The sequence below is a fragment of the Stegastes partitus genome, unplaced genomic scaffold (genome assembly GCF_000690725.1).
Source record: "Stegastes partitus isolate 25-593 unplaced genomic scaffold, Stegastes_partitus-1.0.2 Scaffold1312, whole genome shotgun sequence".
Classification (NCBI taxonomy): Eukaryota; Metazoa; Chordata; class Actinopteri; family Pomacentridae; genus Stegastes; species Stegastes partitus.
Window position 1 is genome coordinate 223 of NW_007579043.1, and position 144,179 is coordinate 144,401.

The window sequence follows — 144,179 nt, forward strand, 5'->3', positions numbered from 1 at the left end:
ACAGTCCACAGATTCCAAACATGTCCATCAAAGCGCTCTAAAATCAAAGTATCAGCGAGAAATAACCCAAAAACAGCAAAAACCTAAATCGGTTTATCAAACTATGGTTGTAAAATTCCTCTTACTTTAGCTGTTTTGCCATGAAAACTTTACTTTTTTTGCTAAACCCACACCGGAATCAGTTTGTACTACTTCCTGTGTTACACTGAAATAATTCCGGGTGTTTTTTGGAGGCTTCGTTAGCCGAAGGGAGGCAAGGAGTGAACCTTGGGTCAGCAAGCGGGTAGTCTTCAAGATGACGTTCTGTTGATTCTGATTGGCTAAAAGTGCTGTCAATCTCATTTTGGTGTCTGTCACTATATTCTATTGGCTCCAACGATTCGAATTCGAATCACTGAAATCAACCAAGATACAGCCTTGCATCACCACAGGAGCTTCACAGCAGTTTGATCGGCATTACGCACAGGAGGCATAAGCACAGCGCATAGCTTGTTTTGTACGTGTTTGCAGCTGTATTTAAAATTTCTCTGATAGAAAAATGGCAAATAAAGGACCACTGCTCCATTTGGATTCAACATTCAGTTGTTTTTTGAGGCTATTTTTAACAGGAAAATATATAACGGTCTGGTTGAATTTTCAAAAAATGCCAAAACCTGCTGTATTTGGACGTATTGAACACCATTAGTGATATAGGCTACAAGTGAAATATATAGTTTGGTACATAAGAAAATTGTGTGCCAAAATGTGACGTCGCCTGAACTCTCTGTACTAAAAACTCTCTAATTTTGTTCTACTTCAATTTATCAGAGTCAGCCTTTGCAGAGAGAATGTTAACATATTGTGCTATGATTTGGTAGAGGTTTAGAGCTGCAGCTGGATCATTCCAAAGACATAATTAGTGCTTTTTAAAAATTTTTTTTTTTTAGGTGATTTTTCATTTGTGCTGTGTGCCATCTTCATTTACTCTTAACCAGTAACATATCTGAACAAATCTTACAAGTGTTCCTTTTATCATGACACAGGAATTATTCAAATAGACCTTGTGGCTGCAGAGATACACTCTTGTTGTTGTGGGTATGTAATTTTCAAGCAGAGGCCTGAAAAATAGCTAAGGGTTGAACAGGTTAAAAAAAAAAAAAATACTAACAATCTGGATCTTGTGACATGAGAGAATGGTCTGGCTATGTGAGACTGCTGGTGAAAATTCTTGCCATAAAGGTAGGCTCAGCCCAGGCTACTGACTGACACACAATGAGATGTTTCCTTCTTCTCTCTTGTCTATCAGCTGTCACAAAAACATGTGCAACATGTTGATAGTGTAGTGTTGCATGGTTTCCTCAAAACTCTGCACCTGTGTGACCATCACTCACTCAATATACATAAACAGTCTCAGAACTTTTTGATCATTTTTGAATTAAGCTCATGTTGTATTGCTGCCTTTGAAAAAAAAAATATTTCCAGCTGGCTTGTTGAACTTTGCAAAAGGTGTCCTAAATGTTTACTTGATGGCTACTGCTGCATACATAATATTGTGTCTCAACAATGCACTTGGGCCCATTATGGAAATAGAATAATAAGGAAAATGATCTATTGTACTGTTCATTTGTTGCACTATAAGGCAATTTGGTAGCTTACAATGCAGGGCTGCTAGAGTGTTAACTGTAAAAAATGAAAAAACAAGAAAGAAAGTTGGAACTAATGGTCAAGAAGAGAGAAAATGAACCCATTAACACCCATCCTGCCCACATTTTCTCCGCAGATCATTTATCAATGTGTCAGTGATGGTAACAATATCTCTATGAAACTAACACCCTGTCATCTCTATGTGGAAAGATGGAGCGGTAGAGATTTCTGCTGAGATCTCTCTAAAGCACCTGGACATATCACTCTCTTTCAGCAGGACCATCAAGCCTCCAGGGCTCTCTGAGATGCCACCAGGTCTGTTGATTGATTCCACCCTCAGAGATTAATCTAGATATTGACTGTGTGCAGTGGGAGTTGCTAGAGTGCGTCTGGGTGTTTGAGTCTGAGCAAGAGAGAGGCTGTGTCTGATAGAGACAGAGCCAGTGGGCTCGGTGATCTACAGCCTGTTTAGACCCTCATTTCCCAGAGTTCATAGCTCTCTTCCATCAACCCACAGGCAGGGAGCCAAGCTTTGCTCTCTCCTCCACGGTGGTCTAATTCATCCTCACTTAGTAAAGGTAAAGGCAGCCTCCGTCTGCCTCAACAGGTCCAAAGGCAACTCATTTTTATCACTTCACTTTGATCTGAATTCTCTGTTTTTCTCATCTTTGATTTATTGCGTGATGTTTCTTTTTTTTCTGCTTTTATGCTTCGTGTACTCTGAGGAAAAGGAAAAAGGATCATCAGTCTCTAAAGAATTTTCTTAGGCAAAGGTTAAGTAGTTGAAAATGAAGCCAAGAAAAGAAAACAACCTTATTCCGAGACACGTGCAGCCACCCACATACAAGCAGGCATAAATACACACAGAAAACACACTCAGGATTGGGCACGCTAGCACTCCTACACACACTGTCAAACTCTTCCATTTGAAAGCAGTTCAGGCTCTAATTCAACCATATTTAAATAAAGTGTCTGCTTTTCTCCTAAGCAGATGGTAATGAAATTAGGCTTTTTTTGGGGGGTATCGCTATGCTCTGGGCAGGTACTTTAGGTGCAGCTGGAGCAGGTGTGTGATGGTGAAACAGTGCCAGGGGCTCGATGCAGATTTGTAGTTCATTATATCCAGCTGTGCATTTGTAGCTCTGACAGACCCGAGCAGCGCTGACACATCGCTGACACACACAGATGGCCGTTCGCAGCTGATGACAAATCTGGCTGGATTTTGTCAAGGGGGCTAGAATTAAGTGAATGGTAGCAGCACATTTTTACATTGGAGAGAAAATGGTGGCTTGTTGCAAAGACAAACGCTTCCCCACTTGCATGTAGTCCCACTTCTTTCCTACTTTGGGAGTTGTGTATCAAAAAGCTGAGGAAGGGGTAAAATATGCTAATGGAAGCCCGGTGATTGTGGGTGTGCATTGCTCTGCTAATGACTGTTTGCACAATTTATTAGGTTATTGATGAGTTTGGAGGAAACACTATTAAGCTTAATATTGTGGTAATGGGACACTGTGGGGCAGCACTGTGTGTGTGTGTGTGTGTGTGTATTTCCTGATGTGCACTGTTTTCAGTTTGTCTTTGTATACTGTGTTTGTCCCTGTCAAATAAAGCACAAATAAATAAATGAATAACATCTGCAGTGTTTATAGATCTGTCAGATTTACTGCCTTGAATGAGCAATCAAGAGTATATAATTTCATACCAACTATGCCAGAGAAGCTGCAGCAGCAACAAAACCGGCATCTGCAACATTAATTTCACACAATTGAATGAGCTTTACAATGAAATAAATTCCAAAAAAAATCAGACAGCATAAAGTCTTGTTCAACCACAGAGCGGCTGAGGGATACATTTTTGCATCCTAAAGAAACAGGCAGTGGTTGGACCTGTCTGCTGTCATAGCAGGAGCCTAATGGAACGTTAACGTCAGTTTCATCTGTGCAGATAGTGTGTGGTCTGTCACAAGGGCTCGGGGGGGCTATGGCTCTACCAAAAGAAGAAAAATGTGGCAGCAAAAGTTGTCTTGTTTGTATTTTGTTTCTGTCATTCAAGAAATGCATCTGCAGTCCCTCCTGCTGCACCTCCTGTACATTCCTGTGCAGCATTTTATAAAGGCACAGCAGTTACTTAAAAATGAGTCATGTGGCAGCTAATGTGATAAACAAAATTTACAGAAATGTTTTGCTAAAACTCGCAACAGAATCCAAGCTGTAGAGGTATTAACCTGACCTACTGTCTGTTTTTTTTTTTGGGACACCAGATGGGAGTACATTACAGTAATCTATTACCTACTGGTAATAAAAGTGTACATTGGACTTTCAGTGTTCTCTAGAGAGACATAATGTGAACTTGCTGTATTTCAAAGGCGAAAGAAGGCCGGGTCTTGAAAGCTGTGGAAATCTACCCGCGTATGTTTACGCTGTATTTTGTGAGTGGAAGTTCATAATTGTAATTTTTCTGTTAGGCATCCCCAGTGGACAAAGCAATTAAGCAAGCGTAGTAGCTTATAATAATAATAATAATGATAATAATAATAATCAAGCTGCGAATTGATGACATATGTATCAGGCGAAGTTGAAAGTAGTAAAAAGCTCCCCATGTAGATTTTTTAGTCTTTGTAATTAGGGAGTTGTTGTACGCCACATTAGAGGCTTTGGTGACAAATGACTTAATGAGCTACACAGGGAGTCGTAATTATTCTGCAATTAGAAATGTAATTACAGGTTGCTCCAATGGCTTGCTTGCTAGCTGGCTAGCAGTGTAAAGGAAGCACAGGCAGAATGAGCATTGCATTTAACTGCCAGTTAATCTGTCACACATGGAAAGGTAGACGGGGCTCCAATCACTACTTAAACCTGTTGATTGAAGTGGGTGCCGTTAAGTCGCTGAGCCTTGTAATCCATCAATGTAAACCCAAACTGGATTTAGAACAGCACCAAAAGCTAACCAAATGTAATAGATTTGAAAACGGGTTCAAATACTGTGTGTGGGTATACGTGTAATATGATTATTGTTTCAAACCTTTAAGGTGAAGCTGCAAGGTCATGATGTCGAGAGCTAATATGCAGAAACGATGCATTTACTATATTTATTGCAGGATGGCGCAGTTGGTTAGCATTGTTGCCTCGCAGCAAGAAGGTCGCCGGTTCGCGTCCCGGTGGGGGCACCGGAATCTTTCTGCGTGGAGTCTCCATGTTCTCCCCGTGCAGCGTGGGTTCTCTCCAGGTTCTCCGGCTTCCTCCCACACAGTCCAAAATCACGTTGAGGTTAATTGATGATTCTAAATTGTCCATAAGTGTGAATGTGAGTGTGCTTGGTTGTCTGTCTCTAAGTGTAGCTCTGTGATAGACTGGCGACCTGTCCAGGGTGTCCCCTGCCTTCACCCTAAGTCAGCTGGGACAGGCTCCAGCCCCCCATGACCCTAGTGTGGATTAAGCGGTGTATAGATAATGGATGGATAGTTTCATTGAGTTTAAAAGCAGATTATCTCCCAAAGAACTGTTTCATTTTAACCAAAGTCAATACTAATAGATCACTTTTTTGTCTACCTTTTAATTCTTCATACATGATGAGTTCTGTCTGTCTGTCTGTAGACAATCTTCACATTTCTTCAGGGATATAATCCATCTCTTCAGTTGGAGTAGCAGTTCAGAGCCATGTATTAGGATATTGCAGGGCAGGGATCAAGCGCATATTTTGTCACACAGCAGGGGTCATGCTCCTCATTCCCGGTATTTGTAAAGTTATCAAATGCCTACAAAAGCTGAAAGAAAGCAGATATTCTCCCCTCGATATGAAGGATTAAACCAACCCCAAAACAGCCTGGTACTTAATGTTGGTGTTCATGAACACAGCAGCTGTGTGCAGCTTGCAAGTGCATGCTAAAGTTTTTGATCATTTTGAATTCTGTGTGCTACACATCTTATAAAAGATAAAAATTTCTCACAGCAAACTACAAGCCTAAAGTAATACGATGAGTTCACAAGTTTAATACAGGCTAAAAGTTATACAGCTGCTGCAGGCAAAGTCATGAAGGGAGACTGACAAAAAACTGTGTGAATGCAGAGGTTAATAGCCTTATTAATATCATTGCCCCATCACTAAGGCACAAGTAGATCTGACTATAATGACAATCGTGTATTCTTTTAAACTAGTGTGTTGCTTCAGTGTCTTCTTTTGGAGTGTAAGACAAGTTGTTCTTGCACTGGCAACCCTGGTGGTCATTTAGTGGTGCATGCAGCAAGAAAAGAACAAAAAAAACATGAATGAAATAACTCAAACTGCTAAGTAGGCTCACTTGTTATTCTTATAAGTTCAATAACTACAAGGCTTTAATGCTTTAATAAGTTTGTTTTAGGATTATAGCCATAGACCGCATATAAAAGATGATGTAGCCACTGTGATATCACCCATTGGTTTGGTTTGATGATGATTCTGAAGCTTCAAGTTTGAAATTTGGCAGTCGCCTACTTGGTCTTTTGAAACTGGATATGACGAGTGAGGGATAAATCTGACTGAGAACTTGAGGACGATATGCCACCTGAATGGCAGTGACTTGTCAATCTCAAGTTAGCTATGCTTTGTCATAGATTTTTTGACTCTAAATGGGACCATAATTTACAATATAAACTTCATATTGTACTAAAGAAGACTTGAAAGTAGTGATTGAGATCAAAAACTTTTTTGGAAAATATTTACTGAGGTAACAAATCAAGCGGGACATACGGGCATTTTCTACTTTTTTACAATCTGGCTTATTTTTTTTATAGCCAGAGGAGTTGTCCCCTGCTGGTCATTAAAAAGAATGCAATCTTAGATAACTTCCTCATTGGCTTCACTTGTCAGACATTGACCATTTTTTAATGTACAATCTCAGGTTAAATTGCTATACGGTGCTCTACTGAGCAATGAAATAGCTTGGAGATTGCTTGTATCTCTAAAAATTCTCGCACTCTTAAGAGATCTTCTCATTATCTGACACCATTTCACAAGAGAGTTGACTGGCCAGTTGGCAGAGCTTTCATACAAACCAAACGAATCTGTTCCCCAAAACAAAATCTAAAATGGAGAAAAGTAGGTTTCTTAGTGTCGTCATTTTATACTAAATAAATTCCTACACTGTTTGGTCAACCCAATGTCTTATTGAAGGTTTGCTGTTGGCAGAAGCAGAGGATCACATGGTCAAAACGTATCCATCATACCACCATATTATTTATCTATTTTTACATTTACATTTTTTATTATCTTAAATAGGGATCTGTATAAACTTTAAATGGTTTTAAGGGACTGACTTCCTTGATTCCCTCATGACATTGTTAGAACAGTCCCGCTGCCTCATCGGGGAAAAAAAAAAGCAAAATAAGTGAGCATATTGTTCATCGTTTCAGGGTCAGCGCGTGTGTGTGCCATGCTCGCAGGCACTGTTGGGACCCATGCACTGTAGTACTATGTAGTAATGGAGAACTAGTGCCAGTGACGACAGATGAGGGCTAAGAGGGTATAACCCCAGTAAACCCACCCTGAGCTCCGGATGACCTGCCAGTCTGGCAACCCGACTACGCAATCGTACGTTCCAGGTCTCTGGCCCATTGAAAGCTTTGGGTTGCATTTTAAATTGGTGTATAAAATACACAGCAGTGTTTGGAGGCCCCTGTGAGCAATCCAAAGCACTGTTTGTGTATGACGTACCTCTAAAAAGGAGATTTATTATAGATCTTTATGCGTTTATAAGCCAGCTTACAAGTGTTGGGACATTAAAACGTCAATATATTAAAGGAATAGTGCAACAATTTGAGATCTAAACGTATTGCCGTTCTTCCTGGGAATTACAGGAGAAAATCAATACCCTTCACATTTGCATGATAAATATAAAACCACAAGAGCTATTTCGATCCCTGTTATGGATTCTGTTTTCAGCGCCAAGTACAAGTTAATTTCCCAACTGTCTTCTGCAAGTTGGAGGCAACACAACTGAGGAAGATTCTTGACTCGTGCAGTTTTGGGATCAGACTTTTAATTGGACTTAAATTCACATAAATAACATTGGTTCATATATATTTTGTATATTATACAACTTTATATAATATATATTTCCCCCTATGATTTACATTCCTCTCTGGCTAAAATTATCTCAGTTATATCTATGGAAACAGAAAGCATTGCATGAAGGCAAAACTGCTCTTTTTGTGCTGTTCATCAAGGTCCAAATGCCAAAAGGAGAGGAGCGCATTTCTCTTGAGTTGTAAAAAAACAAAAATGAAAAAAAAAAAACAAAAAAACAAAACAATTTCCCAAGTTACACAAACAGAAAAGCAAAAAGGAGAATCTATTGCATTGTCTCTAGGGTATTACACTGCACTACAAGGAGTGGGTAGCTATTGAAAATCATTCACCGTATATATTTTACTGTATTGACTTGTGACACAAAAAAAGAGCACTGCAAACGATCTGATATGCATGGCAATGAAACTTTGTGTGACTGTTCCTGTCATGTTTTTTTTTTTTCCATTGTAAAAAAAAAAAAAAGAAAAAGGAAAAAAAAAGAAGAAGAGAGAATATGTTTGACTCGATAAAAAATCCCATCATGAAGATAAGGAAAGAGTTATGAACCTGTAGCAAGGTCACGTAATCATGCAGTGACCCAGCCAAGCACACTTGCACAGATGAGTTGAGCTTGTCAGTCCAGATCACAAATCAACACTTGGTCGCTCTGAGCCTGGGTGGATATGGATGGACATCCGGAAGTCAGGTAACATTCAGTAATCTTCCTGACGGAAAAAAAAACAACACGCCTTCCCCCTCATCCTGGAGCTCCCACTGTTACCTTTGACCAGTGGATCATCTCTGTAATCGATACCTTCATCAAATAATCATGACTGATGCGTCACGCAGTCTCCCTTAATGAAACCTGCAGGTTGAAAGGTGCACAGATATTGTCGGCCATTGCATGCCAGAGTCTCGCTGCCTTTCTATAGCTGAGAGTTATAAAGCAACTTATAAAGTCACAAGAAAATTATGTGAATAAGTGAGTTTGCACCTGCTTTTACAAGACAACGGAATCACAGCCTGTCAGAATAGAAATGTTAGATGACAGTCAACATTAAGTACAAACCTGGTAATGAGTTAAAGGGAGTGAAAATGGCAATGAGGTGTAAGTTTTCCATGTCAAATATATGTTAAAATCTTGTTTTACACACAACCTCCAGTGTCGCAATCTCTCTGCACTTTTCCTGCGATACAACCTCTTAAATCTGCACAACCTATCACACACATATTTGATTGTCTGAATCAGTGCCACTACCTGAATATCAAACCGCTGTTGCCCACATGAGGCCTTCAAACCCAAACAAAAAAGCAAAGAATGGCTCCAGCTACTTGAAAAGTGACGGAGGATAAAAAGAGTTTGAGGTCAAGTCTGTTGTAAGCAAATGTTTGGAAGCGTGATGGAGAAAAACAAGATTCAGCGAACAAACTTGAAAGAGTTACTTTAACTACCCAGTGAACCGTGGGATCCTACGATGTATCATGCATTTACCACGACAAGGCCGACCTAAACGGAACATGGCATGTGTGGGTGTGTGGGTGTGTATGTGCGCGCGTGTGTGTGTTAATAAATCACAGAGGAAAAACACAATCATGCCATGACGTCGTGACAGACAGCAAAGTTAAGTGTTAACTCCCTCCTTCCCTGAAAAAGTCAACAACAGAGCTAACTTCTTAAAACAGCTATTAGTTCATCATCTTCATAACATTGTGATTAAAAAAAAAAATCCCATAAACATCATCATAATCACATCCCTTTTCTAAACACGATTATTTGATCATATGCTTTTGAAAAGAGTGATGGGGAGGGAAAGTCGCTGGTTGTGTTCAAAGCACAGTTAAAATAACACTTTAGACTTTACAGCAGGGACTTATTTTGTATTGCAAAGAGCTTTGAGTGACCAGATAAGGTGTTTTAACCATGTTTTACTGCGATAAATTTCATTCCAGTTAATATGACAAGCAGCATTAGTTCCTGATTATAAATTCTTTTGTAAAGATGTGCAGGGGGAAAAAAAAGGGTGAGTTAACACAACCAGCAGCAGTGCGAATTGTCACTTACCCTCCCCAGTACAAGCCTGCCACTCAGCTCCATCTATTTTAATACTCACAGAGGGGAAATAGTGTTAATTAAAAAGTGCATCATGTATATGTTGTGATTAATAATAAAAGTAATCGATCTTCTTTGTCATAAATAACAATTTCTTTTCCTCTAGAATTCAATAAACCTCTTATTATACAAGTTGAGTAGTCACATGATGCAGATCTACCCCCTGTGATCTTGTTCATACAGTATCTGGGAGCAACGTTAACACTTCCCGAAACTCGGAAGCTGGCACCCACCAATGCAAACGGGACTGATGGGTTCAAACCTAGGAGGAAGATCAAGGAAAAAGACTTTAGCAACGCCCACTGTGACAGCCACTAAGGATACAACACGTGAATGGTGACAACAGTATATTTGGAATGCACCTCCTTGTAACGCAGCTCAGAAAGTCCACGTTGAGCATCCAGCTGAATTAGCAAGATGCCAACGTCTAGCAAAGTAGGCTCAAAGACGATACATCTACATTTGAAAGAATTAAATCTTAGTTATATGACAAAATCGATACCACTCTTGTGTCTGAACATTGGGCCATTGAGTGTTGCGTTGCGTCGGTGCGCCGGAATCTGGAGCTCTAAATATATCAAGTATTTTGAGTTTTGAGAGTGCAGGTCTAGCATGACATGCAAGTATTAAGTCAAAGCGATATGCATCATTATGCTCCTTAAAGACTACGCTGCCAGCTGCACAACTTAGGAAATCAAGACTTAGTTTTACTTCCTGTGGTAACTCTGTTTCATGTATTGTTTACAGTAAATACACAAAAACCTACCAAGCTACACCACACCCTGAGCGGAAAATACATCAGTCAGATACCACCTTGTTGCAAGCTAATCTTAGTCATACTTTACTGGAGTATTTGAGGTTGTGAATACCTTCCATATATGCCTTTTTTTTTTTTTTTTACATCAAAGCTGAAATCTTTTGTCATGTTGTCAATGCAAGTATATGGCTATCTCCTGGAGGCTGCACGTGCTAGTGTACACCTGGTACACAAAGACACCAGTAGAAAAGATTTGTTTGTTCATTTTTGGCCAGCACTAGCCTATCCTGCTACTTGCAGCATTTCAAAGGCTCACCAATTTACACATAATACTTTGCTTGGTTAATCCATGATAAAGCAGAAATGTAGATTTGACACTTTGTGGAGGTTTACATGCTGAAACGAGAGGGATAAAGTCTTCAGTCGTAATGCATTAAGCTTATCTGGCTGCTGGTGCTAGCTTCATGTAGTGTGCAGACATGAGAATGGTACTGATCATCTCATTTAACTAAAGACATAAAATTGGTCCAATTTAAAATGTGTCAAATCTTATTACTTCACATATCACTTAAGTTTAATGTAAAAAAAAATGTGGTCAATTACAATCAATTTAAACTATACTCCAGTTATTTTTGATGTCTTGATTCCTTTACATTATGTCATGTATTTTTTTCTTGTTAAAATCTTTTAAAAATCCATCTCACTGTTCATGTGTTGCATCTTGAAACTTTAAATGGCTGACATGAGGATTTTCACCTTGGTCTTCTGCCTAGGGTCAAATCAAGAGGAAACAAAAGAAAAAGGAAGACCTTAAATGGTCCTGAAAACCAGGAGTCCAGTCCTGCCTAATGACTAACCAAAGCTCTCTGTCAGTGACTCCAGGGCGTTGCATGAATTTTACTGATGTTTGTGGTCAGGAGACCTTGTTCCCATTCACTGATGAATTTGCAAAAACATTGGATGGCTATAAACTAACAGGACTGACATTTTTCCAGACTGGTGTGCATATTTCCAACACTTTCTAAATCCATAAGAAAGTAACCAGTTCACTCATGATGACTGGAGAAGAGCTCAGTCACACTGCCATCATTTTTCAGCTCCCAATCGACCTTTCAGTCGCCGGACCAGTCAGTGGCAGGTCTTCATCCCGGTCAAGTATGGTGATTCTTGTCGGCACAGGCCCATTTGCTGCTGTTGCTGCTCTTGAAGATCTGAAGCCACACCATCGACAAAATCGGGGACAGGTAGCCCTGAGAGTATCATAACTGACTTGTTCCAGATCATGAAAGTGGGTACAACAGGCAGGAGGAAGGAGACTTCAAAGGTGTGAATGTGCTGGGAATTCATGGCATCATAAAAGGACAGTGAGTTGTTGTCGTAGTCCAGCAGGACGCCCAGCCGCCTCAGCTGCAGGCTCGCCTCCACCAGCATCTCTTTACCATCGTGGCGCACCATAAAGTTGTTGTTGCAGCGTGAGAACACCCATGAGGATGAGTTCTTGCCGCTCCATTCGTTTTTTGGGGCTGATTTGTAAGCCACGCCGATGGCATACCTGCAGGGGAGGAACATTTTAGAGCACATTAGTGATCTGAAACTAGTGTCCTCCTTAATGACTTTACTTGCATAGTCAAGCTACCTCATGCTGAGGACACACAAGATAGGCACAGGCCCTTTGGGTCTTTCCTGCATGAAGAGGTCTACTTCACAGCCAATTAGTGAAAAGAATATAATTAGGATAAGAGTATACACTGTGTGTGGTGTGCGTCTGTTGTGTGTGTGTGTATGTGTATGTGTGTGTGTGTGTGTGAGTGAGGGGAGGTTTGCATAACAGCCTAGATTTAAACTCCCAAAAGAAAGATATTTCAGTTTACCAAGCCTCCTTGCAGGCTTATATAATGCACTCGTGTGCATGTGTGTTTCTTACCACGTGGATGCTCCCAGTAGCACCTCCCAGTAGTGGCACCCGCTGTCAATAAAGACATTACCAGCAGCTCCATAGGAGCCTGTGCCGCTGAAACGCTCGGGGGTGTGGCTCTTCTTCAGCGAGCTCTCGTCCTTCTCCATGGTCAGACAGTCATTGGACAGACGTAGCTTCTTGTGGGCTGTTTTTGGGTCCAACTTGAACGGTTGACCTGGAAGGAGCCATAATTGTGTATTTTAAAGGCACTGTATTTTGATCATGATAATGTTATTGCCCTCATCAGCAAACTAGCACATCCTCATGAAAAACAAACACTATTCCAGAAAAATATTACTATTAAAATAGGTCTGTCGTGATTAGTCAGCATAATCGAAGTGCTACAGTTTCTGAAAATGGCGGCTGCAGCAGAGTCTAACTCAGTTCAGTGTATAAAAGTTTCCAAAGAGCAGAGGCTTCGACAGTAGGGGTGTACTGTTCAAAGTTTTCGTGAAGTGCCACGGCAACTCCAGCGCAATGCACGTACAGCTGAAGACAAAACACACAGGCGGTATTCAAAAACCAGGTTTAATGTTGTCTATTCGGTAGTAGAGAGAGCTTTTTAATATAGTAACATCCCTTAGATTAATTGAGTAATAAAAATAGTCGATAATCAATAAAAACAGTCTTTCCTGGCAGCCTCAAGCTGAAAATAAAATAGCAAATGGAGATAAATCACATAAAACCAAATCTAATAAAATGGCCTGCTTTGCCTGTGTTTAATAACTGCAGATCACAACTTTTTTATGTTATATTTGCTTCTTTCTTAATAATGTATAAATAAACAAAAGAAAAGGGCAGTCTGAGTGTAGTTACTGTGCAAATTTTCAAATTAAAGTTTTGTTTATTTTATGTACTATAGCTGTTAAAATTGTGCTCAGCTCTTGTACTTATGGAACTAGTCCTGTGTAAGTATCTTGTTGAACAGAAATATTTATTAGAGAGCTTCAGGCATTATTGGAAATGCATTCTAAATTTTGAAGAAGTGATAACTGTTTTGGCAGGCCTTTTGAGGCAACAACACAATCTGTAAACACCACTACTAATACGTTACACTGATCATTTTTGTCAACATTTGCCTGTTCACACTTTCTCATTTCTGGTGCAACATTCGCATTTATATAAAGCCACGTTACTGCCCCACTGACCCAAGTTCTGTTCTGGTTGCCACCAACTTCTGAGGGAATACGTGACTCTTCTAACCAAATAAAAAGCTCCACTATGTTCACCACTGAGTCTCTAACTGTGTTTGTCTACTATTTAGGGTTCATGGTCATTTAAGACTGTCAAGTGTAAAAAGGCAGGAGATACAAGATCAAAGAGGTGAAAGAGCTGAGGATAAGAATAAAAATTAGAGCAAGATTTTAACTCGGAGCAGCAGCAAAAGAAGAAAATAAATATAAAGTGGGGTGAGGAGTGCTTGCAGAGAACTCACAGGCAGAGACAGAAGAGGAGAATGTTTGAAATACAAGGGCGAGAGACTCAACTTCAAAGCCGCTCACAGCCTTTGGTGAAAACATTTCGTAACAGTGGAGGAAGCCACCCGGCATTTTCCTCTGTGCCTCCAATCACACAGACTTGGAAATTAGCTGAAGGAAATAGCCTTCACTTCCACCGCAGTAGGTAGCGGTTGGGGCTATTCAGTGGAAATGCTGCTATCCGGCTGCAACAATTCAGTTCGCAATGACACCAGTAATTTGGGTGTAATGGGTGGAAAATTGAGAGGGCAAAACTAGGTGAGTGGCAGAGAGAGAGGAGCTAAAGAGTGAGGCGGAGAGGAGAAGTTGAGGGGATAATATGAGACTGAAGATTCGGTGGAGGATCCCCACTCTACCTCCATCTGTGTGTGAGCGTATGTGTGAAGTGTGTAGGCTTCACGGAAGTCAGCCACATCCCTTCCAGACCTGACATTTAACTCTGACACCTCTCATCTCATCTCTCAGCCTCCCTGAGCCTCCCACGGCTTAATGAGCGACACAATGAGGACCCTGACTCCTCCTCCCCTCTCTCTATCTGCCCTTCCCTTCATCTCTCTCTTCCCCCATTCTTTCATTCTCATCCCCTCTATCCTCTCTCCACTCTCGCACACTCCCCTCCAATAATCTGCGTGGTGAGTGTGTGTTACTGCGTGCGGATATGAGACGACGAGGCCAATGTGCTGCTGGCAGCCAATTACATTAATGCGCTCTCTTCTTTGAACTGCTTATCGCTGCCAGCGCAGCCATTTCCAAACACTGGGGCTCTGTCATGCCTTTCCAGGGGATGACTCCTGAGAGCCCCGGCCTGGGCCTGAGGTTGGGGAAGGGGAAACACACGTGATGGTAGAGGACAAGCAGACACACACTCAGAGCATCGACTGCAGCCTGCACAAAAGCAGACATACAGTACAGTAAATTGCCAAGTGGAAATGTTTTGAACCAGCGCCAGGAGGATTCTTGTAAATGGAGAAAGTCAAGCATAGTAAATTTGCATTTGAACTGTGAATTCTTGGTATGTGAGAATCAATGTGCACGTACTGTAACAGAAGCCTGGCAGGTCACCGCAAAATGAAACTGGCAAAATGGCAGGTGTATGACTAAAAGAGCTGCTGTGTTTGGCGTGATTGTGATTTTGTTGGAAGCTTGTCAAACCAAACTGTTGCGGCTTTTCACACAATGTCTGTGGATCGTGGTTTGCAAATGGTCAACAATGTGTTCATTTTTACTTCTGTCTAAAGGAACCTGCGAGCCAGAATGAGTCACAAGCTCTGGTGAAAATAGTTTAGTACAGTTCCAGTATAACACTTACATTTTGTGCTCTTCCACAGTGTTCTGATTTTATCAGGTCACTCTGCAATACTTTCGATACTCTTACGTCTGAGTGTAATAAAGTACGTTTTACCTTGTGGCGTCCTACTTTTATTTAAGTAAAGGATCTGAGTCCATCACTGAAGCTCCTTCGTTCTGCAGAGTTGCCATGAAATGAACAGACCTAAAGTCACAGCGAGTGTACTCGTATTTGCTTGCAGCAGTTGGAGAACATGCCAAATTTGATTTCTTCTGGAGTGCTACACTGCCAGCCTAAAGGCGTAAAGAAGGCATGTGTGGAGTTATATATTAGGAAGAAGACCAATTCAAAAAGTGGATGTTTACATCTAAGAAAGTTCAGAAGCCTTTTCATACAAGCTGTCTGAAGAAACAACGCACGCATTCAGTGTATTCTTGACCAGAAAAACTGTGTTCCCTCCGGCTGCTGCTACACAGTATCTCGTTAAAGACATACAGATTGCTGTCAGATTGCATAACGCAAACAATAAAAAGCAGGACAGGATACTGGAAGAGGATATCCCACAGGATTTCTTAGCAGTGCCTGTGATTAGTCTCCCTCCACTTTGCAATAATACAGTATTAATTAGAGATATTTCTAACTGTCTGCAGAGATGATAACTGCTCTCTATTATACTGCCTCGGAGCTGTGCATTGTTACGGACTTGGAAGTCTTTAATGGAAACTTGTAAAACACAGAAAAGAAACAGTATCAAGGAAGGAGAAAAAAAAGAGAGAGAAAAGAAATGAAAGAGACTACTGTTGGGGAGCATTTATAAAACGTAATTTCATTCCAGCTTCATTCTGTTGGGTCCTTGTTGAAATACTTGCACTGGGACAGCATCTGGGTAATTGACTTTATTTCAATTCAGTCAATTTCACTCAAGCCTTTTCTTTTTTTCTTTTTCCAGGCTCACATTTTTGCTGAGGGATAGATTGAGCTGCCTCTGTAATGAGGGAGATGGAAAAAAAGATCCATTCTAGTGCATAACTAAACAATTACTGCAGTAGAAACAGCAGCATTAGAGGCACGGGGCGCTCTCTCGACACAGCAGCAGTCTGAAACAATCTTATATCTTTTCACAGGTTTCTGCACCCCTGTTGAACTTCCACATCATTGCCCTTGATTTAAATGCACATCAGCATTCCACATGGCTTCTAATTGTCTGATTCATACGTAATGGGGGAATGTGTTCCAGCAGCGATGACTTCTTTCATCTGCTGAAATACAACATGGCTGGGGACGCCCAACAGCACGGCTCAAGCATGAGGTGCTGCGTGAGTTCATGGCAGAGTGAGTTCCCCTCTATCACATCTTATCTTCCCACCTCCTACTGGGCAATTTTTTGGCTCTCTTTACTGAACTTCTACAAAAACTGAAAAAAAAAAGTCTCAGAGTAGTGAAAAGCAAAGACAAACAGTAGTCCTTGATCTTCTCCAGCTTCACCCTTTAATGAACTAGGCAGTGTCTTCAGAGACCAGTGCTAGAAAAATAATTTTCAGTGAGACTTCTGGGTCTGCTTAGAATTTCACTGTGATTAAGAAGCCATTTTTGGAAAGGAAGTTTCTGTGATGGTTCGTTAGAGTAAAAGCATGTGATAGATCCCCCCCTCCCCTCAACAAGAGTAAGAGTCGACGCTTTTGGTCTTGTGTGAAAAATGCAATCATTCATTAACTCAGCTACTCTCCCCGTTACACATGTCTTCTCTCCGGTTGTATCGGTGCGCACACATGCGCTGCACAAACTGTATTTAAAGGGACTTGAAAGCGATGTTAATCACATCAAGCCTTCCTTGCTGAGTTTTCTGGTTTTCAGCGCTCACATTCAGTCTGTCTTGGCATTTTACCACCCACCTCAAATTCTCAATCCCCCCACTTCACCTGCTGGCATTTCCACCCGCTGACTGAAAGGAGGTTGGTGTATTGAGCAAGCAAACATAAAACTAAATTCTTTGCTGTCAAGCGCAAAAAAACCCTCAAATGACCAAACATGGTGACCTGTTGACATTACTGACACTGATATTATCTTTGCTCTAATTATTTTTTTCAATGACAGGCCATCTTTCAGATAAAATATGTAATTAGGGAAATAATAATATAGCTGTCCTATACAGTAAAATCCAATTCTGCTGGTTTCTAAAGAAGACATCTTTAAAAATAAGATACAAGTCTGCAGTGTAGATTAAAAAGCTGGGATCTGTTGTTTTTTTTTTTAACAGATGTCATGTAAGAATGAAGATTTGTTGGTTGAAGGCTTGGGTTAATACCCATTTCTTGGTCTAGTGAGCACAACATGTAAAACAGCAGGAAGGTGTATGTGGATTTAGCTCAAAATAATAATATAGGAACCTGTAACTGAGTTTAACCATGTGGCTCATTTATGAGTTTTTACAACAATGGGGTTCTATGGCACAGAGGAATAGTTCATGTCATTCTCTGGCTACATGAATACACGTTAGCAAAGCTACTTCCTTGTTGGCTTTAGTGATGTCATTGACCAAAACAGGCAAAAATAAAAAATTACCAGCCTTTGAGCAGTTCTAATAATTCCAGTTCCTACTGCTGATATACTGTACTGTTCAAAGGTTTGCTAAATTATCGTGAAGATGCTTCAAACACAATGCCACAAATAGGCACTGTTTAGCATAATTTCATACAGGTAGTGTAACCGCTATATGCTTTCAGACATAACCAATTCTTCAAGGCACTCACAGATAGTATTTTCAGGCACTTAGCCGGCAGAGTGTTCACAGGGAGCTCACTACATTTCTGCTGTGGATTTAAGCTGTGTCCTCTGTTTCTCTTCATGTTACCTCAGACTGACTCAACGTTGAGATCAGAACTCTGTGGGGGGGCCGAGCATCTGTTGCAGGACTATTGTTCCTCTTGTTGCTGAAAATAGTTCTTTATGATTTTGGCTTGAATTTTTGGATTGTTGTCTCCTGCTGCACAATGACTTTGGAACCAATCATGCGCCTCCCAGAGGGTATTACGTAATAGATAAGAATCTACACATCTGAAGCTCTGAAAACTTGTGCTGTAACTGCAGAGAAATTTCCAATAGATTATTTAATGAGTCTTTTTTGGACATGCACAAGAAGTGCTGCTCTACCTATGATTCACATTAATCTCTTTAAAAGCAGGATCCTTCCTGACATGGGAGCATGTCAGATCTACTTTGCTTCTCTGCTGTTTTTTTTATTTCCGGCACTATTTCTTGCCTTTATACAACAGCACATAAGGGTAAAGAGCAGGGGGAATGACATGCAAGAAAGGTTGCCGTCTGGATTGAACTGAAGACAATTGTAGTACGCAATATGCACCCTATACCACAATACCCTCCTGTCCTTTTCCATCCTCCCTCACCTCTTCCTCTTCTCATCCTCCCAAAATTCTCTCTTCATCTCCTCTTCCCTTGTCTCCTGCCCACCTCCGACTGTTTGCATTAGGGGCTGTATGGTAGCTCGAGGCCTGTCATCAGAGAAGCCTGCTGGGTAAATATTATTGCAGGTCCTTAAACAGGAAGAGGGACACGCACCCCTGGGGAACCTTGACATGCGATACTTTCAGTTTGGATTTTAGCTGCATACCTCATACAGCGACTGAGACATACACACACACTGTGCGTGCACACACACACATAAACTCTCAGGAGTGTTTGCTCACTCCCTGCTCCATACACACAATATGGATACCCAGAATAGTTTACCAACAGAATGACGAACGCTGTAAAGTCAAAGCCGTTGCAGTGTTTGACTGTCAGCACAGTGGCTGCCGAAAGGAAGGCCAGCATGCATTCAGATTAGCTTTTGTTTGGACACAAACAATATGCTCACTCAAAATAGAGCCCAGTCTTTACTTTGGAAACAATAGAGCTGCTACATGAAGACGTATTTAAGCCCGGATTTATGTTGTTGATACTCCTCCTTCACACTATCCTGCAGCTTTGCACTACAAAAAGACAAAAGTGGATGTTGATGTTTGGAGGATTTACACCGCAGGACAGGTGCAAATGTCAAGCCAGGGTGCTGGAATTTTAATGGTGCTGGTCATTGTGGAAGCACACAATCACACCTCAGTCTGAGCAGCTTATCACCTCTCACAGTGTGAGGAAAATATGGGAAACTGCAGCCCTATTCAATTCTACTCGTAGTGCACATGGAATAAGTGAAAGAATATTTTACATCAACAGCCTTCACAGAGACTTACAACTTAAAAAAGGCTGTTCTCGGCCCGGGCACATATGCTGAATTTGTAGCCGAGGAAATCACATCTTGTAGTTGACTTCCACCTGCACCGGCAATCAAATCAGACACTCTGAACAGTGCAGCCTGCTTTCTCTGATCAGACCTGACAGCCAGTGGTTTGCAGTGTGGAATAATACTAAGCTCAGAGAAGAGACACCAGAGAATCATAAAGACACTGCATGGTAATACAGTGCGACCAATCTGCACAACCTGTGGATAGCGCTCACTCGAAATCTGAATATGTTTTTGTTCCCTAAATTAACAAACTGCTTCCTTCTTTGACTCCAACTTTGTTTTGTGTTGCTTTGAATTCATTACAGAGACAGACATCCAATTAAAAAGCATAAACAGGGCACAGTCTCATAAAGGTCTGTCTGGATTAATGTGGGTTCTTGTTCTGTCAGCCACCACTCTAATAAGTTGTGACTGAACTCAGAGGCGAGCTTAATTCAATTTCACGCTTACGGCCGCCTAAAAACATGGTGCTTTAAACGCAAATGTAATGCTTAATACGTGGTCAGCCAGAAGATTTGCTTTTGCTTTTTCCGTGTTAAAAAGACTGGATGATTAGATTTGAATTAATAGGATGAGCCACTATATTTGGTTTTCATATTAAATAAATGTCCAATTGGATGAAAACCTGAAGTCAAGGTGATTCTTGCAAACAGAAAACAAATGCTTTTACTTTGATATGATTGTTCTTGTTTAAGGACAATTTCTTGCCCGCTGAAGGAATCTAAACTGTAACTGGAGTGGCACTATGTCATTTTGTGCATCTGTGTGCACTGCTGCTGCTTGGACTGTATTAATGGGCAAAAAGCAGTGGACTGAGGGCGCTCACGTCTGCAGACACTCATCCCTGCAAAGAGCTATTTGGTGTCCTTTATTCACTCAACACTCTCTCTTTCTCACTCTCAATCTGTCACTTTTCATCCACTTTTATACTCTCTGTAGGTTCCTCCCTTCGTTTTTTTTGAAGACAGCCGTGTAGAAACCTGGTCACAGTTGGCTCTGAGGTAAATGCAGAAGTGTTGTCCTGGCAATAAAAGGTCACACACATGCACACATGCATGTACACACACTCTCTCTTCTTCTTAACTGCCTTCTTCTTTGTCATTCCTAATTCATATGTTTTTCAAGAAGCCGCGAGTTACTTCACATGTTAGAGATGAGCGTCTAACAGCGCAGTGATACCTCCATCCACTACAGCATTAGTGCTACTGTTCACTTTCAGCCACTCAAAGGGTTCAGCGGCTGGTTTCACTGGAGTGACCTAAAAAGCCTGTGAAAGCTTGAAGACACGATTTTAAATGTTGTCTCAATCAAACCAACTGAATCGCACGAGGCACGAGCACTTCGCATTGCACTTATAATGGATTGCTTAAAACAAAAAGGATCCAATTCTCTACAGCGACTCAACTGCAAACCTCCAGATGTTTTTCCATTTTGAAACTTTTAGTCTTCAGCTCCAAATGATGCAGACTCAAGTGACATCGCTCTGACGTTTAAAACTATTGGGAGTTCTCCTTAAACGTTCCTGGCGCCATGATTTAGCTTCATCACACAGCTTCATTTTTGACAACTTCTTAAATACTGCATGTTGTTTAGACTCCATTTGATAAGGAGAACGCCTTCAAATCAATGTTCAAGGTCTTTGGCACTAGCATGGCTGTCTCTGCTGAGACCAAAAGGTGCATTATCTCTGGGATGAATTGACAGATGGCATAAAGACTGAAAAAAAGGGCACCAGACGAGGAGATCATATGCCATAGCCAGGGGTAACAGAGGACAGTGTGCCAAGAGAGGGGTTAGAGAGGGACATGAAGGAGGAACATGGAGGGATTGAGGGCATGACAAGAAATTGCATAAAAGAACAGACTTTAACAATGCCTCGAGTCCTGGAGAAAACATCAAGCCTGTGTCAAAATCCTTTATTGCATTTGAACTTGAGCAGCTCTCATAAAGCATCTTTTAGTATTGATGATGATACTCTGTGTAATATTGTACTTCAGTCTCTTGAATTGACTGTTCTTGAGCGCTGAGTGCTCAGTGTATTGCATTAGGTTGCAAATTGTGTCTTCTGAGGAATTTTATTTTGAGGAAAGTTATTCTGGTAACATCAGTGATTACGAAGAAAACTGCTCTGATTTAGTTGGTTTCAGTTGTACGTCTAGAATTTTAACCAGTGCAGTAATTTACATTATGTGTCTGTCCATCCATTAGCTATAGCAGCTTTATTCTGTGGAGGGTCACGGGGGACTGCAGACTATTCCAGGGGGAACTGGGATGTGGGGTACACCTTGGAGAGGTCACCAGTCCATAACAGGGCTAACACCAACAGATGATAATCATGCATGGTCACACTCATACCTATGGCCAATCTAGAGTGGCTAATTAAACCGTTATGCATGTATTTAGACTATTGGCCCAGCAGGTTCCAACCCATAACTTTCTTGCCGTGAGGTTATAGTGCAAAACACACCAACACCATGTCATCCTAATGTACAGTTGGAAATGCCTCCCAATACTTTAATGATGCCATGCTAACACAGTCAGCTGCAGTCCATGTATCTTCCACATAGATAGTGCATTATTTTGGGTGTGCTTAAGAGTTACTCTATGAAAAGACAGGATTGTGACGCATGGCTTTCCAGTATCTAGTAGTGCTACATGTCACAATGTTCTTTGCTTTGCTGCTCTTTGCCTAAAATATGATGAGCTTAGGCTAAAAGCCCCCAGAGCCTCTCATCTTTTAAAAAAATGAGACAGCTAAACCTTCCAATCTAGCCACAGACAGAAGAGCGACTTAAAGCGTGAGGCAAGAAACTTGTAGTTCTCAGCTCAAAAGCTCGCTACTAGAGCCGATAGAGCAGCAGAGTCAAGAGGAAAAACCTAATGAGCCTGCCAAAGTGAGATATTTGCGATCACTTTTGTTGTGACCCATTTTTAATCCAAAACACTACTCGCCTTCACTAGAATAGATGAGCGAGGCGCTTTAATCTGAATACCAAATTCCTCTGACAAAAAAAGAGGGAGGAAAGAGTGGGAGAGAAGAGATGAGGGAAAGAATGAGAGACAAAGACATGAGAAGAGTCTGACAAACACACAAGGTGCAGGTGCCATAATGAAAACCACAAAACCTCAATCGGGGATAAAAATATTGAGCGTTTTTCTTTTTTTTTGTGTGTGTGTGTGTTATTTTGATGGCTTGTCTAAACCATTACAGAGGAGAGAAATGCTGGTTGCCAATCACAGGCAAAATCTCAACCATTGTTGGCTGTGGGTGGACAAGTTTTTTCTCCCCCCCGATAGCTCAGGCTGCCAGAGGAGGAGTGATGACAGAGTGAGAGAGAGTGAGCATTCTCCTTCAGCGTTGTATCACACGAGTACTGGACAATCTACTACTACATATGTATATATATGTACCAACAGTGTACTTTACTATTTAGTACTGGCAAACTTAAATGGTTTCATTGGGCAAGTTGTTCCTGCTATTTTTTTTGTCAGTATTTGGCTCTCTGTTCATATGTTTCAGTGTATATGTATAAATTAAACATATATGGAGTTTATGACATCAATTTATTGGTATAATTAGACTTTATCAACACTTAACAAGATAGGTTTCACAAGCTATGCCATTTTTAATGTCATAGCTTGCTAACATATGTTCACCATATTTCTTTCATTATGCTTTTTTTGTTCATTTTTTTCCACGTTTGAGCCAATTTCTATGTTCCACCAATTAAGCAAAGTGTAAAATGAAAGAAATCATCCTTGATTAAAGGGAAATGTAGCAGAGCTTTCAGAAAAAGTCAGACTACGTACTCGTCAGATGTGCTTATGCATGTTATCAGTAATTAATTTCACGCTTGCACGTCTATACTACTACTACATTTTACACATTCATTGCTGTATTTGAAGTGTAAAAGAAAAAAAAAAGAAAAAGAAACAATGCAATTTCTTTAAACTCTCTATAATCATCTTTGGCAGCACAATTTTCGTTTATGTCCTGCCAATAAAGCTCAATTCAATCACACTGAATGGAGAAATAAAACCCAACAAAAGTGGGTCCTGGCAATAGTAAATGGGCGAAGCGTTCACTTCAAAGTACCAGATGGCAGCATCATGTACAGAGGAAGAACAGGTGTACTGCTGGAGAGGGGGTAGCACTTTCTACAGGCCCCCTATCAGCAATAACTGTAAAAATACACTAAACTGATGAAATGAACAAAAAAGTAACAAAACGTAAACTGTGCCTGTGTGTCCTATTAGCTTGGACCTCCATTCTGCTTTAAGTTATTTAAGGAAAGAACTCTGCAGATTTCATACTTTACTAAACTGATTCTTTAACAGACTAACATCAACAACAGCAGGTCCTAATGTTGAATCAAGTTTTAACAAATGCAGCATAAAGCACATCAGGCCTGTCTTATAAACCTGCAACCACTGACTTTTTGTCCACATGAGGGGAGCAGACTCAAGCTTTGAACACAACACAAACATGCAACTTTTCACTGATATGTCAACCTTGTTACCACATATGTTGTAAAGCTACACATCCGTCAACTACAGAGCAACATTATCACAGTAGCTATATGTTAAGTCTGGTGAATGTACACGTATTATTTAGCTCTGTTTTTTTACTTCTACCAACTCAAAGGGGAAACATCTGGATCTTCAGGTGCTAAATGTGTGTAGCCAGCTAGTCACTAAGCGGAAAGGAGCTGCAGGTTTGAGTGATATTTAGTGATGATTGTCACTATGAGTAACTCCTTTCATGTTGTCACACTATTTTCAGATTAGCATTTGGTACACTGTTGTCATAATTAAATAGTATTGATTACAACCACTTTGAGCAACTCAGAACAATCTGCCACAAGTAGCTGATGCATTACGAAAGTCCTGCTTTTTGTGTCGTATACTGAAAAAATGCATTTTTTTAAATTCATCTAGTACTGTATCTGTTCAGACAACAGTTGGTTCAAATGTCGGATAAATGATTAAATTCGCTTTATAGCAGTTAATATCTATTAAACAGCAGTTAGTTTGTTAGTTGTATTTGTTTTTGTGCCTTATCTTTTGACTTGAATTTGATTTTTTACAGTTTTAATTTTTATAGATGGTGATGACTGAATATTTACAAAGACCAACACATAAGATTTTTAAAATCAAATGTATGCTAAACTGTAAGCATACGTGGGCCCCCTGTTGGTCCAACGCCTCGCTCGGTCTCTCCCCTTGTCCCCCATAAGATGTGCGAACAAGCACTGAGTGAGAACCAGAGAGAGATCATCCCTCGACTATGACAGTTCCCCACACACCTATTTTACCCCGCTGAGTGTATCCAGATTACAGTTAATCCTAAATGCCACAGTCAGACTCCTGACAGAAGCTAAGAGGAGTTGGCATATCAACTCCATTTTAGCTCCACTGCACTACTGCAGCAATTTAAGACTGATTTAAAAATTTTATTGAGCCCCCTTGGGGCACATCCTAAATTAGCTATATCGCTAAGGTTTTAACTCATTATGTGCCACAGCTGAGCCCAGAGAATATTTCCACAAAGTAGACTGTGTGTGATGTGTCCAGTCGTATTGTTTCCCTTTTGCTCTTTTAACGTGCATATTTAGCAGCTTTTTAAAATTATCTGTTACACTGGGGACTTTTTTTTTTGTATTTTTACAGTATGTTTTTTTGGAGCTCCTCTAACCTAACACGCACCAAACAGCATCATTGATTTTATGCAATTAATTTGCTTATTTGGTCACATTTAGTACACCTTTACTTCATCTAGTTTATTTCCTTTAGTATTTACTGTGTACTGCTCAGAAGGAGAAGCATATCAAAGAAAACACAGAGTTCAAGGCTAGGACAAGATTGTGCAGCAGAAAATCCAAATTTAGGGAAAAGACAGGGATGAAAGAAACAAAAAGAGGCAGGTAGAGAGGATAACGATTAAACATATTCTGTGAAAAAGAAAAATTTAATTGACTTACACCACAAAACAACTTCTTTGTTTGTGCCAGGAACCTTATGACTACAACCAAGAAGAGAAGATGCCAAAAAGACAGCTTCCCCAGTGTGTAGGGATTCACTGAGAAACAAGAAGTAGGGGAGTATTCACAAAAAGAGGGAGCAAAAACAAAACAAACAGCAAAAAAAGCAGCAAGTGATAAAAGGGGGCAAACAGCCTGCAGTTTTCTGAAAGACAAGCGACAGAGGTGCTGGTGTTTGGTGTGCTGCAGGTTTAATCCCTGCAACATCTGCAGGGGTACGAGTAAAAGTGAAGCTGCTGCAGAACTCACTGTAATCTGACAGGTGTGTAAGAGAGCAAAATAAGTAGAGACAAGCTCTCTTACACACTGTGTACTGAACTTTGCTACCAGCACATCTTAAATTAACCATGTGAGACAAACCACACATAACTTGATAAAGGTTTCGCTACCAGTCTGTGCTGCTAGCAGCAGGAAGACATCATTTGTAAATGTAAAAAGACCTAAAAAAGTACATTTAACATGAGGCCTTAAGGTTAAGGGATTAGGGTTAAAGCGCGGATTATCACAAAGTACAGTCGGTAAAAAGTTAGTTAGGTTATTCTCCATAATTATTCACACTGGAGGGTCTCAGCCTTAATACTGTATGTACTATAGTAGTATTTAATATATACATATATATATATTTTTTGGGGTTATACTCCCTATCATGTAAATGAATCAGGTAAAAATCACACTATAAAAAACACTATGGTGTCTTAACCCCAATATCTACACTTGGTATGTTGTTTTCATAATGTCAATTATAATCTTTTTTTTTACTGGAAGGTGTAAAAAAAGTCACATTTATCATAAAACTGAATCTACTATGTACAAACACAAGTCCTGTGACATATAATCAAAGTCCATAAAAGCAGGTCTTGCCACTTAGCACCCATTTTGTACCACTCCCAGGCAGTTACTTTGAGCCAACAAGGCCAGGTTCCTGTTTGAATCAATGGACAGAGAGCCATAACTGCAATTAAAATGATCATCGGAATATAAAAACTGCAGGTATAGAATCATCAGTCAAATCTGATTAAAAAAAACCAAAAACCCTCACTTAAATCGTTTTGTGATTTTGCCCCCAAAAAAGCGTTAAAAGTGTTTTCCCCCACAAATTAAAGCCATACCAGGTTTAAAGCATTGTGAGGTTGGCCTTATGTTTTGCAATTCGACTGTTAAAAAGTCAAATTCCATTTGGCTGTTTAAGGGGAGGTGTGTCATATATTTGCCATCTTCTGTGTTACAAAAATCTTCCATACATTTGTATTAAGGGTTCTTTAAGTGGCAAATCTTTTCTTTATAACACCTCTAACTCAAAAAGGTAACACTGCTGCTTTCTTAAATACCACAAATACAACGACAGTAACACACAATATCTGCTCAAGAGCTGTTTAAGTCTTTGACGAGACTGTTTTCATCCTTTAAGATGCAGCTGTGAAATCGGCAGCTTCCCGATTCTATACATCAGACGACGCTGACAACCACCTTCTAAGAACTTAACTGAAAAGAAATGGTACAATATGATTCTTTTCAAAAAATTGCTCTTAGACTAAAATTATTCAGCGAAGCTCTTATGAAATGTTTCTGAAGGTTTGTGCCAGAAATATTGCAAGAACTACCGGCGCTGTCGCAGGTTCCTCCTTTCACACACAACTTCTGGACAGACAATGTAACAAATTACAAACCAAAAGCAATGCATAAATCTTATGACTACTAATCAGAATCTAATCTAAATTAGTTCTAAATCTGCCCCATATATCTCATTAATAAATGAAAGACAACCCTCTGGGAAAAGCTTTGAGTAGCCGGTCTGTCAGTTGTGTTGCACAACTGATACAGACAGAAGAAAACTTTCAGCGTTGTATTAAATATCAAAAAACAAAATTAACAAGGCTTGTAAATATTCATAGAAAAGCCGGCAGATGTCACATATGCTTTCACTTACTGTTGGTTTTGAGGCGGGCCGGCTCACTGTTGCGGCTTCCTGCCTGGTTGATAGCCTTGACAAAGAAGATGTAACGGGTGCCACTCTGCAAGCCGTGCACCGTGTAGTGGTTCTGCTTGATGTTAGGTACGATCATCCAGCTGTCTGCAGAGTTGTACAAACCTGGCAGAGGCACACAAACACACACACACACACACACACACATAGCATGAGTAACAAGGTTCTGTCGATGCTTTCAGGGTAAGCAGAGCAACAGTGAGTCCTGCTGAGAGTCTTTTTTTTTTTTCTTCCTTTAGTAATGTTCAAAAGAGGAAAAAAGAAATAAAAAATTCTTCCCCAAATCCGACCAGAGCAGAGCGTTATTTTTTTCTTGCAACCTCAAGTGAGTCATCACACAATAAGAAGCTCAGAGACCACGCGGCTCTCGATGTTATGCAACATTTATGTGTACATACTGATCCATCCCATTACCTTCCCATCAGGTTTATCATGACAGGCTCCCCTGAGGCAATATTGTGTGTTCACTAAGCTGAAACTATAAGCCATTACCAACAAGGTACTCGCAATATGACAAGAAACCTCTGAAGTGAGCGCCCCGGGGCGAAAGACTGTGATCGCCTTTAATGTTCAAATGTATGGAAACATGGGCAATACCAACATGACCCCAGTTAGTGGGGGATTCAGTTCAAAGCAGCTTGCAGAGAAGGGTTAGTAATGCCGGGCTCGCTCTGCAGTCACCTGCTTCTTAACACAGTCTGAGAAATGTAGCTGACTGTGAAGCATAAAAGGAAATCCGAGCTCAGGGCCGAGGCCACCATTGTTGTGTGAAATAATAGGAATGAATTTACACATTACCAATGCTGCTATATGCACTTTACCTGACCCACTACTCCATCACCACATGTGTTTTGATGAAGCAAAGTTTTCTGATTTTTTTTAAGCTGAAGAACTCCACAGTCAACACATGGTGAGACGTTTGCATTGAAGACGGAAGAGTTATTGTGGAAGGCTGTGGGGAGGACTGCTGTTTATTTGAAACAGATGCTGCAAGATGAGCTAAGTTTGGTGCTACTGCACTTTCGCTTGATGTGTGAAATAACAAACATGGTGTGAAATCTTTCACTGTAAGTGCCATGCTGGCTTTTGCACGGAATGAATTAGCATCCGGACAGCTGAAGAGACGGATCAATAATTCTTAGCAGGAGACTACTGAGTGTCTCTAACCATAAAAATGCAATAATTTGTTTAAGAGCACAGATGATTATTAATGAGTCATTAATAACACTAATAGTTACGTCTTTAGCTTCACTAACAGTATGAGTAATAGCGCCATAATGCGTCAGCTGGAAACCAGACAGAAACTGTGTTTTATAAGCAAATATTTCAGAGCCAGCTCTCCTGAAACATCCAATGATGGCTACACTGAAAAAATTCGGAACGCATTCAAATAAAGCCTTGGCAAAACAAACAAAGCATCTTGTTTAGTAGCACTACAGCTGAGGTTAATGTTTGCAGACTTGAAAGTAGAATAACAATGCCTAACGTTGTCTCATCGCTCTGCTTCCCTGCAGAATTGCAGGGAAATGAAAACCCTGAAAGGGAGAGAGAGCTCTCAGGGCCATGCTTACCTTGTCCCTTCTGGTGAGGATGCGTTGTGAATTATTGAGCAAGATGGTAACAGCATGCATAAGTAATAGCAGAGAGTCTGCTTGTAAATATAAATACTTCACAGGACGCAAATAAGGCCTTTAAAAGTGAGGCGGCTTTAAGAATGAATGAGGGGAGGGGACTCTTAAAGTTGGAGTGAGGGCTACATTTTTACACAACAAAAACACACGAAGGGGGTTTCGTCGCCATTCGAGATAAGAAAGGAAGGAAAAGTGAGTAAGTCTGACAGAACCGTCTTTACAACTTGCATACACGATCCACTTTGTATGCAAATGGTCTTTATCTAAGCCTGGACTTATAAAATACACAGGCTCCGTCAACAATGAAATCCTATCACCATTTTCCTTCACAAAAAAAAAAAAAAAAAAAGCAAGACTGTTGTTCTACTGTGACAGCTGTCCCTTGCTGTTTGAAATTTATGCCACCCACCTGTCGTTTTAGCTGCATCCTGTAGAAATTAAGGAGGCTACAATGTTACGTGGGCTTTCGAAAAAAGGAGATACAGGGAAAGATGAAGGAGAAGGGCTTCATGCTGCTTTCCACTTTTAAAGCTTTTGATCTTCGTAGCACCTCTCCATTCTTGCTAAATCAAATTAGGTCAGTACACAGCAATATGCTATTCCTACTTTGCCACCGAAAAAGGGGCTTTCTGACACAAGCTGCGCTGCTTTGGAGAGCATTGTGACTTCAAAGTGCGGTGGGGGAGTAAGTGAATGTGCTATTGAGAAAGAGAAAGAAACGGGGAAACGGAGAGGAAATAGATCAGCTTGTGTTGTGCATCCAGACATCAAGTGTGTGTTTGTGTGTGCACATGTGCCGTTAGTGTGTGTCTGTGTGTGTCAGAAGCGGACAGATGAGAAGGGAACAGCAACACAAAGTATCCTGGGAATGGAAGAGGGTTTGTCTTTGATGATGCAATATAGCGTTAATGGTGACAGTGTGTGTATGTGTGGCTGTCTGCGCGCATGCATGTGTGTATTAATATTACTCCATTCATTTGTTATGGAGGAACAGAGTGTGTGTGTGTGTGTGTGCCTCTTGTCTGACTGGTCGTCTGCAGCGACTGAGATCTCATCGTCAGTTCATCCCACACCACGTCTAAGATTGATCCTGCTGATGCTGTTATAAATTCCCTGTCGAGATGCACAGAGAGAGATTTTTACCAACCTCTGGGCCAAACCTAACGCCCACTGCGATCCTGCCTTTCACCTGCGATAATCATGTTAATTCTTCACCACAGGCCAGTGTTTAGGAGTACACATTAAAGGCGGGTGGCAGGACGAGACAGCAGGCAGATATCGCCACTTCAGCAATAGAAACTTTAAAAAAAAAAAAAAGGTTGTCATGTGAAGGAGGAAGCAGCGGTAAAGTGTTCTATTAGTCCAGATAGAGATACAGTGCAGTCTGTTGAGCTGAGCAGTGCAGAAATGCTGATGTGTAAGGAACTGGTGACACCTAAAAACTCTCCTGCTGTGTCCAAAGCTAACAAGTCTACATACTGGCACCTCTAAAAACAGATTTAAATCGAACAGCTACACGTGTGAAAACAACATGACAATGGGGGTTCAGGGTGGTGTCATGTCCAACTTGTCACATGCGGCTGAATTGTCAGCACCCCTTTGGCATCACATTTAAATGTACTGGGTACAACTTTAGCGTCATTTTTCAACATGCTGGGTAATCTGATATCTATAGAACTTAATCAGTGTCTCAAACAGATGCTACAAGACTGATGACAAGTCTTCTCTGCTTTTTTTCAGATGGGACAACTTTGCTATCTAACATGTAGTTCATGTTCTGAAAAGGTTTATTTTAACCCAGTCTTTCCCAAAACCTAACCAGCAGGGTAGTGTAGCTGCCTGAACATAACCAAACTGACTGGAAGTTAAAATAATGATCCGACACAGGACATGTACTCTGGACTCCTTGATTTAAGTCCCCTGTTTGATCTTCAACAACTCCCTGCACATTGAAACCTGATGCTAAAAGTGCAGGACCTTATTGCACCATGTGTATGTGACAAGTTGGAAGTGCAGATATGTTTCAGGGTCATTTGCTTGACTACTTCTTGGATGGGTCCAGTGGCTTCCTGGAGTCTTGCTTTTGTCGTCAGTAACTGCTAATCCTTTAAATTTTATATACGTGACCCATCTGCACGAAATCAGTCCCATTGTGCCTTGGGCTATTATGCATAAACAAAAGCGACATGTTGCTACCACATGACGCAAATCACGGGACAGGATTGGCTGGCAATGACACATTGCTCGTGGCGCACGGGGCGCACAAGTGATTTCCGCGGCTTCTGTCTGGTGTTACCGCTCATGCACGCTGATGGTATTTGACAGCGATTATGTTACCTACATGTAGAAAACAACTCAATGGACCGATCTAAGTAATAAACCCCAAATCAATATTTTATCATGTGTTAATGTAATTCAGGCTGTATCTCGGATATAGCCCAAGGCACAACTGATTTTGTGCAGATGGGTCACATATTTTGACTATATACATATTCGCACCACCAAAAAGTGAAAAATAGAAGAATTAGATTGAAAAAAATGCTGTAAATGCTTCAAATCAAGCATTAAATTAAATCTGGATCAGCAAAAACCGACTTATAATTGGAGGCACATCATTACCTCTTTGTGCAACTGTTAAAAATGATTAGGATGTGTGATTTAATTAACAAGAATATATATAAAAAGGTGTTTAAGCTAGTGTTAACAACTTCAAAAGAGTGTGAACCAACAAGAAAGTGTCACTGGCATCAACATCATAAAACAACAGTTGACTTGTGGAATACAAAGTCAGTGTAACATCTGGTTAGGAAGTAAGATGAGAAACAAATATTTATAAACATGTGAACATATAACTGGATAATCCAGGATTTTACTTGGCACATAACAAATGGATCAGTTACATTATATATCTGCACCTTTCACGAGCCACAGATGGCAGCTACACAGTTACAGTACAAGGCAACTTTACTTGCAGCCAATTTTGGATCCGTGACACACCTCACATTTCTTCATGGTATTTGGTTTCACTTGCTGATTCTATTTTTCTGCTGTTTTGCTTGGATGATGCTGCAAAGGCAGAGTTCGCAAGACCCCACAACCCCACTTCTATTCCCCCTGAGAGGGCCGAGACTAAGGATGTGGCCAGGCGAGAAACGAAGAGAGAGACAGGGACGGCACTCAAGTGGGAGCATTTAGCCACTTGGAAAGTTAGAGAAAAATACTATGGTAAAAACTCAAGTGGCATGGCAAGCTAAATGGGTTTCTCTCTTTCTCAGTTTCTCCTATGAATCTCTGAGGACTCTGTGGCAGCTCAGTGCTGAATATCTGAGTCACTCAGTCTATCATAGCTGTAATGTATCCTGATGTTTCAAATGGCTCGGGCACTTGAGTTGCATGGTTAGATGGAGAAATGTCAGGCTACACAGAGGAGAGAAGAGGAGATGATGAAAGGATCAAAGAGGGGGACGAAAAGAGTAGAGTCACAGGTGTCCTATGTGTGTGTGTGTGTGTGTGTGTGTGTGTGTGTGTGTGTGTGTGTGTGGGTACAAGCTTGAATGTGCACGATTATGTACATTAATCACATCCTCCTCATATCCGTAAGTGGTAATCTCACCACCCCTATGTCCCCATTATCCACTCTGATTTTTCACCTTTTCCCCTGTTTGTCTCCTCCTCCACAGTGGTCTTTCTTCCCCCCTTCATTTACATAGTGATAGCCAATCAGCTACGGTGCTGGTTGAAAAACCAGATAGCTTGCGAATACACACAATTCTGCTCAAGAATATTGCGCATGTGTGTATGTTTAAATTGCATTGTGAGTGTGTCAACCAGTTACTGGAAACGATACGGTTCTTTCTCATCTAACATACTAAATATGGAAAAGAGTCGAAGACAAATATCAATTCAGCTACTCTGGTGGTATGTATATACAAGGAATGTAAAACAGCTAACGTACTAATCTGCATATACAGCCACATGTAGGTTATATTGGATCTGAAATCTGCTCTGAAAACTAACCATTTGCTCCTAAAAAAACATCTACAACATGACTGCAGCTCAGCACGGTACACCTCTGCTAATTACATATATAACAAGAAAAGCACCGAGCGAAACACTTTTATCATGGTCACGTTTAGCCAGATTAAGTCTTGTCAGATTTGACAGACTTTGATCAGCTTGTAGAAAAATATCCCCAATAAAAATCACAGTATTTTTTTACAGCCTTGAAACAAAAATGAAATAGCCACGGTAGAGAGATAAATGGGATGGTTTGGAGGGCAGCTGTGAATTTATATTCTCCTTTTTTTCCCCTCCATGTCTCTGCAGAGTTTTCATACTGTTTAGACAAGAATCTGATCCAAAACGGTGAATCTATCTGATGAATCTCCACAATATGCACTGTATGTCCCATTTCTATAATGAGTAGTCTTGATAACTCTGCTCAGTTTCTCTATAAATACGAGCGCTGAGGACAACAAAGAATAAAGCTGGACAGAAAATCTAGGTTATGCAACACGGTTTGTATAAAATATTTAATATGTGAAAATAAGACAGGAATATTACAAGTATTGTGGTGCTTTATTTTTCTTTGTCACTGCAGAGAGGTCAGTGAGGATAGTGTGTTTCTTTGGGCTTCTTTTGGGCATGAGTGTGTGGGAATTCTTATTTTGGTGAACACTACAGATAAAACCGCCTTCTCCCAAGTTTCTGCACATACGTAAACTGTGAAGAACTCAGCTTGAAATGGCTTAAAGGGTTGCTGAGTTTACATTTGACAAAGTTTGTTAAAGGCCTATATGTTAGTGGCCTTGAGGAAGTTTTAGTCACATAATATTGGCGTCACACACTACTGTGTATTAAAATTGTGGAACTACAACCCTTCTACTTTCTAAAACAAACCTAGTATTTCAGCCAGGTTCAAACTTCCCCATCAAATTAAACTGGCCCTGGCTATTGCTGAAATGCATCCCAAATTATGTGAACATGAACTTCCTCCTGGGCTCAGCTAATTGCTTGTAATCTACAGTACAGATATTATTTTCTGTTTTACCATACCTGTGCATGTGTATGTGTGTGTGTTAGCACTTGACTTACTGATGAAATTAGTCTGTCCAGTGTAGATAGTGTACTGCAGCTCATAGGAGGTGACGCTGAACTCGTCCTCTGACGTCCAGTGAACAGTGATGGTGTCGTGGGAGGCGGTGCACAGCTCGTCTCTTATGGATGGCGGGTTAGGAGCTACATATGAAAGAAAAAACAACATGACAACGAAAAATAAACTGTATGAATGACCATAGTAAATAACCATCCTAATTTAGCATTGATGTAATTGGTAGACAGTTGACATGCCATGCTAAAATTTAAATAAAGTACATCTTAAAATGTAGTAGAAAAGAAGGGACTTTCAAGTACCTCCCTAAAACTTACAGTATGTTTAGACTAGTTGGTAGTAGTAGCTAGTTTTTACAAACGAGAACTTGACATGTAAAGAAAAATTGTTTACTATGTCCCAGAGAGAACAATTTCCTCTGTTAAACATTAAATTAACCAAAAGGACATGGTTATGGCATTTTTATGGCAACAGCAGGATCTACTGTGTATAACCAACATGTCCATTGCAGACCAGACAGTGTGCATATCTTACCTGTTAGGTAATCTAGTCCTTCCAGAATCTTCTTCTCTCGTGAGAAGTCAAGAGCAAAGTTGTCGAACGCCTCATTCAAGTTGACGTCAGGGATGAGTACCTGGGAGGAGGCTGTCGCCATGGCAACCCTATTGCGTGGTCAGGACATGGGGGAGAGAAGAGAAAGTGTCAGCAGGAGGGCAGAGATGTGTTGTGTTGAGGAGGGAGAAGAGGTCACATTAGGTGATGAACGGAAAGGAGGGGAGAAGGTGACTAAGAGGTGGACAAATGTGAGAAGTGGAGGAAGTGTGGTGACAAGAGGGGAGAAGTGGTAGAAATAACCAGTGACCAGAGAAAAGGTATGAGACAGAAAACATAGAAGAGCAGTAATGAAAGAAGACATAAAAAAATGCATAGTTTCGAATAAGGTGTCTGCGCCCCACCCTGTACAGAATCTCTACCTCTGTGTTGTCAAAACACAGACAAACCAGACACACAGTGACACACTTATTCCACAGTCTTTACAGCTTAGTGGAAACTTGTGCCTACTTCTGCTTTGAGCATCAGTAAGCTGGCAGGGTTACACAGCGGTGCAGAGCAGCGCACAGAGCAGCGTTGGTCCTTAACACTTTTGTTCCTCAGTGAAGAAAAACCTGTCGTCAAAGAAGTGCTCGGCCAGGTGCTGGAAAAAAAGAAATAAAATGGAGCCGGAGCCGAATAAAAGATGTTACGCCAGCTGCAGATTTCTGCAAAGGTCTTTGTCTGTAAACGAGACAGAGCGAAAAAGCTCGCGGCCTGAGGCGGGAGGAATGAATGAGGTAGAAGAAAAACTGCAGTGCCGACCCTTCAGTGATAGATGATTTTTTAACAGAGGCCTGACATTGATTGCAGGAGCTACAGACATTTGATATAACTCTTATTTCACCAACAGCCCTTCAACTGGATTTCACAGAGGCAAAAAATCTAATAAAAGAAAACTCACGTAGGCCAGAGGTTTTGATTTCAAAAGTCAAACAAAGTCAAATACATTAAAAATAAGTTTTATTGTGCAGCCGGCGGCAAGATGACACAACTACATTTAGTGGACATAAAGAAGAAGACAAAAGCCAGAGGGACTTGATTAAAGCCCCCTCTTGTCTGGACTTTAAATGTAAAAACTGAAGTGAAATAAGTCTACAGGACATGTTATTTACTGCTGTTAAAAAGAATTACTATAGCAGGAGGATGTGGAGATGCATTAAAGCTAGGGTAGGCAGTACGCTTTGGTGTCATGGGACAAACATTTCATACTAATCTTTCAGTTCGTTGTAACTTAAGTGATCTCACAGGAACGTGGGAGACTTCTGGGGTCATAGCTTGTCACGGTACAATGGGACAAATAGGGGATTTACTGTCAGAAGAGTGGGGCTTGAAGCCACAAGTGACTTTTTACTTTTAGCTTGACTATTTTTGTGCATGTGAAGCATGTGTGTGGATGCTACTGTGCTACATGGCCAATGAAAGAGCTTTGCTACTGACTACAACTGTTTTAGCCAAAAAACTGCACAGTTACCACCACGTTTCTGAGAAATGTTGTTAAACTGGCAACACCAATACTGCCAACAGTCGTGGATGGATAAGTACAGGTATCTGGAGTGACTGAGACTGCAGTGGTGCAGTTTCACAATGATCAGCAAACTGCAGCAGAGAAGAGAAAACATCACGTGCATCAGTCAACTGGCTGGGATGAGTCAACCTTCACGTCAAGGATCATCACTGGTGACGAGAGGTGGTTACCACTGAGAGAAGAAACAACACTTTTCACAGTGGATAAACCTACAGCCTCCAAGACTGGAGAAGGTGCGTTAGGTCAATAGCGTAGATTTCTGCAGAGGTCTACTGTTATGACCTTGACGGTGTGTGCTCCAACTGCGGTTATGCAGGATTTTTTTTTGGGCCACAACACCACATCATTGCTTCCTACTCTCCAGAGTTGGCTTCCCATGACCTCTTCCTCTTCCCTAAAATGAAATTCAAGTTGAAGGATGCCCGTTTTGACACAGTTTAGGAGATTGGGCGCCCATTGCAGATGCTGCTTGACATGCTTACATAACGGGACTTCCAGGGAATGTCACAGGCATTGCAGAAGCGCTGGGAGCGCCGCACGAGGAGAATGCTTCGACAGTGACGGCAGCCAAATTGAAATCAGGTATGGTTTTTGATTTTTATAGGCACTGCCTCAGAACCTTTTGATCGCACCTACACTACTTTTTCTACCTTAATGTGTGTGTGCAGAGGTGTGGATGTCTATACATTACATCACCCACCTTTCTGCTACATTTCTGGCAGTCTGGAGGAAGCGGGCGTGGTCGTTCTCCTTCAAGCTCTGTTCAGCCTGTGTGATGAGGGCACTGGAGCGCTCCAGACACTGGCGGCAGTTTGCAATCTGCTGAGCCAACTTGCGCAGTTTCATCACCTGGAAGAAACACAAAGACAGTGCATGTTGCTATGTTGTATATGACACACATGTGATTTACATTCATATGCATTCACCGATTCGATAACTAGTTTTTCATTTAGTGATGAGAACACATATAAAAATACCAACTTAATATTATTTGGTCTAGCAAAAGTTTCACAAAAGCAACCAGCACATTCTTCTATAATGCAGGAATTTTTAGCCCAACACCTTCTTTTATTCCAACTTCCAAAACTCAGACAAAAGTAGTTCTCCGGTGTTATTGATCTTTTGTGTTCATCTTTTGTGCCTGAAAATAACCTTCTATCTGCACAGGGCAACTCATGTTCCCTTCACTGCACAAATTCCGAAAAATAGAACTCCCTCTAAATCCAAATGCATCCTAACTGTAGTCCGATGATTTCAGTATGAGGTATTACTCGTTAAGACTGTCACTAATCCGCAAACATGTCCACACTTCCAGAAAATATAATTAGGCGTTTGCCAAATTGCTACAAAATATTGAGTCTGTTTTAGTAACACCCTCCGACATGATTCCTGCTCGATGAAACCGAAAAGTTGCCATATTAAAGACTATCCATGGCTGAAGCTTTTACTACTACAGAAGAGCGACACACTAACCCTCCGTGGGAATCTTGGATAGACACCGAATATGCTGGATGCTGATCAATTATTCTACGTTTGCGGAAACACCGAGCGGAGGACGCTACGGTTTGTGTGTGGAGTTGTTTAAAGGAAGAACTCTGCATAAGGATGTAATTTCATACTAAGCCTCGCCAAAAATGCATCCCTTTCTCTCAGTAAATATCCCACAGATGCAACTACTTTACAAACTGCCTCTGATGGTTGAAAACACTCGACAATAAATCTGTAGATTCCATCGGGAGGCGAAATCACAGACACAGCGATGTGGATGCATGCACAGACCGGAAAACAGAGAGACAGGAAGACACGAAGAATGCAGCAGACGGGACAGAGTGCTGGTCATGAGGCCAGAGTTGAAGTGAGCCCATGGCCTCTTCATTCCCACACTGACCTTATTATCAAGTTGCATAATAGGAGGGCAGACATTAATAGCATAGCGGATTGTTGTCTAATATAATAACAATCAGAGCATGAGGTGCAGCATTCTGTCTGAGTTCATGTTTGTCTATTAAAGAGCAAAATCTTGAGAAAAACATTCCCAGAAATGGACTAGAATTAGCCTTGTTAGCACATTGTAAACACATCTCCATGCACTTGATGTGCATGTTTCAGATGTTTTAGCACAACCAGCTGTGCAAAACAGAAATCCAAGCAGGAAACAGACAATTTGCTCATATTAATTAGCTTCATATTCATCGCAAATAACGATGTTGTGACTCAAAAGGAAGGGCAGTCAGCCAGGTCAGGGTTCAAACACAAGTACACACACACATGTTTTTGCAGTGCAGTCCCTTTGGACTTTAATTTGTCAGTGGGTGTGCTGTAATATCATTTCCGAGTGAGCATAAGGAAGCCATTCAATGGTAATTTGAAATTAATCTATTTATCTTCATTGCGGCTCATATCCTGATTCTGGAAATGAACTTAGTTTGGGGAAACTCTTCACAGCACATAACACAGGCTGCTTGTGAGCCCTGGGACTGTCAACAAAAGGTAAGTTGTCGAAGAAAATACCAGCTTTAGTGTGAGGTGCATTTCTGCAACAACGATTAAAGGAAGCCTGCGAATTTCAAAAGGCAAACAGGAAAGTTAGGTCACGTCGCTGTTTGAAAACACCATCATTTCAGTAACAGATAATTATTTGAATCTCTGCACACTAAAAAACAGCAGAAAGAACATTTCAAATGATCGGTGTACGTGGAGGATTACTCATTTATATTTTCAACAGCACATTTTGGCTGGCAGGGCTTGAAATATGCACAGAATTAAAAGAAAAAACACTGGGTGGCAGTTGGTTAAGAGCTTGCCACGGAAAGCTCTTAAAGAATCAAAACAGTATCTAATGTCCACTCGCTTTCTACTGGTGGAAAAGCCACTGCGCTTAGAAGCCTCTCTAAGCGGGGGACTTAATGGAGTTTTCAATTGACGTCGCAGCCGCTCTTCCACTAAGTCCACCATAATCTGTTGTCACTATGAACGACATTTGAGCAGGTTGTTGACGGCAAGGAGGAGGAGAGGCGAGATGTGTTTAATGGATGGGTTATTATTTGGCAACATATGCCGCAAACAGCAATTTTAGAGATGATTACTCCTCTCCCTCAGAATAATGGACAATATGGCACAGCCTGTACGCGTGTGCGCAAGTATCTCACCTTGTGTGAAGACCGCCTCATTCACAGCTGAAATGGAACAGTCTTTAATCATAGCTTAAACATTGTAGTGCCAGCCAATCAGTATTTTAATTTGTTCTGCAGCCTTCCATGGGGCTCAATGGGTTTATGAAACCTGTTTTCTCTGAACACATTACCTCAGTGCAGGAAGGAGGACGTGAGCACAAAACAACAATTTGGAGAAAGCAAATTACATTTTGTAAGAAGTAACTATTATTTCTGTTGAGCAAACAAAAAGTCTGCTGCACGCTCAGGTTTGCTTGCGTGTGCTGTTCCATGTTGTTGCATAAAAACACCCTCTCACATTAATGTTCTCTCTTCTTTGACGGCATTCTTACGGTTTTTTGTCTGCACTCTGTTTAAAAAAAAACTCTTCATAGCTAGCTTGCTAATATCTAGAAGTGAGGCAAAGGCTAAATGAATTAAACAATTTTCTTAAGTTTGTGTGCACACTTACTACTTATACTTGAATACACACTACTTAGTGTATATGTTGCTATCCTATCTAACCAGTAAGCTTCAAAGTTGGCTAAGGGGTTAGGCTCTAGAAAAACTTGCTGAAAGAACTGATGTGGAAAGGAAAGAATCTCGTTTGTGTCAAAAGAAAATATCCAAACAGCGATTTGGTGAAGGTTCTGGAAAGGTCATGGGGATGGTTAAAGATTCTCACATCTAATTTGTTCGGTTCAGCTACAAAGAACTCTGGTCCATGGTGGGGTTTTCAGAAATTGGTGAGAAAGCTTGCTATGAAACGATGGTGTGGACTAGAACTGAACCAAAACCAGATTTTTAGTCTTGCTCAGGATCAAAGTTTACTTTTTAATGGTTTGTTTGTAAATGGAACAAAGATACATTCCAATATCCCAATATTTCACGATAGTCAATGTATAGTTTTAGTGTAAATTCAAAAGCTAAGCCATACTGCTAACAAATCCAGCTGCCGTTGTGTGAACTGTCATCTGTAAATTATTTGGTGACCCTGGTAGCATGTAAGCATCCCAGCATGTGAATTCAAGGATTTTACCCAGATCAGTCAGTCAAAAGCAGTTCAAACTGCAGTCTGTTGTTTTTGTATCTTTAGCGAACAAAGATAAAAAACCAATTCCACAGTAAAATCCCCAGAATATTTCTATACAAGCCACTTTCTGTCTCTCTATGATAGATTTGCAAGCTTTCTTTGTGAGTGTTGTGTCAACAGAGAAAATACTGTATGTATACGGGCAGCAATAACAGAGAAGACAGGCTGCCAGTCACCAGAGTACGGACATGAGTTTGGATGCAGGTGACTAAACCAACAGTGGATTCACTTGCATCGGTCCAGCCAGTGAGTTACTGTTAGTCTGTAGGACTTCATGTTTTGCAGGTTTGTTACTTTCTTTCTCAGTACGGATCAAATGAACCAAACTACAAGCCTGAAAATGCCCAAAGTCAAACACTTTGTATGCACAACCGTCTACCCTAAACTACACTTTAAGCCAGTCAGGGTAGTGCGCTGCCTCGAACAGGCAACAGCATAAATCACACAGTCATAGGAAGCATTTGTCAAGTCAATGTAAAGACAAGTTGATCTCAGCACTCAAACAAATACCTAACTCTGCAGTTTTTCCAGTGAAAAATAAACTAAGCCATAAGCTTAAAAAATGAAGGTAAAAAAAGTAATTTGAGTTGTTAATCCTCAAGACTCTAAAGCAGTTAAAATAGTTTTCACAATGAGAATGAACGCCTTGGAAAACAGGCAGTCATATGATAACACACACGTACGTATCAGGCTGTGGGAACAGTGTGTGTTTTGTTTGGGCAGAGAGAGATTACGCGTGACTGCTGAGTCGTCTCCTCCAGACACACAGCTCGTTAAGAGGAGGTAAGAGAGAGAATGGGAGCACCTTTCACAGCTCTGCTCACCAACATCCAGTCTGTATAATCCTGTTATTCTGTTGCGGAGTCACTTCTGAACACTTTCCTCTCCTCAGCAGGAGAGTGCATCAGTAGTTTGTTCAAATGTGTAAAATGAGCCGTGTTTTCCTCCTGACAACGCGCCTGCACCAAACATCCCTGATATCGCCTCTCTCCTCCATTCTCTTTCAGGCAACCCTCAATTTTAGCACATCCGCATTTATGTGAATTACACACGGTGCATTTCATTCATCTTCCTTGACCCTTCAAGTGGTCCTCTGGTGTTTTATACGTGCTTTCTTTTTTACCTCCTGCATTTCACTGCTCTGCTAGACAGCCTTTTACAGACTCAGACTCTCAGGAGAACAAGCCTTGCTCTTTGTCTCCAATCACTGCGGACACACTCTGACACACTTTCCCTGCCTCACACACACACACACCGACACACACCTACTTCAGTCCTCGCGCTCAGAGTTTGGAAATCTTTCATGTTTCAACAAAGCTCTTTCGCTGCCTCAGAGGACTCCACACAAGCACTTAAAACTTCACCTCTGGGAGGGTCTCTGTCCTGAAGCTCTCGGCGCTCACGAGGGGACAACCGACTGCATACACACCATCACGTGTACACACAAACACACACACACACACACACAGCTGTCTGTACAGTAGGGCCTTTCTGAACTGTCTGAATCACCAACAGGAGGTTCCAAACAGTTTTTCCTGCCATCTCAGATTCTTTCCACACACGTTCAGATTGGCTGCCGCACGCGGGAGAGGCTGCTGCTGCTCTTTCTCTCTCTTTTCCCTCATTTTCTTTTTCCCAACTCTCCTAAAGCCTCAATGTGACGTGTGTTTGGGTAAACAAGCGCACAGCTAACGAAGTAGCCACGTAAATATGTTCTGTCCACGACTGAGCTCATTTTCATTCTATTGTGTAAAACCCTGGAGGACGGTGCAATTTGGGCATTTTGGCTCTCAAATGACAAAGTGAGTGGTTGAAATATGAACTGGTGTAGAATGAATCCCATGATTTACTATGAATTCAATAAATTCAACACCTTTCTGTTACAAGCATTTTTTTTTTTTTTTTACATAATCACAGAATAAAATTATTATCTCTGATGGCACACTGACTGTTTGTAATGACAAACCCACAGATGATCTATGGAGCTTGTTGTTTTTGGTTTGAGACTATATGCTCTGCCTGTTTCTACTTCTGCTCTCATCAGCACCATTTCCAACAACAGTTAGAATGTTTCTGAGAAAAAAAAATCTAAACTAAAAAAACTGAAGCTAACTTCCTCAGCAGACAGACAAAGTTGGCAAATAGCAAGTAACTAGTAGATCATTTTTTCAGGAGGTTAAGAAACATGACTCCAACAAGAAGTTACTCCATGTCTTCTGGATGTGTAAACAGGCAACTAGTTGCTAAGACTGGTTGCTACATATTTTAAGACAATAAAAATGCATAGATATTCTGTTAACTTTGTTTTGAGAGTTCTTCAGTTCCTCTTTGACAGAAAATCTGTAATTTAAACCTGCTGAAGCCATCCATCTTTCTAATTTCATTAAATATTCTAGACAGTGCTTGAAGGAAACTGAAAAAAAAAAAGAGTTTAAAGGCATCCGGGGAATACTTTACCTTGGACTCTTTGATCTTCACAGCGATGACCTGTTTTCTCTGGCGGATGATCTCCACCAGCTCATCACACTCCTCCACCAGCTTAGCTTCATGCATGGCTGTGTTCACCTGAAGAAAGAGAAGCAGTTACATGTAAATGGTTCAATTAAAACCCTTTAAAGCCTCACTTTCAAACCCAAGCATATGCACACTCACATGGAAATCTGCATATTCATCAAGAGCACATTAAATTACACTAACTGTATTTAACGTTTTGCTTTATCTTAGTGGAAACAAAAAGAATATGTCTCCCACGCATGTTTTGCCTGTCTCCCTTGATTTGTGAGGAGCTTTGTCAGCTTTCTGGATTGACAGCAAAGACGATTGCTATCATCACACACACAGAACGCCGTTTATTTTTCTACTTCATTATGCATTCTGCACACGGGGTGGAGATGCCTCTAGCAACATCTGCACCTGGATTAGAAAAAAACAAAAAAAACAAAAAACAGAGATAAGTGATTTCCAACTCATTAATTGTGTCACTGGAAAGACCATAAATCATTGCGCTGCAAAGCACACACTGATGCATGTGGGAAACAGAAAAACTTTCAAATATGCATACAGTTGGTAAACTGCTCGGGCCACCAGTTAGTGAGCAGTGCTGGTAGTGAGAAAAGGACAACTCAGTGTACAATGTAGGTTGAATTTCATTATTCATTTGTCAAAAACGTTCTGTTCCTTGCTGGAGGGAAAATCTATCACGGCTCATAAAAATGGGTATAACGGTGCTGGACTCAAGCCACGGCTTGTTCTTGTATGTAATATGAATACGTTATTATACAGCAAAGCCCATTATGTGCTAAGAAAATGCTGCATAACATTCACAGAGTTATGCTTATTTCCAAAACATGTTTATTTCACGCCGAGTGAAAAATAGACTGAGTATTGTTTGAATACTCAGAGCTTCATTAAAGGAGAACTTAGAAAGAGCCTGTGCAGACAGTCATTAATTCACTGATAGAATATGCTTACCCCATGCCAATTTAATAGATTCTGTGATTATTTTAGGACCAAAGTTGCCAAGGCAACTCATCATCAGTACACCATTTCAGGCTAACACTAAATGAACAGCCAACTTCAAATATGTGTGGGTGGGTGGGTGTTACTGTAACAGTAAGAGTGTTTGCTGAATTGCAACAATGAACCCATACTAGCAGGTCTGCCAGTTGCAAAATACACTTAAAATAACAGCAAACACTTCTTAAACACTTACAGCAGGGTTCAAATGATTTTTTTTTCATTTTCATACTGGTCCAACTTCACTGCTGAGCCAATGAACTGAGCAGAAAACCTAAACTGCAACGTCTGCCATCACTAAAATTTTCTTCATGTTGCGACATTTGACCACAATTAGTTTTCATTTTGGGACTGATGCTTTACCTTTGAGTTAGCTGTGATTGCTGTGTCATTAAAACATGTATTGTAAAGTTAGAAACCATGCCCGTCCTCATATTTAAGCAAATCCTTTACTGGGTATTAAATCTCTTCAGATTGTGCAAGAGAAACCTCATCACTGTTTTGTCTGCTCCAAGTGTTGTACTTTAATTAATATTTCATTGTACAATCCACATTGTGTTGCTAAGCGCTGTTATACACATGTAAACAGCCCCCATGTCCCATCCAAGATAAAGTTGCCACACAGCTGTACTGAGACTGTGGCTGTACAGAGCTGTACTGTGAGTGTACCTCCTATACCGTCATGACAGAAGTCCCCACTATTTTGTCTCTGGGAGCTAATTTAGATCATCAGAGAAATTATAGATGCACTCTAGGATACTCAGAAATAAAACAACCCGGCACAGTCACTGTGGGAAGCTTTCACTCAAACCGGCAACTGCAGAGCGATTCAAAAAAAAAAAAATGCACGCAAGAGGCGAGAAATTTCACGAACACTTCAAACAGAGGCCTACCATCAAGGATGTTCTGAAAGGCCACAAGGATTTTTTTCTCCACGCTTTAACTGCTTCGCTGCATTTGTTGTGTGAGTGTTTTCTGCAGTGCGCTGACTGTGGCAAGAGCACTTCTCAGCTGGCAACCATTATACAGAACTACACCAGAGAAAGCACTGTGAGGAGACACCCTCCGCTGTTCTGACTGAGCGCAGCAATCTAAAAGTGATGCAAAGATGACATTTAAATCAAAGATCACAGCACAGTTATGGCAATAAAACAATGGCGCAGAGACGCCATGCCTGTGCATACCGTCTGCGACTAAAACTCATCAAACAGTCACATCTACAGGACACTGACAGGTAATGTTAAATTCATTCCTGATGAATAAGAGTGTGCTTATTTTGTAAATGGCAGAGCATCTTTATACCTAATAAAAGCTTGCAAAAAAATTCTACCATTTATAATATGATCTTGTTTACCATTGTTTTATCATCTGTTAAATCTTTACAGAATTCATTGGCCTTGGGGTATTTTAATACCAAATGTGGATTTTGTTTCTGTACTGTTTATAAAAATAACACACGTATAACTGAAAATACTGCATTCTCATACAGGCTGTAGTTTGGCACTGGTTTTGACTTTTATGTCCAGTGATTCATCTCTTTTTGATTAATTCCCCATGCTTAGGTTTTACAGGGTTGTTACTTCCTGACATGCTGAAGACTATGAAACTACTTACTCTAACAACCAAGTTCCACTCATCACTCCACAAAGCTCATTACAACACGACAGTCCACTTAAGCCTCATTATTCATATTCGCTCACTCACTCATATTCCCCACAAACACACACTTTGCAATACTATCTCTGAGAGGACGCTCATTGACATAATGCAAGCACCTCACACGAACCTTGATTGCCACAATAAAAGTCCTCACCCCAACCTAGATCTAACTCCAGCCTGAACCCTCACATCAAGTCATGACCCTTAAACAGCCCTTTAAATGTGTGTCAGAAACCCACTTTCCAAAAATATCTCTAAAGAGCTCTGAAGATCTAAACTCCAACAGTCCTCGCAAACACGCACAGCCACCGCACACAATTAATTCTGCAAAGAGCCATCTTATGACTGCAGGTTAGTAATTAAGCAGGATAAATGCAGCCGTCCAGGATCACTGTGAATTACAACCGGGCTACTTGGCAGCTTAGAGTTACGGAAACAATCTTCTCCTCTGCTCCCCCCACCCCCCAATCCTCCTCTTTTACCTCACTCAAATCATCTACCTGCTCCTGACATCATTATCCACTTCCTGCTACACAAACACTGTCACCTACCGTGCATCTCCCTATTCATTAGACTCCTCTGCAGGTGCACTGACATCACGCTGCCAACTTCACTTAAAAGTATAGATCTATTTTTGGAGTGTGTGAAGAATAACCACAGCAAAAATGAAAACATTTTCAGTGTCAAAGGCCTACCAGCTGCTTCCGCTACAAAGAATGGTTGTTAAAATTAGTGAAAACATGCTGGAGAGGGGCAAAAGTTAAGCTGCCAAAATGTGCAATAAAGGGATCTTACTTAATACATATGATTAACATATTAACCAAATTAACTGGCATCATTTCTCATTGAGACTACGATGAACAAATTTACAACAATTATTCAACAATCTATTCTGTTAATTTATATCTATTCTAACTTGGTTGGCATTCATCTTGCTACAATGCAGCTGATATTTAAGTGATTACCATTCAGTACTTTCTATTTATTACAAAAAAGATCCCAATCACAACTTGGTATCAGTAGTAATATTACTGCAATTAGCAGTTGAGTAGTTTTACAGCTTGTTAAAATTAGTAGCACACGTTTTCCTTTTAAAACTGTTCAGACATTTCTCTTTTTGACCAAAATCTCTCATCGTCTCCACATCTTAAGTGCCCCTTTGCAAAACACCTTGAGGAAAGGATCTATTTGCATGCCTGATCCATCGCTGGCAATCTGCTTCAGACATGTCAGGACATCCAGCAATCATTGCATCCAAGAGGAAACAAATGACTTGTGGCGTTGAGAAATGTAGTGTAAGATGAAAGGAAAAAAATAACACCATTATGGGACGGTGGAACACAATATTACTAAATGTGCTGTATTCTGCCTCGCTTGCCTCCTTTCCTCACCTGGGCTTTAGTCATCAAAGAATGAAAATAGGCACGCAGTGTTGCATGTCTCAATTAGAGTTTATGCATTTTTTATTTAAATTTTGTTTTATTTTTTTACATGAACCTAATAACGTTGCAAATTGCAGTGTAATTTACAGTAATTTTGTGTTATGTCTGAAGGCTTTTGAAAAAGCGAATGAAGTACTAAGAGATGCAGTTCTGCATTTGTCAAAACCATCTCCACCATTAAGATCCAAATGTAGCCGAAATATTTCAGTCAGACAGCAGAACATTAAATCAAAAGCATTGTGACAAATTTACATCGGCTTCAACGCATCATCCACTTCAGGTTCTGGGTTCCACTGGGCACATATGCTCCCATATATCATTAGTTCAGCTCAGGCATAATGCCAAGGTTAAATTTATTCATCCATATTTTTATACCGTAGAAATGAGTGCTGCATTACTTACAGGCTAAAATAAAATAAAATGAACAGCTTTGGCATGAAGCTATTTTTTTCTAGCTTCAAGTGACTGACAGTCACCTTTAACCATCCGCTCTGTGCTGTTTCAGCAAATAATTATGTGACTGATGTGTGTGGCTGAGCGCGGTGCCAATCATTCAGACGTTGTCAATCACGCAGAGGTGAGCTACACTCAGAATGAGTCTCTGCTTTCTAAATTCCCCCCGATATTGTTATTCAACATTGTAATTTCTCACTATGCTGTGATTCTGAGAAAATCTGTTGACTCCAGAGAAATGAGCTGTGGGTGTGAGTTTTAATGATGGTGCGGCGCTCATTCATTCCTGAAAATGCTATGTGCATTTATCACAAAAAAAAACCCCTCTCACAGCTGCATCACCGTAATAGCATCACAAAATGCTGTGGCAAAATGCTGCTAAATTACCCGCCCACCCGACACATAAAAAATCCCAAGTTATTTTCTTAAACTGCAAGTCTTTACAAACTCCAGCCGTGTTAACAAGCATTGTTCACACCGAGACAACTTCACTTTAAATCCTTGTCCACAGGTTCACCACATACAAACTGTGGCAGGTGCAGAAGATGATGTACCAAGTGTCAAAAGGCATCTTGCAGACTTAAATTTGATATAATAATACCCCCCCCCCCCAAAAAAAAAAACCTTAGTTTGGAATATTTATTGGTGTACGCCTTATAAAGACTAAAAGTGTTGAAATGAGAGAAGACGTAGATACAGAATATATAATATTGATTTCAAATATAGAGATTTGTATGTGACAAAACTGTATGAGATTTCAGCATTTTAATTTGTACATATCAGACAAATATATTTAAACCTGAGTCACTTTCCTGTGTTTCTGTGGCTGTGTCATGATAACATGATCGTACTGTATAATGGTTGTTTTGAGAAAATTCTGTTTTGTTTTAAGCAAAGTCTAATTAAAAGTAACAAAAGTGTCAAGACAAAGGAAACATAATTAGCACATTGGTCCAAATATTAGACAATAAATTACTTTGGACAAAGTTGTTGTTATATTGCATTCAGGGACTAGACATCTGTGACTGTACAAGGCTGTTTTTATTGAGAAAGTACCAGTATAACACCAGCTTCTACAGAAATAATTAGTGGCATGAATCATGAGGAGCCATAATTAGGAGTAAAAAAAAAAAAAAAGTGTGTGAGTCTCTGACTTACACACAGGCTACATTAATGTGAGATATATGGCACATTGTGCTCTAATTGAGCTAACGGTATGTCATGTTGTACTTTAACAAGAGGAAGTTTTCTAAGTTTGAGCACCATGTTAGTGTCTCTGTTGACCTTTTGCAACAGGATTATTCTGAAATGTGTTGAATTTTCAGAATGTTGTATTCCACAAATCAAGTGTTAGAAGAGAAAGGAAGATTGTCTCAGATTCGGGTCACCACCATCATTAAATAAAACAATAACTTTGTTATCTAAAAATAACCAATAATAAATGATATAATTTATAAATGATAATGAAGGCAGTCATTTAGATTTTGTTTGCTATAAAGTGATTTACATTTATATTGGAAACACTGCACATCCTGATTTAAAGTTAAATACTGCATTCAACTAAGCTGCTCAGCCCTTAGTTTATAAATGTGGACATGTGAGATAAGAAGAGCAGAACAAGCAAAGACAGAACAATGTACGGCTCCAAAAGTGAACTACTCCAGCTGAAATGGCTCCTGTTCCACAGCGAGGTCTGGTCCAGGTTCAGAGCAGCTGTTAACCTCTTCCTGACACCAAACCTCCTACATCTTGAATCAATTTTCTGCTCATTCTATTCCCATCAGCCTCTGTTGCCTCCTATTTCTCTTTACTTGTTTCCTCTTCTTTCTACTCCGTCTCTGTTTAACTGGCCCTGATTCCAGCTGCTTCTCGCTGACCACTTTAATTTCTCTCTCTTTCATTCCCTCAGACATGACGCCCTGAAAACAGATGCAAGGATTCAGTCTGACAGCTTTATCTTCAGAGATTCTGGGGATACTTCTCAGAGATTTATGACACCCGAGTGGCACCTGGCTCTAATACAGGGGAGAATGGCTTTATGTACGCAACAGAGTAAAAAAGAAAATGCAACTGCTAGACGTATATCACGGATTATATGTCAGAAAGAGGTGATAATTGGACACGCTTCACTGGCAATGAATTTGAAGACTGTCTTTATAAGCCGACAAAGTGCTTTGAGCCTTTTTATGTGCTAACCAGATTTACTTTCTTTATTTCAGGGTACATTTAATATATGCTAAAATTCTCCTTCTGTTCCTTTTCAAAGGAGTAACACGACAAATAACATCTATCACTGTTAATTAAATTAGCACTCACATTACTAAAGATGATGACACGAACCATCTAAGATTTAAGTTTCCACTCACAGTACGTCTTAGTAGATACATCTACACATTTCTGTTAAGGAGGTAATGTCTGCTTTCAGTCTAAATCTTAGTGATGCTAGTTTCTCTATTGATCTTTTTGTCCAAAGGTTTAAAGTAGACAGAAATATCTCAACAACTATTGGAAGGATTACTATGAATTTTTGTGCGGACGTTCATACTTTCCCAATGACTGTAGTGATCCTCTTTTGCATTTGTACCAACAGCAAGCTACTATTTTGGCTGTCACTGACACAGCTCTATAAATATCAGAAGAGCTGCTTTGAAATTTGGTTGGAATTTCAGTAACTTTGGTAAGAGAGGTCAAACACTTAATTTACTAATACTGACCAACAAATGTCAGCATGAAAAAACACAAAAAATAAGATGGTGAACATGAAGTTATGCATAATATTGTCAAAAATCTTCCAGTCTTGCAAGACTTATGTTTTTCCATTTTGGTAAATGATTCAGCAGCGTTGTAAAGTGGCAGCTTGTGTCACCTCAGAACTAACTGAACCTGATTTTATCTCACAAGGATATGGGAACTGTTATCCATGTATCACTACTGGTCCCAGCAATCTGTCCAGTGTTTATGTTCTCTGTTTTTGTCTCTGCTATCTTTCTCTTTCGTCTTTACCCTCACTCCAGATGGCAGATGGCTGCCCTCCCTGAACCTGGTTCAGGTCTTTTAGCACATAAACGGAGTTCTTCCTCTTCACTGTTTATGCTTGTTTATCTGTAACCTTCGGATTTGTTGGGTTTTCCAATGTTTAACTTATAAAAATCTTGACTGTAATATTTAAATTACTTAGATAAATTCACATATGAAAAAACACTGTAGGGTCTTAACCCTAATATTTAAACTCATGAGGTAAATTCTGATTTCTTTACCCAAAAAGCTGCTGTTTTAGGTGTGCTATTTAAATAACACTGACTTTACTCAACTATCACCACTATCTGGTCAAATATGTAACTTGTCCAACACTGGAAAACTAATGTTAGCAGGATAAAATGCACAAATAAAGATGAAGATGGAAAACCTGATAAAGACAAGCATGTGAGCACAATGTTTCAGTGCAGCCTCAAAGAGGTGCTGTAGTCGCTTGCTTGGTTGTTGACATATCATCCGTCCTTTGGCTAACTGGTAAATGCTATGTACTTTTAGTGCCTTTTAACCTTGGTTTGGTTCTACAAAGCACTTTACAATGTGTTGCTCATTCACCCATTTGCACACACTCACACATTAATGGCAGCAGAGCTGCCATGCAAAGTGCTCGCCCGCCACCAGGTGCAAATAAGGGTTCGGTGTCTTGCTCGAGGACGCAAGGACCTCTACCACCTCGAGCCACGGCTGCACATACATTACATTCACAAAACATTGCTGCTAAAATGTTGTAAATGAAAAGTCTGGACTTGACAGAAGGATAGATGAACACTAACATAAAAAATGAGAAATATATGGATTTACATAACAGGCTATTGGCATCTGTTGAAAGGATATACATGTAGCAGTGACAGTATAAAAGCAAGAAATTAATTTAATTATAGGCCATTATCCCACTGCATTGATGTTTCCATCTTCAGCTGAAAGGAGAACCGCAAATGGCTTTAGAAATACAGCAAAGACAAACAACACCAGCAGACTCTTCGATCTCCCCGATGCTCCAATAGAAAGGTAAAGACAGGCGAGATGAGACCTGAGACAAAGGATTAAGCAGCATTACAGCCATCAGCACACAGCTGATTCATATTCCACACGCAGTGGGATCAGCTTCAGTGTGCACACACCTAGACTGGTGCCGGCTAATAACTTACAGCTCATTGTTGAATCAGTAGACATACATATTTGAGCATTTAAACCCACCTGGCTTCTGTCTGATGTGATTCTTTCATTTCACATACACAGAGATCCTTGGGGTTGGAGACAACGGCTACTGCTTTGATTGCCTCCTCACATAACGCTTGCTTCACATTAGCTCCGTCTGGACAAAGCTTCCCCACTGTGGGCCAGACGTCCTACGCCTTATTAGGGAGTTTCTCTCTTTAAAAGCTGCTGGGTAAAGCGTCTTGTGACAACACAATCTCTGTTTCACGAGGGGTAGCTGAACCACGACCCGAGTGAGGATAAATATAGAGAGTAGGATAAATTGGGGCAGGAAGACAGAAAAGCTGATCGACTGTCAAGTTGCGAGCTGAATTCAGAGGAGGGGAGATGTTAAAGGCAGGAACTTCGCTACACTGACAAAGTTCCCAGTCACAAGGGCATAGGCCTTTGAGGAGGTATTATGTAAGTATGAAAGAGGAGGCTTCCTTGGGAATTAAATGGAAATATGCTCGAAACTTGTTCAACGGTTTCAGCGCATCCTTTCAGATGTCGATTTGAAGAAGTAAAACTTTTACAATACTAAATCGGCGGCTGTCGTGGGTTTTACTGTTAAACTTTACAAAACAAATCTGAAAGTGGTGGATATATCTTCATTTTGCCAACAACTAAGACTGAAATGTCCACATCAAACAATCAAACTGTTAAAATATATGCAAGGTATGACATATCAGCATGATTTCACTCTGGCTTGGAATTTAGTTTGATTTGTCGCTGTATCAGTGTCTATTCAATGTCAGAGTGGTTTTTAGGGAAACGCTCTTCACCAAACAGCCTCACTGAGTGTCTCCTCTCTGCCGACTATTAATATCCAAGCACTGGGTGAATAACAGTGATGTGAGTAAGCTCAACAAAAAGATGCCCAACATTTGTAGCATTTGCTCGACGTTTTCAAGAACGCAGAACCTTTTTCCGAATGTCATTAAGCGCAAAAATCCTACACCAAATATTTTGTGAAGGATAGAGGCCTCCCAAGACAGAGGCGTCCTACACATCATCAAGTCAGTGCATCTTTTCCAAGACTGAAGAAAAGACAATTCCCCAAAGAGACACCCTGGAGAACGGGGCTGCATCGCTGCTGTGTGTGCTGACACACTGAAAGCTGATTCACACTGTGTTTGATCATATCTTCGGCACCAATACAGTATGATGCAAACGAGGAGGAGAGGAATCCAGGTCATGCTCAAAGCTCTTGAGAGATTTCATATTTTGCACACACTTTTCTCACTCCATTAAAACTCTCACTTTTTTATTCCCTTTTTGTGTTGCGTTGCATTATTGCTGAGCGTTTTCCTTCCGCACGCTGCCTGTATCCGTTTCGGTCAAGAAGATCATTGGTAGTCACGCTAACGCTCGTGTCCTTTTTACCCCTTTCTCTGTTTGCCCTCTCAATGCCTGCTCTCTCTCTTTCTTTAATCTCCCCTTTTGCGGCTCTCCCTCCTCTCCTGTCTTTACATTTGAATCATTTTCCAACGTCTTCTCTACATTTATCCTCCCCCTCCTCGTCCCCCTTCCTCTTGTCACTTGTTAAGAGCCACTGTGCATTAATGTGAACTCACCTGAAACAATTTCAGTCACTCACCCCTCCTGTAAATAATTAAACTAGCCTTTCGACATTGAGATCACATAGAAGAATAACTCTGAGTGAGTGCAAACATGGTGGAAAAACATATAGTTTCTTTTGATAATTTGCTTAAGAGTGAGTGGAGCATGTCCCCCTCCCCCCCATTGCGATCGCTCCTCATTACTTTTTGATGAATAACTGATGAGATTCTACTGTTGTTGTTGGCGGTGGCACAACATTGGTATGCAGACAGAGACAAAAGAAGACAGTTTTTTTCCCCCTTCCCATGCACTGTTGACGAACAGTTTGTCTGCACTTAATGAATCACGCAGCGATCATTTAATTTTGATTGGGCGCGCGGCTGTATGAGTTGCTGTTCATGGACCTCTGAGTGACTCAGAGAAAATGGAGTCATGCCCAGCTAATAAGAAATGAGCTACGCACAGAGTGATGGCAGCACTAAAATGCATTTGTCCTCTGCTGCCATTAATGTCAAATCTCACAGAGAAATGATGGTGTTTATTAAGAGCGAATGTGCTAAGACAGGAAGTATGTGTGTGTTTGTGCATGCACGTGTTAGTGATTCTTAGCGGTCGAGAAAACACTCGGTGGCATTAGTACTCCCCGGCTGACTTCACACAGTACCTCCATTAAATCACAGCATGAGCCCAAACTTAAGAGGTCAACGGTGACAAGACTGGCTGAGGTATAATTTTCTGCAGACATCTACAGGTTCACATCGGGACACCGGAGTGCAAACACTACTCTAAGATTTGTCAGGAAATCGAAGCGGGTGAGCTGTGACACATTACTCGCTTCTGACAAGTCAAATAAAGCTTCCACTTCCAAGATATATGCCATTTGACAGATAATCTTATCTGATTTGACTGGGGAGCATAAATTTCTTGTATGGGTGGTGCCAGTGGGAATTAAACTGTTGAGTGTTGCAACAGCAATTCATCCTAAAAATCATATTCACCACAGTGAGATTAATTCAAAACCGGAGTTGAAGAAAGAACCTCAGTTGAGACAACGACCTTGAAGAGGCACAAAATCTGAATTTATGACACGGTAAAAGCATTGCATTAGGCTGTTAGCACCTTGAAAATAGAGGGGGGTACTACACAAGCCCTTTAGTTGTGGCTTTGCCCACAGTAAAGTGGTCATTTCAATGTTTGGAGGAGTTGTCTGAATTACATAACTACCCTTTTAAATGGTCTGAAAGTGGATGGTTGCTGAGAGCTACTCCAGCTCATCCTTTGTTCTTGAGTCATGTTTTGAGTCACATTGTCTGGAGTGCTACCATCTGCAAAGGAACAGGTCACTGGGATCTTAACTGGTATCTAGGATTTTAATTTTCAAGGCACCGCGCTGCATGAGTTGCTGAACTGAAGGTCAAATGACATAAGATTATTCTGACACATTTATGCCATTATTAATGTCCTAGTGTAGTTTTTTTTTCACCTTATAAATTGTAAGAAAATGCCGACCTTTTATGAACACTTGATAAGAAACTAAGAATTCCCTCCCAATGTTGAGACTCAATATTTGATCTGTAGTTGGTGAAGGAACAGACAGAATTGAGTCGTATTTTACAGCCGGCACAGTTGTGGTCATGATCCAGCAGGAGGGAGTGAATATATATATATATATTTAAAAAGGCTTTAACTAAAATCTAGGGTAGCTTCAGTCATCTGGAAAGAGAGCTCAATTCCAGCAACTTGCTGAGGTTTTAGTCTCATGCATATTTCCACCCAGCTGAAGTTCTCCTCATTAAGAGTCTACAGCAGCTCTGAGGCTGCTATCTTGTATTTGACCCTTGCCTCTGACTACCATGACACCAGACGACAAACAAGACTACTCTTCAAAGGATATTAACTGAGAATCTAACATCACTTCTTAACTTTTTGAGTCGCAGTTAAGTTAACTAAACACAATGACATTGGGATGTGTTGCATACCTCAACCTGCTGACAGATCTGGATGAGCTTGGCCATTTGGTTCTCCAGTTCACTGTTCCTCTTCACCAGGTTGGTCAGGTTGTTCTCCAGAGTTTGCTGTTTGGAGGAAGCAGGAGGAAGGAGGAGGAACAAAGGGCAGAGGAGGAAGACCAGGAACAAGGATACAAGATTAGAATACACAGTGACAGAAAGGTGTGGATAGTTAAAATACCATTATGGTAACCTTGCTGTGTATATAAACTGTGAACAGACACTGTTGACAAACTCGTTCAATATTATAATTTCTTAATATGCTTTTTTTTTGTTTGTTTTTCATTGAACAAATAAAAATATATCAGTTCTTCATACAAATCTGCAAAGAAGGTTCGAGGGTTTCTGACATTTGTAACCATACATGATGTCTTTAGTGTAATAATGTTGCTGAGGTTAGTGCCATCAGAGCCCTGTCATCAACATAATAACTACTACTTCATGTTGTGTACAGATGTTAGGTCTCACGGATGGAGGTTTCATCATTGCCACACATGCATCTTTTGAGTGGTCAACTAAACACATAAAATGATATGGGTGACACTAAATAAATGGTAACTATGAAGACGTGCGTTTTTGTGACACTAAAAGGAAATGTTTCTGTATTGTTTTACTGCTTTGCCCTCTGTTGTTCCATACTGATCCTCTACATTTGAACATCAATTCAAGGTATTGCTTTATAACATGTAAAATCCATGAAAACAAACTTCTTCATGCACTTTTAACTGCTGCTGTTTGGCAAGTAGTCAGTTGAAATTAGCTCAGTTAATAGGCCCAAATGCTGCAAAGGTCTGTGAGACAGAAAGTTGCAAAATCCCAGGTAAAAAAAATAATGCAGATTGGGTGTGACGAGAGAGAATATTCACCACAGTAGTTGGGCACATTGTGCTAAAAACTGACCCATAAGCTCCTCCTAACATGAAAGCATGTTGAACAATGTGGTATGAATTCTGTAATAATCGCAAGGGAAGGATAAGTCGAATAAAAGATTTTTTGTTATCAAAGGTTTTATGTGTTGAAATGCTTAGAATGTCTCATAATAATTTGGAGAGATTTTGCCCAGAATCCTGAAATTACTTTTATAGTCGAGTAAAGGTAAATATTATAGTAAATGTAATACCTGCAGCGACATATCAATACCTTGAAGTCAGCATTTGAAACAAAGTATGCATGGTGCTGCTAAAATAGCAAATTTACAATTCAATCCCATATTGTTATTTAATATACTTTCACCAGCTACAAATGCTTAAATTCCAGTTTTATCTCCTAACAAACTGTCTGTGATGTGTGGATTTAACTGTCTAGTCTGTCTTTACTTTAAAGACGTGAAAACAAAGCATGCGATCCCAGACAAATTAAACCTCCGCTGGCAATTTTAATGATCAAACATTCAATTATTACCCCTTAACTGTGGCGGTTTGTCGGATGCAAAACAAAAGATACGCGCGCACATAAATAAACTCACTCAAACACATATACAGTGCAAAAGATGAAAATGGAAACAAGCAAATGGGAAGCCAGAAATAGAACTACCATTCAAAAGGAAGCAAATCAATGATGGTGGCATCAAAACAACAACATTCGCAGCTGCAAAGTGAACAGCAGAACAAAGCAGCAGACAAGCGGCGGGTGTTTGAAGTATCGCTACTCATGCAAGTGAAGGGGAGGTGGGCTGGACGAGCACCTGGCCACGAGTCTGACTGTGCCTCTGTCTGTCTGTCCTGTCTATCAGGCATCCCCCGTGCTTTCCAGTATCTCCCCTACCTGTCGCTCAGCCTGATTTACTCTGTCTCCCTGTTGTCTGTTTGACTTTGCACCCACTTAATTATTTATCTGCTTGCTTATCTGCCTTCCTGCATCCCTTCCTTATCCGTCCAGGTGTCTACCTGTGTGCGTGTCTGTCCCTCTGCATCCCAGCAGCAGGAACAGAGGGGGGAGGTAGGGAAGGGGGAGGGAGGGGAGGGGAGGTTGGTAAAAGGCAGCCAGGGAACTCACCGCAGCGCTTGTCTTTGAAGCCTCCATTACCGCATCTGACACTCTGCCCGGGCTCACCTGATAAGCCTACGAACACACACACATACACCTACATAAGTGCACACAGAAACACACGTACACACATGCACGCACAGACAAGCCTGGTCGCACAAACGGCTGCCGCCTAAAACGCGCAGCAACTGAAGAGGAGAGCTCCTTCCGGATAAAGTTGCCACAAACACTTTTCCAGTGTTTTTTTTATACACGGTCTTGAATGCAGATGAGACAGTATGGATCACAGCGGCTGCTGATATTTACTTTCCTGAAAGTAGTGCTGGAGTTGCATCAGTGGAACGAGCGTTTGGCTGTTGTGTCGCAGCCCTCTGTGTGTGTGTTTGTGTGTGTTTGTGTATAAGGGAGTTTGAAGTGGAACATCAGTGAGTGGGGACAGATGGGTCATTAATTAGCAAGCTGGAGACGAAGATGATTAATACATCAGAATACAGCTGCCCCCACTGAGACTGCAGTGAAACAAACTCCTCTGTCCTCTACATACATGCATGTGTGTGTGTGTGTCTGCCTGTGTTTTATGTGTGTAACTCAGTAGGTATCCGTATATAATATTTATAACACAGTTGAGCATGCATATTGTCAGAGAAGCGTTTATGTGTGTGTGTATGCAGATGATGTTAGTTGCTACTTTGCAGGGTGAATAAATTATCATGTGCGTCTGTGCAAGCGTAGAAGTGACCACACAAAGTCTGTTGTCTGCGTGCGTAGACATGGTTCTGTCTGACTTGTGTTGGCACTCCTGAGGCCTCGGCCTCAGAGGCAGGACGAGTGGCAGAGCAAAGGAGAGAGATAGAGAGAGAGAGAGAGAGAGAGGGGGAAGGAGGCAGAGCAACTGTCAACAACAAACTCATTAAAACACACAACAGACATCAAAGATAGCTTGAACCACTCCGAGATGTCGAGCTGGAGCAGAGAAAAACATAAATGGAAAGAGGGAAAACATGGATAAAGGGAGGGATGGAGGTGGAAAAGGGTGGGACGGGCGGGGGAAGTTGTCAGCGAGGGTTAGATGGATGGTGATATGCAGGAAGTGGCAAAAAGAAAGGTCAACCCAAACCAGGATGACATTTGTATATCGTATGATGGCTTATTCAGTCAGATTCAGAGTGATTTATTATATATTTATTACGCAGTAAGCGTCAGGTTCAGATATGTTGACTTTATTGAAGTAATATGCAAACACTGCATCTTTCACGCTCAGTATAAACAGCATATAGGTTAACTCCTGAAGCAGTCTCTGTCTCCTGTCACATTTTCAAGCACTGTGGTTTCTTTTTTCGCTGCAATACAAAGTCCTGCATCTCTATGGAAAGAGCACAACCATGACTAGAAGCAGAGAAAACTCAAAAATGTGTTCTGTGCAGTATAACATAGTTAGAATTCCATAAAGAGAGTTTAATTTCTTTTATTTATTTTACAGAAATTGAAAAACTGTGCAAGTTACCAATATTGAAAAAACAAACAACAACAAAAAAAGGCGGCTCTACATACTATAGATATTTCACTACTTAGATTTTTTCTATGCTTGTCTCCTCTCTGCTCTGTGTAAACACAGCCTGCAGTTCAGCCTAGTTTACCTGACAAGTTTCCGGATTTTTTGTTGCACTGTCAGCGCTTTATTTTTATCATTAAAAAAAAAAAAAAAAAAAATTAACGTGAAACATCCCAATTTAAAGTTTAGATTTGGTATGTTTCCAGCAGATTAGCACGTCACAGATGATTAGTGAAAGGGCTGTTGTCCAACAATTCATTTCTGTGTTTACAGTTGAGGCTCTGATAAATGGTGTGATTTTGGCCTTTTTAAACTTTTTTTAAAATAAAAATAATGTGCCTTTTAAATCCCCTGGTGAGTTGTGGGGTTTATGGGGTTAAAAAGCTAACAAGCTGTATTTGTTAGTTCAGTTAACTATGCAGCAGCTACACTGATCTGTCAGTAAATAGGTGTAAATATTTAATACACTACTAATCTCTTTACTCTCTGTGGTGCAACCTGTTTTTAATCAAGTGACCACGAATATCAGGAGAAGTTCAAACAGGCGTAGAGTTCATTTCTATGGCCATCCATGAGCAAGACCTCAACTATCACTTTAGTGCCATATTTTTGTGGACTTTAAATTGATGCTGTAGGCTAAAATCTATCAACTGCACCAACTGCTGTGTACATTTACTGGCATGCAAAGCAGGAATTCAAGGATATAAAAAAGGAAAATTATAGAGACAGAGAGATGGAGGAAAGCGAGTGGAGGAATATTAAGAGTGGAGAGAGGAGAAAATATAAACCCAACTTAAAGAGATGAGTGACATAACTGCCGTTCGCTTGCTCTGAGCCTGTGATGGGACTTGCTGGGGTAGGCAGCATTATTAGCATGAGGTAATATTCATTTCTGACTCAGATTTAGACATGGCACGTCAGGAGAGTGAATAGAGAGAGCGCGACAGAGATGGAGGGGGTTGATGGGATGGAAATAGGCTTGAGAGGAGAGGCTTGGCAGGGTGTAGTTCCAGTCTGGCCAACCCTCTAATTCAGTCGTCAGTCTCTTCTGCTTCTCCACTTTGCCTTATTATCTGTCTTTCTGTCATTCACGAGCTTTCTCTCTCTTTCCACTGTATGTCTTCTCTCTCTTCAACCTGACTTTCCGTCTCCTCCTTCACTCTGTCTTGTTACTTCAGTCCTTATTCTGTCCGTCTCGGCACAGTTACAAGTGCAACTCCTGACAGCCCATCGTCTTGGGTTAGATCAACACCCCCTCATATGTCATTACTGTGTTGAGGGGCTCCTGGGTCTCGTTCTTTTACAGATGATCCCCTTCTCAGATCCCTATTTATATTACAGAGGCTGGAGAGAGGGATTGTAGGAGCAAAAAAAGAAGAAAAAAAAGACACCTCTTTCTTGCAGGAGACTTGCGTATGATGGAAGGGTTTACTGAACACACATTTAACTCAGGCTGCTATCAGAGTTAAATCTCTAGTCATCACTGCTCACAGAATCTACAGTTTCTTCAAAGTACTGCCAGAAAATGAAATTACACAGAATTACATCACAAAGTACCAGAAAAGAAATAGAGGCATTTGTGTCTACAAGGTGACAATCCGAGTATTCTACAAAAAAAAAGTGTGTGTGCTGTACTTCAGTTGTAACTGTGACAGTAACTATGACAAATTAGCGAGCAGCAATTTCTGAAATTGTATACGGCTAATCCAATTACAGGGTTATGTATTACTCTTCAACCTGGAGCAGGGGCTGAACTCATTGTTACTTTGTTAGAGGGACATTAAAGCACTTTTATCTCGGGCTGAATTCAAGTCCAATAATGTAATCACATAAAAAACCACCAGACACCAAGAAAAGAGGACAAGCATTCTGGAATTATACCTATCAGACAAAACAAGGGTATGCCTTTGGGGGAACAATTTAAATGGTATTTTATGCTAAAGTGCATCTCTTGCCTAATAAGATGATACTGTCCAGTAGCTGAATGTGTGGATCGTTACGACAACCTAACAACAAAAATGCAACTGCCACCACAACAAAAATGGAACAGAATGCCCCGAGGCCAAGTATCCAACTTCAAAGTCTTTTTCTTTTAATTAATTCGGGATCGTCCCCCAACGTACAAGAGAAACAAGACACTAAGAGAGACAGAAATGAAAGCAAGAGAAAGAGGGAGAGATTAAACTTGAGAAAGAACTGAACAAGCTCACTTTACAGCTGTTGTTAACAAGAGGCTTTTCAGAGTCTGGATGTGTCAGTAACACAAGCCTTCTGGGAAACAGGGTTTTTGACTGAGGATAATATTCCATAGGGCAAAACTCTTGAGACCATCGAATTGTAGCCGGGTATAACAAACGGAGAGCTTGTTTCATAACCCACTGGCGGGAGCCCAATTAATGAGACCAGTAGGGATGCTTAAAACTAGCTAAAATGTTAACACTTGTTTGGATGTCGTTGCTTGTTGAGGACTGAGCCGTGCCATTCAAGAGTGTTCCCTCTTTATGAACATGAAGAAATAAATATGCAGCAAAAATGCCACGTTCTACAGTGAAGGTAAGCTATTAGATTCAAAGAGTTGCTGTGCAGCTCTGAATTGGATGCCAGAGATTTTTGAACTCCAAACAAACTCATGTGACCTTCAAGCTACAAGCAACTGCGTGAACATTGCAGGAATCTCAAAACAGCGGGGGGTGCAGCGATAAACGGGAGCAGAAAGCCAGAAGATGCTTACTTTCATTTATAAGCCTTATTGGGGAATTTAAATAAAGTTGAACCCAGAAAGGAAACCAGGGAAGGGTATGGAAGGACAAATCTACTGCCACAGTCAACCTCTCACGGGCCTTTGCTTTATGAATCCCATTTGCTTTTTTCCCTCAAGGCGTATTATAAGAAAAAGTCATCCTAAATGAACACAAATCCAATAGTAATTCAAGTTTTTAGCCACATGAGGGGATTAGGATCGAAAAAAAAAATTCTCTGTAGGTTTGAAAGGGAATAATGAATCGTCATGACTACTGAACAGCAGCGAGGGGGCCAGACACAAGCTGGCATTTGATTTTGTTTATAACACTCTTTGATATCCCATGGGCATGTGCATGCTTTTAGCTTCCCAAGTATTTGTTTGGATCTGTAACAGGGTGACCCAGGACTACTAAAAACAAGTAGAATGCACAGAGACAATGAAAGCGATGAAGCAAAAATAGAAATAGACTTTACATAAAGCAAAGCCATATCCCTGGTCATTTCTCAGCCTTCTGTCTCTTTGTTAGACAATTTCACATCAGATTACAGGCTGATGATACTGTGATATTTGAATGTAAAGAGATGAGGAATTTAATGCGGTGGATTAGGGGTGCCTGGGTTGAGATAAAGTGGGGTTAGTAGAAAACAGTGATATGGTTGAATGGGCTTAAAGGATCTTTCTGTTTCATTTCAATCGGCCTATACTGGATTGTTGGCGGAGCGGTGCAACTCCGTTTCATGGATTAATTCAGAGGGAGAAAAACAACACATATATGAGCGGCTTGGCCTTCGTTCAATAAGATCACTATCCTTGCTTCAGAAAGAGACAACTGCTGAGTTTTGACCTATAACAGGGATACACTAATTGTGTTTCGGGTTAATTAAGTAGAACTTAGAACTTAATCAGCAGACCAATAAACAAAATGTCTGAAAAATTAAAAGAAAAAAAAGTTCCATAAGACAAATGAAGTAATTTATTTTACGCTAAGAAACACCTTCAGTGCAAATGTCACTTTCGTTAGCATTGACATGTAGCACCATAGTCATTAGTATTGAGTAAATGAAAGTATTAAAAGTTCTGGAACTAGAGGGATTTCTTCTTACAAACCCACAACTTAAGCAATCCAACTAGATGCTATAGATGTTTCACTGCTGCTGGGAAACCACTTAATTAGCTGTCAATCAGCTGATACCATCAAAAGATATGCACATTTGTGCAATACCAAACACCATGGCAACTGACAAACAAATCAAACGCCTGGTGCAGAACTCCAAGTGTCGCTCTAAAGTTACCCCGAGATTGTTGATTTTATGTCACGGTAATTCCTATCTGACACACCAGGTGGATGGAGGATGACAGCCAGAGTGTATAAGGGGCTCGCAAAAACGCTTCTAACTCATTGGAGTCTTTTAGGAAAATTTGCCTTCTGCCAGAAATGCATGACACTGACTTTCTTTGTATAGCAGTGCAATGATGTCTTTATATGCTTTCAGGAGTATTGCAGGTTTTTCAGCTAAATAGCAACAATTCTTAAGATGGTAGAACTGAACAATGATAAATGAATCTGATATGAACTTTGAATTAAAATCTATCAAGTCATGCAGTACAGAAAATGCTTTTCTCATAAGTATTTATAATAATGGTGTCACATATTTAGTCAAGACATAAAAAATATTTTTTGCATATTATGTTTGGACTCTTTTGAATCGTATTTCATGTTGTTGATGATTACTAATGTCAGGCATCCTGTATGTCTACAGAGCTGAATGGAACTATCGGCAAGAGATAGCGTTGATAAATTAGACCTACACCTATTACAGAGATGATCCAAACTGAAGTCTGACTGAAGCTGTTGCAACTCTTATTTGAGCTCAGTATGTGTGTGTAGTCTCATCTGTTCACTCATTTCCGAAGCACATCCACGCCACACACACACACACCTATGGTATATTAAAAATCAGCAGGTCTGAGTGGATCTTTAAAATCGTTTCATCTGCTGAATTGTATGCTGTGCAGCTCACAGCAAATCCCTGTCATCCACATCCAGCCTTATCCACAGCAGATGATATCATTAGGTTGGTGCTACAAACAGTCGGCCAGATAAGGAATATTCCTGTCCTCAAGATTTGAGCTGTAGCCAAACACTGTGACTCCTCACTAAAGACCTTATCGTCATCGGCTTGGCTGCTTTGTGGAGATACAGGCTGTAGCAGAGTTTTGATAGAGAAGCAAGAGAGCACTGAATAAAACAACAACATTTACGGCAATTTATAGTTTGTGTCCAGCACTGTCAGAAGTAAGTTCTGAGAAATGGAAAATCCAGCTCTGTACCGATCATGATAGTTATGAACAAAACGGCTATCTGTGACAGACATCTGGGTCTGCTTTGTTGTCCTGCATGTGCTTTGACCGCAGATACCTGACCAGACAATGACACTGTTGGATTAAATCAAGATACTTCCAGTCGAGATCATATATAGCTGGTTTGAGCAGAACAGATAATACTCATATATCTGCATCCCTATTCAAACACCTGATAATGTCTGGGCTCATAATGCATCAAAGGTGGTCTTGCGGTGACAGGTTATGAGCGAAACACAAGAGGGAAAAATACATCAAAAAAAGGCTTCCAGCAGAAGCCTGTGACCCATCTGGTTCCTTTCACTGTGGTAAGCTCGGCTTAACAAGTCACAGTGCTGTCTCTACTGAATGCACAGGTATTAAATTGATATTGATCTGCTCTCCTGACTCTATGGCAAATAAGCGAATTCCTAAAATGTTGGAAAATTCTTTTTATAAGAAAGGCTAAAAAGGGTTTACTCCGATGTGCTTCACATGTTAAACTGTAGGCTTTGTCTGACAGCAGAATGACCTAGTCAACAGGGCAGCGGTCCCTTTGACCAGATAATCCCGGTTCAATCTCTCGAGCCAATGAGCACGAGTTCCAATGAACTGTATTTCAGCAATGCAGCGAAAATACCTGCTGCCTCCAAAGATACTGTGTTGCAGCTGACCTTTACCTCCGACCTCTCTATGAAACTGGAAAAGCAGAATTGAATTTGTTTTCTTATTTCTTGCTGGGAACCATTTGCTCAGGGAAAAACTATTTGGTTCCTGTGGCATTATCTACAAAAAACTGGCTTGTTATTCTTGCAGGCTTTTGTCAGGCTAACTGGTTCTACAATACACAAGAGAATGTTGCTCTTCTTTTGACAATCTCAAATAACCCATATGTCTCTGACATTTCTTCAGCATTACTTATCACTATGTTTTAGGTTGTTTATATAACATCTGGCTGGGGATTACATAAAAACAAGTCTTTTGTCAAACATTTGCACAGTAATGAAACAATCTTCATTTTATCTTCATCCCCCCCCCTTTGTTTTTGTTTTTTTTTTTCTTAAAGAAATACAGTATTTGGGCTAGGAAGAAAAATGCTCCATGTGACATTTAGGACACAGACCAGCTTGTTAGGCAGAATTTCCACGGCTTGTTACTAAGCACCTGTCGTCTACATTCACCTGCCACAGTTTCAGCTCCAAGTAGCAGCCGGCAGCATGCTGGCTTCCCTTTCCTATTTTCCCTCTTGATTGATTTCCATTGCAAATGGATTTTTATATCCACATATTAATATGGCAAAAAAAAGAGAAAAAAAAGCCCACTAAGCTCCTGCACGAAAGACCAGACAAGGTGCAGAAAGAGACAATGAGACTGCAAAAGAGAGAAATAGTGCCTCACAGCAAGAGAGAGCCACACAGGCAGACAAGCAGCATGCAGGTGCATTTCATTGGCTGTAATACAATTATCTAGCTGCTGGCTCATTGGTATATTCATATGACACGGTTATTCGTTTTGTCTTATTTTCTAAAATGCAATAACAGAGAGAGCAGTGTGTTGGGTCTGAGTCATTCTGACGGATGGAAACCCAGAGGCAGTTGCTTTGCTTTGTGTATTTAAACCTCTCTGATTCATTGCTACAATGAAAAATGCCAGCAAAGTACTGCTGAGTTCCGCAAAGAGCTGATGTAAAAGACCGACTTTCATAGTATAACATAGGACTATTTTTAAACCTTCTCCTTTGCTAAGTGTTTCCTAAACACATGCTGAATTCTGCAAACGGGGTACTAAATAACATCAGTGATGGGCATTACAGAGCATGCTCATTATTAGACAGCAAATATTATCAAACTGAGAAATGTGTGTAATTAAGTGAATGAAAGGGAAATAAATATTTTCTGACATTAACCTAGATTAATGCGAGCTGTCAAGAAGAAAAATCAGCACTGAACAGCCAGGTACACGGCACCACGGGGAGTCATGCAGACGTGCTGCGTTCACCCTCACAAATATTAGCAGCATCATGAGAACCACAGCTGACACAGAAACAAGTGGCTGCTTCAGAAAATGTTTGCCAAGAAAAATACAGGCACCTTGATTGCTTAGCTGGGTAACGTATGAAGCTTTTCTTTTTATAACTTGTAAATAATGTGAAAGCGTGCACAAGCATAAAACTACTTCATGTTGTTTTCCCTCCCGACTGGAACCAATGATTTCAGAGGCAATTTCATATCAGTTTTGCAATTCTACACTGACTGCATGAATCTCATGCTGACATCTTTTTGCTTTAATAAATACAATCAGGATGTGCTTCTGATTAAGTCCTATAATCCTATTTGATCTCGAGCGCTGTGCGAAAAAAGTCGAAAAAAAAAAGTTAACACAGAAGTGCGATAACCACAGCCGTCAGCGGTGCCTGGTTAGCTGATCCAAAAGAATGCTGCGCTGAAACCAAGGTGTTGTTCTCACTAAATCTCCCCTTAAGCCTTTAAGCACCAAAGCACCCACCCAGTGTGAGGAGGAGAGAACGAGTTGCGGAAATGTCAAAGAAGTCACATTTACATGGAGGTGACGAATACAGGGAACTTGTCTAGTTAAAAAGCTGAAGTCATTCTGTGGCAAAAAAAACTCTGTTACCTAATAGAGGCATATTGTTGACTTTTGTGCCCCGGCTTCAATTAATTGCAATGAGTTTTATTATGACAAACAAGCTAATTGTTGCCCTCTCTCAGCCCACAGTTTGACACTGGAATCAAATCACAAACTAAATGTACAAAGGCTGTAAATACACAAGAGCTCCAAACATTTTTCACGTGCTGTGAACATTTAGTGTCACATTAGGTTAACATCTAACTCAGCCCTCTCTGGTTCATCACCTCTGCATTGTGCTTGCTGTCTCTGTTTAGATTGTATCTCTAAGGAAAACATAAAGTTATTAAAAGCCATTGGGAAAGACTGACAGAGAACAAATGCCTTTTTATTCCCTCGAGATACTGGGATCGAGCGTTGTGTACGGTTTGCCTGTGAAAACACTATGAATAACTGACATGACAGTTGTGAAGTTTTCATTGTTGCCCCGCAGCTTTGAGAGTCCTTGGCGGTATCACTCATGGCAAAGTGACACACCAGATAATCTCACTTCCGACACATGGACCACAGCACGTTAACGCTTGTGGAAAATTCATGTGCACTTCACAAACGCTGGATGCGCGGGGCTTTCTGGTTGAGCTGGTACATGCAACTCAAACCCATTTTCCCCCTGTGAGACAAGGCTGGCTGGAAGAGGCAACAGATTCAGGCTGGAGGCAGAAGCAATTTTCTAGGAATGATCTCACTGCCATTACCATCATCACTGCATTCATCACCATCATCCTTGTAACCTGTCTCTCAGCACATGCGGCAGCATGCGTCAACATACTGTCACGCTGTCAGTTTCCTTTCCCTGTAGGCATACTGCACTTTATTTGGAGTGAACTTTTCTTTTGGGACTCATTTCATTTAGTTATATTCTATATTCTTCCAAAAACACTTGTGATGCTGATGCAAATTATCAGCATTACCAAAAGCTTGAGACAGACACGAAGAGTGGCAAATAGAAGCTTAAATATTACACCTCTGGCTTTCTTGCCAAGAGTTGGATGACAAAATCAATACCACTCCCATATCCACACAATAAATATGAAGCTGGAGCCAGAGACCGATTATCTTATGTTAGAATAAGAATTCTGTTCATGTAAATAAATAAATAATGAACTGTAGACCTGCTGGTATGCGGGGCTGGTCGATATGGCTAAAAAGTCTATCACGATAAAAGTTTTATTTCACTTGTTAGAGTTTCTGCTTATTTTTTAATGACATATTTTTAGTAAAGGCCGGGGGGAAATGGGGGGTTGAGTCACTTTAGACTTTAGAATAATTCTAATGTTAACACTATGATAAAAAAAACACACAAAAAAAATACACAAAAAATAAACAAGAATAAAGAAATTATCTGACCTTCATATATATAAAATCAAGAAAACAAGGCCTTGTTACTCTTGGCCCTTCAAAAGGTTCAGAGTGACTAGCCTGGACTAAGTGTCACTAGTAAAGCATCCTGCACCTGCATCTCTCTGCATAAAGTCCATCAGACCTCGTAGCAGGCTGCTGGGATGGTTGGGGACACAGGGTGGTGGGTGTCTACTGAAGCCCGTCATGTGAAAGCAAACGTTCCCTGCTGGGCCACAGCCTCCACCAGTGAAGGGCCGTGCAGGTCTCCTGAGGCATGGTAGGCTGCAGCCACCTCGGCATTTTGCCTCCCCAGTATGCACCTGCAGACCATGACGCCTCAGGAGACCTGCACAGCAGCCGCTGAAAACTAAAAGCAAAGGCACTCCATTATGAAATGAGCCAGGGAAGGAGCACCGTTGGGGTTTGCTCATGAAATGAACTATTGCATATTATTTCGGTTTGCATCCGATATCGTATTGATGTCTATCACTGCACAATACATCTGTTCTGTCGCCAAGGCCTACTGGTAAGCAGATTTTGCTAAGAGAGCAAAGCTAGCTGTTTGCAGTGTTTGTGTGAAACCAGGGTAAGCGGGTGACGTCTACATATTTACCTTACAGATGGGAAAAGGATTTCAATCTTCCCAGAAATCGTGCATTTCCCAAAATGTTGCACAATTCTTTAAGAAAAAAAAATAACATATTGAAACTGCCTTTAAACATCACTCAGGTAATCTTCAATCACATTTAGAAACACATTTTTTTTCCAAGCATTACCTTGCATCATCTTCTCCTAACTGAATTGTTTTACCCGTCTTTGCAGTCAAACATCCCTCTGATCTTTGCTTTTATTTCTTACTATTGATTGCCTCGTCTCATTGGTATTCTGGATAGGCGTGTCAAGTGAATACCTGAAATCTAGAGCATACGCAATTATTTTCTCTCAGTACCTTGCAGCCGCTAAAATGGAAAGGAAAACAAACAAACAAACAAACAAAAAAACACGGCTGTGTTGACAGCTGAAGCCTAACCTGTGGGTTTGCTGGAGGCTTGTTGGGTAGACGCAGGGCTTGTCATTTAAATTTTGAGCAGTGATGTGTGAATCCTGGTAAATGTCGACACTGTAGAATCCCTATAGCTTATCATTCTACTTCCTGCCGCCACTCTTTGCTTTCTCTTCTGTGCCACTTCTGATCTCTCATTTCTGCTCTTCGACAATGTCAGCTGTCGCCCCTTCTCTAACCCTGACCTTCATCTCCTTGTCCTCCACTTCTTCATGCTGCCTTGTTTAACTGCAAAAACTAAATAGCAGTGACAAATACAGCCCTATCTCCAAGACTTAGTGATATCTCTACTTCTCAGTTTAAATTTAACAGGTTTTATTGTGACAGTCGCCTAAAGACACAAAGCAGACATGACAGAACTGCTTCAGCTACTACTGCAAACAGCAGACTCATTTGAAATGACACATTTTATCTGATCTTTAATAATTGAAGGACTACAAATTAATCTACTATCTCTTTGGACTCAGTCTGTCATCTCTGAGCCTGGCGCTGGTGTGCGCGTCATATTTTTAAACCTTCAAGCGCCACAACAGGAACAATAATCTGGTGTGATTGACACTTACTGAGCTAAAAGCTTTACATTTGTCAGCTTCTAGAAAACCTTCAAAGGAGTTCGTCTGAGCTCATGGACAACAGAAATGAGGATTGGTTCTGTGAGAGTGTGATAAGGTTATGAGCAACTCAGTTAGTTGATTTCTTTTTAGGTGAGAGGGTTCAGAGGCAGTAAACAGCAAAATTTCTGCAAGCAGACAACACCGGTGCCAGCAGCAAGAGGGTAAAATGCACAGATCCACACAGGTCAAGGTGTGCGTTGGAATTAAACTCGAGTTGCTGCTTGCCTGCTGATGGGCATCTTAATGCAAAATAATGTATCATTTTCTGAGTCATCATTTGTGGGAGAAAGGAGGCACAGGAGGCTCAGACATAAAGCATCTGTGACTTGAAGATCCATTTACTGCTGTCTAAAATGTAAATTCCATCCTCCTCTAACACTTTTGCTTATCTCGACAGATCCCAGCGTGGCTTTAACTCAATCTGCCACAAATATACTTCTCCATTTCATTGCCTTTCAGATTGAAAATGCAGCTTTTGCACAAACCTCATTTTTTGCAGTAGTTAATAGTGTGATTTTATAGCCATGTAACTTATTGAATGGGTTTCCTGAGCTTTGGACTTGAGGGAATAAATGTTCACTCGCAGTACATAACGAGCCAAGGGGGGGAGGGGGGGAGTGAGAAATGGAGTTATAGGAGAAACAGCAGCTTTATGTTTGCAGCTGTTTCAGCGGTATTGAATGTGATCGTAGATAATGCCATCCAGAGACCCGTTTGAGACAGTGAGATTTCCACCCTGAGCGTTTTATCTTGGCCACCACACTGTGACCACCTACTGGGCCCTGCAGGCGTTCAGATGTAGAACAGAAAAAGACCCTGACTCTCATCTGCCCGGGCTACAGTCGGCAACATGCACACAACGATTCAGACAAATGTACACACACCTGCACTCAAAATGCGCAATGACAAGAAATCACACTCCCCTCCTGTTTTCCAGACACGGTGCCAGTGGTCAGTGACAAGACGGAGTGTCTCTATTAGTATCAAAGCAGCTCTGTCCACCGTGACAGATGAGTTGGCTTCCTTCAAGGTGGGTGAAGTGATTTATTCGATCTCCACTGTACTTTGCCTTATCTAATTGGTCTGGCCCTGTCCTGGAAGCAGGCCAGTAAATCATGTCACTATCATGTATTTATAGATGAGGCCGTGTAACTCTAGTGCTGATGGCAGCTACATAACATCTATATATGACACTTGTTACCAAGCCAGCTGCTGGCTCAATGCCCAAAAAAATGAGATGGACACTGCAGCAAAGGCAACATGATGCGGAAAAGGGGAGCGAGCAAATCTAAGAGGCAGACACAATGCTAACAAGAAGAAAAACTGTGATTATCACTGTTTGCATAAAGATTCTGACATCCTCAGAGACATCGCTTTGACTCTCACTGTGACAAGTTACAACACTATGGACTCACATGCTGGAAATCCAAGCTCCAGCAGACTTAAGGAAATAAAATAAAAAAAATCTTATGGGATGACAGCCCAAGTGCAAAATCACATAACCCTAGCTGTGGCTCAGCTTCACTGCTATGCATCGCTGATTTGGCCAGACACCAGAGTTATAGAGCTGGGAACCACTCTGGACAGCGTCTGCAATGGGCTAGCCGCGAATACGAGAGACACATTCCCCGCGTTCCTGCAATTCTGTGTGGTTGGCTTTCTGCCGTTAATATCTGGAACAGACATTCCTCTCTGGATGACTCCCCGTGGAGCTGAACTTCCTTTCCGTAACCTTAGCTAACCAGAAACTTTCAGGGACCGTCTTGGAGATCAGTGACGCCAAAATTGGGTGGATTAAGTTTACAGTATGGACAGCAAATTAGAATTCAATGGCTTTTGTATTAAAACACATTTACATCTGACAGAAATTAGATTTTTTTGCCTGTATTCTGTACTCATACACAAGCAAAATTAAGCTGTCACCTGCAGAATTAAAGAAATAAAGCCACACAACAGATGTATTGTTTCTCTGACATCCTCTCTGTGAGGTTGAGCTATAGGACAATGAAGGTCTCAGTAATGAAAAGAAGTAATTGCATCGACCTAATGGCTTTTATGAGCACTGACAACGTTAATATTCCAAAGGAAGATCTCTAAATAAGACATACAGAGTTGCCTGCAAAACACCCAGCACTATTAAATACAGACAAAGCTTTGGTGTGTGTGTGTGTGTGTATACATACAGCGCATGTGGATGGACTTTTTAAAATATCAAAACAGGTCAGTTAGGAATATATATGTGTGCATTTACACAAACATAAAATGTAATTTTTAATGAAGAGCCTCATCTGTGTCTCTAGTACAAAGTGTGCATGTACACATCTGATGCATGTGTTCCAGAAAATATGAAAAAGTATTATTTATATCATAGATTCCACATGAATATATGGATGCAGCCTCCATGACTGTACTGTATGCATGACCTCAGGCACACATGAGGCTCCGTCTCAGTGGAGCTTCAGCAGACAGGGTGCTAGCTGCTGCTGTCACCACCACACTGACCAGAGAGGAGAGGTGATGTGTCCCTTTTTAGAAGCCATAAAAGAAGCCCTGCATGCTATTAAGCATGCATCAGCGCCCTCCTTTCTCATCGGCTTTAAGAGCCGGACATCGGAGCACAGCGCTGTTAACCTGTGTTCTCAATCTCACTGTCACGTGAAATGAACAAGCTCAGAGATAACTCAAGTCAGTTCATGGTCCTATTGTATTGCCCCTGCTCTCCTTTCAGCCCTTGCGGCAGAATCCTGTACAACATCGTATAAGCCTGAATAAGTTGTACATCTTCCACTAACCCTCAAACTCTGGCTGACGGCTGGATGTCTGGTTCCCCTCACAGGAGGCCACAGTTCAACTCTGGTCTGGAGTTCATGACGTAGAGAAATAAATCTCTTAACTACTGAACACAGAGAGGCACAGGTATTTTCTTTTCAATTTTGTGCCAAAAGCAATAGCTTTATTTTCCAGACAAACTGATTTTGTATTTTTTTGCTGCAGCTCTGATGTGAACATCAATTATGGTGAAAGAACAATCAAACTTGGTTAGATCCAAATCTTCTTGTGTTTCTTAATTTAACACCTAAATCTATGAATGATTTAACACTTCATAGATTTAAAAGGGTAACTTTACATAGCCTCAGAGCAATAAGAAAACAAATAAATGACCTGTGCTGTGAAGAAAATGACAAACAAATCTCAAGTTCAATAGTACGATACTGCAAAATTTAGAGACTTTGTTTTAGGTCTGTGTTTGTCTTATATACAGCACTACCTTGCTTACTATTTAACACGTGTCATTGTGTTGGGTATTGGTGCTCACGAGTATATATTTGTGTGCATTCTGAAAATTCACATGTATGTTGTAGGAAGCAAAAGATTCATAGGAATGGAATGCACTGAGGAACATTTTGTATCCGAGTTTGATGAGAAAAGTGTGGGAGTTTCTACGTGTTTAGAAATCAATTTCTTAGCCTTTAACCTTCCCGTCAAGATGTGCAAAGCACCTGATTCTCTTACTCACACAACACATTACCTGTTAGGAGTACCAGGAAGCTATGGTAATGTAAAAACAGAGGAACAGGGATCAGCAGCGCCCGGGGATTTTTTTTATTTTTATTTTTTTACGTTGGTGTGGCTGCAGGCGCTGAGGACTTCTGCTTACACATGAGCAACATTCTTGTCAAGGTTGGTGCACTCATTCACTTCAACTGTTGCATTTACTCAGAAGTTGAATCAGTGAAGAAAAACACTCCAACCAACAGCTCATTTTTGCCACTTAAAAAGTTAATACAAACCTTGAATTTGGAGTGGACAAGCATCTCCTGTGAGGCAGCTGTAGCATGGCTAAGCTGAATAAAGTCAGAGCTCAAAGTCCCTCTTGTATTGACCAAATTACACCTAATTTATTACTTTATTTCGTAAAAGAGTAAACAAGCTTAAAATGCTTCATCTGACGATTGTGAGAAATGCAGAGGCCGCTTCCCTTGTGGAGTCAGGTCTTGACGGGCAAATTACTGATGAATCGTTTTCAGCCACTGTTTTTCTTTGTATTAGAGCAGATGTTAGAGGAAGAGGAACCAGTGATAAGGCACATACTGTTTTATTTTATGCTATAAATGGCTAAATGAAATAAATTAACCCAATATTCCTCTAGATAAAGTCAAGAAGAATCAAATTTGATTCTTGATTCATCTTGATTTTGTCTAGAGGAATATTAAAATGGTTAATTTATTTCATTAAGCCATATATAATACTTATAATAAAATCCATGTAGGAGTCTTTTGTCTTATAACATACGCCTTCTATTGACTATTCCTCATTAAAGATATGGGACAAGGTAAGTTTAAAGATATGCTTCTTTTAAATGTAAATAGATTTTGAACATTTTCAAAATACTTGAGCCATGCTTTGGTTTCCCATGTATCTTTATCCGTGTGCTCATTTCACATTCCTGCAGCCAACGCTATAAATCAGCAGCTCAACAACTGTATATTCCAGCGCTCAACTTTTCAAACCAGAAAATCTTTGATGAGCACCTTCTGCGCTATTTCTCTCTTTTCAAATGTTCTACAATGCAACTGGGCCAGAATCAAATCTTGAAATAATGGTTGCCCAGAGAGAGAATATTTGAGCTTTTCAAAGGAATTCATCAGAATACCTGTCAATATTTCCTTTTATTTCTTTGTATCAGCACCTTACTGCCTTATTTTACTTGCTCCTCTCTCCTAGGTTTCATGATTTTGTCCTAAGCCAGCTGATTCCTGACTGACTGGCCTTCACAGAGAAGCCATTTTTCTCTGTCACAGTAATGGGATTGCTTAAGTCTGCTGAAATGTGTAGCCTTGCGGTGGAGGGATAAGAAACGCTGCTTCAGTGACTTGAAAGCAAGAAAAAAAAAGAAGAAGACAAAATGTATGAGATGATGTTAAACCAAGTGTGATTGTAAAGCAGATAGGCGAGACCGGTGTCTCACTAACTTGAATAGCTTCTCGTATTATGGCCTACATCCAGTTTTGGTCATTTGCTGCTCTAAACACCCAGTGTCATTGAACTCCTCAGCTCTCTGATGAAAGAGAATTGATGTGTTTTACATTTCAAGCAGTTGCAGCAGTGAAGCTGCTAAAAAGGAAAGCAGCGCTATTGGAGCCAAAACTGAAGTGGACAGAGCTGCTGCCTTCCAAAAATGAAAAAGCACTCCATTATGAGAACGTTGGACTATAAGTGACTATCACCAAGATGCCGTGTGTATGAGTAAAAAAAAATCAGGGGGGATTATGCAAATGAGACTCATTTTGCTACCAATTATCAACTGTAGTCTACATTGCTTGGTTCGCACCTCTGTTAAATGCAAAAACATATAATGAGAAACTAAGAAAATCAGGAAATCTTAGAGAATTAATAACCTACCTGATTTTGAAGCCACAATGTAGAGTTTACATCTATAGATGAATGAGGCAAAGGAGGAAAAAGATTTAAAGTTTCAGTCATTCAGGCTCAGATTTAGGGGCGGGGGTGTTTGCTAATGTAAATTCAATAGTAAGTCCCCTATTACCCTGCTGCTGGTCTACACTAACACCCCAGGGATATATTTGGCTCTTTAGCTGCTAAATGCTCCAGTATGTAACACGAGCTAAATGCTAACCTTGCACATCTGCAGTTTTTGTGCTGTACAGAGGCTTTATCAGGGCCTTTTTTTCTGCTGAAAACAGCTTCCACAACAATGAGCAGTAAAACGTGGGGCAAGCTGAGGGCAACTGTTCAAAGCCATGTGATAACGAGGCTGCATGTTGGTTTACCGCTATCAGTGACCCCTTTGTCACTATGCAGAGTAACTTCAATGATGGTTAGCTTTAAATTATTAATTAAAGAAGGATTAGAAACTTGAATATCTAATACTAAAAGAAAAACAAAGAAAGCACAAAATAAAGCCTCACATAATTATCTCCATTCAGTAGTTATAGGCAAAGCATCCAGTAAAACTGCATGAAATTCACTCTTCAACGTTCAGATAAATACAGCTGATTCAATGCTGAAAACTATGATTAAACTAGGATGATTGTTCCCTCGGTGCACCTCAGAGAATACTAACCACTGGGCTATTTTAAGTTTGGGGATGAATTAGAGGTCCCCGATGTCCTCGGGCCAGTGAAGACGTGCTGTTCATCTCACACTGGTGTCATTAGTTCAAACTAAGTATCTTCCCAGTGGCGACACGCTGTTCCTGCCTGGCAGCCTCACAACAACACGCAGAATTCATCACGCAGACAGCACACACAAAAGGGAAGTGTCTGCACAGTCACTAAAACATACGACAAAGGAGGAGACAGACAGCGACTCAATGCGCCTTTGTGTGACTGCATGTACATAGACAAACACCTCACGTCAGTGGATGTGCGTTCGGGGTGAAGAAATTCAGAAGATGGATGCTGACATTCCAGATTCTGTATAAATATTCCTGTTATGCTACTTTGTCTTGTCCATTGTCCCCACGAGCCAAAACAGCTTCTGGACAGTGCAGGTGATTTAACTGAGAGAGCTTTTTCTATGATTAAAATAAGTCTGTGTCATCAAGCAGTCACAATTTTACAAACCACCCAGAGACACTGAACATGCAGTTTCTAAATCAGGCCTTATAATAAAGTTCATAGACTTCGCGTGTCAACAGTTTCCTCCAACAAAGCCCCTCCCTTCCCCTCATATAAATGTGATCTGTGCCACGGATTGTTGCAGATTAATACCAGCAACTGCTTACTCATCAGATATTGCAGGCAAATAATGTGCCACGATGTAAAAGGTTGGAATCAAAATGCTTAAAAGCCAGTGGGGGAAAAAAAAAAAAAAAAACATCAGCATAACCAGATGACTTTCTACTGTTGATTAAAGTGTAAATCCTCTTATGTTGAGGTCTATTGCTGCCAGCGATCTGACTAAAATACATAAATACTAATGCGTTTATGGTCTGACATGCATCACGACAAACAATGTTATATATACACATGTATACGGCTACTGCAAAAATGAGGTCACACATTTTAAAAAGAGACACAGCATCTACAAAACTCATTCTCACATGGATGGATGCATTTTAAGTATGCATATATATGTTCCAAAAGTTGTATTTATCAGCTGCTTAGTTAAAATGATTTTCCCTGAGTGTCAAAAGTGTCAGAGGCTCAGCTAAGCTTTGCTATGCTGTCAGCTTCTTGCAGCTTTACTCGAAAATACACTCAAGCCTTCAAGTGCCCGAATTCCAGTTTTAAGCCTTGTAACAGGCGAGGAAAAAAAAAAAAAAGAAAAGAAGAAGAGGTGGCAAAAAAACAGATGAAAAAGAAGCATGGTATGGCCTTGAATATTTACTGCTGAGATTCAGTGTTTCAGAAGTTGACTGGTCTAATATCTAAAGTTCCAAGAGGCATTAACTCTACAATTTTATTCTTGTGAGTATGAAAAATACCCTAACACAATGTTTAGTCTATGATACACAGAACTCCCAAAATAAACACATTCTTTAAGGCTTGCAGACAAGGTACATATATCACATATTATATAATAGCAAAAAACTGATGTAAATTAGGAAATTGTTTAAAAATAAAAGCAACTGAATAAGTAAAGTATCCTGTAGAAGTTGTAGAAAAAACACAAACAGATAGTCTTTATGTAGCTGTACTGAATAGTGAACCTCAGTTTTACACATGATGAACGACTTGAGTTGCGGATAAACGCTGACAGATATAAACAGAAAATGCCCATAGGGTGATCTATACTTGATCTAGTTCAGTAAATCGTATGGGCCCTTCATATATCAATGAATAAGACACTATAGCTGTCTGAATTGAGAATAACATGGGCCCAGCTACGACAGTGAACTCTGTCCTCATTTTATGGCAGAAAAGTGAGAAGAGGCTTCCATTTATAATGTATAAACTGAATGGATAAATTTGTACATGGCTTTCAAACATAAACACAAAACCCAGAGATGAGTAATGTCGGTCATATCCCTCTGTCTGAAATGTATTTTATCACCGCTGACACTGAAGCTCTTAAAAGCAACCCTTTTTCTCTCCGCATAAGTTGTGCATATGCACGATGCAGCAGTTGCAACTGATTTGATAAGCTCTTTTTATAAACCACTAAATTTTTATGATGAGCTGGCGTGACATACTTTCACAACACATGCATGATGCATTGACGGAACGTGCATGTGTGCATGGTGAAGTATGGGCTCCAGTCCGTTCACAAAGACACACACTGATGCGTACTTCCTGATAACCACGCTAACGCACGTAGGCTGGAGCTGCGCGCACAGACACTAAAAGCTTTCTACTACATTCTTGGCGATTCTGTCAGCATGACTAAGTGTGGTCCATCTAACACTGTTCTTCAGATACAGCCTTGATTTCTAATGGCATCATACACTCAGCTCCCAATCACTCCTCACATGTTTGACCTCACAGCATCTGCTTTTGACACACATGTACACCCACACATGTGCTTGCAGGCACACACACACAAAAACCTGTAAATACTGCACAGTGGTGAACATATTTGAAGGCAATCATATACCCTCATGCACACAAACACACTGGAGGGCTGTGAGTCTTCCTCTTACCAGCAATATGCTACTGCAGTAGATGTAGGTTTGTGGGCGATTGAGGGCGGACAGGAGTGGTGTTACTTAAAACAAGACAGACTGGCCAGGGGCCAAATGAGGGAGAGGGATGTGAGAGAAAAACACAGTGACAGAAAGCAGGTGGGAAGGATAATGTTCGTCTGTGTGCTAAACTGACAAAATGAGAGAAATATAGCGGCAATGTGAGAGAGAGTGATGGAAACAGTGGGAATCTGTGTATGTGGGAAAAATGATGAGAAATTTGTGAGTGTATGAAAATTAAAGCGTTAGAAGTTGAGTACTTGACATTGCAGCCTTTTAATTTCCCCGAAAAATCGTTGCTGTTCTATATTTTGTGTATTTGCCCATGCCTGTCTGTGTGATAGGGAAGTCATAAAGCACTAGTGTGTTCACGGATGTGGATGTGATTAAATGCATAGAAATGTGTGTCTCGTGCACATGCACAAGCTCGCCTCTGGATTTAGCAAAGCAAAAAAGGGTGTAAATACAGCAGGAGTGGAGTCAGCAGCAGGAGCAAACATGATGCACAGAAAAAGTTAGACAGTGCCTTAAGGAGCTTAGAGGGGGGGAGAGTAGAAAATGTGAGGAGTAGGAGGGTGAATGAAGAAAACAGTGAGGATAAAGGAAAAGAAGCAGGGCTGGAGGGACTGAAGGGAATGAAGGGGGGAGAGTCAGAGAGCAAAAAGGTGGGGTTGGGGTGGAGTCGGTGTGCTCTGACTTGCCTCTTCATAAACAGGGATTAATTCAATAATCGCTCGGCGATGTTATGCATATATGTGAGACCTGGAGACCTGTCAAGACCTCAGAGACACGCACAAGTTACAACAAAATCCCACTGCAGTGGTGCGCATGTGACGGCTCCAAAAGTTGAAGATCCGGGGCTTTAAGTTTATCTGCTGCTTATTGCGGAGTGTCATAAATGTCAGCTCTGCTATAGGCTTTGCAACCATGTCAGCTCATTAGCACTCGATGCTAAAGCACACACACTTCAAACCCTCAAGAGCATGAGAGTCAGCAAATTAAGTGCCAGAAATGCAGTCGAGAAGAAGAAGAAGAAAGCTTATCCTTGTGATGTGATTCGTTTATCATCGTGTCTCCATTTCCTTCCGTCTTTGTCCTGCTTCTTCTTCATCTGCTCCTTGCCGTCTCTTTCTTCTTCTCTCTGCCTCTCTCTTACCACAGGAGGTCACAGCCCGCAATATATGAAAAACGGAGATTTCAAAGGGCAGCACCACTCAGCCACATGTTATATACAGAATAATCCACTATCTGACTATCTTACTGCTCTTGATGAATGCCTCTGGTCGGCTGTGAAAGGCTCGAGGTTGAGGCGCAGCTTCACTCAGTTACTTGACTCTTGAAAACTGGGTTGATTTATGACTAAACTGTGTAGCTGAGAAGTAACCAGGTTATCACTGTTCTGTTGGTCTGAACACATGTACACTCGCAGGTGGCAATTTTGTTCACCGGAGTGCACAATCAGTCTTTACCGCTCTGTTTCTGTGTGTGTATTCTCCTACTTTATCTTAATGTGCTTATGGCTATTCATTAGCAGCTGGTTAGACTGGCTTAGCAGTAAAAACAGGGACATGTAATTCTTAAACTCCTTAAAGTTAATGTTCCACGCGGTAAATCTGAAGAAAAATTGTGTATAAAGTGTAAAAACAACAACTTGACTTTTGGATGGCTGGACTGTTACCCATTCAGGGTCAGTGGTGGTTGAATAACTGCTCCGAGCCAAGAATTACTATTGAGAGTAACTCACTGATGCCTCCAGCTACATATTTACTATACAGACGTGCAAGCAATCTCATCATCTAACTCTAAGCAAGAAAAAGAATATTTTCCAAAATTCCTTTAACACAGAAAATGCTGGCTTGAATGCGAGCAGAAGTTCTTGTGCATTCATAATATTTGTATTCATACATGAAAATTAGCCTGAATGTGCAACCCTTAAGCGGTGACCAGTCATGATGGATGGGGTGAACTTTTCACCTTCAGTGTTACAGTTTATACCTTTCATTTCTGCGGTTTCATCACACATGCAGGGCTAAATTCCTGTGCTGAGTTTACACTTCAGCTTCTTGATTTTGTGTACCCAGCCTCTGAAAGTGGTTTGGAAAGAGGCTGCCACAAAATGTATCTAAATTACATTCTAATGAGCCCGAAACAGACACTTCCAAAGCAGCAGTTGATGAGATATTCACCGCTACAACAGAATGTATCTTAGCTAGGAGTGGTTCCAGTAAATCTGATTGTGTGAAAACAAAAATCGAAAGACTGGTACCTCTAAAGTGCAGTCTTTTATGCATATCAAAGTAAAAATACTATTACCGAGGTCTGCCAATTATAAGACACCAATTTCTATGCTTCTGAGCAAAGAGCTCTGCTTAACAGCTGCCTGGGGAATTAACTCACTTCCCTGCAGTTTCAGCTGCACCACATTTTGTCTTTAACAGTGCTGGAACTTGTTGGCATTTTCGCTCCTGAAATATCCACCCTTCTTGCCCAAGGGAAGCTTACCTTTCCTGGTAATGTGAGAGAAATCATTTTGTGACAGTGCAGCTCTCAGGGTACACAGCAGACAGAGGAAGTAATGTGAAAGGTAATCCAGAAGTCAAAATCAAAGAGAGTGAGGCAAGGGTCAAACTGAGTGAAATTACTTAGTGGTACTGACTAATGACCAGCTAGAAGAACTGACTGGGGCATTGCAAGACCAGTCAAGGACATGTTAGTTACAGGTGATTAAAGATGGAATCAATAATGTTCCGATAAATTTTGGACATAATGGGAAAAGGGGGGGAAGAGAAAAGAAAAAGCAGTGGAAGACAAACGCCACCTTCTGACCCACATCCCATGATTAGCTATGCACAAATTAGACTTCCTCCTCTCTGCTCACCATGAGTGAGAAGGAGATTATAAGTTAGCTGCTACTGCCACTGGTGAGCTGAGCTGCAGCTTGGAATGGGGTTGGTCTGCTCCTAGATTTGGGCTAGATTGGGGATTTCAAAGTCAAGAAAGTTCAAAGCCTTGGCTGGGGAACGTTCAAAAGAACCACAGCCAGCCATGAAGTGGAGAGGAAAGGAGGCGGGGGGGACAGCAAACTACTTACAGTAAACTCTCCCACAGCTGAAGAGAATGAGGTGGCTAACACTAGTGAAAATAAACCCTGCGCTCATGTGGTTTAAGTCAGCCAGAGGTGCTGAGCAGGAGTTTTTTGCTGACATGCTGGTGCAAAACTGAAGGCGGCAGCCAAAGTTTTGGTAGCGCAAATCATCAATAATACAGAATGTGGGATTGCATTTTCACTGAATTAAAATGGATGTTCTGAGCCATTGAGAACATCACGGCTGCTGCTGTTCACCTCAGAGACCCAATGAGATGGATTTTTGTTGCACATAGAACATTAACAATGTCTCTTGAAACGTTGCTAACATATTCTCACACCCACACTTTGTACTGCGGAGTGACACAAAGACCAAATGTGAGACCATTAAAACACATCCCTGTTTTTCTTTGTGAAACTGAACGTCCACCTACAAAACCACACGTCCAGTACAGCTCGCATTTCTGGTAGGGCATTCATTTCTTTCTGTGTCGACACAATGCCATTCATTCGGCAACAACAAAACCCGGGCAACACCCATGCACCCTGTGGACTAAAAACATCAATGAAATTCCCTTATTCTATGTGCCTGCAGAGATTTAAATATATGCACTTAAAAAAAAAAAAAGTTCATCTTCATAATTATACAGTATATCAATTAGTCTATGTACTGCTTTTGTGCTGAGGCACAGATCATCTATAACGAGAAACAGTCAAGTTATCTCCAGCAGACTACAAGGTAAATACCTGTCTGTATCTTGTTTGGTTCAGTGCCTACATTACCATGCACACCGATGCTGTGGCGTCTTCTTCTTCTTTCCATATTTTTGTTTCTATGTTTAGTGTTGCTTTCTATACTGTGACATATTTACACAGCATTATGGAAATCAAGGAGTGTCCCAATGCATTATCAGTGCAGAGCAGTGTATCAGTGCAGATCCACCCCCTGGCTTGTCCCCACTTATCTAAGCAACCTTCTCCTCAATGCTGTATAGATGTATGCTGCATGTTGCATTATGTATTGCATCTAACTTGTATTGTGTTGTTGCTTTTTTTATGCTGTTGTCTTGGCCTGGATTACAACTGCGAGATTTTTAGTCACATAAAAAAAATAAAATAAAAAATAAAAAATCGGATGCATTTCAAGAGGCATAAATACACAACAGACAGACACACGTGTGCATATGCTCAACACGCATTCATGATAAAAGTTTTCAGGCCAGCCGATGCCTGCTTACTGCTTTAGGGCTTTAGTGTTGGAATGAGCTCCAGCTAGTGCCTTTCTCTGTTGTTTTTCACCCTGATTCAGCAGTACTGGTCTTTACGCAGAGCCTCTGAAAGCTCAGTGGCCACAGGGAATGCCAGCTCATCGACTATTATAATGACGGCCCTCCCTACTGGTCTCCATCTGTCTCTGCCCTTCTCACCAACACACCATCCCAATTGTCTCCCCCTCTGTCTCCCTCTCTCTCTCTCTCTCTCTCTCTCTCTCTCTGTGTTTGTGATCTGTCTTTCTGTCCTTCTTACTGAACAAAGGCTGGTGTCTATGATGCAATTTTTTGGTGATGCTGAAAGTTCACAGTCAACAGAAATGCACATTCCCAAGGCAGGAATGGATGGATTAAAGATTTTGCTGTTTAGCAAATTGCGCACAAATATTATAATGAATGTTGCAGGCTATGTATGGGAACCGCTTTGTTAAGATGGGAGTAGTTTCAAAGCTTTGCAGTAAATCATCATTATTTTTCAATCAAATTGGTTGCGAGCTGTGACTTACCGTACTCCACAACACAGAAGTAAAACAGCATAAAATAGGGGCAGTACACAGAAGTTGCTGATGAAGACCTTATTGCATGCTTTGTAAACTAAAGGACATGGAGGACTAACCTTGAGTTTGTCAAAGCGCTCTGTGAGTGAGGACACCTGGTGCTCTCTGTGGCGTCCCACCAGCTTGCAGAGGGCACAAATGAGCTGGTCGTCCACCAAGCAGTACATGTTGACCTTCTCGTTCTCATGCTCCAGGCAGGTCAGGCCACGGATGTGAGTGTCTGGGACGGGCTCCACCAGACGGTGGCTGGTGAAGGGCTTCTTGTTCGGATGTGTTGCACGCAAGCAGCGGTCACAGTAAGATACCTCGCATGTGACACACGTCTTTACAGCCTCGCGTGGCGGATCCTGCTCGCAGAACTGGCAGCTGATTCGCGGATCCATCTTAGCAACAACAGCTGGGCTGTGGTTAGCGTTGGTGTGGTTGGTGTGATTGGCGTGATTGGCGTGGTTGGCGTGGTTGGCGTGCGAGTGGGAGTGGCTGGAGGTGGCTGGGCTGCCACGGGCACTGCCTCCACTTGTGCCACCACTGCCGCCAATCGTTCCAGCTATTGTACCGCTAATGGTGGCGGTGTAGGGCCGCTGCGGCTGCAGACGACGGCTCTCAGTGGGGGAATTGGGGCCGCTAAGGGAGGCCTTTTGAAAGCGGTCAATGATGTTCTGCAGCGTCACATTGCGCTTAAGGCCCTCCAGGCCGCGGTGATTCAGCGTGATGACGTAACGACACGTGGGGCACTGAAAGGCCGAGATGGATTCAAGGGGCTTGCTGGTGGAGCAGTGAGACACCAGGATGCGGTGAGCACAGTTAAAGCACAGGCTGTGGGCACAGGGCAAGAGCAGGGGATCTTCAAACAACTCCAGGCAGATCGGGCAGGTCAGCTCAGACTCCAGTGTTTCCATCTTCAGTTGAACCAATCTAAAGGTGACATCAAATCCCACGGAAGCTGGCCAATTACCTGCATGAAGAAAGAAAAGATATGTATTCAAATAGGGCTTTAATTAGCTGGTACTTTTGTTCTTGGGCTACATTTTATTGAAGAAATCAGCAGGAAAAATACATAACTCATCAGTTTGCACGTTCACCCATTTCTGATTTTACCTGAATCAGCTGTGAGATACTGGCTTCAGGAAAGATGGACTGGCCTGTGCCGATTAAGCAGATCCACCCACTAACACACACATTTTCTTGTACTATTACAGAAGAAGTGCTCAGCTTGCACAACTGTGGAGTCGGCCCGTCTTGTTCAAGCTTTCATAATGTGATTTCTCTTGAAGAGTCTTATGAGAAGCGGAATGACTGAACGAATACTGAGGAAAAAGGTAGAGGTTGGCTGAATGGTAGAGAAGAGGTAAAAATCAGTGGAGTGGAGAGAACAGCAGAGAAAGGAAGAAAGAGATACCCAGCAGAGCAGTAGAGAAGGACAGAGAAACTTAGAGAAAAGGTCCATTGCAATTCTGTAACACTTTGACTCCTAACTTTACAGTTTTTATGGTAAGATCAGCTTGACTTATCAAGCAATAAACATTTAACTCCAAGGATATTTCAACGTTTAAAGTCTGATTCCAACAGCAATTTATTGCAGGGCAGTGAAAACAGGGGCAGAGCTTACCAAGAAAATTGATTTGAGATCCTCCCCCCTTGTTCTCCAGGCCCTTCAAATCTCAGCACCTTGCAGCCTGCATATCAAGCTGTTTCTCTGCGGTGGCCTTAAAATCACTGACATGAAAAATCACTAATAACCCCCACCCCCTACACCTCCACCCTGCTGATTCAGTGGCACAGGTGCACAGCTTGCAGTGGCCGTCTATCCTTTACAAGAAACAAACCAGGCACCATGAAACAGCAGCATTAAACCAGACAACCCCAGATAGCCGACAGTGACAATTTCATTAAGCGAGGTTGTTCCTGAAAGACTGTCCTTGTCTCCCTCTGTGCCAGTCAAGCAGGATTTACTGATGACTTGTTTTTAGTGGTTACAAGTAATTAAGACACAGCAAAACCATATATTGCGGAAAGGTAAGAAAATACAAGGGACATTAACACGATTTGACCATTTTTCTACACAGATCTAAAAGACATTTCTCCAAGATTTAAAAGAAGAAATTAAAAAAGTGCTGAGCATAAAATGCACGAGCACTTTCTTACAATGAACGCGTATACACACTTTTATCCAGAAATGGAACATTTGGCCTCCTGTTTTTCCATTTTAAAACTTCAAGGCTAGTTCAGTGCATTGTATTCTGCCAACTCTTTTCACTGTATCGTTTAATGAATAAAATATTTATAAAAAATAGCAACTTCTTTTAATCCATGATGTTTTTGCTTTACTTGTTCTGTCCAGAAGCTAAAAAACTATTTACTGTCACATGTGACAAAGAAATGCATGAAATCCTCACATTACTCGTGTTAGAAGTATTTTTTTTCTTGAAAAACGACCAAAACAATTAGTTGATTATCAGAATAGTTGCAAATAAGTTTTCTATCAATCAACTATTTGATTAACTGATTTAATATTGCAGTTCTGCAACAACATGCTTTGTGCATTGTGCAACTGGGTTGATGCTATTACCTTAATCAGTTCAGCCTGACACCAGATGGGCAATAAAATTTACAGCTTATTGACAAAACACCTTGCTGAAGTGTGGCATTGTCCTTACCATCTCATAATAAGAAGTAATGAATTACCTGTGACCTCCACAGGCCATAAGTTCATTGTTCTGTGACATTATTCTAACTTGGCAGCATACATTCAGTGAAACTACTTGAAAACTAAGAAAAGACACATCTGTAATCTGTGAAACCATCAAAGGACCGAATGAAGAGGGGCCTGCATAAAGACAGAAACAAAGCAGAACAGCTTAAACTCATTTGTGCTAACTAAAGTCTCCTCCCTTCTGCTGCACCAGAAACAATGCCTCGACACTGAGCTGTGTTCAAAGCAAACATGATTTGAGCAGCAGTTTTAGTGCTTGGAAAAGGCACTCAACTGAAGAAAGTAGTTATACGCATGCAGTGGCTTTGTTACCGAATTCATTATCTGGAAAAGAAATAAATAACTGCCCTCAGCCAATCATGCAGATATTACGCTGATAAAAGGCAAAGGGCACACTGCTTGTGTGCAAATAAGTGTACGTGTTTGAGGCTGTATTGGAGTATATATTCCAAGTACATACTAAACTGTGCGTACGTGTGCACATGCACATAATATCCTCCTTCAATAGCCACCTCTTGGCTGGTATTTATCATATGCTTTATGTGGAGAGAGAGATTTCAGCGACAAGCTACCACCGAGCAAGTCAGCATAAGGTTCTGCTTCATCACACCAACAATAGGTCTAATTTATCTCCACTGTATCAGATAGTTGATAACCTGAGGCAAATGGACAAATGGAAATAACAAGAGAAATGGGATATGGGAGGAGGTGATGTGGAGAGGCAAGGACAACTCTTAGGAGTTGTTGATGACAACCAAGGTCAATGGCCCTTCAGTGTGCAGACTCAAGGTACAAACGGGGCATAATTCACCACCTCTAGCCTTTACACTAGACATGAGCATTGGCCTGTTACTCCTACAGTGACATTTGTTTGCTTGTCAGCAAGATTATACAAAAACTACCCAGTAGACTTTACTCAAACTTGGTGGACAGACTATTTTTTATGATAATTCTGGTGCAGATCTGGATCACTTTAGTTATTGTTACAAGGGAGGGCATAGGTGGAGGACTGTACTCTCCAAATGCTCTGCTAGTTTTCATTTTATTACATTTACATGCATTTAGCAAGTAAAATATGGGTAAGAAAAGCATTTGTTGCATACTTTAAAAATATGCACGTTTTTACTTCATTCTACAATATCAACTTTAACAAAACAATGTGCCAAAAATCTGAGTTATTCAAGGGAGAACAGACTTAGGGTGAGTAGGAGTTCAGCTGCATATGACTGAACCTCAGTGGTGTATATCAACAACAACAACAAAACAAGGAACGCATTCATTAAGCTCCTCTGGACAGACGTTGATTCAGATGACTGTATGATCATGTGAACTTTATTCTAAAGTTACATAAAACTGAGGGCAACATACATTATCACCAAGAAGGAAAGTCAGTCAGTAAGTTGTTATTAGATGTCATGTTCTGAAAATCATGCCTGTTAAATAAAATCAAGGAAAAGTCAGACAAATGTCACAGTTCCTTTCTTGCTCCCAGAAGTAAACTCAATTTACTGCCTGACTGTAAATCTGCCATAGGAGTGGCATCATAAGTAGACAGAATCAAACCCTCGTTTACCAAGTCCACCGGGTCAAAAGACAGTGTACGGTCACCACGTCGTTTCTTCATGACCGTCCAATTCAAGTGTTGACTGAATCAGCAGTCTCACTTTTTTCCCGAGGACAGAGCTCAACAGCACAGCTTATGCTGATGTTAATGTGACTGTGTTTAACGGAGCATGGTGTTATAATTAACACCGAGCTTTAACACACCATCAACAGGCCCATTAAGCTTTAGCTATGTCACTCTGGGGAGACAATGCTGGCTATGATGGGAGCCACTTAGGGACTGTATCGCCAGCTTCATGGTAAAGGCGTTCTGTTGTGCAGACAGGCTGGCACGGATACACAAACGCGAAGACATCCACAAAACCATGAGCGCACACACAGCCAGAGCCACGTATTTACAAGCACAAAGTCTTTCTGTCTCGTTGTCTCTCTTCATCTGCCATTCTTGTTAAGGTGAAGTGTCCCATCTGGAAGGAGAACAGCTTGAGTTGGTGCTTGAAGAGAAACACACGGCACCACACAAACCCAAACACACACACACACACACACACAGAGCCATAAAGCACTAACTCTAATCTATTGTTTTGTGCTGATTATTGTAATAAGATTTTGGTCTTACTCAGAGCTTTTAGTGAAGTAGATAAAACAAAAAAAGAGAGAACATGATTGATGATTCATTAGTCTGTGAAGAAGCTCGATATACACACTCAGACTGTAAATTTTTTATCTGCTTATGCTCTATGCCTTTACCTTGCAGTTGCGCTTTTATGTGACTGTATCAAGTGTATACGCGAATGGAGGTTTACACTTCAATTAGATCCAATAAATGTGGCAGCAGTAATGAATTCCACTAACAGATTGCAAGACATGACCTTGGGGAATGCCCCGAAATAGAAAAGTGATGTCACGCTTTCTGTCAGTTCATTATCTTGCAAACACTGAAAACAATAAAAGAAGCAGTTTATTTATTAAAAGCACAGTCCCGGCTCCCCTGGGTGTAAGCCTGCATGTGTATGAATTCAGTTTGCTGACGCATGCATCAGTCTAGAGAAACGACATTCGCGGAACAAAGATGATTATCCTTGTATAAACAATCTACTTGTAAAAGCCAAATTGCTCCCGCCTGAATTGCAGTCGCACAGCTGCAGAGCCAAAATGGGAGCTTAATGGACACTTGATGATGGTGGGATGAAAGGAGAACAGTCGAAACAAATCACCACACCTAGACCTTTGGGCCAAAGATACAAGTGCGGTCCCACTGCAGCGGTTTTATTTATTTTCTAAGGGAGTATTGTCAAAAACACAAAAGCTCAAATTGTTGCATTCCTTGCTGATAATGTCAGTGGCTTTTATTTGCAATAAATGTTTAGCTTGTAAATGACATTACCTGGATGTTCCATTCTCTGTTTTTTTTAATAGGGCTGCGTAATGACTATTTGTCAACTGATAAATCTAGAGACAATTTGTCTAATTAGGTGAATACTCTAAACTAAAACAACAACAACAAAATGACTATTTCATTTAAGCTCATGTTTTTTTTTTTTAGATAAACTGCATAATTCAGCTTTACATATTAAAATGCAGAACTGCAGCTTTACACTGGCAACTCAAACAACATAAACATACATATAAAAGAGGGCTCATTATTTGAGTCAGCAGTGCAGCTCCAAAACAAATCCAAGTTTCTATCAAGCATCTTAACAAGGTAAAAAAGTTTGGTCTGTATATTAAACAAAGTGAAACATAGACACAGTGGGCATTTAACAAGCACAACCTGACTAAAGCAACTCCTTTTCTCCTTACTGCATGACTGTTGTCTGACTTTGGTAGCAGATTTAAATTCTATGAAAATTATATCACCAAATTCACAACACAGCCGTTGTTTTAACCGTATGGTGAGTTTGTCAGACAACAATGTGGCTAGAAAATCTGGACGTTAGCCGAGCAGTGCAGCAGCTTGGAGGTGACCACTGGTTAACGTGTTCCATTGTCTGACAATAGAAGAGGAAAAATATGTAAATGGCACTAGCTTTATTAAGAATTCAGCTATATTCAAGTGCTGTAAAGGTGCAGACGTTGTTGCTCTGTGATCGTTTGAGGTACTCCAATACTTTCAAAGCCTTGGGCCTTTAGACAAAGTTTAGACGGAACTTAGTCAGACCCTGCTGCAGCCGCCATTGTCTTAAATTATACATATATATTATTCAGTTCCTAAAAGACCCATCTTCCAACTGGGATCATTAACATCTAATGAAATGTTTAAGACCTTGGGAAGCAGAAAATACAAGTAACGCTCTTATACTGCTTTTAAACAAGTAATGAATCCTATTTTCTTTACTCAAAACATTTCACTCGAAAAGGTGCGGAGGGAGGTGCAACCAGAGACAGATGTGAGACATCTATCAAGCAGACTTGTTCCCCTCAGAGGAGAACAGAATGAAAGATTACTTGCAGGAAAGGCTGTGCTTCGGTGCAAGGTAGATTATGTGGGTATTAACCAAGAGTTGTTAATGCATCTGCATCAATATGTGTCTTCCAACAAACACGTGCTAATGACAGATGCACCGAGACAAACACACCGAGATGCACCCTGAGCCCTCGGTCACTTCTCCACTTCTAGCTGCCTTCATTAGTGGCAGTTGGCTCAGTCTCAACGCTGTGACATTCTGCAGTGAATCACCAATTTTTACGGTCGGTCTGACAGTGTATACCCCCCCACCACAGACCCCCACCGCTCCCTGCACTCTCTTCTGTAAGTGTACCTTGAATCTATCAATCTCACCGGAGTCTGTCAATCACAGGGTTTATCACAGTAAAGGAAGAGGAGCAGAAAATCACACGGTTGAGGTTTTAAGGCTCCGGAGAGGAGCAAAGATGACAGTAAACAAAAGCATCACAGTTTTGAGTCCTTTTGAAGGGGCTTTGGAAAACACAGCCCGTGACATTGCCAGGTTTATCCCTGTGGGACACTAACCCCGGGGGGAAAAGATAAAGAAAAAAACAGTAGTCGCATTTGCAGCAAAGCACTTTTTTTTTTTGTATAAAGGAGTGGGTTAAAAAAAAAGCTGACACAATACTTTCTGAACAAATACTTTTAAGAAACAGTTAATTGAAGCCACAGGCAGAGAGGTAATTTACCACTTTTACTGCCTTCTAATTTACTGCTAGGGATGGAAAAAGTCAAATGAGGGCAAAACTTTCCTAAAGGTTCAAGCAGTAGTAATATCTCAATCGGTTTGCCAAACACTTAAATTGTTTTGGAGTAAATACTTGTCCCACTGTATGTTGCAGCACACAAACACATTTAGAGTTTCATCTTTCACAAATAGGCAGATGGATTAATTTGTGGAAAAAAAAAAAGGCTGTAAATCTGGGATAATGTTTGTTTACTTTCTTGCTTGCAGAGTTAGAAAAGATGATCCGCACCATTCTCACTACTGTGCACCAAATAGCTTGGCAAAAAGACTTATGTTTGTTTTTTTAATTTGTAGATAAGCCAAAGTGTAAAAAAAACAACAACAACCTTACACTTGTTTACAGATTGACAATTTTTTACCTTTCACAGGATGCAGATTGTTTAATTCTTTTTTTATTAATTTTTCTTTTGTATGGAATAAACAAATGAGATATAAGGTGTTAATCTACAGACAGCTTTGTAGAGTCCAAATTAATTTTCTCCAACGGGAACAATAAAGTATACATCTTCCTGAATACACCGGCTTAATTTGTGATACACAAATTGTTCCGGACAAACAGTTGCTTTCATACTTTAACCCTAATGCGCATAAGAACAATATTTGTTTGCTGTCAGGGTAATTCTCCACACTGGCCTGGCGCTAAATGAAGACATATGCTATTTATCTGACAAGCCCAGCCTGCAGTCTGTGACCTCAATCTGCTGCGGACCTGTTGTTATGCAGTGCGCATTTCATAAATATCTCCAACCAGGGAAAAAAGGTTAAAGATGCTAATAACAAATGAAAGGCTTTCTCTGCTTGCTTGTTCAACGGTAACACATTACTATTTTAAAAAAAAACAAAAAAAAACTGCCTGGCAGAAAACAGAAAACCGAGGTTTGAAATTTTTATGCGGCAGGGAAATTGCTGAAACACGGCACAACAAGATGGTGGTTTGATTTCTCTCTCTCTGGCTTTGACACTGCGTTTCTCACTCAAACAAGGAGCTTTCATTCATTACTTTATGGGCTAAGTGAATGTCAACGCCCTGAGCCAACACATGCATTTCTGCAGAGAATGACTGGCCTGTTTGCGAGATGTTAAATCACAAACTTTTACACATTTTCAGGGAGGTACACGTACTAATTAAGAGTTCACACATTCAAGTGACCAATAAAAACACCCAAACATAGCACTGCTGTATGAATGCTTTCATTAGTGGCAGTGTTAGCAAACATAACTCTTAAGCCCCTCCCGTGGCATTTACCCCTAATCACCTCAGCCGAGCATTAAAACCTAAAAAGAAACAGGACATTGTTTGAGGGGAATAAGTGGAATTCAGTTGCTTTGGCGGATTGAAATTCTGACAATTTGGATGGCAATTAATTTTAGCGATTGGGGTTAAAAATACCCCAAAGCATGAGACACATGTCAGGAACAGGCACTGCTGAGTTTTGCCAGACACCAAGAGACTACATTTATTCACCACTATGGTTTTGGAAAAAGGAAACTGGGCAGCTCCAAAAATAAGAACCCTCCAGCTGACCAGCACACACCAAAAACTGTGCACGTGATTGTATAAGTGGAATCAAGCAGCACATTAAGACCGCCATGTGTCTCAACGCAGCTGGGATAAAAAGGAATGTTTAGCACATGAGAAATTTTCCCAATGTTCTCTTGGTCACGCCTATATTCTTAGTTTTCCTTCATATTTTCCTCCCTTCTTCCTCTACTCTCACTCTTCCTCCCACCTCCACTGGCTCAATCTTTCCTCCCTCTCCTTTTCCTGCCCCTCTCTCAGTGTCTCTTTCTCTCTCTCTGCAGCAGACCTCAGAGCGGGCCGGTTTCATCAAACATGCGATTCCTATTCATAGAATGTAAACAGTAATGCAGCCAAGCTGGTGTTTCCATTTCACAGTCAGTGTAGTTGAGCAGCCTGGCTTAAGTTTAACCCTCTCACTGCTACGTGGGGTGCAGCTGCGAATCCAAACAAATTCCAAAATAAATCTTGATTAAATCTCCAAGTATTATCTTGTCTCCATTTTATATCAAATTTGTCTTTGGGATTGTTTTTTTTTTAAAAGCGAAATGTATTCATTAAAGTGTAGTATTCAACACAATGGACTGCAAGCTGATTAAACAACTAATTCGCATCCAATATTTGCTTCAAATGACCTTGCCTCAGATACCTCGACAGAGCCCTTACAAGGTAAATAGTTCACTTTTTTTTTTTTTTTTTTAACTTGGTAACATTTTTTTTTTTTGCAATTGCCTTGCAAGCATGTGACAGGCATCAAGGTCAGCCTGCACTCTCCCACCACTTTAACACAGTATTAAAAAGGCAGCAGGCAGAGCTGCGACTCACTGTACCGGTTAGCTTTCCTATTCCCTGGTTACCAATGTTAGTGCTTGATGGGGAAAACATGACCCAGGACAAGTTATCTCAGTTCACCTTGCTCTGATCTCACGGAAACGTCCGTCGTTACGTAACATGAAACAGAATTTCTGCATCAGTGGTACAGTAAAGAATCTGTGTGTTGGTCTGGTTATTGAAGTATGGGGTGGTATTAAAAGTGAGCTTTAACATAATTTCTCATTTAGTCAATATAATCAGTGATGACATACTGGTTTATTTTAATTAGATTTCCTGTGTAAACCACAGAGGTGGTACATGTTTGTGTCCTGTTATGTATAAAAAATAGAAAAATGAAAACCTATATAGCACAAATGGAGAACAAAAGGAAATTAAATGTCTCTTTACAGTGTCAGGAACTCATTTTTGTGTCATGTAGCCCTTGTTGCTTTTTAGAATATGTCTTATACACAAATACCAAACAGATTTATCGTGATTTTTAATTTGTTTACCAAACTCTCAAACAGAGGGAAGAGTGTGTATATTCCCATCATTCCTTAGTTTTGTGTACAGATATTTAAATGGGATGATGAGTGCCGCTACTACGCCCCAACTCTATATAAAATTAGCTACGCTGGTGCATTTGGGATAATGTATTTTCTTGTTGTGCCTCTTTCTTACTTATGCACACAGCCTCTAGTGCATATAAAGCAGCGAGTATTTGACTTTTTTTTTTCTTTTTTCTTTTTGGTCTCATCACATGAAAAGTGTTTGTTTGGTCTATATGTTGACATGCAGCTGTGACTCATGGTTACATTTAATTCCTTGCCGTATCATGCGTGCGACTGAACACAGCGCACCCTCACTTTCAGAGCCGTGTTTGTTTCTTATATTCTCTTTGCTGCCTGTCAGTGGTGCTGATGAAGGCTCTATTGTGTGAAGGACATTTGCTGATGCAAGACACTGAAAATGAAATAAACAATCAATTCTTGTCAAGCACAAGGCCAAGCCAGACTTGCTAATTGGTTTAATACATTTATACTTGAAAGCAGACTGAAATGAGATTTGCACAGAGTTGTGACAGTGAATAGAACACACCTCCTCTCCTTTACCCCTCTACTTAATACCTCTGCCTGTTACTGCTTGGCAGCCTGTGGGTAATAAAGTTAATACTGTCAGACGTCGTCTCATCAGCTCTCTGAGGCTTCTTTGCTGTGGTGGAGAGCCTTATCAGGCCTCAACACAACACTGGAGCAACTATGCCCCTGCCTCACTTCATGCTGCTTCCATTATTCATGTGCATTTGCCCAGGTGAGAACAAACCCGGGATCAGAAGTTGGCAGAACAGCTTATTAGATATTTAGACGAGGCTGAGCATGCTGGAGGGAGCAAAGGATGGAGAGAGGGGGAGAACAGAAGTGCCACTAACAGTCAACAAAAGCAAAAACATAATTAGTACGAAGACTTTGGACCCGCTGGCGAGAGTTTAGGTTATAACCTGCTGTCCCTGGCAATCCGGCTGGTCAGACACACTGTAGGCAAGTGGACAGTTCCATGTAATTCCTCTCCTTAAAACATTTTCTTCCTTGTAGTGTGCTTACAGAACTTGGACACACTTGGATACTGAAGCATCCTCAGGCTAGATGCTGAGCCCAAAGTTGCACCCAGTGGAAGGCTTGTGCCTTGCATGACAGCTCTGCCACCATTGGTGTTTGTGTCTGTGTGAATATGTGAATCAGAAACACTTTGTAAACACTTTGGAACCTAAGGTTGAAATGATGTGTTATATAAACTTGAAAAAACAAAAAAACAGCATATATGTAAGTGTGGACCGTTTACAAATGACAGTAGTTTAGAAGTGAGTAGGGCAAGTAGAGGTGGATCCACTACTGTTCTTAGAAACAACTATAAGTTCTTCAGGCAGTTCAGTCTTGATATCATTTTCCGTCTGTCTCCCATATTTTAAAAGGTTTAAATTGTGAACGGTACTTTCTTCTCGATCCTCAGGCTGCTAAAACTCTCTAAAACTACCAAGTTGGCTTTCACACACAAACAATATTGACTAGCACTTTCAACACCAGCTCACCTTGAACACTGCAAGAGGCATATCATTATTCTGTTTTATTTTCTATGACTACCCTCCACCAGACTCCGTCAAAACTAATATTTCGAAGCAAAACAACTCGCCTACATGCATTCATGAAGCTAAAACGACATCAAATAAGATGACAGAGTAAATAAAAAGCACAAACTGCAGAACTTGAGAAATCTATTGTCTTGCCTTTCAGGAAAGAAACTTGCGTCTACTGACACTTGACACCAATTCAGCTTAATTTTTTCTATATTTTTATCTGAGTCTGTATGTGTATATATGTGCACAAAAGCATGGTGCCAAGTTAATGGCTTACCTTTTACTGGAATTTTCTATAAATATGCAAATTTACTCCGCGTCGTGAGAAAAAGCAATCTATGCACCACATAAACAGCACTCTCAGCTTCCAAAAAGAGGATCTTTTCAGCGGGAAATTGCATTTTTGGTCCCTTTGCACCTATAGAAGACTAGAAAGACTGTCAAGAAAACAATAGCCCTCAGAATGAAGATTGACGACATATTCCTGGAAAGTTTTCCCATTCCGAAAAACAGCTGACAATCTTAAATGCATTGTGTTTGTACTCTAAATGAGCAGGCTAACTGATCCATAAGGTGCCGGCCAGTTTATCAATAGTTTGCCAAACTGTATTAGTGAATGATGTCATCCATGGTTGTGTTATTGATTCTGGAGGAGTCACATCCTCAGGTCAATACTGAGGTCTCAAGAGGATGAAAAATCCTGACTGTCCATATGACAGCAAGCCTAATTAAGAAACATAAAAGAAGAAAAAATAAATAAATTGGCTGTGCTAGTAAACTACATTGCATTTGTCTACTTGAAAACGGAACAGGTTGGGGTTGTTCTTCTCTTCACTGCAGTAATTTTGCAAGATAAAAAAACCCAAAATATTTCAGGAAGTGAAAAACCTACACTCCCGCTGCTACAGTTTCCGGTCGTCGCTGGTGATAAGATTGAGATAACGGTAACAAAGAGCCAAACGGAGAATGCATCGGTGGCGAATGGATGTGTGAGTCCTTGTGTGTACGTGCTACCTAATGTGCATGCTGCTTCCTAAATCTGCCTCCACCGGCAGCTGAGGTTCAATCTTCCAAACTGTCCGTGCAGCCTGCCAGCCGAGGGAAATAAATTTATACGCCTGATACAAAAGATAGTACAGATGAAAGACTTGTTGGAGTTGTCTCGGCTGAATCATCCATAACCCCATTACATAGAGATGGAGCAACTAACCTCGTTTTGGGGATGACTCTGTCTTCCTCTCTCCCGTTCTCAGTGGGGGTGGAGGCAGAAAAAAACAGTGTGAAATGACAGAATGAAATCGATGATTTAATATTTTAAACCCCAGATGGATTTTTTTCATTCTGATCTGTGTGGCCTCGGTGTAAAAGACCTCCCCGCCTCATCTCATGCTGCACGTTTTCCGACCACGTGTGCCCAAAATGTACACAGGCTGCATTTATCCAGATGCAAAAGGGGAGATTTCTCATGGTCGTTAAATTAAACCGAACTGAGCTGAGCTGTCAGCTGTGAGAATAGGCTGCTTGACCAAAAGCTATTAAACATCAGCCTACTTTGCTCTAAGTACGGCATTCACCTTGGGTCAAAGTCCATACATTGGCCACAACATAATACATCCAGGAGGGCCATTTGCCACTTCAACTGTAGTAGATGGCATCATTAATAAGGCAGGAGGCATTTGTGCAAGTGTTACTAGGCTGTTCAGTTATTCATGGTGACCGGGTGTCAGGGAGAAAGAGATGGAGAGATGAAAAATACACAAGCAAACCAAAGAAGAAAAAAAAAAAAAATCACAGGGAGGTCAAAAATAGATCACACACTCTGAGAAAAAAACCAAAAAGAGCAATAAAGACAGAGACAGTGGAGAGGGAAGGAGAGGTGGGAGACCTTGCCATCAGCGTGACCCCAGGGAGGGGGTTCCTGTCCTCTATCTGGCTCTACAAAGTCAGAGCCTTCTATTTATACAGCACTGTAATGTTTGGCATTTCCTTCAAGGGGGGAGAGCAGGAGCCATTGTTTTGCTTGGCTGCCGTTTCGATTGGCTCAGCACGTTCCATGCGCTGAAATGTCAGCGGCTCGTTGCTCTATTTGTTCGATTAGCTTTATTTATCGCTGATAAAACAGTCACTTCTTCCTTCTCAAGCTGAGGAATCTTATTATTGTCAGCAGCGGACGGATGAGCTCAGACAGTCATTTGATGAATTATGTTTTTTTTTTCCCACCTTTAGCAAAGTATTGGCATGAGACATGTTGTGTATAATACAAGACAACTGTCAAAAGGCAGCTTGCTGATTGAAGCCGTAGCGACGATCACACTGCGAAGATATGAAACATATAATCATTGCAAACACATTTTCACTCCAAACCTAAACAGCAGACAACTTCACTGACAATACGATTCTTTTCTGATATCACAAAAAAATGAACATCTTGTAATGAGTTATGTATGAAGAAGACTCTCAAAGGCCACATTTGTATTTTGTCTCCCTCCATTCACTCTCTTTTTAGTACTGCTCCTGATACCATATATAATGTACAATCTGTAAAACTTAAAAATGAAGTGGTCCTTTTAAAAAATTGAAGTACATTTGAGGAAGGCAGACCACAGCAGCAATGCTTCATGCACCAGAATTTTTTAAAATTGTAATGTGAAAGTCTATAGAAAAAAAGCAGCGTTTATCTGGGCTAAGATGGAACCAGCTCTCACCTACTCTCTAAAATATTCTAAATAATGTGTTTGTGAAATCAAAAACGCACTCTGTCCTCGGCGCAGCCCCACAACTGAAGCTGACACAAATCAATAGGTTGTTAGTTAAACAATAGCTGCCCAGAGTTGCCGGCGTTTTAAAAATAGCCAGTCCCCGGGGCACTGCAAAACCAAAGAGAATAATTGTGAAGGTTAACAATACCTACTGCTATATCAATATTGAACGGAACCGATGGCCTGGAGACTGAGAAAAAGAACTCAGTCTAAGGGCTTTTTGCTCGAGGCAGGTTCGCAGCAACTCCTACTCGTAGTTGTGATGGGTCTGGATAAAATGGTCAGCGTCAGCGGAGCAACATCGTATTTTAAGTAACTAACCGTGTTAAAACGTAACCTCCTGCAGGCACGGACGGCTGATCTGAGAGTAGCAGAGGGTCTTAAGAGAATATCAGAGATTCCTAAAGATCACTGAAACTCACCTATCAACTAGCAAGAGAGGAAAAGAGCTGCTTAAAGAGGGATGGAGTTTCTTAAAAATGCCTGCTGGGTGGATGAGTGTGTATGATGAAAGTCTCTATGTGTCTATATGCGAGTGCATGAGTCAGTCATGGATTTTTTTTTTTTTTCCCTTTTCTAACCCTCTGACTTTTGTCTTTGCTCTCTGATCTGTGTAGCTATTAACCCTCCCCAGAATCCTCCAAATGCCCTTGAAGCTCAAAAATCTTTTTTCACGCCTCCTCCTGTGTACACCTACCTTCTCGATCCGTCTCTTTATAGTTAATTCTCTCTCTCTCTCTGCCTGCATTTTCCATGCCCAATCCCTCTATTTTTATCACAACTGCATCCTGGCTTGTGCTGGGGAGCGGGGATGCTCATTATAGCAAGCAACACACATCTGTTAAATGACCAAGAAATAAAGAGTGTGAGACTTAGTGTTACAGTTTTCCATTATAGTTGGAAATGCTTTAGAAAAACAATCTTCTAATGCAGTGATGTGTAAAGCAAGGTGGAAATTAAATGCTCTTTTAAAGTCACTCAAATTAAAGAATGTTCTACATTATCTTCAGATAATCTTTTAAAAATCAACAACAAAAAAACCCTTATACACACATGTGATGTTTAACTACCCCCGGGTCACACCACTCAGAGGGAGGTGTGGTACAATCTGCCCAAGCGAGAGGCTTCTGGTGTGGACACCATGATGTCAGAACTGGGCCTGAACCCCGGCTACTGGTGCCAGCAGGTGAGATCATGGGAAACATGTGTATTGCTGTTGGATTCACAAGCAGCTGGCTTGTAACTAGCGTGGCTGAAGATTGGCCGCCTCCTCAGCGGCTGCTGTCGGACCCCAGAGTTTTTACCAGGACAAGATAAGGCCACGACAGTTTTGTTTAGCTCAGCCCACCACACAAATGTTTTATGTAATCAGGTATTCATGCATACAAATCACAATGTAATTAGGGGTATTTGCAAAGGTTTGCATCTCTGTGGAAAAGCAATGAAAGCAAAAAAAAAAAAAAAAACACTGTCTGCCAGCACAAATGATAATAGACAAGACCAGGCACTCTAAGTTGAAGGAGACAGCATATAGAATTTGGCACGACACTGCGTTTAGAATTTAAGCAACCTGAGGCCTAAATTCTCTTATTGGTTGAGAGTTGTCTAACTTTTGCTTCCAAGTTTCAGCCAAAACCTTACAAAAATCAATTTTTGCTCTGAGATATTAGTCCAGAAAAACATTCGCTGCAGATCTACAGTGAGAAACAGTTAGAGGCAGGACCAATCAGCAAACTATGGGACATGGATTAGATGATGAGCAGCACAACATTTGGATTGCAGTTCCGACTTGTTAAATACTGACCAAATTGAATGTAAAGTAATTTAGGTCTGGAACGCCTCCAGCCAAAGCAAATATCCATTGATCTTTGCCAGACCACAGTAAGCAGAATGAAGACAGCGGAGTGGAGCGCCGAACCTCAGCATTAACAAACAGGACTGCCTGACCAGCACATATTTCAGCACTGTGGTTCCAAACTCTGGTGGGGTAAACAAAATAATTTCCTATACTGTCTTTCTGTTTCAAAAGCACTGCGCCCGTACAGCATTCTAGATAACAATAGCTTTCTCTGGTACTAGTGTCGCAGCAAAGGGGCTGTTCTCACCTACTTAAGATATAACTACAACACAGCAGAACGCTCGCCATGGCACAGAGAGGATTGTAACGCCCAACCAGCATAAAAAGCATAAAATCACATAAATATTGTTTTTGGCCAGAGGGATCAAGTTTAGCAGTGGGGTGCCGTGCATGAGCAGTCTTTGCTGATCTACATGCAGTGCGAACGCATCTGGGAGACAGGCTATGCCTCTCTTGGCAGGGACCTTCATTGCACTCAGCGCAATGAAGAGATCAAAGGAGTCTGGAGACAAAAACAGGAGGCAATCTGTCACACCATAGATCCATCCATGCAACGTCTGCGTCAACTCCCACATTCGTTCCCTTGATCAATGCTATATCACATAGAAACCATTTCCTCTAATGAATGATCCCCAGTCGGACTTAGCAATCTGTTAGTTTCATTCACTCGCTCCACTTTTCATAACTAATTACCGCCGCCTTCACATGCACATTTAATGTATATGAATAATGCGGAGAAATGTAGCGGTTGCGAAGAACTAGGTGGCCAATAATTGTAAATTCTTCCTTGTGCATATCAGTTTGTTCTAAGAAGTAAGTTTAATGTTGGCAGAAGAGGGGAGGAGTTTGTCATTCTTAATGTGCAACTATCAACAGGATGTGTCTCCTCCAAAACAGTGGCTGGTTAGGGCCCTGCTGTTTTGACACTTCCCATTTAACATAGCTGCTTGTTAGAGATCCCTGTGGTTTTGTTACACTTTTTACACATTAATGTGTAGATATATTTGGCAAAAAAGAGCCTTTGTCAGTGCATGTGCACTGGCATTTGCTGTGTACACCTCACGGCACCCTGAGGAGCATTCAATACTGTGATTACGCTTACTTCAGTGCTCCCAAACCATCGCTTCTGTACTCATCATAAAAGCATGTCCTCTTGGGAATTATTGCAAATATAAGACAGGCAAAAAAAAAAAGGGATGGTTTTTCCTCCGACCACAACAACACAAACACAACAGCATGTTTACGCCAAAGCCTGATTTAGGCTGAACATTTAACAATGCAAGAAGGGTTTCTTAGGTCATTTGCTGTCCACAAATAACACAGCTGAGGGTAAAAACTCAGGAGCACACTGTGTTTTAAAGGTTGTCTGGCATATTGGGATGATTTATTTGACCTGTTGAGCAGAATTAGTGGAATTGCTGTGTTTTAGATTTGTGGCGGAAAGCTGGAGCACCGTGACGAATGGTGAGGCGTGGAGCAGAGGGCAGGGGTTTTAAAACGTCAGGGGTTCAGATGCGTGGCTTCTCTTGGTATGTGCCTCGACCGCATGAAAACCGACCGCCTCAGTGCAAACACATGCAACACACTGTGGCATTTAGGTGCCAGTTGCTCCTGTCGTGAAGCTCATGAGCATATCGCTGGCAGCTGTAATAACCTCTGATTGACAGGCTGTCTGTGTCAACGATCCGTCAAGGTAAAAACGAAGACTTTCAAGACTTTTTAATGTTGCTTGGAGGTAGACACATGACTCGTGCCACCTCGGAAACCACGATGGAAATTAACTTCTCTCACAGTACATGTGGGTTTACTTCGAAGCTGTTTAGATTTTGTTTGAAGTCCAGTGTTCAAGGATTTTTGAGGAGTTCTATGTAAGTGAAAAATGCAATTTAATTTCCAATCTGATATGTACTTGCAGACACATGCTAAATGTCACAAATCACTTGACTGAAAACATGACCAGAGGGCAATCATATTTATATTAGAAACAAACAGCTCTTTAACAGGTAAGGACAAACAGAGACATGTCTGCTGCTGCTTTTCTCTGCTCAGTGAACTGCTGTATTGTGCTATTAACACCCTCTTATGGTGAGATTGCTGCATTCACTGTACAAAAAGTTTATTATCAGTGTAATATTTCAGCTCTGTTTTCACATTCCTTTATAACAGGCAAAGTCTCTGGGAGCGACATTTTCTCCTGTGTGACACCGGCAATGTCAAACCTTTTGCAATCCAAACCGTGACTGTTACAAGGCGTCGCGGATTAAAACCTTGTGCTAATGAGTACTGGTAAATGTACTGCCTTTGATCCGTTAAATTCAGCCTTACATCGTGCATCACTGGACGACAATAATTTTTTGTGTTTTTTTTNTCTTCTTCTTCTTTCCATATTTTTGTTTCTATGTTTGGTGTTGCTTTCTATACTGCAACATATTTACACAGCATTATGGAAATCAAGGAGTGTCCCAATGCATTATCAGTGCAGAGCAGTGTATCAGTGCAGATCCACCCCCTGGCTTGTCCCCACTTATCTAAGCAACCTTCTCCTCAATGCTGTATAGATGTATGCTGCATGTTGCATTATGTATTGCATCTAACTTGTATTGTGTTGTTGCTTTTTTTATGCTGTTGTCTTGGCCTGGATTACAACTGCGAGATTTTTAGTCACATAAAAAAAATAAAATAAAAAATAAAAAATCGGATGCATTTCAAGAGGCATAAATACACAACAGACAGACACATGTGTGCATATGCTCAACACGCATTCATGATAAAAGTTTTCAGGCCAGCCGATGCCTGCTTACTGCTTTAGGGCTTTAGTGTTGGAATGAGCTCCAGCTAGTGCCTTTCTCTGTTGTTTTTCACCCTGATTCAGCAGTACTGGTCTTTACGCAGAGCCTCTGAAAGCTCAGTGGCCACAGGGAATGCCAGCTCATCGACTATTATAATGACGGCCCTCCCTACTGGTCTCCATCTGTCTCTGCCCTTCTCACCAACACACCATCCCAATTGTCTCCCCCTCTGTCTCCCTCTCTCTCTCTCTCTCTCTCTCTCTCTCTCTGTGTTTGTGATCTGTCTTTCTGTCCTTCTTACTGAACAAAGGCTGGTGTCTATGATGCAATTTTTTGGTGATGCTGAAAGTTCACAGTCAACAGAAATGCACATTCCCAAGGCAGGAATGGATGGATTAAAGATTTTGCTGTTTAGCAAATTGCGCACAAATATTATAATGAATGTTGCAGGCTATGTATGGGAACCGCTTTGTTAAGATGGGAGTAGTTTCAAAGCTTTGCAGTAAATCATCATTATTTTTCAATCAAATTGGTTGCGAGCTGTGACTTACCGTACTCCACAACACAGAAGTAAAACAGCATAAAATAGGGGCAGTACACAGAAGTTGCTGATGAAGACCTTATTGCATGCTTTGTAAACTAAAGGACATGGAGGACTAACCTTGAGTTTGTCAAAGCGCTCTGTGAGTGAGGACACCTGGTGCTCTCTGTGGCGTCCCACCAGCTTGCAGAGGGCACAAATGAGCTGGTCGTCCACCAAGCAGTACATGTTGACCTTCTCGTTCTCATGCTCCAGGCAGGTCAGGCCACGGATGTGAGTGTCTGGGACGGGCTCCACCAGACGGTGGCTGGTGAAGGGCTTCTTGTTCGGATGTGTTGCACGCAAGCAGCGGTCACAGTAAGATACCTCGCATGTGACACACGTCTTTACAGCCTCGCGTGGCGGATCCTGCTCGCAGAACTGGCAGCTGATTCGCGGATCCATCTTAGCAACAACAGCTGGGCTGTGGTTAGCGTTGGTGTGGTTGGTGTGATTGGCGTGATTGGCGTGGTTGGCGTGGTTGGCGTGCGAGTGGGAGTGGCTGGAGGTGGCTGGGCTGCCACGGGCACTGCCTCCACTTGTGCCACCACTGCCGCCAATCGTTCCAGCTATTGTACCGCTAATGGTGGCGGTGTAGGGCCGCTGCGGCTGCAGACGACGGCTCTCAGTGGGGGAATTGGGGCCGCTAAGGGAGGCCTTTTGAAAGCGGTCAATGATGTTCTGCAGCGTCACATTGCGCTTAAGGCCCTCCAGGCCGCGGTGATTCAGCGTGATGACGTAACGACACGTGGGGCACTGAAAGGCCGAGATGGATTCAAGGGGCTTGCTGGTGGAGCAGTGAGACACCAGGATGCGGTGAGCACAGTTAAAGCACAGGCTGTGGGCACAGGGCAAGAGCAGGGGATCTTCAAACAACTCCAGGCAGATCGGGCAGGTCAGCTCAGACTCCAGTGTTTCCATCTTCAGTTGAACCAATCTAAAGGTGACATCAAATCCCACGGAAGCTGGCCAATTACCTGCATGAAGAAAGAAAAGATATGTATTCAAATAGGGCTTTAATTAGCTGGTACTTTTGTTCTTGGGCTACATTTTATTGAAGAAATCAGCAGGAAAAATACATAACTCATCAGTTTGCACGTTCACCCATTTCTGATTTTACCTGAATCAGCTGTGAGATACTGGCTTCAGGAAAGATGGACTGGCCTGTGCCGATTAAGCAGATCCACCCACTAACACACACATTTTCTTGTACTATTACAGAAGAAGTGCTCAGCTTGCACAACTGTGGAGTCGGCCCGTCTTGTTCAAGCTTTCATAATGTGATTTCTCTTGAAGAGTCTTATGAGAAGCGGAATGACTGAACGAATACTGAGGAAAAAGGTAGAGGTTGGCTGAATGGTAGAGAAGAGGTAAAAATCAGTGGAGTGGAGAGAACAGCAGAGAAAGGAAGAAAGAGATACCCAGCAGAGCAGTAGAGAAGGACAGAGAAACTTAGAGAAAAGGTCCATTGCAATTCTGTAACACTTTGACTCCTAACTTTACAGTTTTTATGGTAAGATCAGCTTGACTTATCAAGCAATAAACATTTAACTCCAAGGATATTTCAACGTTTAAAGTCTGATTCCAACAGCAATTTATTGCAGGGCAGTGAAAACAGGGGCAGAGCTTACCAAGAAAATTGATTTGAGATCCTCCCCCCTTGTTCTCCAGGCCCTTCAAATCTCAGCACCTTGCAGCCTGCATATCAAGCTGTTTCTCTGCGGTGGCCTTAAAATCACTGACATGAAAAATCACTAATAACCCCCACCCCCTACACCTCCACCCTGCTGATTCAGTGGCACAGGTGCACAGCTTGCAGTGGCCGTCTATCCTTTACAAGAAACAAACCAGGCACCATGAAACAGCAGCATTAAACCAGACAACCCCAGATAGCCGACAGTGACAATTTCATTAAGCGAGGTTGTTCCTGAAAGACTGTCCTTGTCTCCCTCTGTGCCAGTCAAGCAGGATTTACTGATGACTTGTTTTTAGTGGTTACAAGTAATTAAGACACAGCAAAACCATATATTGCGGAAAGGTAAGAAAATACAAGGGACATTAACACGATTTGACCATTTTTCTACACAGATCTAAAAGACATTTCTCCAAGATTTAAAAGAAGAAATTAAAAAAGTGCTGAGCATAAAATGCACGAGCACTTTCTTACAATGAACGCGTATACACACTTTTATCCAGAAATGGAACATTTGGCCTCCTGTTTTTCCATTTTAAAACTTCAAGGCTAGTTCAGTGCATTGTATTCTGCCAACTCTTTTCACTGTATCGTTTAATGAATAAAATATTTATAAAAAATAGCAACTTCTTTTAATCCATGATGTTTTTGCTTTACTTGTTCTGTCCAGAAGCTAAAAAACTATTTACTGTCACATGTGACAAAGAAATGCATGAAATCCTCACATTACTCGTGTTAGAAGTATTTTTTTTCTTGAAAAACGACCAAAACAATTAGTTGATTATCAGAATAGTTGCAAATAAGTTTTCTATCAATCAACTATTTGATTAACTGATTTAATATTGCAGTTCTGCAACAACATGCTTTGTGCATTGTGCAACTGGGTTGATGCTATTACCTTAATCAGTTCAGCCTGACACCAGATGGGCAATAAAATTTACAGCTTATTGACAAAACACCTTGCTGAAGTGTGGCATTGTCCTTACCATCTCATAATAAGAAGTAATGAATTACCTGTGACCTCCACAGGCCATAAGTTCATTGTTCTGTGACATTATTCTAACTTGGCAGCATACATTCAGTGAAACTACTTGAAAACTAAGAAAAGACACATCTGTAATCTGTGAAACCATCAAAGGACCGAATGAAGAGGGGCCTGCATAAAGACAGAAACAAAGCAGAACAGCTTAAACTCATTTGTGCTAACTAAAGTCTCCTCCCTTCTGCTGCACCAGAAACAATGCCTCGACACTGAGCTGTGTTCAAAGCAAACATGATTTGAGCAGCAGTTTTAGTGCTTGGAAAAGGCACTCAACTGAAGAAAGTAGTTATACGCATGCAGTGGCTTTGTTACCGAATTCATTATCTGGAAAAGAAATAAATAACTGCCCTCAGCCAATCATGCAGATATTACGCTGATAAAAGGCAAAGGGCACACTGCTTGTGTGCAAATAAGTGTACGTGTTTGAGGCTGTATTGGAGTATATATTCCAAGTACATACTAAACTGTGCGTACGTGTGCACATGCACATAATATCCTCCTTCAATAGCCACCTCTTGGCTGGTATTTATCATATGCTTTATGTGGAGAGAGAGATTTCAGCGACAAGCTACCACCGAGCAAGTCAGCATAAGGTTCTGCTTCATCACACCAACAATAGGTCTAATTTATCTCCACTGTATCAGATAGTTGATAACCTGAGGCAAATGGACAAATGGAAATAACAAGAGAAATGGGATATGGGAGGAGGTGATGTGGAGAGGCAAGGACAACTCTTAGGAGTTGTTGATGACAACCAAGGTCAATGGCCCTTCAGTGTGCAGACTCAAGGTACAAACGGGGCATAATTCACCACCTCTAGCCTTTACACTAGACATGAGCATTGGCCTGTTACTCCTACAGTGACATTTGTTTGCTTGTCAGCAAGATTATACAAAAACTACCCAGTAGACTTTACTCAAACTTGGTGGACAGACTATTTTTTATGATAATTCTGGTGCAGATCTGGATCACTTTAGTTATTGTTACAAGGGAGGGCATAGGTGGAGGACTGTACTCTCCAAATGCTCTGCTAGTTTTCATTTTATTACATTTACATGCATTTAGCAAGTAAAATATGGGTAAGAAAAGCATTTGTTGCATACTTTAAAAATATGCACGTTTTTACTTCATTCTACAATATCAACTTTAACAAAACAATGTGCCAAAAATCTGAGTTATTCAAGGGAGAACAGACTTAGGGTGAGTAGGAGTTCAGCTGCATATGACTGAACCTCAGTGGTGTATATCAACAACAACAACAAAACAAGGAACGCATTCATTAAGCTCCTCTGGACAGACGTTGATTCAGATGACTGTATGATCATGTGAACTTTATTCTAAAGTTACATAAAACTGAGGGCAACATACATTATCACCAAGAAGGAAAGTCAGTCAGTAAGTTGTTATTAGATGTCATGTTCTGAAAATCATGCCTGTTAAATAAAATCAAGGAAAAGTCAGACAAATGTCACAGTTCCTTTCTTGCTCCCAGAAGTAAACTCAATTTACTGCCTGACTGTAAATCTGCCATAGGAGTGGCATCATAAGTAGACAGAATCAAACCCTCGTTTACCAAGTCCACCGGGTCAAAAGACAGTGTACGGTCACCACGTCGTTTCTTCATGACCGTCCAATTCAAGTGTTGACTGAATCAGCAGTCTCACTTTTTTCCCGAGGACAGAGCTCAACAGCACAGCTTATGCTGATGTTAATGTGACTGTGTTTAACGGAGCATGGTGTTATAATTAACACCGAGCTTTAACACACCATCAACAGGCCCATTAAGCTTTAGCTATGTCACTCTGGGGAGACAATGCTGGCTATGATGGGAGCCACTTAGGGACTGTATCGCCAGCTTCATGGTAAAGGCGTTCTGTTGTGCAGACAGGCTGGCACGGATACACAAACGCGAAGACATCCACAAAACCATGAGCGCACACACAGCCAGAGCCACGTATTTACAAGCACAAAGTCTTTCTGTCTCGTTGTCTCTCTTCATCTGCCATTCTTGTTAAGGTGAAGTGTCCCATCTGGAAGGAGAACAGCTTGAGTTGGTGCTTGAAGAGAAACACACGGCACCACACAAACCCAAACACACACACACACACACACACAGAGCCATAAAGCACTAACTCTAATCTATTGTTTTGTGCTGATTATTGTAATAAGATTTTGGTCTTACTCAGAGCTTTTAGTGAAGTAGATAAAACAAAAAAAGAGAGAACATGATTGATGATTCATTAGTCTGTGAAGAAGCTCGATATACACACTCAGACTGTAAATTTTTTATCTGCTTATGCTCTATGCCTTTACCTTGCAGTTGCGCTTTTATGTGACTGTATCAAGTGTATACGCGAATGGAGGTTTACACTTCAATTAGATCCAATAAATGTGGCAGCAGTAATGAATTCCACTAACAGATTGCAAGACATGACCTTGGGGAATGCCCCGAAATAGAAAAGTGATGTCACGCTTTCTGTCAGTTCATTATCTTGCAAACACTGAAAACAATAAAAGAAGCAGTTTATTTATTAAAAGCACAGTCCCGGCTCCCCTGGGTGTAAGCCTGCATGTGTATGAATTCAGTTTGCTGACGCATGCATCAGTCTAGAGAAACGACATTCGCGGAACAAAGATGATTATCCTTGTATAAACAATCTACTTGTAAAAGCCAAATTGCTCCCGCCTGAATTGCAGTCGCACAGCTGCAGAGCCAAAATGGGAGCTTAATGGACACTTGATGATGGTGGGATGAAAGGAGAACAGTCGAAACAAATCACCACACCTAGACCTTTGGGCCAAAGATACAAGTGCGGTCCCACTGCAGCGGTTTTATTTATTTTCTAAGGGAGTATTGTCAAAAACACAAAAGCTCAAATTGTTGCATTCCTTGCTGATAATGTCAGTGGCTTTTATTTGCAATAAATGTTTAGCTTGTAAATGACATTACCTGGATGTTCCATTCTCTGTTTTTTTTAATAGGGCTGCGTAATGACTATTTGTCAACTGATAAATCTAGAGACAATTTGTCTAATTAGGTGAATACTCTAAACTAAAACAACAACAACAAAATGACTATTTCATTTAAGCTCATGTTTTTTTTTTTTAGATAAACTGCATAATTCAGCTTTACATATTAAAATGCAGAACTGCAGCTTTACACTGGCAACTCAAACAACATAAACATACATATAAAAGAGGGCTCATTATTTGAGTCAGCAGTGCAGCTCCAAAACAAATCCAAGTTTCTATCAAGCATCTTAACAAGGTAAAAAAGTTTGGTCTGTATATTAAACAAAGTGAAACATAGACACAGTGGGCATTTAACAAGCACAACCTGACTAAAGCAACTCCTTTTCTCCTTACTGCATGACTGTTGTCTGACTTTGGTAGCAGATTTAAATTCTATGAAAATTATATCACCAAATTCACAACACAGCCGTTGTTTTAACCGTATGGTGAGTTTGTCAGACAACAATGTGGCTAGAAAATCTGGACGTTAGCCGAGCAGTGCAGCAGCTTGGAGGTGACCACTGGTTAACGTGTTCCATTGTCTGACAATAGAAGAGGAAAAATATGTAAATGGCACTAGCTTTATTAAGAATTCAGCTATATTCAAGTGCTGTAAAGGTGCAGACGTTGTTGCTCTGTGATCGTTTGAGGTACTCCAATACTTTCAAAGCCTTGGGCCTTTAGACAAAGTTTAGACGGAACTTAGTCAGACCCTGCTGCAGCCGCCATTGTCTTAAATTATACATATATATTATTCAGTTCCTAAAAGACCCATCTTCCAACTGGGATCATTAACATCTAATGAAATGTTTAAGACCTTGGGAAGCAGAAAATACAAGTAACGCTCTTATACTGCTTTTAAACAAGTAATGAATCCTATTTTCTTTACTCAAAACATTTCACTCGAAAAGGTGCGGAGGGAGGTGCAACCAGAGACAGATGTGAGACATCTATCAAGCAGACTTGTTCCCCTCAGAGGAGAACAGAATGAAAGATTACTTGCAGGAAAGGCTGTGCTTCGGTGCAAGGTAGATTATGTGGGTATTAACCAAGAGTTGTTAATGCATCTGCATCAATATGTGTCTTCCAACAAACACGTGCTAATGACAGATGCACCGAGACAAACACACCGAGATGCACCCTGAGCCCTCGGTCACTTCTCCACTTCTAGCTGCCTTCATTAGTGGCAGTTGGCTCAGTCTCAACGCTGTGACATTCTGCAGTGAATCACCAATTTTTACGGTCGGTCTGACAGTGTATACCCCCCCACCACAGACCCCCACCGCTCCCTGCACTCTCTTCTGTAAGTGTACCTTGAATCTATCAATCTCACCGGAGTCTGTCAATCACAGGGTTTATCACAGTAAAGGAAGAGGAGCAGAAAATCACACGGTTGAGGTTTTAAGGCTCCGGAGAGGAGCAAAGATGACAGTAAACAAAAGCATCACAGTTTTGAGTCCTTTTGAAGGGGCTTTGGAAAACACAGCCCGTGACATTGCCAGGTTTATCCCTGTGGGACACTAACCCCGGGGGGAAAAGATAAAGAAAAAAACAGTAGTCGCATTTGCAGCAAAGCACTTTTTTTTTTTGTATAAAGGAGTGGGTTAAAAAAAAAGCTGACACAATACTTTCTGAACAAATACTTTTAAGAAACAGTTAATTGAAGCCACAGGCAGAGAGGTAATTTACCACTTTTACTGCCTTCTAATTTACTGCTAGGGATGGAAAAAGTCAAATGAGGGCAAAACTTTCCTAAAGGTTCAAGCAGTAGTAATATCTCAATCGGTTTGCCAAACACTTAAATTGTTTTGGAGTAAATACTTGTCCCACTGTATGTTGCAGCACACAAACACATTTAGAGTTTCATCTTTCACAAATAGGCAGATGGATTAATTTGTGGAAAAAAAAAAAGGCTGTAAATCTGGGATAATGTTTGTTTACTTTCTTGCTTGCAGAGTTAGAAAAGATGATCCGCACCATTCTCACTACTGTGCACCAAATAGCTTGGCAAAAAGACTTATGTTTGTTTTTTTAATTTGTAGATAAGCCAAAGTGTAAAAAAAACAACAACAACCTTACACTTGTTTACAGATTGACAATTTTTTACCTTTCACAGGATGCAGATTGTTTAATTCTTTTTTTATTAATTTTTCTTTTGTATGGAATAAACAAATGAGATATAAGGTGTTAATCTACAGACAGCTTTGTAGAGTCCAAATTAATTTTCTCCAACGGGAACAATAAAGTATACATCTTCCTGAATACACCGGCTTAATTTGTGATACACAAATTGTTCCGGACAAACAGTTGCTTTCATACTTTAACCCTAATGCGCATAAGAACAATATTTGTTTGCTGTCAGGGTAATTCTCCACACTGGCCTGGCGCTAAATGAAGACATATGCTATTTATCTGACAAGCCCAGCCTGCAGTCTGTGACCTCAATCTGCTGCGGACCTGTTGTTATGCAGTGCGCATTTCATAAATATCTCCAACCAGGGAAAAAAGGTTAAAGATGCTAATAACAAATGAAAGGCTTTCTCTGCTTGCTTGTTCAACGGTAACACATTACTATTTTAAAAAAAAACAAAAAAAAACTGCCTGGCAGAAAACAGAAAACCGAGGTTTGAAATTTTTATGCGGCAGGGAAATTGCTGAAACACGGCACAACAAGATGGTGGTTTGATTTCTCTCTCTCTGGCTTTGACACTGCGTTTCTCACTCAAACAAGGAGCTTTCATTCATTACTTTATGGGCTAAGTGAATGTCAACGCCCTGAGCCAACACATGCATTTCTGCAGAGAATGACTGGCCTGTTTGCGAGATGTTAAATCACAAACTTTTACACATTTTCAGGGAGGTACACGTACTAATTAAGAGTTCACACATTCAAGTGACCAATAAAAACACCCAAACATAGCACTGCTGTATGAATGCTTTCATTAGTGGCAGTGTTAGCAAACATAACTCTTAAGCCCCTCCCGTGGCATTTACCCCTAATCACCTCAGCCGAGCATTAAAACCTAAAAAGAAACAGGACATTGTTTGAGGGGAATAAGTGGAATTCAGTTGCTTTGGCGGATTGAAATTCTGACAATTTGGATGGCAATTAATTTTAGCGATTGGGGTTAAAAATACCCCAAAGCATGAGACACATGTCAGGAACAGGCACTGCTGAGTTTTGCCAGACACCAAGAGACTACATTTATTCACCACTATGGTTTTGGAAAAAGGAAACTGGGCAGCTCCAAAAATAAGAACCCTCCAGCTGACCAGCACACACCAAAAACTGTGCACGTGATTGTATAAGTGGAATCAAGCAGCACATTAAGACCGCCATGTGTCTCAACGCAGCTGGGATAAAAAGGAATGTTTAGCACATGAGAAATTTTCCCAATGTTCTCTTGGTCACGCCTATATTCTTAGTTTTCCTTCATATTTTCCTCCCTTCTTCCTCTACTCTCACTCTTCCTCCCACCTCCACTGGCTCAATCTTTCCTCCCTCTCCTTTTCCTGCCCCTCTCTCAGTGTCTCTTTCTCTCTCTCTGCAGCAGACCTCAGAGCGGGCCGGTTTCATCAAACATGCGATTCCTATTCATAGAATGTAAACAGTAATGCAGCCAAGCTGGTGTTTCCATTTCACAGTCAGTGTAGTTGAGCAGCCTGGCTTAAGTTTAACCCTCTCACTGCTACGTGGGGTGCAGCTGCGAATCCAAACAAATTCCAAAATAAATCTTGATTAAATCTCCAAGTATTATCTTGTCTCCATTTTATATCAAATTTGTCTTTGGGATTGTTTTTTTTTTAAAAGCGAAATGTATTCATTAAAGTGTAGTATTCAACACAATGGACTGCAAGCTGATTAAACAACTAATTCGCATCCAATATTTGCTTCAAATGACCTTGCCTCAGATACCTCGACAGAGCCCTTACAAGGTAAATAGTTCACTTTTTTTTTTTTTTTTTTAACTTGGTAACATTTTTTTTTTTTGCAATTGCCTTGCAAGCATGTGACAGGCATCAAGGTCAGCCTGCACTCTCCCACCACTTTAACACAGTATTAAAAAGGCAGCAGGCAGAGCTGCGACTCACTGTACCGGTTAGCTTTCCTATTCCCTGGTTACCAATGTTAGTGCTTGATGGGGAAAACATGACCCAGGACAAGTTATCTCAGTTCACCTTGCTCTGATCTCACGGAAACGTCCGTCGTTACGTAACATGAAACAGAATTTCTGCATCAGTGGTACAGTAAAGAATCTGTGTGTTGGTCTGGTTATTGAAGTATGGGGTGGTATTAAAAGTGAGCTTTAACATAATTTCTCATTTAGTCAATATAATCAGTGATGACATACTGGTTTATTTTAATTAGATTTCCTGTGTAAACCACAGAGGTGGTACATGTTTGTGTCCTGTTATGTATAAAAAATAGAAAAATGAAAACCTATATAGCACAAATGGAGAACAAAAGGAAATTAAATGTCTCTTTACAGTGTCAGGAACTCATTTTTGTGTCATGTAGCCCTTGTTGCTTTTTAGAATATGTCTTATACACAAATACCAAACAGATTTATCGTGATTTTTAATTTGTTTACCAAACTCTCAAACAGAGGGAAGAGTGTGTATATTCCCATCATTCCTTAGTTTTGTGTACAGATATTTAAATGGGATGATGAGTGCCGCTACTACGCCCCAACTCTATATAAAATTAGCTACGCTGGTGCATTTGGGATAATGTATTTTCTTGTTGTGCCTCTTTCTTACTTATGCACACAGCCTCTAGTGCATATAAAGCAGCGAGTATTTGACTTTTTTTTTTCTTTTTTCTTTTTGGTCTCATCACATGAAAAGTGTTTGTTTGGTCTATATGTTGACATGCAGCTGTGACTCATGGTTACATTTAATTCCTTGCCGTATCATGCGTGCGACTGAACACAGCGCACCCTCACTTTCAGAGCCGTGTTTGTTTCTTATATTCTCTTTGCTGCCTGTCAGTGGTGCTGATGAAGGCTCTATTGTGTGAAGGACATTTGCTGATGCAAGACACTGAAAATGAAATAAACAATCAATTCTTGTCAAGCACAAGGCCAAGCCAGACTTGCTAATTGGTTTAATACATTTATACTTGAAAGCAGACTGAAATGAGATTTGCACAGAGTTGTGACAGTGAATAGAACACACCTCCTCTCCTTTACCCCTCTACTTAATACCTCTGCCTGTTACTGCTTGGCAGCCTGTGGGTAATAAAGTTAATACTGTCAGACGTCGTCTCATCAGCTCTCTGAGGCTTCTTTGCTGTGGTGGAGAGCCTTATCAGGCCTCAACACAACACTGGAGCAACTATGCCCCTGCCTCACTTCATGCTGCTTCCATTATTCATGTGCATTTGCCCAGGTGAGAACAAACCCGGGATCAGAAGTTGGCAGAACAGCTTATTAGATATTTAGACGAGGCTGAGCATGCTGGAGGGAGCAAAGGATGGAGAGAGGGGGAGAACAGAAGTGCCACTAACAGTCAACAAAAGCAAAAACATAATTAGTACGAAGACTTTGGACCCGCTGGCGAGAGTTTAGGTTATAACCTGCTGTCCCTGGCAATCCGGCTGGTCAGACACACTGTAGGCAAGTGGACAGTTCCATGTAATTCCTCTCCTTAAAACATTTTCTTCCTTGTAGTGTGCTTACAGAACTTGGACACACTTGGATACTGAAGCATCCTCAGGCTAGATGCTGAGCCCAAAGTTGCACCCAGTGGAAGGCTTGTGCCTTGCATGACAGCTCTGCCACCATTGGTGTTTGTGTCTGTGTGAATATGTGAATCAGAAACACTTTGTAAACACTTTGGAACCTAAGGTTGAAATGATGTGTTATATAAACTTGAAAAAACAAAAAAACAGCATATATGTAAGTGTGGACCGTTTACAAATGACAGTAGTTTAGAAGTGAGTAGGGCAAGTAGAGGTGGATCCACTACTGTTCTTAGAAACAACTATAAGTTCTTCAGGCAGTTCAGTCTTGATATCATTTTCCGTCTGTCTCCCATATTTTAAAAGGTTTAAATTGTGAACGGTACTTTCTTCTCGATCCTCAGGCTGCTAAAACTCTCTAAAACTACCAAGTTGGCTTTCACACACAAACAATATTGACTAGCACTTTCAACACCAGCTCACCTTGAACACTGCAAGAGGCATATCATTATTCTGTTTTATTTTCTATGACTACCCTCCACCAGACTCCGTCAAAACTAATATTTCGAAGCAAAACAACTCGCCTACATGCATTCATGAAGCTAAAACGACATCAAATAAGATGACAGAGTAAATAAAAAGCACAAACTGCAGAACTTGAGAAATCTATTGTCTTGCCTTTCAGGAAAGAAACTTGCGTCTACTGACACTTGACACCAATTCAGCTTAATTTTTTCTATATTTTTATCTGAGTCTGTATGTGTATATATGTGCACAAAAGCATGGTGCCAAGTTAATGGCTTACCTTTTACTGGAATTTTCTATAAATATGCAAATTTACTCCGCGTCGTGAGAAAAAGCAATCTATGCACCACATAAACAGCACTCTCAGCTTCCAAAAAGAGGATCTTTTCAGCGGGAAATTGCATTTTTGGTCCCTTTGCACCTATAGAAGACTAGAAAGACTGTCAAGAAAACAATAGCCCTCAGAATGAAGATTGACGACATATTCCTGGAAAGTTTTCCCATTCCGAAAAACAGCTGACAATCTTAAATGCATTGTGTTTGTACTCTAAATGAGCAGGCTAACTGATCCATAAGGTGCCGGCCAGTTTATCAATAGTTTGCCAAACTGTATTAGTGAATGATGTCATCCATGGTTGTGTTATTGATTCTGGAGGAGTCACATCCTCAGGTCAATACTGAGGTCTCAAGAGGATGAAAAATCCTGACTGTCCATATGACAGCAAGCCTAATTAAGAAACATAAAAGAAGAAAAAATAAATAAATTGGCTGTGCTAGTAAACTACATTGCATTTGTCTACTTGAAAACGGAACAGGTTGGGGTTGTTCTTCTCTTCACTGCAGTAATTTTGCAAGATAAAAAAACCCAAAATATTTCAGGAAGTGAAAAACCTACACTCCCGCTGCTACAGTTTCCGGTCGTCGCTGGTGATAAGATTGAGATAACGGTAACAAAGAGCCAAACGGAGAATGCATCGGTGGCGAATGGATGTGTGAGTCCTTGTGTGTACGTGCTACCTAATGTGCATGCTGCTTCCTAAATCTGCCTCCACCGGCAGCTGAGGTTCAATCTTCCAAACTGTCCGTGCAGCCTGCCAGCCGAGGGAAATAAATTTATACGCCTGATACAAAAGATAGTACAGATGAAAGACTTGTTGGAGTTGTCTCGGCTGAATCATCCATAACCCCATTACATAGAGATGGAGCAACTAACCTCGTTTTGGGGATGACTCTGTCTTCCTCTCTCCCGTTCTCAGTGGGGGTGGAGGCAGAAAAAAACAGTGTGAAATGACAGAATGAAATCGATGATTTAATATTTTAAACCCCAGATGGATTTTTTTCATTCTGATCTGTGTGGCCTCGGTGTAAAAGACCTCCCCGCCTCATCTCATGCTGCACGTTTTCCGACCACGTGTGCCCAAAATGTACACAGGCTGCATTTATCCAGATGCAAAAGGGGAGATTTCTCATGGTCGTTAAATTAAACCGAACTGAGCTGAGCTGTCAGCTGTGAGAATAGGCTGCTTGACCAAAAGCTATTAAACATCAGCCTACTTTGCTCTAAGTACGGCATTCACCTTGGGTCAAAGTCCATACATTGGCCACAACATAATACATCCAGGAGGGCCATTTGCCACTTCAACTGTAGTAGATGGCATCATTAATAAGGCAGGAGGCATTTGTGCAAGTGTTACTAGGCTGTTCAGTTATTCATGGTGACCGGGTGTCAGGGAGAAAGAGATGGAGAGATGAAAAATACACAAGCAAACCAAAGAAGAAAAAAAAAAAAAATCACAGGGAGGTCAAAAATAGATCACACACTCTGAGAAAAAAACCAAAAAGAGCAATAAAGACAGAGACAGTGGAGAGGGAAGGAGAGGTGGGAGACCTTGCCATCAGCGTGACCCCAGGGAGGGGGTTCCTGTCCTCTATCTGGCTCTACAAAGTCAGAGCCTTCTATTTATACAGCACTGTAATGTTTGGCATTTCCTTCAAGGGGGGAGAGCAGGAGCCATTGTTTTGCTTGGCTGCCGTTTCGATTGGCTCAGCACGTTCCATGCGCTGAAATGTCAGCGGCTCGTTGCTCTATTTGTTCGATTAGCTTTATTTATCGCTGATAAAACAGTCACTTCTTCCTTCTCAAGCTGAGGAATCTTATTATTGTCAGCAGCGGACGGATGAGCTCAGACAGTCATTTGATGAATTATGTTTTTTTTTTCCCACCTTTAGCAAAGTATTGGCATGAGACATGTTGTGTATAATACAAGACAACTGTCAAAAGGCAGCTTGCTGATTGAAGCCGTAGCGACGATCACACTGCGAAGATATGAAACATATAATCATTGCAAACACATTTTCACTCCAAACCTAAACAGCAGACAACTTCACTGACAATACGATTCTTTTCTGATATCACAAAAAAATGAACATCTTGTAATGAGTTATGTATGAAGAAGACTCTCAAAGGCCACATTTGTATTTTGTCTCCCTCCATTCACTCTCTTTTTAGTACTGCTCCTGATACCATATATAATGTACAATCTGTAAAACTTAAAAATGAAGTGGTCCTTTTAAAAAATTGAAGTACATTTGAGGAAGGCAGACCACAGCAGCAATGCTTCATGCACCAGAATTTTTTAAAATTGTAATGTGAAAGTCTATAGAAAAAAAGCAGCGTTTATCTGGGCTAAGATGGAACCAGCTCTCACCTACTCTCTAAAATATTCTAAATAATGTGTTTGTGAAATCAAAAACGCACTCTGTCCTCGGCGCAGCCCCACAACTGAAGCTGACACAAATCAATAGGTTGTTAGTTAAACAATAGCTGCCCAGAGTTGCCGGCGTTTTAAAAATAGCCAGTCCCCGGGGCACTGCAAAACCAAAGAGAATAATTGTGAAGGTTAACAATACCTACTGCTATATCAATATTGAACGGAACCGATGGCCTGGAGACTGAGAAAAAGAACTCAGTCTAAGGGCTTTTTGCTCGAGGCAGGTTCGCAGCAACTCCTACTCGTAGTTGTGATGGGTCTGGATAAAATGGTCAGCGTCAGCGGAGCAACATCGTATTTTAAGTAACTAACCGTGTTAAAACGTAACCTCCTGCAGGCACGGACGGCTGATCTGAGAGTAGCAGAGGGTCTTAAGAGAATATCAGAGATTCCTAAAGATCACTGAAACTCACCTATCAACTAGCAAGAGAGGAAAAGAGCTGCTTAAAGAGGGATGGAGTTTCTTAAAAATGCCTGCTGGGTGGATGAGTGTGTATGATGAAAGTCTCTATGTGTCTATATGCGAGTGCATGAGTCAGTCATGGATTTTTTTTTTTTTTCCCTTTTCTAACCCTCTGACTTTTGTCTTTGCTCTCTGATCTGTGTAGCTATTAACCCTCCCCAGAATCCTCCAAATGCCCTTGAAGCTCAAAAATCTTTTTTCACGCCTCCTCCTGTGTACACCTACCTTCTCGATCCGTCTCTTTATAGTTAATTCTCTCTCTCTCTCTGCCTGCATTTTCCATGCCCAATCCCTCTATTTTTATCACAACTGCATCCTGGCTTGTGCTGGGGAGCGGGGATGCTCATTATAGCAAGCAACACACATCTGTTAAATGACCAAGAAATAAAGAGTGTGAGACTTAGTGTTACAGTTTTCCATTATAGTTGGAAATGCTTTAGAAAAACAATCTTCTAATGCAGTGATGTGTAAAGCAAGGTGGAAATTAAATGCTCTTTTAAAGTCACTCAAATTAAAGAATGTTCTACATTATCTTCAGATAATCTTTTAAAAATCAACAACAAAAAAACCCTTATACACACATGTGATGTTTAACTACCCCCGGGTCACACCACTCAGAGGGAGGTGTGGTACAATCTGCCCAAGCGAGAGGCTTCTGGTGTGGACACCATGATGTCAGAACTGGGCCTGAACCCCGGCTACTGGTGCCAGCAGGTGAGATCATGGGAAACATGTGTATTGCTGTTGGATTCACAAGCAGCTGGCTTGTAACTAGCGTGGCTGAAGATTGGCCGCCTCCTCAGCGGCTGCTGTCGGACCCCAGAGTTTTTACCAGGACAAGATAAGGCCACGACAGTTTTGTTTAGCTCAGCCCACCACACAAATGTTTTATGTAATCAGGTATTCATGCATACAAATCACAATGTAATTAGGGGTATTTGCAAAGGTTTGCATCTCTGTGGAAAAGCAATGAAAGCAAAAAAAAAAAAAAAAACACTGTCTGCCAGCACAAATGATAATAGACAAGACCAGGCACTCTAAGTTGAAGGAGACAGCATATAGAATTTGGCACGACACTGCGTTTAGAATTTAAGCAACCTGAGGCCTAAATTCTCTTATTGGTTGAGAGTTGTCTAACTTTTGCTTCCAAGTTTCAGCCAAAACCTTACAAAAATCAATTTTTGCTCTGAGATATTAGTCCAGAAAAACATTCGCTGCAGATCTACAGTGAGAAACAGTTAGAGGCAGGACCAATCAGCAAACTATGGGACATGGATTAGATGATGAGCAGCACAACATTTGGATTGCAGTTCCGACTTGTTAAATACTGACCAAATTGAATGTAAAGTAATTTAGGTCTGGAACGCCTCCAGCCAAAGCAAATATCCATTGATCTTTGCCAGACCACAGTAAGCAGAATGAAGACAGCGGAGTGGAGCGCCGAACCTCAGCATTAACAAACAGGACTGCCTGACCAGCACATATTTCAGCACTGTGGTTCCAAACTCTGGTGGGGTAAACAAAATAATTTCCTATACTGTCTTTCTGTTTCAAAAGCACTGCGCCCGTACAGCATTCTAGATAACAATAGCTTTCTCTGGTACTAGTGTCGCAGCAAAGGGGCTGTTCTCACCTACTTAAGATATAACTACAACACAGCAGAACGCTCGCCATGGCACAGAGAGGATTGTAACGCCCAACCAGCATAAAAAGCATAAAATCACATAAATATTGTTTTTGGCCAGAGGGATCAAGTTTAGCAGTGGGGTGCCGTGCATGAGCAGTCTTTGCTGATCTACATGCAGTGCGAACGCATCTGGGAGACAGGCTATGCCTCTCTTGGCAGGGACCTTCATTGCACTCAGCGCAATGAAGAGATCAAAGGAGTCTGGAGACAAAAACAGGAGGCAATCTGTCACACCATAGATCCATCCATGCAACGTCTGCGTCAACTCCCACATTCGTTCCCTTGATCAATGCTATATCACATAGAAACCATTTCCTCTAATGAATGATCCCCAATCGGACTTAGCAATCTGTTAGTTTCATTCACTCGCTCCACTTTTCATAACTAATTACCGCCGCCTTCACATGCACATTTAATGTATATGAATAATGCGGAGAAATGTAGCGGTTGCGAAGAACTAGGTGGCCAATAATTGTAAATTCTTCCTTGTGCATATCAGTTTGTTCTAAGAAGTAAGTTTAATGTTGGCAGAGGAGGGGAGGAGTTTGTCATTCTTAATGTGCAACTATCAACAGGATGTGTCTCCTCCAAAACAGTGGCTGGTTAGGGCCCTGCTGTTTTGACACTTCCCATTTAACATAGCTGCTTGTTAGAGATCCCTGTGGTTTTGTTACACTTTTTACACATTAATGTGTAGATATATTTGGCAAAAAAGAGCCTTTGTCAGTGCATGTGCACTGGCATTTGCTGTGTACACCTCACGGCACCCTGAGGAGCATTCAATACTGTGATTACGCTTACTTCAGTGCTCCCAAACCATCGCTTCTGTACTCATCATAAAAGCATGTCCTCTTGGGAATTATTGCAAATATAAGACAGGCAAAAAAAAAAAGGGATGGTTTTTCCTCCGACCACAACAACACAAATACAACAGCATGTTTACGCCAAAGCCTGATTTAGGCTGAACATTTAACAATGCAAGAAGGGTTTCTTAGGTCATTTGCTGTCCACAAATAATACAGTTGAGGGTAAAAACTCAGGAGCACACTGTGTTTTAAAGGTTGTCTGGCATATTGGGATGATTTATTTGACCTGTTGAGCAGAATTAGTGGAATTGCCGTGTTTTAGATTTGTGGCGGAAAGCTGGAGCACCGTGACGAATGGTGAGGCGTGGAGCAGAGGGCAGGGGTTTTAAAACGTCAGGGGTTCAGATGCGTGGCTTCTCTTGGTATGTGCCTCGACCGCATGAAAACCGACTGCCTCAGTGCAAACACATGCAACACACTGTGGCATTTAGGTGCCAGTTGCTCCTGTCGTGAAGCTCATGAGCATATCGCTGGCAGCTGTAATAACCTCTGATTGACAGGCTGTCTGTGTCAACGATCCGTCAAGGTAAAAACGAAGACTTTCAAGACTTTTTAATGTTGCTTGGAGGTAGATACAAGACTCGTGCCACCTCGGAAACCACGATGGAAATTAACTTCTCTCACAGTACATGTGGGTTTACTTCGAAGCTGTTTAGATTTTGTTTGAAGTCCAGTGTTCAAGGATTTTTGAGGAGTTCTATGTAAGTGAAAAATGCAATTTAATTTCCAATCTGATATGTACTTGCAGACACATGCTAAATGTCACAAATCACTTGACTGAAAACATGACCAGAGGGCAATCATATTTATATTAGAAACAAACAGCTCTTTAACAGGTAAGGACAAACAGAGACATGTCTGCTGCTGCTTTTCTCTGCTCAGTGAACTGCTGTATTGTGCTATTAACACCCTCTTATGGTGAGATTGCTGCATTCACTGTACAAAAAGTTTATTATCACTGTAATATTTCAGCTCTGTTTTCACATTCCTTTATAACAGGCAAAGTCTCTGAGAGCGACATTTTCTCCTGTGTGACACCGGCAATGTCAAACCTTTTGCAATCCAAACCGTGACTGTTACAAGGCGTCGCGGATTAAAACCTTGTGCTAATGAGTACTGGTAAATGTACTGCCTTTGATCCGTTAAATTCAGCCTTACATCGTGCATCACTGGACGACAATAATTTTTTGTGTTTTTTTTTTAAAACCACCACTTTCTTTTAATTCCTTTGCTGTGCTCAGTGAATACACATACATGTATGCACAACAGGTCAAACAACACAAGCCACTGGCAGGTAAACAGTCAGACACAACAGGGAGCTTTGTGATTTGCCTCGGAGCACCGACAGGGAACAACACCCACTTTTTCACGGAGATAAAGAGGGAGTTGGATGGAAGGAGGGAAGAGAGGGTAGAAGAATGAGAGGGATAGAAGGAAGGAGGATGAGAAGGAGGGAGAGACCACAGGAAAACAAAGACAGGAAGACAGTCAGGAAAGCAAATGCATGGCGTTTGAAGGTATAAGCAGAAGCCAAGAGCATTGACTCGGCACTTTCCTATATGAGTTGGAAGCATAGATGAGCGTGCTGATGTGTAATCAGCCTCATGAGCCATGTTGTGTAATGGTATGAGACAGTCAGCTCCAAGGCTTTGAAAAACAGAACTGGGTGAACAACTACTACCAATACTACTACTACTACTACTACTACTACTACTACTACAGTGCACTTATGCACAAGACTGATTGGGTTTTGTGCTTTACCTTACCGTGGTTTTGCATTGCTCAAACAGTTGGCACAGGGATAGAGAGAGAGAAAGGCAGACAGTATCAATCTGGAAGAGGAATTTAGGATCCAGCAAAGAGGTGCTGATATAAGTAAAAGGTTACTGCAGGATGAAAAAAAAAAAAGCAGCAAACTACGACAGACACCCAACCTGGCAGACAGTCATCCCATAACAACAGCGGTGACCGTCCCTGTTAATGATAGCCAACACAACTGGCACACAGAGGCTTTCAAAGCAGCCCAACAACAAGCCTGTTTCCTCTTACTGTCAGCTGAGCTCAGCAGGATTATCAGAACTCAGCCGACTTCAACATTTGGCATTTGGCACCGCACGGGATGAATTACATGTAGTGACACTTCGACACTCTGCTGACGACTTTGTGCATCTCATCACTATCTGACTGGGTATTAATTCTCGTGACACCAGCTCAGTTCACCGCTACCCAGTGGCAGAAATCAGTTCATAATTCAGTTCATTGCTATACGCTGAAATCGGGAAGGACAATAGCATATACATTACTATCAGGAAAAAGAGATGTACTGTCTTCAGGAATTCTAAAAAAATGTGCAAAGAGCAGCAAACAAATCTAAAATTCAACCAAAAGTCACATTAGTGCAGGAATTTTGGTGATTCTCTAAAAGAAAATAAGAGACGCAGTCCCGTCAGCATCACTATTGATTATCAAAGTCTGAAGTTGTGTAAAAAAATTGAGACCAAACCCTGCTTTTCTGGAGGAAGCCCAGTGAGCTGGACAGAATGAAGACGCCACAAGGACCCTTATCATTCCAAACCAAACCCAGATAAGATATAAACAATTAAAGGACAGCTTAGTGCTCTCCAGCTGAGCCCATGAACCTCCTTAAATAAGCAATGTGGCAGCAACACATGATTCTCTCAGCTGAATCATTCTAATAACAACAGTGTGATGCGCAGCGGGGAGACCCAGACTGGAGCCGCCGTTTGCTCTCATAGGAGTTACACAGGACTTCGAAACTATAAACTATAAATAGGGTTTACTGTCAGTACATTTCACTGATTTATTCCGGCAAGAAAAAGAAAAATAAGAACAGTTTTAACGCAACGTTTCACCACCAAAACGAGCGTCTCCATAACCGGCTCAGTTGGAGAACCTCCTGTTCCACCCGCTGTCCCTACATGGCACCACATCAGACGCAGGTCCGCGTGTCTTCAGTGTTTTCACACACATGAAAACATGCGAGAAAATCTGATCCAAGCGCAAGTTTTGACATCCTACCTCAGACATGGTCGTGCGCGTTACACTCGGCTCCATGTCCAAGCTTTTTTTTTTTTTAAGGCAACGCGCGTTAAGGAAGATCCCAGTGGATGGTGGGAATAAATAAACACCCGGGTTCCCATTTCTGTTCCCGGGCGCTTCTTTCACCCCCGCGGCGCGTCTGCCACAAAAACCTGAACACCCCCCCACCACCCCCCTCCCCTCAAAACACAGCCAGACACCTCTGAGCGCGGAGGGGAGGGGTTTCAGACACCTACCAGCTTTACATGCCCAACACTCTTTTCTTCTGTCATCTTGAAAGTAGCCCCGGAATGAAAACACAGGAGGGTCGGACAGAAACGAGGTTGAACCGAGCCGGGACTCCTTCTCTCCGCGTCTGATCCAAAAGGCGCAGCAGCAGCAGCAGCAGGAGCAGCGGCGGCGCAGCGCAAAGAGGGGAAAAAAAAAAGAAAAGCCAAACTACCCGCCTGGTGCGTTCAGTCAGTGGGGCTGCACTACTCCGCTGGCGACAGCTCCCAGGCAAGCGGAATATTCAACTTTGGAAAAATGAGAAAGGGAAAGAGAGAGCGAGAGAGAGAGAGAGGGAGAGAGAGAGAGGAGGGAGGGAGGCAGACAATCACAGGAAAGCGGCTCCTCCTACCCATACAATACAAAAAGCAAAAGCCAGCAGATAGAAGCTTCACTGAACTGAGCAGCTGTGGACACAAGTGCCACCAGTGAAACCCCAATTATCAGTGTGTCTGTTTCATCAGCAAACCACTACAAGTCACTCCGTTTTTTGTTTTTTTTATTGCAGTTTACTGGCTAATCAAATATCAATCTAAAGGGAAAGTAGGTGATAACAGCTATTGAGTTCATGGAACAAAGTTAATGTGTTACCTGTCAACCAACGTCACTGGTCTGAAACGCTCAGGGGTCAGCAAAGAGGTCACAGTTTAATGCACCTTTTTTTGATTTGTTTTTTTTTTTTCCCTGAGCCTGGGTGAGGAATGAATTAATGGCCGCAATCACTCTTCATTTCTTATTCTGGAGAAATGATGCAACGCTGGGTAATAAAAGCAGGCTTCAGATATATTAAATATCCTGCGTTGCTCATTGTTATCAGTAAGCAAAACAGCTAAGTGGTACCACGCTCAACTGCAAAAAGGGCCCAAAGGCAGCAATTAGAATATTCATAGATTTAAACTTGAGCAAAAGTGGTTTATATTAATGGCGATATCACACTTTAATATCCTGGATTAATTACATGATTCTGTGTGTGTGTGTGTGTGTGTGTGTGTGTGTGTGTTCCAAATGCCCGTGCAATTTAGTATGTGTGAGTGTTTTACTCTTACATGACACTTTTGTTTTGGTTTTGTTTTTTACTTAACGGCACATTTTTCTGCTGAAACATTCCTATTACATTCCTACAGGTTATCTCACATACGGGAGACATGTTGACTAAATATGCCAGAGAATCGCTTTAACTTCATTCCGAAGAGCTGGGTGAGCAGCCTGTGCCTGCAGGTGTGTGTTTTGCAGCTACGGTGTGCGTCTGTGTGCACGGAAACAATGCAAAGGTTAAGTGGTTTTGCAGAGCTTTTCCAGCAGACTGCTCCAGCATGTTGCTGCTGCTCTCTGCCAGCCCCGTCCTGCACCTGTCTGACCTCTTACTCCTTTGAATAACAGCTCACCCCCCATGCACTCCTCTCCACATGCACCGAGGTTGCCCCGTATTAGCAAGAAACAGCGCGAAAATAGTCAGAATAATGTATTATTGATGCCTTGCCGTGGTGGCTAATTTCTGTGTTTACCTTCGGTCAAACTGAAAACCCACATTCAGAATGATTTATGCAAAATTTGGCTTTTTTGGAAAGCTGCAGGGAGCTCATGCAAGTCGCCGTTCACACGCTGTTCTGTGCGCCTCCTTGAATCTCTATAGCGGAGATGAAGAGTGCAAAGTTAGCCCATTGAGCCGCAGTAGCCACATTAATGGGAAATACACAGCAGGGAGGCTGCTGTGGGTAAACAGTGCCAGACAAGGTGTGGCCTGACAAGCAGGTGTGTTCTCCGACTGTCAACAAAAGGTACCACAAAGCATCTAAGAGCCTGTCTGTTTCTTTAAGCTTACCGCTTTCTGTATGTACACGTCTCCCTATGTTGGATGTATCTACAAACACAGATGTCAGGTCTGTTCTTGTCTTGATAACTGTTTGTGCTCTACCTCTTTGCCAAACCCTGGCTTTCTGAATGCAGCAGTGCTGACCTACCAGAGTGTAAATCATTCTGCTGATCTGCTCTGCGCCGTAAGATAGAGTCTATCTGTCATCTGTCTCTCTGCTTGGCCTATTTTTCATCAAGATACTGGAAAGGCACTGCGGTGTCAAGGTGGCATTACCCGACAAACAGGTCAAATGGTATTTCAGTTTGATTACACAAGCAACAAACATCAAAATGTGTTTCCTTGGTCAAAGAGGCTAATCTGAATTGCACCTTCACAAAAACGTATCCATCACCGTGAGAAATAAAGACAGTACTCAGTTATAATTTTACAAAAAAACATCAGTAAATGTATATAGTTTGATTTCTTTGCGAATGACTGTCCATGTACTTAATGCCATAAGTGTGATGTAGATTACTGCATAATTATGTTTTTCCGTATATGTGAATTTATTAAAAGAACACTCTTTCTCGAGCATGTGGTTGGAGCAAGCTACAAGTGAATATTACTTTAATTCCCAGCGGGGGTATTTTGGAAGTTAATAGGTCTTTTACCCTTTGAGCCTGACAGAATGGTTGGCTGATGGACTGCACACACTAAGCCTGGATTCAGCCTCAGGCATCCATCAGCGCTGTCTTCACTCACTGACCACACTGAAAATCTGAATTTTGTGTGACTGGCAGTCATCTGCTCTGAAGGCAGTTTCAACTGTGAGCACTCTAAATGAACTCAGCAATTTGTGGGTTGGACGGTACTAATGTATGTTTACTCAGAGTGTGTACAAAGCAGCTCTTTTCTTCTGTGCGGCGATTGGTCGGGGGATTGCTATTGACATTCTGTTAGAAGCCCGTTTCTTTATTTTTCTCTGAGTCACTTGCCATTATACCGTACTCTTGTGCGATTACAGCAACTAGATCAGCAAATACACAGCTGATAAAAATGGATTACAGTCTCAGGATTTCACTCGTAAAAGGGAAGCCTTTGACGGACTACAGATAGGGAACTTGAGCCTGCCATTACATTCACATGACACACTCTTATTACTGCATGACACGGCACCCTTTCAAATATGACTTAAGCCATTGGTCAGCCATCAGATAACAGGTCAGGTATCATGTTTTTTTGCCTGATAGCTACATGTATGTTGTCACATGCTGCTGGACAGTTTCTTCATATGGTATCTCATAAGCCACCTTGCACCTGTAGCCTCTAAATCTACCGAAGAAGGAAATTATCCCTAATCCCTGCTGTGCTTGACTTGCTATTTCATAGTGGGGAATGATGAGGTCAGGACCTAGAAATCAAATGTCAGTGCCATGCAAAGTCTACATACACATAACACTGGATTCACCACAAATTGGCTGATATATTATTTCAATTTGAACAAACTCAATGTTAGGCTTAAGTTATCAGTTAATATATTACTTTTACATGCAGCTGCTTCATTTGTCAGTGGACCTTAAATGAGTCTTAAATAAAAGAAGTTACACACTAGTGGAACAGTGTTTGCAAACAGAGATGTAATCATTAGGTGTCTTTCCACTGCAGAAACGACATAGTGCAAAAGTGGACAAGAAAGTAGAGCTAGGTGAAATCATAAACAAAATCTACATGTTTAAGTTTAGTTGAAATTTATACTCATGGGTCTTTTTAAATGATTTATTATTACCAGAAACCAACAGAAAAAAATGGTTTATTTTGGCTTTCACCACCTATATTTCAGTGTCATCGCTTTACATATCAGGAACACAAGTAATGACTTTAATGTTCACACAATAATGAAAAACACATAAATGAATACATGTATCTTGGCATTATTATGAAAAGGTAAAAATATTAGAAGGATGAAGGCATGAGCAAAACTTGATATGTGTTAAATAAAGAAAGCAAGTAAACTCACCTCTGGAGTAAACTAATTCAGTAAAATCAATAATATGCAACAAATACACAATCTTTAAAGAAACTATTGAACTTTGTAGTTAAAATGTTACAAAATGTGTGCAAGACGCAAGTGATTTTAAATCACTGGGTGCATGGTCGGTGCACCATGCTAAGGTTAAGGTACCAAGTAGCTGACCAGGATCAGGCATCACTGGACAGAAACCCCAAATGCAATCTGACAAGTAAATCAGCCCCAAGAGTGTGCTGCTGAGACAGAGGTGATGAGGGACACAAGGACGTGGGTATTGTTTTGATCACAAAAGTGTTTCCCATCAGCTGCAGCCAACACGAGTCTGCATATGTGGACCTGGGCGACAAGAGGCCCAGGCAGCCACGGACTATCACACCTCCAGAGACCTGCATGGAAGTCAATGAGCACAAGCAACGGACGGGGAAGAGGCTCCATTATCACAGAATGCTGTTACGAACCAGGTGGGAGCACACTTGGGGTTTGTTCATACGACCAAACTTTTTTGTTATTGTTACAGGCTTTCATGCTGGTCTGCATCTGATGATTTTAAACGACACCTATCGAGCATTCTACTGAATCATTTTTTATTGATTGATTGATTGATATTGATGAAGTGTCTAATCCTGGCACATATCAATCGTTCTATCACCCTGCCCTACAGAAACAATGCTCCAATCAGGCCTTTCAGCTTTTGTGTTTCCACTGTGGTGCAGGATACAGTCACGACTTTGACATCAACTTTGAGTGTGTCAAAGAATTAAAAATAGCAGCTACTGAATCTAACTCCAGTCCTATGAGCAGTTCTTTATGTTGACGGTGGCACCGTTAGAGAGAAGACTGCTACTCAACGAGGACATCGAGAGGGCAGACAACAATGGTGCTTGTTGTCAGCATTGTCTCCCTAGAGTTGAACCAATCAGCTTTCTGCTCAGTAGGACTTATCCCCGAGTAGGCACTCATTTCTACCCCCAGAAAGTGGCCCTGAGGTCCAGAGGTTTTACAGGGTGGTTCCCGTGGTTTGAAGACAACAAAAGTCTGGCCTGCACGTTTTTTTTTGCATTAGAAAATGTCTGTCAACCTAAACAACCACTTGATGCCACTATTATGACTGCATTTGTACAGAAAAAACTTTATGCAAACAGTATTTATTTTACTGTATTTAAACAAAGGGGATTCTCAGAAAACAGAGACATGATGAAAACAGTGATGAATCCATATGAAAGGCAAAGGGCCAGTGACAGAATTAGGACAAGCTGGAGGACTGAGGCTGCTGTTGACAGTAAACACACTAGCCACTGGAGACTTGGCCTCACTATTGTGCTACTGTGGCCCAGGCAAGGGGCATATTACATATCAAATTACCATCAGCAGTAGCGCTTAACAATGCTTGTGTGTATGAGCCTGTTAACACACACACATGCAAACTCACGCACGTGGAAGTGCACGCTAGCATGACAAATCACCAATACCACTGAACAGTGTGTGTCCAGAGGATGTGCATCAGCTCCTCTCTTCCTCTTTCCTTTCCCAGCCCACAGCTCATCAGGGACTTATTGTACAGAACTAGTCTGTCTGTGTACTGCAGTAACACGAAGTGATCAGGAAAAATACTCACTCACAGACATAAAAAAAACCTTTGTTCCCTTCAGTACATAGGAATCTTTGGCCAAGTGCAGAAACCGAGAGAAAGAGAGAGAGAGACAGAGAGAGAGAGACAGAGAGAGAGAGAGAGAGAGATGTGGTGTAGTTAGTATTCTGTGCCTGCATGCGTTTCTAACTATTGTGGTGTGCGAATATAGAAACTGTTCAGTAGCAGTGATTTTATTTTCGTTTTAATCCATTGTTTCTTTCATTACGATCACCCATAATTAACCTACTGACATCGAATATGTCACTGTGAACATTTTCAGTCAGTTCTCTTTCATTTGGCGACAAACATATCAGTGAGAGAACAGTACCGTTGCAACAATAGCTTTGTAACTCGGTTATGCTACGAGCGGTATTGTCTGGCCATCTAATTCCCAGTTTACAAAAGACATACACCTAAACAGAACAATAAACACACAGAGGGCACAAACGAACGAGTTGCTGGGTGTGGCATTGCACCATCAGTTTTTCATTAGTCTCGCCACCTCATATCTGATATTTTTCACCAACAGAGTCAGGCTGCAAATATTCAGTTTTCACTGCCACCTACACAGAGGAGAAAAAAAACACAATTCATACGTGACACAACTACGAGAATGTTGCTCTTTGCATTTTTTTTTTGGGGGGGGGGAGTATTTCCAATCTTTCAAACTTCTTCAAGTGAAAGATTGTTCATAAAATTAGAGCTAAACACTGTGTACAAATTCTGCTGGTCAGTCAGCTGGATGTCGGTGTGTATTGTGTGCCACACAAGTGTCAGTTAGTGAATGCAGATATACTGCCTTAAGGAGAATTACTCCAAGTCATAAATTCATGCTTCCTCCTAGACGTAGTTTATCAGATATCTTGAAAATTTGACAATAAACATGCCAACTTAGTGTCACATTGGTGACGGGATGAGAGGAGACTAGATGTGAGCTGGCAGTGTAAGCCCAAGTGGACACAGTGACCACTGTCTGATAAAATGCTGCTGTGTCCTTTGAATGACTGTGTGTGTTTCTGTGTGTCTGAGCAGAGAGAACGCCCAGGCTTTCTTATCATCGTCACATTGCCTTCTTCACCCTCTGGCTCAACACCAAGACAGGCTGGAGCCGAACATGGGCTGTTCGTGGACATAGAGCAAACTCAGGACAAACGACATACTTCTTACTGTGTTTGTTGAGAGAGAAAGAGAGAGAAAGAGAGAGAGAGAGAGAGAGAGAGAGACAGAAGGAGAGAGAAAGACATTTTTTACAAGGTCATTTGGATGGACACAGCAGTGATCCATGCGCTGTAGGGTTAGAGTGTGTTTGTTATCCTTAGTGCAAAAAACATTTGTGAGATAAAAGGGAGTCTACTGTACAAAACTGTACAAGAAGAATGAGTAAAATTAAAATAACTAAAACACATCCAGACACAATGATGATATTCACTGTGTTTGAGCTTTATAGTACAATTTGACAGGTATATATAGAGTTTTAATAGGTTTCTTAACCCTTTCACTAGGGCTGAACAATCTGATGAAAATATCTAATTGCTATTACTCTGATGGACATTGCAATTTATTTTATAATATACCTTTTAAAGTCAAGCCTCAGTTCAATATTCAGTGTCTACTAGATTCAAAACATATGGTGAAGCATTACCACATGAGATGCCACCAAAAGTGTGATCGTCACACAAAAACTGAATGACATCAATTTGTTACATGTGTTTCCTGCTATGTCCAAAGCTACAACTTTTGCAATTTGCTAATTGCATTGTTGCAAATCATTGTTCAGCTTTACCTTTAACACTATTTGTCATAATTACACTGCTTATTTAGCCAGTAAAGCGTTTGCACTATAATTTATATTGCATAATATGCAACATTACAGAATTTAGGAGATTTGGGACACCACAAAAGGATCATTATGCATAACCAGTTTATCAAAAAGAGCTGAGGAGAGACTGGAGCTTGAAACATAAAGCCATTCTGCACATTTTTTACATTTATTTTGGTAAACTATTGAAATATGTTACACCGTGTCACTGAAACGTGATACACTTAATGAATCAAAGCATCCTTATGACCACACTGCATATGCAAAAGAAAGAAATACGAAGAGACCAATAAAGGATGAGTTGAAACAAAAAGAGTAGACAGAAAACCGTATTTTTTAAAAGGGAGTCAGCCATACATAGCAGCGACCACAGCAACACAACCAACAACAACCGTTCCCTTTGTAAGCCAAATCAGTGTTCCATGACAACACTGTTAACACTTATGTAACTTTATCTGACAAGCTTTCATATTAACATGGCTGTCTGAAACCTTTAAAAGGAATCTAGAGTCAAATCCAGCCTTAAAAACATGTTTCCATAATGTCACATTTGTGTTCTCTGCTTGAGTAGCTGCCCGGCTTTGGAACATCCGGCTCGATGTCAGCTGTCACAATCTGTAGGATCAAGGAAGCTGCGTTTTTCATCTAATGATGCAACAAGTTGAGTTTTGGTTTACCATAATACTGGTGGCCTGGTAGCACTAGACTATGATATTTAGCAGAGTGCTTTGTGTCCACAGGACTGGGGATTACTTGGTTGGGAGTGTTGTCGTTAATTTAAAATACAGCACAGCTGGGACGCAAAGGCATTAGTTCTCTCCAGTTAGTGGCTCCCACACTGCTCTTAGATTACTTGGGTGCTGATGCCTGTTACAAAGCCATTAATATTATGCATTTTACTTTGTAGTGAGCAACTGAGCTATGGAGGATGATGTAAAAAAAGGCTTACTCAAACAGTTGGAAGCGGGAGATATGCAGAAAACAACCCATCTTTGTCTCTGAACCCTCTTTACAAATGTGGGAATTTATTGCTGTATTTATTTCATGGTAGTCTTCAGGCATCACTATGTCATTACCTACATTCAAACCAAAAATCAGACTCAAATTACAAAATCGATTTGTAATCTTGTAACTTTGGTTTGTAATTTTCACCATTCAGCTGATTACAGATTTTTATCTTTCCTTCACAATATGTGTGTTCATCTGTGTTAAAAATCCAGCCAATTTAAAAATGACAGCAGGTCTCAGCACTTTTTTCTTTTCTTTTCTTTTCTTTAAATAACAGCCCTTTAAAAGACATTCTGCTTAGTATTGCTCAGTTACAGATATGGTGAGTCATGTAAAATCAGTATCTGACATCTCTTAGACATCACGGCTGTTTTTTTTTTTTAGGATTATAGACATTTGGAATTGGCTCACTCACCTCATCTCTGTTACACTGTATCAGTGGGCCCTCCTGCTAAGCACTTAGAATTTCATTTCTCCTATGGCAAAGACCTTATGCTTCCTCTAGAAGGTTTGCAGCTAAAACCTGTGATTCGGCACATTGCATTAGCTGTAGTCTCAGTAACATTTCTTCTGTTTGGATAGCTCCACTGCATAAAAACTGAGTGGTTTGCTGGTTCTCAGACTGGGAAGTAATATGAAAGGCGAATGCACTGAGGACACTTTTCATGACAGATGACTGACAGGTGATCAGTCTCCGTATATAGATCAGACTGCCAAGTGGGAATTAAAACGTCACTGGTATAGAGTGGATAATATTACTGATTATTATTAACAAAGCATCTATGCCACTACTGCTGCAAAAGGCAAGTAACTGAAGTGGGTAAGATACGGAGAGTGAGAGGAAGACTGGAGACATAAAAAGCAAAAACACGGAGGAGGGATATGGAGAAATATGGGTCAGACAGAGAAACACAGGGAAAGCTCAATGTAAACCAGAATGTGTAAACATGTACAGGCCTAATCTCATTATCCCTCATCCTCCTGGGCCTGCGATCAGATGCTTGATTAAAGCAAGAGATGAAAGAGGAGAGGTAGAGGACAGAAATGAAGGTAGGAAGGAAAGAAAGGAAATATAGCACGGCCCAAGACACACTGAGTATCTTACAGGAAAGAAATAAAAAGCGAAATAAAAAGTGAGAGAAAGTATGGAGCCGGCATCGGTGGATAATGCAGTTAAGGCTCTGCAGTGTATCGTCTGCTATAGGAGCTGTGCAGCATTTATTAACATAAACAAAGGCATAGAAACATGAAAATCTATCAGCATATTAAAACATGAGATATCGAGACACGTTGCAAGGCATACGAGAATAGTATCATGGCTGAATTGCATGTTCATATGTGATATTATTGAAGATAATGTGCTAAGCTTGTACTGCGGATGTGCACGTGTGCAGTGTAATAAATTCTTCCTCAAGAAACAAGACTATGAATATAAAAACTCATAAATACACAAGTATTATGAAATGTGCTGATATAGTCTCATTTGCTGCCTCTCTTGTCCTTCTTTCAATTCAGGGCCATGCACTAAATGTTTAAACTTTTAAGATCAAACTGATGCTGGTCACAACAAATAAAGTCAATCTTACCTGTAAATGCAACAAAATAATGCAAGAAGTTCTGATAAAAATGCATCACCTGTAAAATGCAGTTGTTGTTGTTGTATTGGTAAATGGATGATTTGCACCACAGGAGTGAGAAACTAACTCCCCCAAGATTGCTTCTCTCAATTTATTATTCGTATTCTGTGCCGACCTCATATCCAGCTTGCTTTATGTTGCATAATTCTTGATTCAGCACAAATGACCTCATGGCGTTTTAAATAGATGTCAGGCCACTAAGGGTTTGAGGGATTATTTATTGACATACACATACATACACATATGTGTGTGGTGTGGTGGGGCATGTTGGCTAACAAGCCTGAAAGTCTCCCTTTTGGTGATCCTAGTTTGGGATGTGGCATTAACTAGTTGATAAAGTGTAAGTTGAAAGTGACTGCAGGGTTCTTGGAAGACAGCACAGCCCAGACTGGGAGTATTTCGACAGTTACACACTGTTTTGTTCTTTAAGCCTTGAACTTCAGTACATTCAATTTGAAATAAAATAATGGATAACAGATTAAAATTGGCAAGTCTCAGCTTTAATTTCAGTAGTTACATCAACATAGAAGGAACTGTGCAGCAGACATAGCTCTTTGAATACAGCATTCAGAATGTAGGAGTTTAAAAGTAATTGGACAGGCACATATAAAATCAGATGAAACCATTCCATTAATTATAGTGTGAGGGAAATACTTAGCTGCTAGCTATTTACTCCACCTGAATGTTAAGCAGTGTCTGCACTAATATGTTTTAGTTTTAAAACCATAACTTTTTACTATGGTACGCCTAGCCAAGTGCAGCTCCAGGGTTGCATTGTAGTCTGGTCAGGTTCAAATGGAGACTTTTGGAAATGTTGATGTAGACTCCAATGTTCAGCCTCTTAATTCAATCACTGTGCCTTCATCAGTAATGTATATTTTTGTTTATTGATTAAACCCAAAGAACTCCTTTCCATTTATCAAAATTACACATTTGAAAGTTGTTTTTTGTCTCAAAAACATCCTTTCTTGTCGGACGGTGGCCTAGATATAAGTCCACCCACACCTCTCCACTACTCGCTGCAGCTCGAGCACAGAAGCTCACTTGCATCTTCTCTTTTCAAACACTCTAAAACTACTCCAGGTCCCACGATGGCAAGTTGTAATATCGGAGCTTCTCAGTCATACATGTTTGAACCTGGATCTTATTCTGGAGACAGATAATGATACGGAAAACCCCGCGGTGTAAATTGCTGGGATTACTTTCTCAGGTTTATTATGTGTAAAAATGCTGTCTGTCTGAATAAATGTTCTAGAAATCGCCATCATTATGCCATCATCTGCCGTGGTGGGAACTACTTATGTACTTCTCATCTCACTACTCCTCTAGCACATAAAAAACACCATATGGACATGCTAACAAGGTAAAAAAAAAAAACAACAAAAAAAACGTGATTTTTACTCAAACAGGTCTATAAGGAAATATTTGGTCCTGTTTTTACTGTTCTTCCATGATAGTATTTCCCATAACTGCATGACCATGTCCGTTGTATACGACTGGTCAGGTGACATACATTTTCAGGTGTGATTACTTCTGAAACACTGCTGAAATGCTCACCCACACAGAGATTGCTTTTGCTAAATTGAAACTGTATTAGTGTGGACACAGCCAAAAGCAGCTCTCAATTCTCAGTCACCTCTGAATTACCTGAGGGTTGTTTTGTGTATGAACGAAACTGAAATGATGCTCAGCTGCCCAAGAAGGGATATGCCACGTGTTCGACTGCTATAAAACCCTCACACTGTGATAAGGGAGCTGTATGGCTTTCTATTGTGATGTAAATCTATTCAAATAAGGCAGAGACAGGTATATTTACATGGATTATGCTAATCACAGAGCCATAAGAACAAAAAATGTGGTACTGTCCAAATACTCGGGGTTTGAACTATATATGTGTTATAAAAGACTATATTCAAATGGCAGCAGGAACAATAATTCTACAAGTCAGCTGCTCTTCGGAGTCCCTGTGCAAGCATGGTACCGGCTCTCACAAACTTAGACAAAGATGTTGTAGTGGTATATCATGACAAAGGTCCCAAGACTGTGATTAACATAGACTAACAGCCCAAACACTGATGTAAATGTTGCTGCATGCTCAAATGTAATCCTGTGGTTTTGCACTGGAATCTTCTAATGATCTGTAAACATATTTATATACCTACATTTGACCTTTTCTGCGATTTTACTTCTTTAAGAAGAAAGGGCTCACAGATACAAGCTCTACAATGCGTCCTGTGTATTTCAGAAAAACCTCAAAAAAGATTGCAAATACAGGGTGTTGACCATTCAGCTAACACACACACCTCTAAGTAGCTACAGAGAGCAGACTGAGCCGTAGATATGATAAACTAAATGCCTTGTAATGCCAGTTATTTGTCAGGAAATTCATAAGAAACTGTTACAGCATCAGAGGTTGTTTAAACGAATCCCATTGGACTTTGGTGGACCTTAAAATCTGCATTTACTGTACAACCCAGATTTTAACCCGGAGCAGAAAATTCACCTTGATGTACACCCTTTTTTTTTTTAAAATGAGCAGGAAATTGACAAAAAAATTAAATCAAGTGCTCCGAGTTATTGAGTGTGAGCCAATAATGCAGTGGCATTTCACACTTGAAATACTTCCTCATATCGTTAGAGCAGACACCATGAAATAGCCTATAAAGGTGTTGTCAAAACACAGACTCTGGCCTGCTGTAAAAAAAAAAAAAAAAAAAAAGTGCATGCAGTGTGGTAAAGTGCCGTTACAGTAACTGGAGTCACATCAATTGACAGCTTGACTAAAATGTCTTTAGCGTTGCTCTCCGGACCTGACCTTCCTTAGCTTTTCTTCTCCTGATCTCTTCATCTTCTTTTCTTCCTCTACTCTCCTAAACGCTGACATCTCCCTTTACTTTGTGTTAAATATCTACTCATTAACATATACAGTACCTCCACATTTTGCTTCTTTCTTGCCGGTTCTCGTGATTCATTGCTGTCCTCACATCTTATCATCCAACTCATCCCGAGTCCCCCATTCTGTTCAAGTCCCTCATGCTGCCCCTCACCTCTCTCCCCCCTCTTTTTTTCCCCGCTCAGAGGAACAGCCGAGTTCTTCATCAAGCAGATGTCAGGCATCTGTCACAGTCCAGGCCAGTCTTGGCGTGATTGATTTTTGGCCCACCTGCGTCTTTCGTAATGACCAACTGTCAGTTGTTTTACTGCCTGCACTGCCTCCCCTGAGTATCTACCATCACTGCAGCATCCAAAGGCTAAATCTCTCAGTGCAGACCTACAGTGCATTACCTAGCTTGTCTTCAGATAAGATTTATGTAGGTATACCATACAATCAGCCTGTCATTCCTGCAATCACAGAGAAGATTGCCTTCAAGGATGGTTATTTTACAGAAACAAATCGTTTGCATTCAGGCGGCAGCCGCAATATCTCTCCTACACTTAAAGTTTTCAATTATTTCAAGGCAATGAGTTTCCTGACAGAAGCCATATCTGTTTGGATTTTCTAACAGGGTGATGTGTTTTGATTTGGCTTAGTAATGGCTTGTAAAGCAGTTAAGAAGCTGAGGCCTCAGACTATATTGAGCATAACGGAGCACTGACAAGATATATTTCATGTGTTTCAAGCCAATGTCTTTCTTAACTGGGTGTTAAACTTTACCTGGGGACTCTGCGTGTTGTAGTGATAGGCTTGGAAAGAAAGAATTCTGACTTCATCCCAAGACAAGATGCTGTGAATGAAGGCCCTGATGATAGAAAGCTAGACCGATCAATACCAAGCTTTTTGTGTTGAAAGTGAGATGTTGAGAGGGTTCTCTTGCTTTCATACAAATCTTGTCAATGCAAATTAAATAAAATAAGAACACAAAAATAACATAGCTACAGGTTAGTATTAATGCCTTTATTAGCAGATATTTTATGGAGGGTTCCAGATATATGTTTTAAACTTACCAGGATTATGTTTTCTTCATTTACTGTACAAACTGTGTTGGTAATGAATCTGTGACCTTTAATCAGTTGTGCTTGGTTTCTTGCTGAGTTTCTTCTCATCCACTCATTTACACTATAAACATTTAAGAAGCCTTTGTTTTTCAAGCCTCTGTATTAGTGGTACAGTAGCTGTGGATAAACAGGATTTCAAGTGGAAACGGATAAGCAGTGTTTATGTGCGTTTAGACTCCTGGTTACGTCGTAGCACACTTGTGAAACAAATCCAGACTAAACATATGATGAGATCAATCCTGTCTTGACTGGGAAAGTGAAATTAAACAAGAAATTTAAGTTTCACCTTGAGGGATAAAGTTCAGTGGATTTTGTCGACGGCACACGATGATACTTCTTCAGCAAAACTCAGACCTCAGTATGATTCCAAGACATCAGATGATGAAAACATGTCAGGATCGCGTTCAAAAACTTCCTTCATGTCCCATGGCGGCCTCCAGACTGAGTAAGGATATATAAGAGCGGCTTCAAACTGGAAGCAGAGTAAAAGAAGGGGCACATCACTTCCCTTAGCTGCGCTCACCTGGATGTCAAACCGCTTTGATGCTATATAGAAAGAAGGCACAGTTTCCACATCTGGAGAAAGGACAAGTCTGAAGATCTCACTGTCTCTCTACTTTCTGCTGCCATTTGTCTCTGGTAACCTTTTCTTCACTCTTTTTCTACTTCCGTCCTTCCTTTCCTGCTCTCCTTCCCTTGCCCTCTTTCTTTCCATTTGCCTGGCAGGGACAACTGAGTGCCCATGGAGAGCAGGGATGCAGCAGAAGGCATCTTTGAAAGAGAGCTCTGGCTACAAACCTTTCATCTACTGCTATACCTGGCCAAGGCAGGCTGCAGGGTACCTCGGCTGTCAGGAGGCATACACAGGAGAAGGGAAGAGGGATGAGACAAGAGGAGAGGAAGGGAGAAGGAAACGCAATGAGTGGGAAAGAGAAAGGACCCAAAAGAAAAAAAAAAAAAAAAAAAACTTGCCTCTCTAGTATTAATAATCTATTTATGCTATTTCCAGGCCTGAAAAAGAGGAAGTCAATGAAGATGAATGAGAAACAGACATCAGAGAGAAAAGAGGGAGAGCAGAGGAGAGGGAAGCAAAAGTGGAGACGATAGGGTAAGATAAGAGACAGAGGACTCTCATGGCTCATAGAAGAGAGCCAATTTACAAAGATCCAGCTTCTTCTTTCACCTAAAATATTGCTGTCCAAGACCAAATAAGACAAAATGACCAAAAGTGCTTGAGTTTGCCCTGTTGATTAGCGTGCATAGAGAAGCAACATGGCGGGAAAAAGAGTGGGATAACATGTTACACACATGTTAGTATCCTTATCCAACTGAGGGACTTTTTAAAGTTGAAAAGACTGCGGTGATTGCTGCTCATTCAAAGCCTTAAGCTCAGTGCTGCATCGAGCATCACAACTTTGGCAGCATTACTGTCTACATTATCTCAGCATGCCATTGCTTGCCGTCTTGCATCTGCTGCAGAGTATGCCTCCTTGACAGGCAAAGACTGAGCACTCGGAAAGTATGTTGCCATGACAGGAGGGAAGTTAAAGCGTGTGTGTGTGTGTTTTTGAGTGCCCATGTGTGTGTAAAATCCTTCCGAAACCTCTCTCTAAAAACAGGCCGCGTGTTTCTTTTGGTAGGGCACATAATAACTCAAAAGCCTCCCATTGACAGCAGCTGTCTATAGCCGTGAAGGACTGTGGGTTTGACAAATGGATTCTCTCATACCTGTCTACCTGGTTCTGCATGGGGAAATCAGGCAAAAATGCTGCAAGGCAGGTCTGTCCTTAGTCCTAAATGCCATGTCTGGGAACACAGACGAGGATCATTACCGAGTCAGACCGTGTGGTTAAGGCTGACAAAGCGTTGTTTACTTCAGACACAGCCAGCCCTCTCAATTGTCTGTATTACACAGGAGAAAATGGAAATTTGTCTTTTAAGTCAGCAGGTATTTAGAGTGTAATCTGTTCTTGAGAGGCCATCATTAAACACAAACAATGCTTGCCAATAGACAAAAGTCGGGCTTCACTGACTTTTAAATGAGCCTCAATCTCTCCTGTTTCATACTTTTTTCCTCTCCATGTCCCTCCTCCTCCCTTTTGTATCAAAGACAACCTTGACCAAGTTCATGTTAAATGTAAATGCTTCACATCAAAAGACAAACAGTGTAACCATGGGAACCAACCCCCTAATTGATAAGAAAAATAGCTTCTTTTTTTTTTTTAAGTTTTGTTTTTTGTCCTCCATTAAGCCTCACAAGCCCAAGGGTGGCAATAAATAAATACTTCATCACTGAGAAAGAGTGTTGCATGACTCAACCAACACTATGTCTTATACAGGATCACAGCTAATGGGATAAATCACAAAACCTGTGCCTCCTAAAAATGTAAAGAGCTGAATTTGCAAGTTGCGTAATCATAATAGGACATCTTGTTTGCAATGGGAACGAAGAGATCATTTATAATAAAGATCTTCTGACCCATTTTTCCCAAAAAGTAGTTCTGTTTTTCTTAAAATAAATTATGTACAAAAGCTTCTACAATAAGCCTGAAAAAGTCAGCAAGAAAAAATAAATAAATAAATCTCACCACCAGGACTACACTCTCAGTTCAGTCCATTTAATGCCATTCTTTACCACCAGCGCTGGCTTGCCTGGGAGAACTGTGCACCCACTCAAACTGTATATAATAAAGTCAACATGCTTCTCCTTCCTAAACACAGAGAATTTGCAGAGTGTAGTAACCATCCGCTGGTGGAGGTTCTGTGCTGTTAGCTCTTGTCATAAGAACATGCGCTGGTAAAGCAGTTGACTGGTATTAAAAGACAACGGCTGCATGAGGAGGGGGGCTGACAGGACCCTGGACTACAGTCCAACGAGTGCATTATGTTTACACTTGGTGGGGAGGCTGAGACGGCTGCCAGGCTGTGAGGAAGGTGGCGGCTTTACAACACAAACCATCTAAGACATGAATGAACATATTCTCTGGCAACACGCGTCAGTCTCAGCCAGTGATTTCAGTCAGCATGGCTCTCGGCTGTTTTTGCTGCATTTGCAATTGTAATGTTGTGGGTTTGATTGCTATTTATGACCTTGGTGTCTCCTCCCTCTCTCATGTTCCTCTTCATGTCCTCCCCCTCAACTCACCCCGCTAATAAACTCATATCTATAAAATGACGTAATAAAAGATAAGAGGATCTCAACAGCTGACATCCAATGTTGCAGCACCACTCACTTCCTGCAGATCAAAATGTTGAGGCAGCACCTCTTCAGCGAAAAAAAATAAATAAAAAAGCAGAAAGGCAACGATGGGCATAAATTAATAAACAGATATTGGTCTACAGTCTCCTACCATTTGGCAAGACTGGCAGAGAGGTGCTGACAGTGATTGTGAGTTGGGGTTGTAGAGTGAGAATCATGGGGAAAGATCTTGGAGAGTGGAGTTAAAAATAGAGCATGAAGTGGAGGAGAGAGCAGAGGGGGAGGAGAGGAGGGGAGGCGTACCTGTGGGCTTGGAGGCAGCCTAGTTAGCAATGAGCTGCACCACTGTGGACGTCGATGGGCTGGAGACGCAGACGGATGTGGGGGGGAGAGAGAGCGAAAGAGTCGGAGACCAAGGGAGGTCGTGAGAGACAGGGAGGAATAGCGACAAATGAGAGAAGAGGATGAGGATAAAGTGAGGTGAACATCAGACGACAGACGACGAGCAGGAGGAGGAGAAGAGGGGTGAGGATGGGGGAGGTAATGAGAAAACAAGTCAGATTAGCATGAAACCACATGTTCGAGTCAAAAACAGACAATAATTTCACAGTAGGCTGCGGATGGAGGCAATGACTTGTAATAGTCCGCAACAGATGCACAGGCTGAACACACACACACACTCGAACACACATACACACACGCATGCACACGCACACGCACACACACACACACACACACACACGCGCACACACGCGCACACACACACACAGAGTGTTAGACTGTAGGTGCTTGTGGTGGGGATTCCATAAATAATCCTCCTAACAGCCACACTTTTATAGAGACAATACAGCCATATGGAGTAATGCATTATGTCATGGCATGTTGCCTACTATCTAAGAAATAGCCAGTCATAAATAATGTAGCCCTCCCACTTACTGGCTCTGCTCTAATTTAATTTAAGATGAAAGAATGACCCTGAATAATGCATTCTCACCGACAGTCACTTCCATGTCCATACATTTTTTCCCAACCACGTGTAGTCTAAAGTTCTGTTTGAAATCACCTCGATGTTGGCAGTACTGAGCAATAAATTGAAATTTAGGACACTTACTAATTATTATTTTTGCTTCACCACTGTCAGCTATAGGGAGATGCCTATACCTGGCCATAAATCGTATACTGATTCTAAGCAAAACATTGCTTTCTGAAAAGAAGCGGTGGCATTTTGAATGCTATGCTGTGATACGTAGTGCTGCAACTGCAGTCGGATCTATTGTCCCTTTTTTTTTTTTAACACGGCAAAGTTTCTATACACACTGCTACTGATTGAGTAACACATCCACCAAGTGTACCTTGAAGCCTGTTTCACACTGTATCACATGTCGTTTAACCTGGAAACCGTAGCAAAATGGTGCACACAGTTTTCAGTTATTTTTGGCATCTGTAAAATGTGGCACATTGCATTTTGGGAATGTTACTAGAAAGCAGTGTACATGGCACTGACCCTACTTTTTACCATTGAGGCTTTTTTTTTGCGTGCACTAGTGGATACATGTCTGCACTCTGATTCAGCCACTCAAATACACTGGCAGATGATTATGTAAATGTAGTGCATAACAGTGTATCGTGAATGATTTCAGACTCAGCTCTATGTTCCTCTTATTTAACACTATGATTTACTAAAGTTCACCTTAGATCACCCTGACAAACTCATCAGGTGCTTCACAAATCAGACACATTAAGTGAAGCGCAACAGTCGAAAACTAAGTTGTTCAAAACATCTTTCATTAAAAAAAAAAAGAAAAGAAAAGAAATTCTACACACACTACCACAATGAACAAAACTCTTTTTTTCTTAAATTCATTAACAGCCCCGGAATGATTTGTTCACAGCTTCTGCAAGCTGCCCTTTGCAAAATGTTTCAGATGAAACACTACAACAATTCAAGAGAGACACGGCCTGAGAGAGGCTACAGTTAAATATTGACACCAGAAGGCAGCCAGAAAGAGGCAACAGGAGACAGTCAACAGACCAATTCCCACCATTGACAGTCATTGTTTACTTCAGGTCCAATGTTACTTTTTTGTCAGTGTGAAATAATCTGAAAAAAACAGAACACATGGCTCATCATTTGGTTCCTAATATGCTATTGTTCCCAGCTGGTTCAGGAGGGATTCCAGTGAATCATCCACGATCGACAGACAGGAGAACCTGGCAGGGCTGTGATGAGCAGCTGTTTTAAAAATACTGCCACATTCCAAAGCTTAAAACCTGGACTAAAGATTTTAAAATATTCACTAAAAATGTTGATGTGTTGCGACTCCTAATCTTGTTCATGCTCAGGAACTTTACTTCGACAATATGTGGATCTTGTGGAGTGATGATTGTGATAAAAACCAAGAACAGCAGGGCAGGTTTAATAAAACAAGCAAACTCTGATAAAATAATTCTATGCCTATATATCTACATATCTGTCATTTGTCCAACTTTAATGCTGCGTTTTGATTCCCTGGTCTTTATAGCACAAACACAATGAGATCAGAGTTCCGAACTATTCTAACAATAAACTGGATACATTTGTATCCACTTACTTGTCAATTACGTTTATTTGCTGCAGACTGAATAATGAATCATGATTAAAAATCACTCTGAAAGCACTCATTAATTTTCAAT

The 144,179-nt window shown here is 41.0% G+C and overlaps 1 protein-coding gene and 1 pseudogene across 2 annotated transcripts; both read right to left on the reverse strand.

Moving 5' to 3' along the window:
• Positions 1–7,619: 7,619 nt before the first annotated feature.
• Positions 7,620–84,355, reverse strand: LOC103369631 (probable E3 ubiquitin-protein ligase MID2). Of its 2 annotated transcripts, XM_008298385.1 has the most exons (10): positions 83,462–84,355; positions 57,553–57,618; positions 55,528–55,623; positions 43,143–43,250; positions 37,141–37,289; positions 34,856–34,983; positions 34,306–34,449; positions 27,524–27,685; positions 12,457–12,664; positions 7,620–12,084 (listed from the first exon to the last, which is right to left on the reverse strand). In XM_008298385.1, exons 1-10 carry the CDS (start codon positions 84,299–84,301, stop codon positions 11,661–11,663), a joined length of 2,325 nt encoding a protein of 774 aa, XP_008296607.1. In that variant the 5' UTR covers positions 84,302–84,355; the 3' UTR covers positions 7,620–11,660. The 2 variants fall into 2 exon arrangements, with proteins under 2 accessions (XP_008296607.1, XP_008296608.1); XM_008298386.1 differs by lacking the exon at positions 57,553–57,618.
• Positions 84,356–103,291: 18,936 nt separating this feature from the next.
• LOC103369632 (probable E3 ubiquitin-protein ligase MID2 pseudogene) overlaps positions 103,292–144,179 on the reverse strand; it is a 75,910-nt pseudogene continuing 35,022 nt past the window's right edge.

What these genes read in the sequence shown, in the direction of transcription:
- LOC103369631 (XM_008298385.1), bottom strand. Translation starts at nt 84,301, where the DNA reads ATGGAAACACTGGAGTCTGAGCTGACCTGCCCGATCTGCCTGGAGTTG. An exon ending in AGATCTGTCAGCAGGTTGAG is followed by an intron (nt 43,251 to 55,527) that starts GTATGCAACACA and finishes CTCTTTCTTCAG; the next exon opens with GTGAACACAGCCATGCATGA. An exon ending in TGGACAGACTAATTTCATCA is followed by an intron (nt 27,686 to 34,305) that starts GTAAGTCAAGTG and finishes TGCCTCTGCCAG; the next exon opens with GTTTGTACAACTCTGCAGAC.